Genomic DNA, 136,026 nt, shown 5'->3' on the forward strand with positions numbered 1-136,026 from the left:
AATGAGCTGTAAAACTCTGACTGCAGGCCACTCTCTTAATTGGTCCGCCTATTATGTTTTGAACAAGCCCTTGAAGATTTGTTGAAGTTAGTATTTTATAGCCAACATTCTGCAAACTCCAACCAACTCCTGAATTAATGAGTTGAGACAAGAAACCAAAGACTTGCCAACAGCAGCTACTGGCTGAAAAGCATTAAAGAGAGCTACATCAGCAAGATACTGCCAATTTAGAAATGGAGGAGGTGAGATGGAGACTCAGAGACTGTGTGTGTCTGTGTGTGCGCAGATGAGAGAGAAAAGTGTCAAGAGAAAAAGTGTTTTTTAATTCCACTTAGTTCTTTCCACTCCTTACGATGTTAGTGGGCATATGAACGTGGTCAATGAGATTGTATAGTGCTCACTGTTCCATTTAAAACAGCTAGAATGCTTTCATCGGCTTTGCAGCTTAACTCACACTTTTATCCAAAGTGACTTTAAATATACTTAGCTCTAGTAGGGCTGTCCATATATACAGTATAAGTGCCTTGCTTGAATACACAATGGTGATGAAGCGCCTCTTATTGGACCTCTTAGTCACCAACTCCGATCTTTACAACATTGCTAGTCAAAGGCCTAATAAACAAGCAAATGATCATTGAAATGCATGAAATAGACCATAAAAAACATCAAGAGAAACACTGACCATTACATTTATACGTTAGGCAAAGACTTTTTTATGAAACTTTAATATTCACAAGCATGTGTCTTTTAGTTTAGTCTTATTAAATATATATTTTTTTATTGTCTGGTTTAAATAACAGAACAACTTTATGAACATTCCCCCGTTATCTGACTATAAGTGAGGCCACTTGTAATATAATCAGATTAATTCAGTCTTAATAGTAAATGGGAGTAAAATATTAGCATTTTCTTTTTTTTAGTACCTTATGCTTTGTACACTCTCAGAAATAAAGGTACATGAGCTGTCACTGGGGTTCAAAAGGTACACATTTGTACTTAAAGGGTCCATATTGGCACCTCAAAAGTATATATTAGTGCCTAAAAATCTTAAGAAGAATGCTGTTGTACTTTTTAGATACTAATATGTATCCTTGAGGTATTAATATGGACCTTTTTGGTACAAATCTGTACCTTTTGAAAAGGTACCACCCCAGTGACCACTCACGTACCTTTATTTCTGAGTGTGTACACTGAAAAAATTATTCAAAGATGATTCCGTGGATTCACTAAATTTAGTAACTTTTTTTTAAAAAGTGGTTGTAAACAATTTATTTGTGCTGAATTTAAACCAACAAATTGATCTAAACATTACTAAATTTAATTTGTTTGTTTAAATTTTTCAGTGTATTTGTTTGATCAGAGATATCATAAAGTAGTTAAAACATTCTAAAATGAAATATTAATAAATTTACTTGCTTTCCATCTTAATACATTTCAAAAGGCTGTTCATTCCTGTGATGGTAAAAATATACATTTTCAGAAGCCAAACAAATGCATTGACTAGCAGTCAAAAGTTTGGGATATTAAGACTTTGTTTTAAAGGGTGTCTATTCTGCTTGGCTGCATTTATTTGATCAAAATATAATATAAATAGTAATATTGTGAAAAATATTGTGAAAAGTTAAAATAACATTTTTTTTTTCATTTTAATTTATTTTTAGATTATTGAGCCTTATTTACTGTTGGGGATGTTTTCATCCACTCTGGGGTGATGTTGAGCCTTTATTTGGCCATAACTTTTTTTGTGTTTCAGCTTGCAGAATGATTTTTGGTGAAAAATCTTATTATATTTCTTATATATTATGTTTCTTATATTTTAAGCTATATTATGCTTTGAATTAAAAAAAAAAAACAACAACAATACACTCTTGGCAAATTTACTACCCTTTTGTTATGTTCGATATGAAAACATCCACTAAATTAAACTGCTGTAAAAACGCATCAGATTAATACTTTTTTGTTTGACATAAATCTGTTAATCAACCTCAGTCCTGATCAAAACTACATAATTGCTTGGAAAAGTACAAGATTTTAACTCTTTAATTGCCAAATTCATAAATGATGACACTGATTTGGTGAAAAAAAGCACAAAATGACGTATTTTTAAAATAAAAAGTCATCAAAGACTGTATTTTTTTAACCTTTTATCAAAGTCTTGGACATGTGAAACAACATTGCCTTTGATGTATTGCTTTTGATTAATTTTCATTTTTCTCCCTAATTTACTGTTTGTGGGTGTTTTTGCCCCATTGACTTCCATAATAACCACATTTTGACCATGTAATCATGCATTTTGATTGTTGGTGGTTTTTCCTGTTGGGAAGAGGTAACGGTTTGTCATTTTTACTGTTGATCATCAGTTGGGACCATTAACCTATTAGACAGGCCTGTGTGTGTGAGTGTGTGAGAGTGACCTTTACGCACTTACCTTGAAGAGCCTGAGAAATTCAAAATACGCATCTCAGCCCTCAGAACTACATGGAGTAAACAAAAACAAAGACTGTGTATTTATGCACCATAAATTATGGAAGTCAACGGGGCAAAAACAGCAACCAACAGTAAATTAAGGAGAAAAAATTTAAATCTAACAATACATCAAAGCCAGTGTTGTTACTAATCTAATCTTACTACTTTCCAAGACTGTGATAAAAGGTTAAGGTTAAACAAATCCAGTTCACAGTTATTTTATATTGAAAATAGACCCTTTTGTGGGTTTTTTTTTAACCAAATCAATGACATTCTTTGTTAACTTGACAAATAAAAGTTAAAATCCTGTTATTTTCTAAGCAATTTAGTGGTTTTGATCAGGACTGAGGTTGATTAACAGATTTATACAAAACAATTTGAAAGAAAATTATCTGATGCATTTTTCAGCAGTTTAAATGAGTGGATGTTTTCCTCCCTATAACATAAAAAGGGTAGTACATTTGAACAGTGCACAAGGGTTAATTATTATTATTTAAAGCTGAATGTTTAGCAACAATTACTCTAGTCTGTCACAACTGATTATTAATGAAACAACTACTGAACTTGAAACTACATAAAAACTTGTGTAGGAACTATGCAATTCCTTCAAATTACATCCAAACAAATAATTTAATGTTGCTTTTAAGTGTTTGTGAATTGCATAGAAGCATTAATTAATATTGCAGATACAGTTACATACTTTCTTTTTTGATGTTTGTAATATTTTTAATTATTTGTCAGGTTCTTTGCTATTTTTATACTATTTTTTTTTTTTTGCTTTTTTTTGCTGTGATGTTAAGAACACATTGTTTTGCATTCATGTCACCGTTTAAAGGGCACCTATTTCCCCCCTTCTTCAAGATTGAGGTACTTTTTGTGTGTCTCCAGAATGTGTCTGTAAAGTTTCCACTCAAAATACCCATCAGATTATTTATTATACCTTTCTAAATCTGGGAAATTTGAGCTTTTAGGACATTGTAGCTGTTTTGCCTGTGCCTTTAATGCAAATGAGCTCGTTCTCCCCAGCCACCATTCCCACATGTGTGTCAGAGCCATAGAGATTGCTCTGATGGGTGTAGCTTTCACCTACTGCGTCTCATGTAGATAAACAGTACAGTTACAGACAAGAATGAAGCAGATCTACCTAACTACATTAAAGACTTTTCCAATGGTTATTTGATGTATTTGTTGTGCAGTTAATATAAGCATTTAAGCAACGAGTTGCACTCAATGACGCTATAAAGTGAATGAGCACGCACACGTTTAGCTTTGCAGCTTTGCAGTTTTTGCATGGCAAATGTGATGGGACACACGTTAATATACACTGCTGTGTGGATATCTGTTATGTTCATTTACAAAATAAACCTGATTTAACGTCCACAAGCCAGGATTGAAGCGTCTTCTTTTATAATTGTACTGACAATATGCGGCTGTCGTGATAAATTACATAGTGATTCTACTGGCTTTTCTTTATTACAAACATGCACCGTTTTAAAATGCTTTAATCTTATTTAACTCATTTTTGAGGTGCAGATGATCATAGAGAGCTGAACAGATCTTTTATCCCAGTTGCAAGTCCTGTCTTGTGGATATGATTATATGTGTTACCACAGAGACATGTAATACACGGCCGTCAATCAAATCGGTGGGCGGAGAAACCGCACTCCTTCGTCACGTTGCGGTGGGCCTCAAAATGGGAGGGATTTGGATCCTATTTTAACATCAAAAAAACTAAAAACAAGAGACTTATTATATTTCTATTACCCCGATATGACTAAGGACACACTATACAGTTCTGTCCAAACAGCTTGCAAAAGCTGATTTTCATCATAGGTGCCCTTTAAGTTTGAGGTCTACAGCATGTTCAACCATCTGAACAATATCCTCAAAATTTCTGCTATAGAGAATGATAGATAACATAGATGTTTTTACGGAGAGGGGCATAATGCAAACAAAATTAAGTGACCTGTGATATCTTAAATAAATAAAAAGATGTACTTGTATTATCTATTTTGCAAAAAAAAATGTAATTGCGTTAATAAGTATTTCTTCAATAGCTAATTCAACAACTTAAACATCTTACTGCAATTCCTTACTATTTAACTATATTTTCTCATCAATGTATCTTTACAGCGCAGCCTTGGTGAGTAAATAATTCATCAGAAATATGAAATATATCAATTGCAGAGCAAAACAGATCTCATCAGCTTTCCCAAAGTGCACTGATCTCTCCATAAAGGGAAACTCAGAGCACAGCAATCATCTGAGCCGTCATTCTGAAGGTGTCGTGCGTTTCCCTCTGAGACAATCCAAGCGCTCACACTTCACCTTGATTAGTCCACATTGCTGTAATTCAACTTAATATATTTTAATGGTTGATGGCATTTGCTTGGAGAGCAGCATCAACAAGTGTGTAATTATCTCCCTAATTAAGCTGCCAAAACACACGCACTGCCAGAGCACCTCTGAAACAGTGAGTGCTCTGTTCATTAGCATCTCTGTAAGCTTATTAATCATCTAACAGGCAATTAGCAAGCCGTTACCATTCATGCCTGCTATGTAAATATATTCCTGGGTTAATTTTTCCCTCTGATAATATAGAAAACATTATGAAAATTAGCTCTGTGACCATATAAATTATCTGCGCCGTTAAAAGCACAACAATGGTTCTGCACAGATAAGCACAAACGCATTTGTTATATGAAAAAAAGATCAACAGCAAGGGGAACGATTAACCTGACAGTGGCTGGCTCACCTCTGAGGCCCTTTATGGGCTTTAGTTATGGCTTCTGTTGGACAGATCACGTAGCGTGATCCTTGCGGGAGACCACAGATGATAGGCAGTCTGCACCTAAAAATGAAGAAATAAAAACTCTCCTCCCAAACAACGAGGCATAATGAATCACAACACAGAGCAGCAAAGCTAACACTCCATTAGTAAATTAAAGCGCTGCCCCGAGCTGCCCTTCGAATCACATCTAAATCCTTGTGGAGGACAGGAAATGGAGTGTAAATTGGATTTTCCAGTAGATTCAAACCAAATTTCAGCGAGACCCACAAATAACGCATACATCATAAATTTCATGCAGGCTCAGCCAGAAGCCCCGGTCCCCTCGGCCTGTGTTGTTAATGTGATGTAGTCTCTGAGAGGATATTATGTCAAGCGTTTCAGCGGTCTGTGGTTCAGGGCTCTGAGACAAACCGAGCTGGTGAAGTTGTGGGGAGATGATGTTCCATGAAGACTAGTAAATTGCTTGTATTTTTATGCCATCATGGTGTTATCGTATTTGTAGAAGTACAACATTCAGGAGGGAAGTTTATCATCAACATGACACCGAAAGGCACATGAACCTTTTTGATGAAATAAAAACTAAAATATTTAACGCACTGTGGACTGCTGACAGACACAGAGGACTATTTATCAGAGCTTCACAGAACATTTTGAAAAGGGACGACAGACATGCACATGAAAGCCCGTCCATTTGGATGACAACGTAGAGTCACTCTGGCAGATGGTTTAGCCATTTCTCCTTCCCACTCGAGCGGCCACCATGTGCGTCCTAATCAACAGCAATACAAGAGGCTTGTATATCTAAATATGCGTGACTGCACCAAGCTTTATGCAGCCCAGATGTGCCCTCTCCCCTTAACTGAGGTGATGTATGGAGACTTGGCTTTAGAGAGACACTATGAGGAGCTGATCTGAAAAGCAGCACACATCTGAAATTTCGTCGCCGCTCGCCAGACCTACTTAACAGGGTGCGCCAAAGTCCTCAGCGTGGGGAGTTGAACAAAACCGGCCTGCCAAGGACGAACATTACCGCATGCCTCCCAACTCAAAACACACATACATCTTAATTTCTTCACCATCTGATGTGAATTTTCTGTGGAAGAGAAATCTATGTGGCACGGAGCGTTCGATTACGCTCTCCTTCAGGCTGCTGTTAAGAACAGTCGATGACTGAGGCGCATTCAATTACAGCTAGTTTCTCTCCTCGCTAATTACTGCCACTTGTGTTGATTTCTTCTCAAAAGGGCCATAATTTCTCTCCTCCTCAACCCCTCACTGCCACCCAATCAATTAACATGAGTAATACTAGGGCTATTAGAGGCCTGCACACTGCCTCAGGAGGAAGTTTTGCCATCAGCAGGACGAATGATTGCTTAATATAGCAGACAGACTCGGAGGAAAGCTTACCACAGTACAATCCTCTAAAATCAATAGCGGTAGTCAGCCTATATTGTTTCAAACGAGGAGAGCCAAGCTACGATAAAAGCGCTCAATAGGAGCGTCTGGGCCTCTGAGACGCTGAGCAGGCATTAAACTCCGGTGGAAACAGGGAGACATTACTCTCTATGGGTGGACACTCAGCACCCGTCCAATAGCTCAATCTCTGGTGCTGAACACACATACATACAGCAAGAGGAAGCAGATCTTTGCGAGGCTCTGGGGATGTCTTCTGTGGTGAGGACAAACATGCCGAGCTGTTGAGTCAGTGTGTTTTGTTTATTGGGATAGAAGTAGGCAGTGACTTGTTGAGACTGGTGTTTTCCATTTGCCGCATGGCAGGTTATCAACACTATCAATGGCAGTATTGTTCTTTTATTACAATTCAAAACAAACACACTTACGAGATTTCCCCTATTTGTTAAGCTATTTTATTAAACTGCTTGCTGTGTTGCTTTTTCTGATAGTTCAATTGCAGTAATAATGCAGTTTAAATAAGACTGGTATGGGTATGTAACATTTATGCATATATTCTCATTTCTTCAAAACTATAAAGCTGTGTAGAGAGCATTAATAAAGTTACATAAGCTCAGATTTATAAACGTAAAACACTTTTATGACTCTTTTAAATTATATGCTGCTGGTCAAGAAAACCAAAAACTAAATTAAGTAATGATTAGAACTTTATTGAGGTGATTATTATGTTTTTGGCTTAGGCAGTGTGTAGCTTTACATTTCTTAACCTTGTCGGAAGTTGTATTTCAGGCCCAGTGTTGGGGAAAGTTACTTTTGAAAGTAATGCTTTACAATATTGAGTTACTCCCCACAAAAAGAAACTAATTGCATTACTTGGTTACTTTCTATAAAAAGTAATACGTTATTTTACTTTTGCGTTACTTTTCCTTACCTGGCTGAGGTTTGATCTCTTTCAGAACTTGCAGGTGTTTCTTCACCTTTTTTATAGAGAAGCTCTGCATTTAACCACCACCTATATAACCTACAGTTTCATTTTCCTTTTTTAAAAAATGTAGGATAAGATAACATTTTGGGAACTTTTTGAGGCCAGAGCTATACATGCTGTATATACAGATTAATGAAAGAATTTGAAGTAATGCGTTTGCTACGTTTGTATGTTTTGTGTTATTAGATAAGTTAATTTGCTGTCCATTGAGATAAAGATTGCACTAAAGCCTAAGAGTATGACATGAAATAATTTATATTAAGGTAAAAACAGGTTTTAAAGCTTTAAAGTGTTTAATAACAAAATGAACAGTGAGATGATAAATAACCTCCCCAAATCAACATAAATCTTGAGCTTTTTACATTGAATAAATTGCTTCACGTGGCCAAATGTGACAATCGTTCCCCAAAAAAAGAAAAATTTTTACTTTATCTTACTAAATCTTACAAAACATAGTCGCTTCTACAGTAACGTTAGACAGTGGCTGCATCTCCTCAACAATAAAAGCAATAACCTTTTTTTTTCTTTTTTTTCTCTTTTGAATTTAGTCAAACTAATAGTTTTACCTGGACAATGTGAACTGATGTCAATCATTTGTTGTTTAGCTGGAGGTTGGAGTGCGGGTGTAGTGCTTTGCATCCAGTTTTGTTTGTTTTTTGATGTCAAGATTCCTGCAGTTGACAAGAGTTTTACTTACACATAATCTACACTTAACAACAATCCACTTCTTTTCTTCGATAAGTTCAAAATAACGAGAATCCATTGCAAAAATGTAAGTCTCCGGCCTGCCATTGTTTCTGTATCTGACTCTCTGTAGTGATGACGAGCAATTCGCAAATGAATCGTTTGTTCTTAACCAGATCTTCTAAGTTCATTCAATTGAACGGAGTTGTCATGAAACTGTTTGCGTCTTCAGTAAGTACAAACATACTCAAAATAAACCAATATGCTGAGCTGTTCAGTTACTAGAACAGTACACCGACTCATCTGCTGTGAAAAAAGAGACCTGATGATGATGAGTGCGAGCCGACTGTCTGTTCTCTTGCAGCACGCTCTCTCATTGGGATTTATCCTAGGGTAAATTTTATCCTGCAATATATTTTTTAAAGCCATTTAAGGTAAAAAGTAACCCATGTTACATTTTTTTAAAAAGTAACTCAAATAATATGACTTATTTTTAAAAGTAATGCGTTACTTTACTGGTTGCTTTGGAAAAGTAATATTATTACGTAACGTGCGCTGCTTATAATGTATTACCCCCAACACTGCTCAGACCTATATTTCAGGATCACTAGATTCATCAGGCTCAACCTGTAACAAAAAGCTTCATTTTCACACATAAATGAAGCAACATTTGACCATTTGAACCCATTGAATGTTTTTGAGATGTGCTTTAGTAAACAGAATGATTTGATTCAAGGGTCCGACAATGGTGCTGCTCCCATTATAAATACAAGGACTCTTCATGGAAATAAACTTTGTGGCATTGCTTAAGGTTGTCTAAATAATGCAATAATTGATGTTCACTTTAAGTAAAGCTAAAGATGGTCCTAAGGATGGTCACAATTTGACCCTTAGTAGAATAATCTTCAGCACACTTCAAGATGTTCAAAGATGTGTTGAACATCTTGAGGTCAATTGGTGGTCAATTCATGCATGAAAAGCTTTTTCACAATTTAGGCTCGATAAATCTTTGCATTGTCATCAAGGTATATCAGCCTAAGATAAGGCTTGCCAAACAAATCACTGCAATAAAGATACAATCATAGACTCATAACATGAGTATCTGCTTTCTTAATTCAAAGGCAGTTGGTTTATCCCCTATACATTTTTCATTTATATTATATAGTATTTTATAGACTTTTTATAGTCTAACAACAACCTAAACCTAGCCACTTCTCGATTAAGATAATTATTCAAAGGCATGGTTACTATAGTAATACATATATATTGTATGTATATATTTGATAAGTTAAACTCATTCATTGAATAGCACGAATTTTACATTCTATGATTCCATGAAATGTTTTCATGCTTGTGTTTTTCATATACTAAAGAAAGTATGTATGACTAAATTAAACAAACACTTACCATCAACCTCTCAAGGCTTCATTTTGCAGTAATGATCAGGCCCGGCTTACAATATCGCTTACACAGAACTATGTGCTTGTTTACCTTCAAATCTGCTGTGATTTGGCTGAGTACATGGAAGAGCTGGATCCAAACCCTGTGACCTCTCTGATCCCTCATATCAAGTTGCTCTTATCTACAGTTCGGCACTGAGAGGATGAAAGGAGAGAGGGATCATTTAAATCAACAGCAGCTGATCACTGAGCAAATTCACATTTTTCTCATTTTCTGCGGTATTCAGAGCTTACAGACAACAAGTTTTCCACGCAGACAGTTCAGCAGGAACAGAAAACAAACCCGTCTATATAGGTTAAAAGTCAAAGTGGATGCTAACGTAAAACAGTTGCTCTATCCATGCCAATAATGCAGCTTGTATTGAGAGTAGCGGTTTTATCAATGTTCAGCTGATGTCAAAATTATTAGCCCTCCTGTTCAATTTTAATTATTTAAAAATATATATTTTCAACACATTTCTAAAGTTTAATGACTAGTTTCTAATAACTTATTTATTTTGTCTTTGCCATGACGACATAACGTGCAATATACAGGCTTAAAAGGTGCAGTCCTCGTAGGTGATTGTCTTCAGAAACATTTCTTGTTGTGCAGGTTAAAAGTCTCTTCACATTCCAATAGTAATGATTAAAGTAAATTATTTAAATGTATTTATATGTGTTTTTATATTCTGGGTAAGGCATTAGACTAAAAAATGTTCGAAATTAAAATCAAATAAAAATGTGTCAGGTCAATAATTCCCATAATTCTGATAAGTAGCCCAAACTGTCTGTCAACAAATGTAAATTTGTACATCTGCACATTCGTTCACACAGATCGCCGTTTATGCATACACGAACGCCACGTTCACATGCAGACCAGAGAGAGAGTGTCAGTGGTAAAAATAAATGCTCAACCAAAACTTCCTGAATCATTATTGGAGTTACTTTTGAAGGTAACACCATGGAAGGATGACACCATGGCTGAAGTATTTCTGTTAGACAGGTAATGCTCTATTTTAAAACTATCGTAGTCACCCAAACCTTACGCAGATTTTGTTGCATTATGAATGGGTTATATGCATGGAAGTGTTGTTCAGCCACTGAAATCCTCCAGCGAAAACTTGATGTGACTATTTTCAATTTCATCAGGTTTCTTTTACAGCATGGATAATGTAGATTTTTATTTAGTTTAACAACAAAACATCAGTAAATAGCGCTATTCCGTCTAGCCTGCTTTACTGAGGTGAACTTGGTTTTATATTCACATTGGTTCCTTTTTGAACAATGACGACCTATGACGCGCTCCCTATATTGTTTACCATGCTACTCTGAATATTCACCCTGAAATATCATGCAAGTGTGGCTTAGTAATAAGTGTAATTCCTGCACCCTGCCAACCAACACTAAGCAAACAATAGTCACATCAGGGCAAAGCGTGTGAGAGAGTGAGACCATCTATCCTTGAATGCATGAAATATTGCACATTATGACAAGTTTTACTTGCTATGCAACTAAAAACGTGCTAGATATAATACAGTTTTTCATTCGGAGTTGTGGTATTATAAAGTACTATAACGTTTTCAGACTGGCAAATTACATGATCTAGTAAGTTGTCTACTGGCAGGGGAGGGACTGCGTTTCAAAGATACTATGCTAACGGATAGCATTTTGGCAGACCACCTACTGCACATTTAAGTTAATTAAGTTAAATAGGTAAGGTATTGGATAACGATTGGATAATATATTATAAAAAGGGGGCTAATAAAACTTGTTTTTAATAAAAACGTTTGAAAAAAAAGTTAACTGCTTTTATTCCAGCCAAACTAAAAGAAATAAGACTATCCAGAAGAAAAATATATTATAAGAAATACTGTAAATAAAATAAATAAAAGTCACAAGAGGGCTAATAAGTTCTCTCAAATGCATGTATGAAAACTAAAGCCATGGTCACACTGCACTTTTCGCCCCATAGACTTTCATTCATACGCAAGTGAATGCGACAGACCTGAAATGCAAGCTTGTGCAACGAGTTTTGCTGCGTTGCAAAGTTCAAGCTTGATGAAATCAAAACATGACCTCTCTGTACAGAAATTTCAAACATGGACCAACCCTTTTTTTTATATCTAATCATCTTGTTTAATCCAGCCCCATTTTCAGTGTCATGAAACAGAATTTTGCATGCTCAAACTCCCGTGTGGCCACGGCATAAGAGGTTATCATACTGTATGTACAATATTAAGGTGTTTTGTTTACTATAAGATCAACAAATTAGATTTTAATATAGCTTTTCTTAAACTAAATACTGTGCAAGCTTGAACATATCAACATTAATTTAAAGAACAGCTTAATGTCTAGATGCTTAGTTTGATCTAAAACCCTATGGATACTGCTGAATCAGATGGTGGGTTTTGAAGCAATGTTCAACATCCTTGTATAACTATAATATACATATTAGACAAACCTGCTAAAGCCTCACAAACAAAAAAAGCATATCATGCATTATTATAGCGATTCCCACATACAGTTAACCTAATTAACCTAGTAAAGTCTTTAAATGTCACTTTAAGCTGTATAGAAGTGTCTTGAGAAATATCTAGTCAAATATTATTTACTGTCATCATGGCAAAGATTTTAAAAAATCTGTTATTAGAAATGAGTTATTAAAACTATTATGTTTAGAAATGTGTTGAGAAAATCTTCTCTCCAATAAACAGAAATTGGGGAGAAAATATGCAGGAGGGCTAATAATTCAGGAGGGCTAATAATTCTGACTTTAACTTTTTTATGCACATCCATGTGTTATATTGCAAAGCAAAATAATAATGAATTCCATTATGCAATTTTGCTTTGTAATTTACTGTCAAAGTGAACTGGATGTAGCAGCCACTGAACACTCATCAGCTTTTAAAATCACTGCATAGGCTAGAAGCTCTTCAAAGAAACAAAGCAGCTGACACATAACAAAATATTGCTATGTGTTATGAGAGTCTCTTTTGATCTCCCACATCTCTCTTTGCAGTGAAGTCTTCCACAGAGATTTGCATCGAGCATTAAGATTCCAGTAGCGTCTCCCAATCTCTTCACTCCTTGTAGGGTCAGAGAAATCAAAGCGGCATACATCAGAAGAATATCAGAGCAGGACTCATGGATTAGTGCCCATGGGGCCCTGGCACTAATTAAAAAAGAAGTGGGAAAATGGTTCCCATCAGTTCCCGGTGGACAAGCTACGAAATGATTAGCTGCAGGTGATCGATGCAACCCATCAACCCATCACAGGTGCACTTCTCTGGGGAGTCAGATGGTGTAGACAAGGCTCATCTGGATGCTAAATAAAAACAAGTGTGCTTGACAGGGAGGAAGGATAAATTATTGAACTTCTGCAGGGGAATGGAAAGGATGAAATCTGAAGCAAACGCTGAAGCCTTGAGATGGGCCGTACAGGCAGATCAGGTAGAGTGCTGCTGTAAATAGGTCTTTACGCTGCTGATGTTTCCGTCTGTAGATACACGAGCATTAATGGGAAGCTCAAGTAGAATCCATTAGAGCAGCTTCCTGTGCAAACATTACAGACATCTCTCCAGTGATGCAGTTAGGCAGCTTAGTTTAGCTCTCATGGGAATAAATCAAGAATTTATTCCAGTCATGTAATACAATGCCAGACAATCATACATGCATTATAAATAATCTAAAACAGCATGGATTGAATTCTGCAATGATAGAAACAATGAACAATTTATATGTGGCTATACACTACCTGACAAAATTCTTGTCGTCGATCCCAGTTGTGGGAGCAACAAATAATAGCTCGACTTCTAGTTGATCATTTGGAAGTTTGATTTTTCAGATGAATCATCTGTTGAACTGCATCCCAATCATCACAAATACTGAAGACCTATTGGAACCCGCATGGACCGCAAGTTTGGTGAAGGAAAAAACATGGATTGGGGTTACACTCAGTATGGGGGCATGCAAAAGATCTGCAGAGTGGATGGTAACATCAACAGCCTGAGGTATCAAGACATTTGTGCTGCCCATAACATTACAAACCACAGAAGAGGGCAAATTCTTCAGCAGGATAGCGCTCCTTCTCAGACTTCAACCGCCACGTCAAAGTTCCTGAAAGAAAAGAAGGTCAAGGTGCTCCAGGATTGGCCAGCCTAGTCACCAGACATGAACATTATTGAGCATGTCTGGGGTAAGATGAAAGAGGAGGCATTGAAGATGAATTCAAAGAATCTTGATGAACTCTGGGAGTCCTGCAAGAACGCTTTCTTTGCCATTCCAGATAACTTTATTAATAAGTTATTTGAGTCATTGCAGAGATGTATGGATGCTGTCCTCCAAGCGCATTGGAGTCATACACAATATTCATTCTTTTTTTACTGCACTATGACTTTATATTCTATACTTTACAATATTTCTGTTAAGTGACAAGACTTTTGTCTAAGCAAAGTCAGACCTTACTGTCCTAATTAAATAATTAAAAATCAAGGCATGATCTAGAGGCCTTTGCCTTTCATATAAGCCACTTCTGATACCAAAATGATCAACTAGAAGTCAAGTTATTATTTGCTGTTCCTAAAACTTGGATAGACTTTTGTCAGGTAGTGTATATCAGCATGGGTGTGATTCAGCCATTGGCACGGCTTTGCATGGTTACATGTTTGATACTGCATTTATACAACAGTTTGAGTGCTGTATCTGAATATAAGGTGTTAACTGAAACTACAAAATGCAGTTTAGCATAAAATATTTTATCTTACTATGAAAATACAAAAAAACAGAGAAGTTTACAGCAGTGATTCTGTAATCTATTCCTTGATCACTCATTATTATTTCATTGGCTCTCCTGTGTAACAATCATTTCCCTGTCCATTCCTCAATAAGTTTCCTAGCATTATAACAAATTAAACTACTGAAAATTGTACCATATAACACGTGTGTGTGTGTGTGCGTGCGTGCGTATATATATATATATAGCAATCTGAGTTTTGACACTACTGATTTGTACCTCACTTGTAAGAACTAAAATCATCCCACTATGTACATGTGAAATCTTCTTCATAGCACAGCACAGGGCTGTAGGTTGCTGTGGTAACACGCAAGGGTTTAGATGCTCCCCCCTGCTGTTAACAGCGTGGATCTTCTGAGCAGACAACAATGAGGCAGGTAATTTCCTCCTGCCCCCTGGAGTGCCTATCATCTCTCCTTACTGCCTCCTACACGTCTCAATACAAACCTGCGCTTCGGTACAAACCAAAGAACACCTGCAATCTCATGCACAGCGCTGTGCTCATTAGCTAACAGCCATTTTACAGGGAACGATACAAGAGGAGTCAACATGTCATAAAGCGACAGCGGTGTGTTTCAGTCTGCGCTAAAAGTCTTTCCAGAGACATCAGGCTTAATTTGCCTGTAAATAATTGATTTGCTATCGCTCCGGTCCCACCAGAGACCCTCACTTTGTCAGTAGACTGCAAAGCTGCATCCACTGAAAATTAGCCTTTCAAATGTGCCTAACCTCTTGGTTTGTGGACATCACACACACACGCACAGACACACAAATACACATTCACAGTGGCACACAGCATGCACAGCAAACATAGCCGCTTTCTCTTTTCATAGCTTCCCTTCAGAAATAACCTTCAACTAACCTTTAAACCATACTGAATAATTTAGATCTCATTTTAATATCAATGCCGGAGTCAAGCCAGGCAATTATCTTTTATCTGTATATTTCTGTCAGACCAAAGCATAATAAAGTTTTCCCAAGTGGTCCTGGAGAGAGAGGGGGAAAACTGAGAGGAAGAAAGCACAGTGCGCTCCGCTGTTAACTTAGGACATTAATGATTGATGAATGATGCTATAATACCTCTAAAACCTTTTGTGAAACACATACACACACCTGCAGTTGAAAGAGGCTGAGCTGAACAGAAAGAGAGAGCATCCTGAGGACAAAGATAAACATGAACATTTGTCAGATCACATAGTCATTTAGGCCAGATCAGCAGGTCTGTATGCATCAAACGAGACTTTCACCTTTAATAGACGTTGACACGCTTTAAGTAGCATCTAAGAGCATAATGACAAGCATCTAATTCAACTGAAGGCATCTAGACTAAGAAAAAATATTTTTTACATGAATAAATTCCAGGAGAACTAGATATGACTGCAATGTCCAGTCGCAAATACAGATGCGCTGTACATCTGACTTCGGCTCAGATCAATGATGATGGCATCATTTATTTAGTGGTGTCTGGGTTGTGGTCTAGTGATCAGCACACATGATCTGACATGTTGAATTACAGTGCTTATAAGGTCAAATCTGGCATGCATCGTTTTACAGTTTCCCCAACATCTCCTGATGTTTATACTGCCTTATCAATAAAACGGGGCAATATTTAAATCATGCTGTATCATTAAAAACTGTATTTGCACACAAGTTCATCATCAGTCATCATCCAACAAATCCAAACTATTCAATTTAATTTAATTTAATTAAATTCATTTCAATTCATTTCAATTCAATTCATTTCAATTCATTTCAATTCAATTAAATTAAATTAAATTCAATTCAATTCAATTCATTTCAATTCAATTCATTTCAATTCATTTCAATTCAATTCAATTCAATTCAATTCAATTCAATTCAATTCAATTCATTTCAATTCAATTCAATTCAATTCAATTCAATTCAATTCAATGCAATTCAATGCTTCAAAAACAGGGAATTCAGCAATCATTGCATCACCAACAGCTACAAAATTGTCCATTGACTTAAGTGCTAGTTTTATTATAAGCATTTTGACAAATGTCACACGAATGAACAGAAAAATTTTTTTACAGCAGCAGAATTTGTTTTGTTCAATATCATGCAGGAGATTTTCACTAGTAGGCTGATTCACTAGTAGGTATTACAGTTGATTTGAAACTTACTTTCCAACTGTTAAACAAGTGTGTTTTACATATGTATAAATGTGGGTATAGTGTAAATGAAATTCTAACATATCAACATGATCTCACGGCATTCATAACTTTTTGATTTAGTGGCCTATTCATATGAATTCGTACAATTTAGTACGTTTTGCTTATCCCCCAATGACAGTCGGGTTAGGGCAGGGTTGGGTGCTAAGCCTCCTTTTTAAAACCATACATTTTCATACGACTGAACTTGTACGGATTCTTCCAGCCAATAAACTGACAAAATGTAAAATACTTACGTTTCCTCATGAAAATACTACTCCTGAACTGATTTCCATAGAAGAAGGCATACTCAGGCAGAGAGTGTACATTATGATAATCGTATTAGATGAGCTGACAGACTTAAATGTTATAGAAGGAAGGGCAACAGCACACTCATTTAAAGGAAAAAATGTGGCTGTGTTTTGGTAATTATTGGAACCAAGACAAAAAAAAAAACACTAAAATTCAATTAATGCTCGAGTCATTAAATCACAAGTACATTTAAATGGTTCGATAAAGAACCCTTCACGATCATGGAAACTTTCAATTCTGTGTGGTTTTATTTAGTGGAAAGAGGTTTTTAGATTTTTAGAATTATCTTTAGACTATGACAAAAATGTTCCTTGAAGAACCATTCAGTCCCCCTACTACTGGGTACTTTTATAAAAAAAGAAGTACAAATGTACTTACTGTGTTCATATTGTACTGCACATCAATTATGGTGCTCTTGAGGTGGGATATGAGTGAGGTTTGGACATTGTTAGAGGTATGGGTAGGTTCAAGGGTGGGTTAAGGTGTACAGTGCATCCAGAAAGTATAGCGCTTCACTTTTACCACATTTTTTATGTCACAGCCTTATTCCAAAATTGATTGAATTCATTTATTTCCTTTAAATTCTACACACATGACTCCATAATGACAAGTGAAAAAAAGAGGTTTTTTTTTAATTGTTGCAAATTTATTAAAAATTAAAAAGCTGAAAAATCACATGTACAGAAGTATTCACAGCCTTTGACGTGAAGCTCTAAATTGAGCTCAGGTACATTCTGTACATTTCCACTGATCATTCTTGAGATGTTTCAGCAGCTTAATTGGAGTTCACCTGTGGTTGATTGGACATGATTTGAAAAGGCATACACCTGTTTATATAAGGTCTCAGGGTTGACAGTGCATGTCAAAGCACAAACCAAGCATGAAGACAAAGGAATTGTCTGTAGACCTCCGAGACAGGATTGTCCCGAGGCACAAGGCTGAGGAAGGTTACAGAAAAATTTCAGTAGCTCTGAAAGTTTAAATGAGCACAGTGGCCTCCATCATCCGTAAGTGGAAGATGTTTGGAACCACCAGGACTCTTCCTAGAGAGAGAAAACCAGGCACCGCTCATCACCAAAACCATCCCTACAGTGAAGCATGGTGGTGGCAGCATCATGCTCTGGGGATGTTTTTCAGCAGCAGGAACTGGAAGACTAGTCAGGATATAGGGAAAGATGAATGCAGGAATGTACAGAGACATCCTGAATAAAAGGACCTCAGACTGGGGTGACTGTTCATCTTCCAGCAGGACAATGACCCAAAGCACACCGCCAAAATATCAATGGAGTGGCTTCACAACAACTCAGTAAATGTCCTTGAGTGCCCCAGCCAGAGCCCAGACCTAAATCCTATTGAACATTTCTGGAGAGATCTGATAATGGCTGTACACTGTCGCTTCCCATCCAACCTGATTGAGCTTGAGAGGTACTGCAAAGAGGAATGGGCAAAAATTCTCAATGACAGGTGTGCCAAGCTTGTGGCATCATATTCAAAAAGACTTGAAGCTGTAATTGCTGCAAAAGGTGCATCAACAAAGTATTGAGCAAAGGTTGTGAATACTTATGTACTCGTGATTTTTCAGGTTTTTAATAAATTTGCGACAATTTCAAAAAATCTTTTATCACATTGTCAATATGGGGTGTTGTGTGTAGACTTTTGAGGAAATCAAAAGTATTATTAAGTAAAATTAATCCATTTTAGAATAAGGCTGTAATTTAAAAAAAGTGGAAAAAGTGAAGCGATAAGAATACTTTCCGGATGCACTGTATGTCCATTTGTTGTTGTTACTATATGAGTTTTTTTTTATTATTTGTGTGGCACTGTAACCTAACCTAATTCCTTACAGATGTAATTGCATCCTGATGATTTTTAAAATACGAGTACAATGTAAAAACATGTATGTACATAATAATAACTGCGTTGTACCAATTATTTATATTTCAAATGTAAGTAGTTAAGGCCACTTGATATAAAGTGGGACCAACTCTTCCATAAAAGATTCTCTCTACAACCCAAAATAGTTTTTCACTGGGAAAAATACCTTCTAGTAACTTTTTATTAAAAGGTGAAGGGGCCCACAGGTGATTAGGAGGCCCTACAGTAAGTCATTGTCATATTAAGCATATATGGAGGACTGGCACTCAACCCTTGGCAATTTAACGCGACTCTGGATAGAAAACCTGCACATTTCTAATATTGCCATTTTCAACAATTGTTATTTCCAAACAGTTTTTTCATGCAGCTCATCATTAACTTACTATAAACAATTTTTCTCTCCCATTTGGCAGGACTGGGATTGTTCTCTGCTAAGGTTTTCCCTTCTCCACTGAGCAGTGCTCTCTGAATAAGGAAGCGGGTAATTATATAGCAGTTCTTTACCCATGAGTGTGTTGAGCATTCACGGCACTGTTAATTACAGAGGTGCATATGCATGCACGGGGGAACAAAGCCAATAACATGCCCACAGTCAAACACACATACACAAGCTCTTAAAAACATATATACTCTAGCAGCGAAGTATAAATATCATCATGTGGTATTGAGGGTAATTAATTCTCATGAATAAGGGAATATGGCTGCATATAAAAGAGGAATCAGAAAGACGTGCTGTAGTGTTTGACTGCAGCTCCCTGCTGAGAGAGTTATAATAACCTCAGCCCAGCATTTTCTTGCGATAATAACACAATATCTCTCTCTAATTATGGAAATTGGGAGCAGCATTAGCATACCGTGCGGAGAGTTGCTAAAGAGAATCTGGCAGCTGAATATAGTAGAAACTGGCAAAAAAAATAAAACAAGTGTATTTGTTTGGCTTTCTACAAAGAACAAATAAAGATGCAAAAAATATCTTTATCTCATTTTCTAATCCATCAGAGTGGAATTATTGAGTGCTTGCTTGTAAACAGCATATTACTGGCAATATTAGCAGATATTTTAATATGGTAATGGCAGCAGCAATTCAGATTCGACCTCCTTCGAACAATCCCATTATCATCACAGGTTTTAATGGAGTAACTTCAGCCATCTGCTTATAAACGCAGAGCTAATTCAGGAGTTTCAAGCTGTGCTGTTTCAGCGACTAAGGATCGCCCTTGTAAAGTATGGTGGAGGCCTTATGTAAAGTTTAAAGATAAAGGACTGCAGTGTTTAGCAGGCCTGCAGACCACACACATTCACATGTGTCGACACAAACTATAAAAGATGGAAAACTTGAAACACACATAAACCAAACATTTCCTGCAAGAAAGTGATATGGTGAATGGAATAAAACGGCTCAAGAGTTAATAAGAAAAGGGTGAGAGCAGAGCAAAAATAAAAAAAAACAAAACAGACCACAAAAGTCCATCAATTCCACAAGTCCAACATTTCTGATAAGTTTTAATTGATTAATGAAGTATTTCAATCTAATAATAATTATATAATAACATTATTGGTAACCCTTTATTTTGATGGTCCATTTAAGGATTAGTAGACTGTCTGCTTAATATCTGTTGATACTGCTCCTTCAACAGACATTTAACTTACTATAAGAAACGTTGCAAGTACGTCAACTTACACTAACCCTAACCCCAACCTAGCAGTCTACTTATAATCCATTGAGAATTAGTTGGCATGTAGATGCAATGACCAAATAATTAAATCAAAATATTTTGAAATTGAAAAAAATACAAGGTCAGAAAATGTATCCTTATCTTAAAAAACAACAACAAATAAAACGTATAATGTCAAACTTATTGAAAAAATTAACTTTTATTGATTCAAAATACTGTAAAGATATAATAAATATGTGGCCCTGGACTACAACACCATCACTCTTAGCACGACCTGTTTTTGCAAGTCCTGAGACCAACATTTTCTATGATGACCCAGGGACAACAACTACATCAGCCAACCAAACCTTATCCCATCATTCTTATGTGCCCCCTGCATAGTCTGCAAAAAAAAAAAACACACACATGCCATTTTTTTTACCAGTGAAGAGGACAAGTAAAAAGGCAAGATCACAAGTTTTCTCCTATCAATTAGTAATAATCGTAAAATTAATATTTGTTTAAGGATTTGCTCTTTTTCCAGCTTAGCGAACATTTAGCATTAGTTTGCATTGACAAGTCAGCCTAATTAGCCGTCCATACAAGTCTTATGTTAAATTGATGTGCTCTAATGTACTTTCAGGACCAGATTAAAACAAGCTAACAAATAGAATTTTTTTAATAGTGTGCCTAGCTATCAAATGCGATTAAACTTGGTCTTTTGCTAACTTATAGCGATCGCAAACTTGTCTAATAATTTTGTTTTAGTATATATTGTGCCACTGCAGTTTCTGTTGTGTCGCATTCAGTTCTTTCAAAGACAAACACCTGAAATGTAGCATCACTCTTATGTTACAGAGGTATATTTTTGGCTATTGCCTCCATACTGTCAGGCTGCATCTGAAACCGCATACTTTCATACTATATAGTACGCTAAAATCAGTATTCGAGCATAGTATGTCCAAATTCTTAGAATTCAAAAATTAGTACGCAAGAAGTACCTGGATGACCTACTACTTCCGTTGACATTCTGAAGTGCGCATCCCATGCACGCTGTGCTATCCCATGATGGCCCGCGAGATAAAATGGCCAATGTAGTACATCCGAATTCCATTCATACTACTGACATTCATACTACTGACATTCATACGGTATAGAACGTACTTTTCTAACGGCCGAGTAGTACGTTTAAATTCAAATGCAGTACCTACTGAGTAGTATGTGGTTTTGGATGCAGCCTCACAGTCATGCCAGGTTCTCCCCTTCCTCAATCTCCTCATCCATCACAATCACCGTCACCTGCCTACTAATCAGCATTGCACCTGCACATCATTCATGCCCATCACCTCCTCACTATAAAGTCACCCCTCTGTGTCTGACCTAGTCTATACAAAGGACTACTCTCTCCAAACAGTCAGTGAATTCAAATTAGCTAATAGTCACTTACCGTTCTCCATATGATTCCCAGTGTATTTGTCCGTTTCCTAATGTGGTTACTCCTGGTCTCCTGTCTGGTTGTTGTTGTTGTTGGTCTTAAGAGTCTGGTCCCCGAGTCTCCCCGTACCTCCGCCATCCCCATCTGATCATCACTCCTTCCATTAGTCATCCACATACCCTTCCTTACTGTTTTGACTGCCATCCTGTTGAATAAACTGTTTATACTTTCTATATACCATCTGTGTCCTGGTTCAACTGTGACATACATTGTATGGTTCAAAATTATGATTTTTTTAATGCCAAAATTATGAATATTATTGAAAGATTATGATCCATGAATATTTTTGTAGATTTCCTTTTATAAATATATCAAAACATACTTTATTAGCACTGTGCATTGGTAAACACTTTATATAGACAACTTTATAGGGAATTTTCTTGGTATTTCAAGGTGAATGCATAACTTGGCTCTAGGGGTGAAACAAGAGTCAAACAACAAAAAATAAGCTCAAGAATCTTGGTGTTATTCTGGAGTCAGATTTGAGTTTTAGTAGTCATGATAAAGCAGTAAATCAGCATACTATCTCAAAAACATTGCAAAAATTAAAAGCTTTGTTTCCAGTGAAGACTTGTTCATGCTTTTATCAGCGGCAGAGTGTATTACTGTAATAGACTCCTCACTGGCCTTCCCAAAAAGACAGTTGCAGCTCATCCAGAAAGGGCAGGATTCTGATCAGAACCAGAAAATCAGAGCACGTCACAGTTGTTCTTAGGTCTTTACACTGCCTCCAAGTTACAGTACATTCAGAATAGACTTTAAAGTATTACTTGTCTATAAATCACTAAATGGCCTAGGACCTCAATAAAGTACAGATGTGCTCACTGAATACAAATTAACCGATCGCTAAGATCTTTAGGATCAAGTAAATGAGAAATTCCTAGAGTTCAGTCAAAGCAGGGTGAAACTGCCTTCAGCTACTGCACCCCTCGCTGCTGGAATCAGCTTCCAGAAATGATCAGATGTGCTCCAACATTAGGCACATTCAAATAAAGACTTAAAACTCATCTGTTTAGCTGTGCCTTTACTGAATGAGCACGGTGTTACGTACGACAGATTGCACTACTATGTTTTCTTTTCTTTTTCAATCTTTTATATCCTGTTTTAGCACATTTTAATCTGTTTTTATTTGTTTTAATACTTTCTAAGTCTTTTAATCCATTTTTGTTTTCTTCTTTCTTTTATTCCGGTTTATGTAAATCACTTTCAATATTCAAACTTTGAAAGCACTTTACACAATTACCATTGTGTATGAAATGTGTTAAATAAACTTGCCTTTCCAATTTAGATTTTTTTTTAAACAACAGATTCCAGATTTCCAAATAGTTGTTTCTCAGCCAAATTCTGTCCTTTCCAATATTGCCCAAGCCAATATAGTCCAAAATATACAGCAATAGAATCTATTTATAAATACACAAATATATACATTTATAAAATATATGAAATGTATGTAAACCAGCCTAATAATTATTGCATGAAAAAATACTATAGTGTTAAATGTAGGATCTATGTGTATATATACAACATCCAGACACCTCAGCATATTCAATGACACACATTAAAGCCTTTGACACGCTCTTTCCACCTGCCCTCCCTCTATTATCACAGGTAAAGTAATGAGCAGTGGGAAATTCATTTATTTCTCTCTCTATCTCTCCGTTGCCACAGGCAGTCAGGGAGGGTTAGCATTTCACTAATGTGTTCATAATTTAAATGGCAATGCTGTCTGTCGGTGGAGCGTGCCATGAATTATGCAACAAGACGTCTCAGTCTTCAAGCAGACAAATAGAACAGGCTCATACCTCTGCAAAACAAACAATACTCCAATCAAAATGCCACTATTAATTAGCTAATTAGAGACCTCAAACAAGTGCGAGCTTGTGACAGATAAAGAAACAGCGCCAACCAATTTTCTTAAGTGATCATTATGAGGAAGATACCGTTAGAGGGTGTTAATTACAAAAGAGCATTCAAACAAATCTGAATATTAGTTCTGAGTTAAAACAAATTATTCCCTCTTCTGGCTGACTTCTGGCCTTCATCTCGGTCCGTGCGGAGCCTGTGATGATACGCTCACAGAAAGAGGGGGAAAGGCGGAAGGCATCTGTTATGAAGAGACGCCGATTTCGAAAACCCTTGTGTCGTCGTGAAAAAGGAATCATTACTAATGAATGAAGGGAAGATAAAAAAGAAAAGATTTCCCTCAAATCTCTCAGTGTTACGTGAATCTTTAATGCAAATGGAATTTCAAATGAGCTGAAGCTATCTTCAGAGACCTCTACTGTTTTCCAGCAGCCCTCGATTAAAATTTATATCACCGATGATTTATAAATTTCATTAATAGCCCAGCATTGAGGCAACCGAAGAGACGGCTCTTTCTCTCTCTATCCCTCGGCACGTGGTCTGATGTCTCCCGTTCCCATTCTCCTTCCCATGTATTACTCTCCCTCAGTCTCCAATTTAATATTCCATTTTCCTCACACATTATAGAAAAATCTAGTCTTGCTCTGTCTCCCCCCTTCCCCGATGTCAAAATCAGAGTGATTTTATAATTGGGCCCTTGCTCATTGTTATTCAAAACCCGGTAGAGCCAATTAGTTTTACCCTTTCTGACCTGTTCATGCTTTGCAGGAGCGCTAACTAAAGACTCTAAGTGAGGGAGCTGCAACGGAGGTCTTATCTTCCCCTCCGTTCTGATTAATAATCCTGTCACAGCCATCTCACTCTTTAAAAAGAAAAGCCTGGTTAAGGCCCAGCCTTTCTCCATCACTCCCTTCCTTTTTATGCCATTCTATTAATCTTTAATGGTGGCTGGGTCACTCACTCCCTTTTGTCTTGTCAGATAAATGTAGTGTTAACAAGATAATGAGCTTTCTGGAGGACGGGGAGAGAAGAGCTAAGCTAGCAGGGTGACCCCTCATTCCGGCTGAAATGGGGAACGGAACTGGAAGTGTGGGTTGGGTACTGTAATATCATGATCTCTGCGTGGCTTCATCATCTTGATCATTTCACAAGACAAGCGAGAAGAGAAGTGTCAAATCTAACAGCAACAAGCAGTCCTGTGAATGCACAATCAATTCCAAAAGAGCAAAGAAAGGCAGTATCTCAGTCACTGATGTAAAGATGTGTGCAAAAAGCTTCCCCGGTGTATTCTGATGCAATTATTTTGTGCATCGCTTCATATTCAAGAGATTCAATGCATTAGATTGGTATCTAAAGCTCTATTTACACATGGTTTTGACGTGTTCATATGCATATCGTGACTACACTTGTGTTCTGAATCCCTTACAATTTGTCATGGCCTATATAACCTTTTGAGGAAGCTCGTAGTGTGTCCCACAAAAATCTTTGAAGCTATTAAATGAAGACTCATTGCAAATATGAGTTACATTTTTGCACAAAACGTTGCTCGGGTACATTTTGTTTCTTGTTTCAGATGACAAATCCACTAGAGGGGCTGTCTACATTTTTGCAAATCTGAAATACATTACTTAGGACAATTTGATACACCCTTCACAAGATGGCGGGACTTGTCGTACAAATAACATTGCAAACGACTAGGGATGCACTGATCCCTATAGTTGGATTGGATATCAGTTCGATGCCGCATATTTACGCTGTATCAGCTATCGGCCAGCTGGTACCGATCCAAATCCGATCTTGTGCGTGCTCTATATTCTGTGTAATTTAAAAGCCATCAAAAGCCATGAAGGTATCCTTTTATAAGGCACTAGAAAGTTGTCATGTAGGCCTACTATATCCCAAATGTTCTAAAGCCATTCTATAGCTTAATGTGAAAAACAGATGAATATTCAAGTGGTTAAATTCATGTTCAATTCAGTGCTTCCTGCCACTGCGTCTGTCAATCATTCTCTATTCATTCACAATTTAAACTGCATGTCGTGTTCGTTTATGACAACACAAAAAACGTTCTCCAAGACTATTTGTTCCATCACTTTAAATAATCAGTGGAGAAATGCATTTAGTTTTGCATTAAATGGGTTCATTTTGACCTGCAACAAGGAGTATCGGGATCGGATTTGCATCGGTTGATACTTAGAATTTTGGTATCCGGATTGGATTGGTTCCAAAAAATGGTATCGGTGCATCCTAAACTGACATAAACCCAACTAAGTGTTTTTAAAAGCTAATGTAGGAGAAAAGTCCATCACAACCACATAGTTTTACCTTGATTTTACATTTCTTTAGTGGAACCGTGCTTTACTAGACTTGAACCGGAGTGTTCTGCATCCCAAGTACAACACTGTACAAAAAGAGCCACTCAACAAACTGACCATGCAGGAAACGCTGTCCATGTTTAGACAGAAAGGTGAGGCAAACATATTTGATTACAAATCAAAGAAATTATTAAGTTATTTAGTGGTATTTATTTTGAGGTTGTGCAAAAAACTTTGCAAAACAAATCCTTTATTCATTGATAATATGTCACTGTAAACATCATTTAGTGCAAAAAGGAACAATATCTATTTGCGTCATACTGCTCTCTGTGGCGTTAACTTGACCTAGAAACTGAAGTCAAACATATGTTGAAGTATGTTTTTTACAGTTTTACAAAAATGTACACTGTAAAAAATGCTGGGTTCCACACAATTCCTTTATGTTGCCCCAACACAAATTAAGTAAACTTAAGTGTTTTTACAAATCTAAATGGATTGAACATAAAACATTTGTCACAAAAAAATCCAAGACTTGTGTTGAATCAGCTCATTTTAAGTAAATATTTAGAACAAGCAGCAAAAATAATGTTACATCAATGAGCTGGACAGCAATCAAGTGAAAGGGATGTGGAAGGTGAAGTTTATTTATAAACTAATTTTGAGAGGATTATGTGCTTATGATTGACTATGGTTGGTCCCGTATTAGCTTTTACATGATTTACCAATCAGATAAATCAAAACTCATTATAAACAACCAGATTTTCTTACCTTAGTTATCTTCGTCTTGAAAAAATTACCCCATACACCCCTACTCCTCCACCTCTTTCCTAGATTATTTGAAGACAGGGTGGCACGGCGGCTCAGTGGTTAGCACTGTCGCCTCACAGCAAGAACGTCACCAGTTCGAGTTCCGGCTGGGCCAGTTGGCATTTCTGTGTGGAGTCTACATGTTCTCCTCATGCTCACATGGGTTTCCCCCAGGTTCTCCGGTTTCCTGCAACAGTCCAAAGGCATGTGGTATAAATGAATTGAATAAACCAAACTGGCACTGTATATGAGCATTTGCTTCTAAGCAATGCACAAACTCTAATAATCAAAGAACAGGCCGAAAGAGTGAATTCAGCGGAGTTCTCGAGACCTACCTGAGCTCAGACTCCACTATCGCTCTACGAAATAGGAGGGAGCTCAGGGCTCTCTCCCAGGACAGCATACCAAAAACGTCTTTATATCAATCATCAGTGTGAACTCTTGAAATGACTTTAAATCGCAATCTGTGTGTTCTCAAAGTAGCAAAATGTAAATAACTTGTTTTGTGCTTTCTTATGAAATATCCCAAAATGAAGACCAGGTAAATGCAAGAAAATGCACATTATTAATGTCAGGTGTACAGAGGCTTTATAATTCTTTGGACATAGTAAAATAAAAGTGATGTGAAAGAGATGTTACAATTATCCTGAGAAATGAAAATTGCGAACTAAACATGCTTTCAGTCAAACATTGTTTTGGCTGAAACTAAATATTGTTAACATTTCAACCAAATATTTTGGTGATTAAAGCTGTAAAAAACTGATCATCAACAGAACTCCACTCGAATGTATTCACACTCAAAAATCTCAATGTCACCAAAACAGGATGGTACACAAATTTCATCATGTCAGTTTATCAAAAAAAACTAAACGTGACGTTTGTTCTTCACATGAGTAGAAGCAGATACAGGTGTCTTTCATTGTGCCTTTCCATTAAAATACAATGAAAAACCAAAGAATCTTCCATCTGGCCTGATCAATGCAAGAAAAACAACTCTGACAGAAACAGACAGAACAGAAACAAATATGTTCAGCGACGATGACCGACAACCCCAAAAGATGTCTGCCTTGCTTAAATTATCCAGATCTTACACATCTATAAACATGAGACATCAACCCTCTGAAATCTTTTTTTATAAATCTAAAACCTCAATATGCGACATAACATCTCCATTCATTCACTGTATTGAACTCAACTCATATTTAAACTCTGACATCAAACGCACTGCCACCAGTACTGACTTTATTACATGTCTGTATCGCATTTAAACCAGGCCTTCCTGTGCCCTTGCTCGTCTTAGGGTTACATGTTTGTCTATCTGTACGTTTTAAGCTGCAGCCCTTTGTTCCATCTCTTCTCAAAGCCATGGGAACAGAAGAGGGGAATGTAAAAGCAATATGTTGCAAGAAATGGGAAATGAGGGACTTGATCCTTCCTGTTTTTCTTTTCACTTTCGCTCTATTCCCCCTTTTACAGGATATTGCGAAGAGGGGATTGTGGCTAGAGGGGAAGAGATGGATGTTAAATGAATCTCCCCCCTGAACACTTGAGGTCTGGCTATCAGTGACAACACATTCCACTCATTTGGTCATTATTCCACCTCTTCTACTTTGATATACATCTAATATGCTAATGTATATGAACTATTTATGCACACAAACACTCACACAGTGCACTTGCCCTCAGGAAAAACACATCTGAAATGGGGGGCCAGTCTAATTGTCTCCCCTGCCTGGGCTGCTTGCCCAGAGGCCTCCTACACAAACCATTACATTAAATCTGTTATCCAACCAGCCGCAGTGCGCCGTGGGGGCATCTTTAAACACATCCTCCATTTCCGCATGCACACACAGACCTACTGCTGCTTCTTGCAAACCACATAACACAGTCAGGCTGACTGACCCAAAGCAATCAGTACAACCAGACCAAACGCTGTTCTGAAAATTAATACAACAACATTGATTTTCAGGGACATTAATGGCCAAAAGGGTATGAGGTTCTGTCCGCAAAACATCTCTGGCTTGGACGGCATGTGTTATGTTAACTGCCGTGTCACAAGACTAGTAGAGAGGTTGGTGTGGTTTCATAAAGAGGAAATGGCGCTTTTGCTTTGAGAGCGGTTACTGTGGCCAGCACTCTCGGGTCTGACCACGGGCCAGTGAAAAGAGAACTTGGGGCTTTCAGAGCAGTGAACAAGTCAAGGGCGGTGGAGGGAAGGAGAGTAATGGGATGAGGGACAGAAGATGACAGAGGAAGAGAACGGCATGTTACCAGCAGCCAAAGAGAAGCAGGAAAGGCCATTGAAAACAAATGTCTGTGGTCTGCCTAAAGTTCAGGGTGGGGCAGTTTGTGGCAGTGGCCATTGTGAACAACACAATCAGACATAGTTCTTATACAGTTGCAGAATATGCCGACTGAGTCACATGAAAATGAGGGGATTGCAAACTATGTGCGAACACTGTGAGGCTTACTCGCTAATAATTTCACACAATTTGCATATTTATGTGTGTAGAAAGAGTTCTCACGCTAAATTTTCCTCAGCATTGACACCACATGCGCATACATGCTTGTTCTTACCTTTGTTTAATGTTGACGGATTCTGAATGAGGGAGAACTTGCCCGCAGAAAATCATTTGCATACAACGCGCCTAAACGATGTCCATATAAAGACTTTCCGTGAACCTCACCTTTCTCTTCAGCACACTCTCTCACGCAAACCATTGAGTAGTTTACAAAATCAAAATGGAAATTTTCCGAGATGATTGTATACTGATATGCAACAGTAGAACGTTAAAATCTACCCCAAAAATCTACCAAATTATCTTTGTGTAGAAAAATCTGGTGATTCATCAATTGCAAGTCTGTCAGCAATTGGGATAGAAAAACATTCAGGCATTGAAGCAAATCAAAAATCATACCTCTGGCTCCTGGTGACGATATGAAGCAAAACGGTAGGAAACATTTACATTACATTTTACCCCTTAAATGGCAGTGTTTTCAGTTGGCATTAGAAAGCCATTGGAAAGAAATATCACACCATTTCATTGTTCTTCTTAATAAATGTACATTTATGCTAACCGAAAAAGTTATATATACTTATAAACCTTATCACTCACAAAGAAGGATTTATAAACCATAAACGCAGGGTGCTTACACATTTTCAAAGGTCTTGAAACACTTTTTAAGCACTTTCCAGGTAAATTTTCTAAACATTTCATGACTTTACAAGTGCGACAAATGACATGCACATACATATTTCATTTCATTATATCAGATGCTTTATATAGCATTGTGCAGTATAGTGTGGTTGTTGCTAGATCGGATACAGATGTGGCTGGAATTTCCCATTTATTGTATTTTATTAAAGTCTACCCCAATCCAACCCTAAACCCAACCGTCACAGTAATGTAAAAGCAGTAGTTGTACGGAGTATTATTTATGCTATCTTTTAAATTATACCCAATAAATTGTCTTTTTTAATACCTACCCCCAACCCCACCCTAAACCCAAGTGTCACAGTACTGTAAAAATATTAATTATTGTTATACAGTATCATTAAAAAAATGCTGCTATATTGATGTGCACTTCCGGCTGGGCGAGTATCCTATCTAGACTTTACCGTATAGTATTCCAAGATAAATTTGTGCTGTTAGCCCCAAGTTCAGTTTTGAACTACTGTCAATTAATTTTTAAAATGTCATTTACTCTTAAATGTGTCATTTATTTATATTTTAATATAAAATATTTATTTTTCATGCATTGTTCATACATGAAATTATAATTTACTTATTCAAACCTTGAAACCTCCAGACTAAAATGCATGCATTTTCAAGGATTTCCAGCACCCGTACGAATCCTGTAAATGGTTTAAATTTATGCACAGCACCCACACACAGTACACAGCCCTTTAATGATTATTATGATCACAGACATTGAGATACTAACAGAACATAATTTACACATTAAATATGCTCGTAAATAGAGTAATCATTATTCAAAAACTGAAACAGCAAATACTGCTTTTGGAATATGAACATACTTTTTTGTAATGTAGAAGAAGGAGGAACTTAGCAAAAAAAATCAGTTTTGAGATCTTTAAAACCTGTGAGTCTATCCCTCACAGCATAGTTGTTTATGGCATGCTACATTTGAATGCTTTATGACAGAAAGGACTCCTTGGTTGTGAAAATTCTGCTTTTAAATTGCAATGTACGTATATTGCAGAAATCAAAAGTTTGTATGTGTGGGAAGCTCCATTATTTAAGGAACCTTCATAAAGTAAATGGAATAAAAATGAAGTTTAAATAAAGATGCGAATGCTCACAGTTTATTCAAAGGGTGAATAATACATGTGAGCAACATATGGTTCAGATATAACACTTTCTATGCTCTCAACAAATGTAGAGAATGGGCAAGGAGTCAGAAAGTTTTACTGGTGAACTATTTGTAGTGAATACTATCTGACTCATAATTTACTGGAAGTTACAAATAATCAGCTAAAGTGACCTTTTGTCCAGTTAACAGACAATCGTTCGTTGTCCCTCTGACCAACAAGGCAGAGAAGCAACCGTCTTTTATCAGCCCTCATTTTCAGAGATGTTAGCAATCCTAAAGAGCAACACATTTTGTAAAACATGCTCATCATGAAACAGACTGTTGAAAGAAAAGCTTTTCAGCATTCATTGTACTTGTGCCAAGCTTGACATATAAGCCAAACACTCACCCTTGACCGGAACAATCCGATACTGGATCTTGCTTTGTTATTGAACACATCCTTTTAAAGCCAAATGTCTGTGCTAAATTGTTTCCAAACATCCATTAAAACTAGATGAAACATTCCTCTGGACTTATGAGAAGCTGTCCCCAAAGATTTCATCTAAAGTTTGTACGTTGTGTATGCTTTCTTTTTTACACTAGATTGGTGGTCTGAAAGTCCCTAATATTTGTGATGTCCTCAAGCTGACAACTTTATTAAAGCCATGCTTGCATTGCCCAGTAAATTAAAATAACATTTGTAATAAATGCCATTTCCTTTTCAGCGTTTCAGCATAGTTTTCTTTTCTTTGTAATTTGGGGGAGTCATTTTAACAGACTATTATGCTGTGTTCATTTATATCATTAAACTGGAAGAATGAAAAGCCTTAAAATAAAACTATGATTTTATATTATGATTGTATTTCAGTGTTTTACATAATATCAAATACATCTTGCAGCTTTAGATATGGTCCTTTATTACTGAATAGAACTATATCCAAATCATATTTGAATATAGACTAGCGGTCAAAATTTTTGAGTCAGTTTTTTTTTCATGCTTTTTTTTTTATTAAATGTAAAAAAAAAAAGGTTAAATATTTATTCAAATTTTAAATAACTTTACTTTTATAACAATTACAATTACCATTAACAATAATAATAATTAATATTAGAGTGATTTCTGAAGGATCATGTGACTGAAGACTGGAGTAATGAAGCTGAAAATTCATCTTTAAAATCACTGAACAAATGATTAAATGAAATGATAAACTACTTTTGAACAGTTATTTTATAGAGCAATAACATTTCACAGTTTTATAATTTGTACTGTGTGTACTGTATTTTTGATTAAATAAATGCAGCTTTGGTGAGCAGGAGAAGCTTGTTTTAAAACATTTCAAAATCCTACTGACCCCAAACTTTTGACCGGTAGTGTAATTTTTATGCAAAATATAAATTAAAGGACTCGAATACCATCTACTGCAACTCAGAAATAATTTAATTGATCTGAGAAGTAAAATATGCTTTAAGATGATAGATTTTTATTAGCATGTTTTGAAAACAGGATTCCATCTGGCCATCTAAGCATTTAAAATGACTGTATCAAGTGCAAGGGTGCAAAAAAAAGTGTTTGAGTAGTGGTTTTGCAACCATTTCCTCATTCTCTGCACAATCCACATGCACATGGGCTTCTTTCACTTCCAGCTAGATGTTAAACTTGACCCTCACTTGCCTTTAACTGAAAATCTCTTACTCATGGTCATACATATTAGATATAAAACTACATAAAACTTTTCTTTCATACATTTTCCTTTGGCTTAGTGCCTTTATTCATCAGGGGTCGCCACAGTGGAATGAACCAGCAATTTATCCAGCATATGCTTTACACAGCGGATGCCCTTTTAGCTGCAAACCCTGTACTGGGAAACATCCAGACACACTCATCCACACAGATACACTACAGCCAATTTAGTTTATTCAATTCACCTATGGTGCATGTCTTTGTACTGTGGGGGAAACCGGAGCACGCGGAGGAAACCCACACAAGCACAGGGAGAACATGCAATGCCACTCAGAAATGCCAACTGACCCAGCTGGGACTCAAACCAGTGACCTTCTTGCTGTAAGGTGACAGTGCTAACCACTAAGCCACCATGACACCCCACATGAAACTTTTAAAGGTTTCAAATCCTAGAATGCTGCAGTTCTGCATCCATGGTGTGCTGTGCAGCTGCCTGTCTTCATACACCTGTCCGGTGGGTTGATCTGAGGACAGAGAACACATTGAAATATAGGCAGTTCAGGGTAGCCGCTGTCTATAAGACTGATGCAAAGAGAGCCAGGAATGACATAAGATGGAAGTACCCTAGATGAAAATAACGTGTTCACAGAATTTCCCTTCTGTTAGGAAAAAGACTGGCGACAGGATCATACATGTCTGCCAGTGCTCACCAAACAAACTCTCATTTGAATAATCGTTGTCTTCCCCGGAGGCTGACAAGATGTTGGAGAGTTGCATAAGCATCCTAATTCACTACAGGATACAGCTTCAGTCAACAACAAATGTTCTCACATGAACTTAAGATATATAATACAGCAAATCTGTACTGATGCGGCACTTCATTGACATCAAATTATATCAGGAGGCTGTGACAGACAACGTTATGAGTCAAATTGTCAAAAGATTTACATTCGGAATAGATTCATTTCCATTATCCTATTGATTGAACAAATTGCTAATTTGAAAAAACTAAATTGAAACATCAATTTGCCCAAAAAATAAAACATTTTGCATAAAATGCTCACATAAGGTGGTTTTTCAGGAAATTGGAAAAAAAAAAAACATGCATTTACAAGCATGTAAGTCACATGATCAAAAAGGGCATCTATAATAAAAATCATCTTTTGTAAGCTGTTTCGACAGACCTGTGTGTAGGTATAATGTGTATACAGTCATATTGGAGTAATATAAACACGATAAGTCACTTTTTTTATGTTTAAATAGGATCCAAATCCCTCTCATTTTGAGGCCCACCACAACATGACATGAGAGCGGTTTTAAACTGGGATTAAAAGATCTGTTCAGCTCTCTGTGATCATCAATCATCATCAAATGTGATCAAGAATGAGTTTTACATGTTTAAAACAGTGCATGTTTGTAATGAATTACAGCAATTTTGCCGTCTTTATCCCCACAGCCACGTGTCAGTACAATTATAAAAGATGATGCTTCCGTCCCGGTGTGTGGACGTTAAATCAGGTTTATTTTGTACATTAACATAATGGATATCCATACAGCAGTGGATATTAACATGTATCCTGTCACAGTTGCCTTGCAAATCAGTGCAAAGTTATGTGCTGTGTGTGTCTATGTGTGCGTGAACTTTGTAACAACAATGTGTATGAGAAGTGTGAGTGCTCCAAATCGGGCTCAGGCATGGTTCAGTTGGCCGGCCCTGGCCCGGTTGGAAGAGGTGTGCCAGAGCGCGGTTTACTTAGGCTCAGTGGTACAAGTGGTCACACGGTACAAAGTGTACCAGAGCCCGAAACTGAAGACGAAACGTGACTTTTAAGGGGACTGTTTCATATGGATTGATTAATCAACTGTTTAATGAACGCAAACTGTCGTAGATTATTAAAGACGCAAACCCCTCACTGCACGGCAGCTGCACCTTTAGCAAACCTCCTAATTCCTGCAGCACGAGGACTTTATGATTGTTTATGAGCATCAAAAGTGGCTGATCTGTTCAGCAAAATATTTGACTGTATGTCACTGCATATCAAACGATTAAAACGATATAAAGAAATCTCCACTGAGGGAGCGCTTCTTAAACTGCTTAAAACTTATTTTTAGGAACTGTCTCTATTGGGAATGTTGTATATATTGACTCCACTTTCATTCATTCATTTTCCTTCGGCTCAGTCCCATATTTGTCTGAGTGAACCGCCAACTATTCCAGCATATGTTTTTCGCAGAGTATGCCCTTCTAGCCACTGACTCCACTTTCCAAACAACTAAAAAAAAATTACTATAAGAAGCATGCCTTTCCCAGTACTGGCTTCCATTGTGTAAAACATATGCTGGAATAGTTGGCAGTTCACTCTGCTGTGGTGACCCCTGATAAATAGGAAACTTAGCCTAAGGAAAATGAATGAATGAATGAATTAATTAATTAATGAATGAAGAAGCATGCCTTTGTGGATCTACATACTGCAGGTAGTCTAAATGCCTCTTATTTCAAATATGTATTAAAAAAATGCACAAAAGTCATCCTCCCTGCCTCACAAGCGAAGCAAAGCACATTATACATTTCAATCTATGCAGGAGAAAATGTTGATGAACATTCAATAAGCTTAGCAGCTATTACACAAGAACGGTCAATAGGATTGGTTTTAATTGATTGCCTCAATTAAGTTAATTCTACAGAGTTAATCAAGTTAATTCCCTGAACTCCCCCAATGGTGGCATTTTAACCATGTATACGCCGAGACCGCAAGAGAAACAAATTTGCAACTGCGCATTCCCAGGAGAGGATAACATTGAATCCAGCTATTGAACTACTCCATCACGTTGAAGAATGTGGACCATGACATTTTTCCAAAAATAGGAAATTGGTCCATACTTGAACAAAGCAGAACTGCAAGCTTGGGTATGTAGCAGCATCAAAGAGAGACTAAATGAACAATGAAATTCCAAACACTTGAGGCAGGCTGACCCAGGTCCTTCCCCGCTGAAAAGGAAAACATCAGGTGGGGTTGCGATCTAACAACCACCTGGGATCCATTAGGGTCTCCATTATATCTGGGCTTCCATTTCTTTCCCAGCTCGCAAAAGTCTCTGAAGTGCGAGTGAGCGCCGAGATCGCACGCCTGCCAAGGTTGTTAACCTGCAGGCATTTGTAATGTCGAGCGGGAGTTGCTTTATTAGCGGAGTGAAATAATCTCTACCAAAGTGGTTGAGATGATGACAGACCCAGATTTATGACCCCTGTAAAAGCCCCAGCATCGCGGCTGCTCCAGCATGCATCATGAAAACTAATAAGAAGTGGGACTCGCTGCCAATGGCGTAAATTCATGCAGATTTTGATCTCGGAACATCTGCAAGGCTCGAATAATTTATGCTGCACTCTCCACGAAGGGGCTTACAAGCCCTCTGATAACTTGTTTTGGTCTGTTATGCGAGGAAGCCTCAGGTAATCCTTCGCCTCAGGGACAATACCTGTCAGAACCGCATCCAAAACCACAGAAAGTGCACATCAAAAGCCACAAATTCAGAAGCAGAGTCTGTCTGGTCTCTCCACAGCATCTGAAACGCCCGCATTTATCTACTGCTTGTGATGTGACTGGTGTAGCGGAATGATGAATTCTTTTAATGTGATTTGGATGAAAACGAGAACGAGTCTGATAAGCAGGGAGTATTTATATCCATAAGCATTCTTATATCGCATTGCTGTCTTTCTACAGTACACACACATACTAGGTTTTGACATGTAACTGCTTATGAAACAGCTCAATTACTCCATTGTACACAAACACACTTCTCTGCGTGTGGCATCTCTAGTTTCAGTGCAATCTGGTTGATTGAAAACCTCTGCAGGCAAAGTGAATAGTTTGGGATTGGTCCTCAAATGCTGGTAATTGAAGCATTGTTGATGTCATTTGATGTACAATTTAAGCCCACTGCATTTACAAGCCTATTTCTTTTGGTCAGGTAAAAAAAAGGCCCACTCAAAGCTTTGTACACTGTATGCCTCCACCCTCACATCTTTACAGACCCTTTGCAATCATTTCAGCAGATGTGGCAGCAGGTGAGCCCGGGCAAATATTCGCAGAGGCATTATAATGGGAGCTGGCATGCTACTGCCCTTCTAGAACAGGAATGAGCGGCTCTGACAAACCAGCAGATTCAGTAGATCATCTGCCAACACCTCGGCCAATGAACTTCAAGCATTAAATCACACAAATATTTGATGATAGACCATTTCACCTGTGTAAATAGAGATACGGCGCCAAAATATTCACTGCAGAGGAAGCATGAGCTCAGCTTTTGCATCTGCAAGACACAATATTATTTCCATGCATTTCCGAGGTATTCATTAAATAAAAGTCATTGGATGAGGTTGTTTTGTGCTTTTGGACAGGGTTAACCAAAACCCTTGGTGAATCCAAATATAAAAAAATAAACACTTAAAAATAAATAGCCTGTTAGCAGATCATTACTAGGATTACTCCAAGAAGCACAGTTAGGAAAAACAGACTGAAATGTGATACTATAATATATATGAGAAATGCAATTTACTGCCAAGCTAGTCAGATTCTGGCTTTCACCAGCCTCACTCCTGCTCTATTATAAATCCAAGACTTCCAGTGCTTAAAACATAATGTAGGCCTGCCCTCTGGAGGATGGGAGTGGAACTACACCACACTCCTGCCTCACTCAATCATAAAACGCAGAGATGAAAACTGGGTGAGTGTTCTGAGCCCTGATTCATGGTTACGACTTCAAGGCAGTGATTCAGGGAAGACGGCGCTTACAACCAATAAAACGTGCGTCTCTTGACCATTTAGCCTGCAGAAGCTAATGAGGCTTTAGCTGAAGAATATTTAATGGACTCTGCTGGCGTGGTAATTAAAGGCAAATGACAGAATTGGGGAATGGGCACAATGGGGCCTGCACAGTTAAAACCACTTAACATGATGGAGATTGTTAGGCTCAAGATCTTAATTCTAAGAACAGGGACTTTTTTCATCCCTTAAGCAAATTACTGGATTAAAACTAGGCTACTAAGCAGTTTCTCTATATAAATAAATGACTTTTCATTGTTGTAGTTCAAAAAACATCATACCAAGGTCATCACTGAAACAATTTTAGTATTCCTACAAGGTTTAGTAATGCCTCAAGAGTACTGATATGCACCTGGTAACATTAATTCATTCATTCATTCATTTTCCTTCGGCTTAGTCCCTTTATTCATCAGGGGTTGCCACAGCGGAATGAACCGCCAATTAGCCAGCAAATGTTTTATGCAGTGGATTCCCTTCCAGCCGCAAATCAGTACTGGGAAACACCCATATACTCTTGCATTCTCACACATACACTTGTGGAGGAAACCCATGCGAACACAGGGAGAACATGTAAACTCCATTCGCCAACTGGCCCAGCCGGGACTCGAACCAGCGACCTTTTTGCTGTGAGGTGACAGTGCTAACCACTGAGCCACCGTTTTGCCCATGCACCTGGGAACCTAAAATCTAAAATGTAGTCCAAATATGTTGCTTAGCTGACTGAACACTGCACAAACGCTGACCAATGTAGAGATTCACCAAACTACAGCACAGGTACGTCACTTCTCAAATGAACATGTTTAATGCATGGCAAAAACAAGTGCCACCCAAAGCCAACAGAGAAACAAACTGATTTCCTTAAACTTGACAAACGTACCTGCAACTATTGATCAGCATCTCAAATGTAAAGGATTAGTTGCTGTTTAATTTGGTTACTAAAAAACTGTAAATACATTTGCTGCTAATATCGCCTTCAGACAATTCATGACGTAGCTGACGTAGTTGTTTAGTAAAGAGCTTTTCCTTTTCTTTAGCTGAAACTATGGTCCTTGGTGATTTATGAAATGCAACTCAATGACTACTGGCAAACAGGTGTGGATTAAATAAAGGACGAGATTAAATTAGGATTTTGCTTCATTTCACTAAAGCATAGGCCTCAAACTGGATTCCAGGATACCTACTTAATAGTCTCTAGTAGTCTTGAACATTTTTGTTTCACAGTTATATGTTTGTTCTAAGATACAAAATTATTGGAATGGAATATTTGAAATGCATTCAGAGGTGTTTAAGTCAATTACAACCAGATCCAATGCTTTTAATTCTGGGATTTTCTGAACAAACACATTTGTTGTCAAATACACAACATAAATTGCTCTCATACTGTTTAACTAAGCTACTGCTACTGTTTAGGGAAAAAAGGAATCACCCACTTGTAAATTGTGGTTTGGAGAAATTAACTCTATGCTACATTTAAAGCGAATTAGATACTATTTGAAAAGAAAACACATAATTTGACAAAATTTAGAATCCTTTTACCTGTTGCCTTGAATTTATGGAATAATGCAGCATGTCTGTAATGTTTTAAAATGTTCTGTCACCATACTCAGTTGTTCAAACAGGTCTTTGTAAATAAGTTGGCTTGTTAAGTGGGTGTTTTTTAATTTATTTGTTATGATTTTCGTATTGTTTTTCCTTTTTTTAAATTTGCTTTGCCTATGTTATATGTGGACAAAAGATGTAAACAGAGAATCATTTTCTTTCTAAATCTGTCTATTTAATAAAACTTAGTTGGATCAGCTGTGTTTGATTAAGGTTGGAGCAAAACTGTGCGCTGCAGCCCTCCAGGAATCCAGTTTAAGGTCAATGCCTTAAGGTATCATGTGAAGCCACTTTAGGTTTTCCTGTATATGTTTTTTTTTAAGTACCAGTCATTTTTAACTTGGACAGAGGTGTCCAACTCAGTTTCTAGAAGGCCTTAGACATGCAGAGTTTAGTTCCAACACTGCTTCAACACACTTTCCTGTAGGTTTCAAACAAGCCTGAAGGACTTTGGCCCTCCAGGGCTAGAGATTGACACACCTGGGACCATAGCTTCATCTAAAACTTTTCTTAAATGTTTTACTAAAGAAAAAAACAAAGTCACCTACATCTTGTATGGCCAGAGGGTGAATAAATCAACAGCAAATTTCCATTTATCTTTTTAAGTACAGTACCTCTGTGATAAGCTGTTTTGTCATCTTCCATTGTTTTAGGATACTCTGAAGTCATGATCGTATTTATTTTTTTTTCCATTATCATCATCATCATGTCTGGATAATTCCCTGTGCAGTGCAGCCACGTTTGCTCAGACCGTTGACTCTCTCTGTGGGCACTTACACCCAGGACTCAGCCGTTTGTTGTGTAGATGACTCATAAATATTTCCCTCTGTTTTAAGCTTGCGTGGAAGGTAGAAACGCTCTCTCTGAAAGTCTCAAGCATGAAAGGCTGGATGGACAGCCATGGTTCCTCACAGGATCCTACACCACCCAACACCTGCAAGCATCCAGAAACAATTTTTTCAGGGCATTTGCATTACGATCCAGGGCGAGCTGCAATCATTAAGGTGCAATCAAAGTCAGACGATGCTAAATCACAGCAACACAAACCTGCAAAAGCTACAGATGAAAGGGGGAAGATTAGAGAGATTTAAAGGACATTTAAAGCCATTAATCTAATACCTTGCCTTAGAAAAAAAGAGAGGGAAAGCAATTTAATTAACATCCAGGACAGCAAGCTGAAGGGATGTTACACACTTACACACTCGTGTCAACATCAAAAGAGCCTGGCCTTGTTTAAACTCATTTTAAGTAATGAAATTCCATTCTGGTATATGAAAGCAAAGCTATTTTATGAATAGTTCTTTAAATCTGGCATTTTAAGGTGAATTAGATAAAAATAGCATAATTGAAAATGATTAGAATGTTGTTGCTTGTTAAAAATCCAGCAAACTCTCACTTTGGAAAGACTTGGGCGAGAGTGTCCCTTTAACTCAACACTACAATAAACCCCAGTGTAGCTCTCGAAACACATGGTATTAATTTAGCTTTGCTTTTTTTTCTTCTTCCAAAGTGTTCTACGAGGGTTTGTTAAAGTTTACCAAATGTGGCCGAATTTCAAGTAAAGGAACAAATGCAGATGTAATTTTCCACTTTACAGCCTGTTTATGTATTGTGAATTCCTTCCTAGGAGACGGGTGCTTTCATGTCTTAATTGGATTGTGTGACTGCGGCTTTGTCTAACAAATGCACATTTTCAATGCTAATGATCGACAGTCACAACCCTGAATTTGCCTAAAGCACTTTGACTGCGAGCCTAATGTGTAATGAATAAACTAATACCTTATGTTTTAGCAGGAACATGAAACATTTGAAACACCTCTAGAGCCGCACCTTCACCCTGCTGCTGGCCTCCTGCCGGAGGTATTAAATGAAGGAAGTAAACACTGAGCGGGTGCACAGATCTGCAGAACAGCTCAAGCTAATCAGGAAATGATGATCAGTGAGAAAGACACTTGGTTCGTTAGTTCAATGACATGATCGTGCAATAAAAGTCACTAAAAAGTTCAATGATAAACAGTGATTGGCAGTCTGGTTAACAGAAGCACTTTATGTCTTCAAAGCTAATACAGTGCTCAGCATATATGAGTACACCCCATTTTGAAAATGTATATTTTTATCTATTTCTCAATTCATATTGGCAATGTATTGTGTATTTAAGCAAAACATATATTTATTAAAATAATATTTTAGTCACAAAACATATTTAGAAATTCAAACAATACAAATAAATTAATGCTAAATATTGCAAAAAAAAAATAAATAAATAAATAAAAAATTATAACCTGAAAAAAAATATCAACAAAATTTGTAAATTTTTTTGCTTCTCTTGTTTTTTCATCTTTTTTAAAATAGTTTTTAATATTTTTCTCTAACATATAAATTTGGGTTTACTAATTTTTTTTATCGTTATCGTAGGCTATTTTGTTAGATAAGCTCCAGATTTGGCTTCAGTACTGACTAATCTAATGTATATGCATAAATATAATATTAAATATATCAATTTAAAAGATAGCTTTGTGAAAGGTGTACTTATATATGCATCACATATTCAGTGCTGTTGTTCATGGAGCATAGTGCAGTCCCAAAAGAGCCCTTTCTAATTTTAAATCATTATATTTTGCCACGATCCATTAAACTACTAGGTTTTAGCCATTTGTCAGCAAGAAGTGTCGAATAATTTAATCAAAATGCAGCATTATCAATTATTTTATCAATTTAACAAATAACAATTGAACATTTTCACCTACACTGGCATTTAATCAAGCTATTTGCATTTAATATGCTTTTTTCCATGGATACACCAAATTAAGTCTGACCGATATGTATAATTTATATAGACCATCAAATAATAGCAATGTGTAATTTAAAAAAAAAAATGTATCAATAGATAATGTGCTTGTACATTACTGCTCAATAAGCCGTCACTTTAAAGCAGTAGTTCCCAAAGTGGGGGGTCACGAGACGATGAGGGGAGTCGCTTGGTGATTTACAAAAATCTCATGTTATTAAACTATTAGAATTACCATATTTTATGCATAAACTACAGAAGATAAAAACTGTTTTTAATATATACTTAATAATTAATTAAGTACATATAATTTTTTTTATTACATAACCCCCCCCTTTTTTTGTTGTTGTTGTCTATATGCTCGTGTTTATATAGTTCCTATTGGTGTGTGTGCACGGTTGTGTGTGTTCACAACAACCTCCAAGCATATTGGGGGTTGTGAGTCACTGGAATTGTTATCTTGGGGGTTGCGGGCTAACGTTTGAGAACCCCTTTATAGTGCTAATTAGTGTGAACTAAACTATATAAATGGCAATAAGAAATTTCTTACATTTTATATTTAATTGCATATTCCTATTTACGCTTTTATGAGAAAATGAAGATACCCACAAATTAGGTACAAGTACTTTCGTATAAAATGGCCCTTTAAAGGGAAGGTGCACAGGCAGATTTCAGAGGTCACTCTCCTGTGTCAGCAGTTATACCACATCATAATAAAGGTTCAGATTACTTTTGCCAATAATTCTTGTAATTTAATATCAGTTAAAGGTAATTGCCAATATCTCAAAGTGAAATTGAATCAGTTATCAAACACACATTAAAGGGTAGGTCACGGACTAATGAAAATTACCTCATCATTTACTGTTGCTCATGTGGCTGTAAAGCTTTATAAGTCTCTTTCTTCTGTTAACCAGAAAGGATATTTTGAAGAATGGTTTACTGTAAAAAAAATACTGGGTTCCACACAATCCCTTCATCTCATCTCAACGCAAATCGATTAAGTTAAGTCAGTGATTTTCACAAGTTTAAGTTGATTGAACATAAAACAATTAAGTTGTCCCTAAAAAAAACTATAGAATTGTGTTCATTCAACTCATTTTAAATAAGTAGTTTGAGCAAGCAAGTTTGAGTGCTGGGACCCATCAACTTCCAAAGTAGAAAATATATTACTATGAACGTCAATGGGTGCCAGCGACCAAACATTTTTCAAAATATCTTTTTTGTGTTTTCATCAGAAGAAATACTCATATAGGTTTTGAACAAGCGAGGAGGAGGAAATAATGGCAGATTATTCATTTTTAGGTGATCTATGCCTTCAAATATTCACTTACTAGTATCCACAACAATAGTAATATCGGTACATCTAATGTATAAATGATTGCGAAGTACACATGAACTAAACAAATCAATGTTTTTCTCCAGCAATTCCAGCCTCTTGACCAGTTGAGGTCCTTAACAAAATAAAGGCCTAGAAAATACAACAAAAAAAAGGGAAAACTGTATAATGCTCTCCTCACCTTTCCCCTCAATTTACCTCTTAACAAGTCTGTGAAGGACCACAAGCTCTCGCCGCAGAGCAAGTAAAGCAGACAAAACCAAATCAAGAAAATACATTAGTCGCAGCCTTATTTCCAAGCAGCCAACCATCAATTCTGCAGGCTTATATATTCTGCTAAACCACGGACACAGCCCCATATGTCAGCCCTTAGCAGACATGTGAAATGCAGTGGATTTTCCATCGAGGCCTGGGGATTATTAAGAAGTTGAGCTTGGAAGAGAGGACGACCACATGTTTCTTGTTGAGCCCTGACCGGAAAAAAAGGGGAAGAAAGTAAAAATGAGTTGATACACAAGGCATTAGTGGTTAACCAAGAGCTAATGAGGGAAAAAAGAACAACAATGAGCTCAGATGTGACCGTTTAAATGTGCAGTTTAAGATTTCAACCCCTCCTGGCTGTGCATTTACCTCGTGGTTTAAAAGTCCATTTAAAACGAGCTCAACAAGATCAACTTTTTGTACCTGTGTGATCTAAATCGAACCCCCCATCAAACTAAAATGTCAAATTTCTTCAGAAGGAAATCACAACACAAGACTCATGCATAAAAACTCCATCCACAGCCTAACATTAGTCGGACTCACCTGCGGCCAGTCAATAAATCCTACAAAATAAAAGAGTCTCTTTCATTTTTCCAACCCCTCCCCCTCCTCATCCCAGGTGTTAGATGATGGATGATGAGGTCAGGGAGGCACGGATCACATGGCAAGGATCAGAGAGGAGCTGGGCAGGAGACATGTTGAATCCATCTAGCTGAAATCAGGCCCATGTGTCCTCCAGAGCCCAGTTATCCTATAAATGAACTTTATTGAGGCAACAAAGTGCAGGACCCTCTGCAAAAACATTAAAGGGGTGACCAGAGGTGACCGGTCCAGGGTGGCTAATGAGAAAAGATGGGGTTTTCCATGGCGTTCCTTAAGGTAAAAGCAGAAGAAAGCACAGGCAATACAGTCACTAATAAACTGAAAATATCTCAGCGGTGTCCCTGCAGTGAGTTTAACAGATTTAAAACTTTACGCTTTATTTCATGTCGTTTCCATGGCGACACATCAAGCTTTAAAGGAGCAGTTCACCCAAAAATGAAAATGAACCTATAAATATTCTCACCCTTAGCCAATGTTTCTCAACCATGTTCATGGAGGGCCACCATTTTCACGTGGGAATGGTGGGTGGGGAGAACTAGCATTAAAGGCACAGGCAACAAAAACAGCTACATTGTGTTCAGAGCAGAAAATCCAACATTCTGGAAGTTATAATGAATAATCCGATGGGTGTTTCGAGCTGAAACTTTTCAGACAAATTCTGGACACAAGAGGCTTATGTTAAATTTTAAAAAAGGGGAAAAACAGGTGCCCTTTAACACCCTTGGAGTGTATAGGTTAGTTTATGTGACTATTCAGCACCATTATAAAGCATAGACAATAATATAATAAAATAAGATAATATAAAATCTTTACTCCAATAGTCTTACAGAAAAAAGCCATACACGGGAATGGCTTGAGAGCGAGGAAATTATGGGATAATTTTCATTTTTGGGTGAACTATTCCTTTAAGAGGAGGAGTATCCAATTACAAGTTTTGGTTTGAAATTACATTCTGAATTCTAAACATTCTAAATCCTATATGTGGGATGGTTCTTCCTGTGGGGCACAGAAATAACTTTGCTCATTGGGATAAGATGTTGAAAGAGATGAGAACTACTCAAAAGGTAAAGAAAAAAAAATCTGATTAAAATAATACAAAATAAAACGTGGAAAACAGATGAAAAGGGCATTGGCATGACATAAAGAGCTCTGTGGTCAAAGTGAGCGTGAATCACAATCTCAAGAGTGAGCTACTAACCACATTAAAGCAACATGAATGGGCTTGATCGCCCCAATCCCAGTCTGCCCACCTACCAGGGGGCCAGCTAAACAACAGGGTTGCGCTGTGATCCTTATGGACGTGATTAATGGTAGAGAGAAGAGAACGAGAGGGGAGTGATGGGAGGATGTCTGGTTCTGCTTATAGTCCTGGAAATGAGATTAAAGGGAAAACTCCAAACAGATTGAATTGTATTTGCCATAATTGCTGAGAACAGCTTATGCAGGGCAGGCCACAAATAACAGACTCATAAAAACAAGAGAGTGCGAGGGAAGGAAGGGGGAGAGAGGGAGCTATCCAAGAGCTATCGTTTAGGCAATCAAAGACAACAACATCAAATTAATTAGGTGTGTGATGATTTTACAATGTTGGAAAATGACCTTCAGCATCTTTAATAACACAGTGTTGTTGTTGTTATTATTATTATTATTATAGCATTTGAATAAAACCAAATCTCTAATATCTTATTGAATCCTGAAAAATAAAGTCTGACAATTTCTCTCGTTCTGAAGCTGCTTACTCTTTGCTCTCAATTAATCTCTCCTATACCCTGGTGAAATAGTATCATGTAACATCTAATGTCTTGGAGATTGTGGTCCCTTTATGAGCTTAGACTAGTAGACATCTTGATTGGCTCTGTAAGACTCGTCTTTTAATGCATGCAACTCACTATTTAAACTTCATATCAGAATATAAAATTAATTTAGCACTGTACTTGTCTATGAATAGATCAAAGAGAATCCCAGGACCCTATTCTCAGAGATCAACAAGCTTGTTAAACCACCAACACCTTTTTTTTTTTAATGGCTTATGACGTTTCTGTAGACTTTCATTTTTATACACAAAATTGATAACATCCATTTTTTATATTATTCCTCCAGAAACTACTTTAGATATTATAACTTTTTACTCACTAATAATACATCAGTGGCTGAGCATTTAATTATTAATTTAAACACCTCTACCAGTCAACTTAATCATAGTTGCTTCTTTTTAGTTCTCTTACACTACCTGACAAAAGTCGCCCATCCAAGTTTTAGAAACAGCAAATAATAACTTGACTTCTAGATGATCATTTGGTATCAGAAGTGGCTCATTTGAAAGGCAAATGCCTCATAAGAATCATGTGAATGCCAATGCCCTTTTCATCCTAGATTGCACTTATTTTACCAAAATAAAATATGATCATGCCTTGATTTTTAATTATTTAATTAGAACAGTAAGGACTGCACCCATATATCTCTGCAAGGACTCAAATAACTTATTAATAAAGTCATCTGGAATGGAAAAGAAAGTGTTCTTGCAGGACTTCCAGAGTTCATCAAGATTCTTTGGATTCATCCTCAATGCCTCCGCCACTTTACCCCAGACATGCTCAATAATATTGTCTGGTGACTGGGCTGGAAAATCCTGGAGCACCTTGACCTTTTTGCTTTCAGGAACTTTGATGTGGAGGCTAAACTATGAGGAGCATACCTGCCAACACTCCCATTTTTCCCGGGAGTCTCCCGTATTTCAGACCCATCTCCCGTACTGTTCTGTCTCCCGGAAAACTCCCGGAATTCCAAACATTTTCTTAATTTATAGACTTAAAATAATTACATTTGTTGATTGGTCAAACTACTTCAAAATGAGCTGAACACAATTCTTGAGTTTTTTTGGGACAACTTAATTGTTTTATATTCAATCCACTTAAACAAAAAATAATAATAATTAGTTAACTTAATCCCTTCATGTTGTCCCAACTCAAATCTATTGTTTGAAATCCAGCATTTTTACAGTGCTTCTCTGGGTCCAATCATCCAGGGTGTAATGTTTCACCCTGATCTCTGTTTTGAATCCCATATCAACCAGATCATGTTTCTTTCACCATAATATTGTCCGTCTACAACCTTCTTTAAATACTGAAGATCTTGAAATGTTGTTCATGAGTTTATTATGTCACATTCAGTTTATTTTAACTCCTCGTTCTATGGCCTGCCCAATAAAGACCTGAATCACTTGCAGCTAATCGATAAATAAAAAAAATTAATAAAATCAACCCACTAAAAAAAAAAACAACCAACAACTACATCGGCCCCAGTCACCTATTGTATTCAGTTTGCATTTCTTGTTTTAACTTCCTACGTCTCAGAATTAATTGTACCCTATATGCCCCTGCTCTTACTTTGAGATGTAGCTCTGAAAATCTGCTTGCTGTACCCAAATTCTGACTAACTAGTGTGGGTGGTAGGGCTTTCTGTGTTTCTGCTGCCAAGTTACCACAAGGTATTTTCATTATTTCCTCACTCCAGACCTTTAAAACTGCACTCAAAACTAACTTATTTATTTACAACATGTTTTCTTAATTGATTGATTGATTGACTTTATGCTTTGTAACTCATCTGTATAGTGCATGCAGTATTATTGCATCTCTGTCCACTGATTAGCTGTCCATGTTGCATGCTATTTGTGTACACTTCTGTTGTCCATGTTGTATACCATTTGTGTACACTTGCATTTTCCCTTTTTCTGTTTGTTTGTTTTCTATTTACCTTATGAAAAGTGTCATTGGGTGTTTGAAGGGTGCTATACAAATAAAACATTATCATAGTGGTTGATATGCAGGAAAAGTGCAACATAGGCTCATTCTGAAAACATACCCCTAAATAAGTTTCGGGAGATCACAAATTATGTAGCCAGAAGTATGTACGCTTTGGGGCAGTATGAAGCAGTTCCTTTACACACTAAGCAGCTGACCGCTTGCCTCCGTAAAACTGCTATCCTGCTGTTACCAGTTTGTCCAGTTAGCTCGCTATGTACGATGGCAGAGAGGAGTTGACCACGATGACGGGATTCGAATCCAGTAAAGAACGGTTCCAGAGAGCGGGTAAGACAAAAACAGAAGCCAAAAAAATAAAATAAAATGAGTAAATAACAGGGTGAGAATGTGGTAAAATCTGAAAATGTGGTAAAAATCTAGACGAGGGCTTTTCTTTTTCTGGATTGCTGTTGTTTGGGTATAGGGAAGTGGGTGGGCAGGTCAATCAGTGCTTTTGAAAACACTATTGGTTGGGTTTAGGGAAGGAGGAGGGTGGGTCAGTCGATTAGTCAGTGGCCTCTGGTGGATTTACGTGAGAACAAAAAGGCGCAAATGGCACTCGCGAAAGAAATCTAAAAAAGCGGTCTCTGGAGGGTTCACGAAAACAAAAACTGCAAAAATGTAGCTCCTGGGACGTATTTGGTGCTCTCCAGAAATGTATATAGAGGTACGGTTTCAATGAGCCTGAGTTGGAAAAGTGGCAGATTACATAAAATGACACCAGACTCATTAAATCATGTTGTAAAACTAATTGATATGGATTCTGTTCGATTAGCACAAACTCTATTTGATTTTAATGCAGTAGCAGAATCTTAAATATTCATGGGAAGTACTGTCTTTTCTGTATTCTTAAAATCATTCAGTTTTAAAAGGAAAGTTAAACACCAAGGTGCAAATCAATGCAAACCCCATGAGGAAAAATGAGCTCTCAATCTTGTTATGATTGGATTTAAATAACATGTGCATTCACTTCAAGGAGCTGGAAAGTCCTTCCAATGGCAAGGTTCACTTCATAACAATCCAAGACAATTAATCTTTATCATTTGCACAAAGTCAGTTTAGTCTAAAAGAGGCACTTTTATTGATGTTAGACTCAAACATTCGCAAAACAAAAAGAAAAAAATGAGCGAAATATGGTCAAAAAGGGGGAAAAAAAACTGACTGATGATTGTAAGTGAACCGTTAGAATGTAATACTAATAAATAACAAAACTGTTATAATTAGTCATCCCGACAAATAGTACCAGTTAATACCAAATCAAATCAAGTGGCACAAGGATGGTATTTGTTTTTAAATAAGTTAAATCAATACTGAAAAGCCACGTTAACTCATTAAATCAATTGAGCAAATCTGTTAGGAAATTCAACAAATAATATCACTTCATATAGAGTTTACATGTAGAAAAAACCCCACAAAATAAGAATTGAACAGTCTGAAACCATAACAGTTGTGCCTTTCCATTCCAGTCCTGCTGAATTCTGCAAATGTTACCACAAACATGGCGTTCATTCATCAAAATTAGTACAAAGCCTTGTAAAAGGTGATATATCTCAGATTCGGGAAGCATCAAAAGGGAGAATTCCAAAACGCATCACATTCTCCTACACAAAACCACACATCAAACTTGGCCAGCCAAGTCACACCACTAGATGGCGATATCAGCCAGGATACAGGACCATGTAGAATAGTGTTAAATGCTGTGATCATTCATGAGACGTGGTCTGCTGCCGAAGCAAAGCAATTTTGCATAAACACTTCAGTACTACTTTTTCCTATATCAGCCAGTCCAGTAGACACCCACTGACTCAAATGCATCACACGCGTTTGAAACAAATGATCCAGTGTATTAACATGGGCCCAGGGCCAAACTGGACAAGATGCATAGAAAATTAGTCTGTAGTGACTTTTCATAATGACTTTGGACCACAACAATTATGAGATCCTCAAAAAGAAGTGTGTGCAAATGACATTTACTGCAGTAACAGTGCAGATTATGCTCTTACTATTTACTGGATGTGCACGAACTTGCATGTAATAACTATTACTGTGTATTGCTGTTCAATCACTATAGCACTTCATAAAATCTAGCTGGCCCAGGGACTGCTGCTATGCCCACCACTCCACTAAAGCCTCTTCTCTAACCAGATCATTACTATAACCATTGCAATGAATACAGTAACACTGGACTGAGAACAGCATGTTAAAATCCCTCTAAAGTTCTAAAAAAAAACAGACACATAGCTCAGAAGAAGGCTATAAAAGTGGAGGGAGGGAATGTTCTTTAAACTGTAGTTAAGTTATTTCAACATGAAATAAAGAGGTACATGAGACTCAATCACTGTTAGTGTGCAGTTAACATCTTTTCAGCATCCCATACTTCTCATTGACTCTAAAGCATGTAGCAATGGCATACATATTTAAGCCACTGTGCTTATTCAAGATTAAATCATTATCCAATGTCTTGCATGTTTATAGTATATGTGCTTTTGGATAGGTTTAGCTATAATCTACATTACAGATTCAAATTGTTAATGCAAACACTACCGAACCCAACCAGAAGAATATGACTGAAGATATCCAGAGCAGTATCAAACTGCACTGAGCTGAATGGGAGGTTACTGTGTGAATGATGAATTGGAGTCAGTGTAGTCTCAGTGTGTTGACTTCAACACACAAAACCTTGTCTCATTCGAATGATCTGCAATAAGGCAGCTTGGACGTCTTCATCCATGTGACCCTTAAAGAAAACAAGAGAGCAGCATTCAATCAGTATAATCAGTATCTTACACAATCTTCTATACAATTACATGCTATGAACTGAACACTGTCACAATGTAATACTATAACCCTATTATCTTGCATTTTACGATTTCATCTACACTTAAAAAGATCATGCACTATTATAACCCTTTTAATAAATGGCCTTGAAGAGAGAGCAACATAAAAAGGAAAAGCTGTTGGAAAAGAAAAGAATTCTTCACACTCGACACACTCAAACACAATTACCTGTGCTGCACTGAGAAGATGAGTTCGATAAATTGAAACCACTTCTCTATGTTGCCTCTCAGCGTCCTGTTTAGATGAAAAAACAAGACACATCAGGTAGTGTATTATAAGGTCTTGCAAGGTTAGATGGTTAATCTGTTTCACACAATACACCTTACAGTAACAACATTTCAAGCTGTTTACTTGAATACACACACAACTTAAAATATGGAGGTAGAAGGTTTTCTTCTTAACCCACAAATTCTTTTCTATTACTTTTTACATTCACACTTATACTTCATTTATAATGTTGTACATAATTTATAGTACACTTGTTGTTCAGGGGTTGTTTTGGTGTTTTGTTTTACGGAGACAAGTAACAGGTAACAATGCACAGGATTGAATCAAGACTACACACTTTTTTTTCGTGCTACTGTACCATTCAAAAACTAGATTGAATTGAAAACTTGATGAAAATGGCCTCGGTAAATTCAGCTGCCATCAAAAACAAGTTAATTACGTTTTAAAATGTATAAAAACTTAAGTTATTTTAAAACTGTTTCACAAATTTACCATCACAAAAAATGTTTAAATTTGAATTATGCATTGTTTAAATGTAAAGTATATAGTCATTATACAAAGATCACCAAATTTTTAGATAATTATATATAACTGTATTATCCTGCAGCTGCTCTGATGACAACCTGAGAGAAAAATCAGTCCCTGTTGCCATTTTATCAGCCCCAGTTCCTTGCCTCTACTTTTTGGTTATTTATAGTACTGTCCTCAGCATATACGAGTACACCCCTCACAAATCTCTCTTGTAAATTCCTATTTTTAATATAAACCTATACAAAATTATATTTGAGCATATACATTAGATTAGTCAGCACTGTAGTAGTCAGTAGTTAGTCAGTACTGTAGAAGTAATTACAAAGAAATGTATAGGCTCCACAACTCGACATATACAAAAGCAATCCCACCTATAGTGAGTTACAAGTCAGCATTACTGATACAAAACATAATTGGATTCTAGACTTTAAAAAATGTTTGTTTGTTTGCCATCCCATGTCGCATTTCTTCCATGGGCAACACATACCTTAAGCTCCTAATCCAGGTTTCAAAGACATGCACGTAATCTGATTTCTAATTTTGTAAAATTGGTTTCTTTGCTAAGATCATACACAAAGATACTGCCTGTGATGTATATTTATCTCACATTTCTGAGGTGTCTCCAAAAATGCCCAATTTTGGCTCTGGTGACAGATCAATCTTGTATGCTTTAGATATAAAATTAAAAACGTTCTGCCAAAATGAACTGATTTTATGGCATTACCAGAAAGAGTGAGTCAATGTACCTTTAAAGTTAACATTTATTGCACAATAAGGATACATTTGGGTTATCTAACAAAATCTATGATAACGGCCCAAAAATAGTACACCCAAATTTATATTACAGAAAAATATTAAATACAAATTTAAAAAAAAAGAGAAAAAAAAACAAGAGAAGCAAAAAAATTTTTGAAAAATTGTAGGTTGTAATTTTTTTTGCAATATTTTGCTTGAATTTAATTGTATTATCTTTCAATTTCTAAATATGTTTGGTGACTAAAATATTACTTTAATAAATATATCTGTTTTGTTTAAACACACAATAATAATAATACATTGCCTATATTTACTGAAAAATGGATAAAAATATTCATTTTCAAAATGGGGTGTACTCCATTATGCTGAGCACTGTACATAAGGCTCTAAAATCCATTATGAATGCAAGTCAGTCAGTAAAGGAGTATATTTTTTTAAGTCCAAGGTGATGGCATGTCATATTTGTGGGCAATTACGAGCAAATCCACTGGCATGTGTATGTGCACAGAGCTACTCACAGCCAGCTGCTGCTGGAGGCTCTTGACCTGGGCTTGGAGAGTGTCAATGTGTTGAGTCTGTCTCTTGTTGGGCGTATTGCCAGAATAAGCCAGCTGGGATAAGCCATTCAGAGCCTGTTTCAGCCTTTCAACATCTGCCAACAGCTCTGTGATCTGAAACAGAGAACACCTTGTGTACTTATAATCGGACAAAATATCAGCCACTTATGGAAAAGGCTCTTCCACATAACGAATCAGTGTAGATTTTTAAAAATATAATAAAAATCTCACCCTTTTGTCTTTAACTTCAGTCTGCTCAGAGGATGCCTGAATCCTTTTCTGCAGTTCTCCAATGGTGCTGAGGGATTCCTCGTATCTCTCTTTCAGATCTCGGATTTCCTTCTCAATAGAGGCGCTCTTGACTTGCAGGGCCTCGGTTTCTGCTATTGCCCTCTTTTCACCCTCTCTAGCCTGGGTTGTTTCCCTGTACAGATCCTCATACTGCTCATCCAGACCTGACAGCCGATCCCCAAGTTCGCGCACCTTCTCCTCCAACCTTTGCTTTTCAGCTTTCAGCTCTGTCACCTGCTCTTCGTGGCTACGGAGGTCATCCAGAGCGTGTGTGGCTCTGAGGAGCTCAGTCTGCAGAGTGGAAACGTCTTCAGCCCTCTGCGCACTGGTTTCCTCCTCCTCCCGAAGGGCCAAGCGGAGCTCATTGACCTCACGCTCTAGAGCGTCTTTAACCTGGCTAAACTGGGCCTCTTCACAGCTCTGACTCTGAAGTTGTTTCTCGATTTCATGAACACGCTGGACCTCCAGTCTGTGAGCTTCACTTAAGCTCTTGCACTCCTTTTGCGCCTCCTGCAGGCTTCCATTCAGAGAACTCTGCATGGCCTGAAACTGCTCAAGGTGGATAAACTCACTATTGAGTTTCTGCTGAAGACTCTGTATCTCAGAAGTGCACAATGCATTTTGCTCTTCAAGTTCGGCCCTCTGAATTGTAACCTCTTTATATTGCTGTTCCAACTCCACCAATTTCAGACTCAGCTCCTCAACCTGACCCTTGAAGTGATCCTCCACTTCTTTGTGCTTCTCGCCAGACACAAGCCTGTATGTATTTTCTGCTGCAACGACTCGATTTCATCTTTCATTTTTTCATTCTCTTGCCTTTGGCTTTTCCCTACAGTCTTTTCGTTATTGTACATCTCCTGAACATTGGTAAGTTTATCTTCCAAATCCTTTAAAGTGGTGTTGAACTCCATTTCTTTTTCTTCCAGAGTGGTCACTGGCACAAACTTAACTGCAGTGCCTCTTGAATAGTGTCCAGCTCTTTCTTCTGTGCTTCGATTTCCTTGTGGAGCTTTGATTCACTTTCTTGAGCAGACTGGTACTTTGAGAAGGCATCTTGAGCTCTTTCCTCTGCTTCTGATAAAGCTTTGCTCATGGTGCTTTTCAACACCTCATGTTCCACAAGACTGACATATTCATTGTCCAACTTGGCCTGCACCTTCTCAAACTCTTCTTTCAACATAACATTTCCTTCTTTTGCCTGCTGTAACTCCTCATCTCGAACTCTACAATCGTCTTCCAACTTTGCAATTTCAATCTTAGCTTTCTCCAAAGCCTCCTCCAGCTCTGTCTGCATTCTCTCGTACTCCTCCTTTGTGACAAACTTGGTGTCAAAGCTCTGCTTTAGTGTTGCCTTTTCAGCTGCCAAAATCTCAAGTTCACCGACTTTCTCCTGGTATTGATCTTGTAGGCTATTAAAAAACTCCTTCTAGTTCTGTGTTGCGTTCTGTGAGTACAGCCATCTCACTCTCATAGCGTTCACAAGGTATGTACATGCTCCTCAAGTTAGTAATGTTCTCACAAAGAGAGGTTTTCTCCTCCTGCAGCTTCCTTAGCTGCTCCTCAGTCTGTTTGTTCTTCTCTGTCTCCTCTGTTAATCTAACCCTCAACTCCTCTACAGCGAGTCCCATAGACCTTTTCACATCCTCGTGGTTTTCCAAGGTCACAAACTTGGTCTTCAGATTGTTGCTGAGTACTTGCAGCTCCTCTCTGAGCAGCTCTCTCGTCTTCACCTTCCTCCACTTCACAAATTAACGACTGACACTTTGAAGTCACGTCAGCAAGTTTTTTCTTTAGGGTTGAGTTTTGCTCTTCTAGAGCAACCCGCACTCGCCCGTGCTCTTGAAGGGGAACGGATTGCCGGTCGTCCATCGCACGATGGAGCTCTGCCACTTCTTCCAGGACACGGTCATAATCTTCCCTTAATTCAGCCAGCTGCAGCTCCTTCTCGTCAACAGCATTGGTAAGAAGGTTCTTCATGTTGTCAAACTTCTCTCCCGCAACCATTGTGGTCAACCTGACCTCTGCAGACTTCACTTGACTCTCCATGTTTAAGAGCATCTCCTCCATTTCTTTATGGTCTGCTTGCATCGCACTCAGCTCTGCAGTGAGCCTCTCAACCTCCACAGCCAGAAGCCCTTCACTTTTCTTATACTCCTCCAACGCTTTCTCACTCTGCTTCAAATGGTTCCTGACCCGTCCAACCTCAGCAGAAGCTCCTTCATACTTCGCCTTCACCTCATTCAGCTGTGCTTTAAGGTCATCGACAACTTGGTTATTGAGATGCTCCTTTACCGCCACCACATGAGCCTGAAGCTGTTTCACCTTTGACTCTGACTCTATCATTCGCTTCTGCACATCTCCCATGGCTTCTTCCAACTCTTGTATCTGCTGATCCGACTCACACTTTATCGTCTCACACTTCCTGGTCACCTCCTCACAGTCTTGAGACTTGTTTGCAAGAGCCTTTTGGAGGTGAACCACCTCCTCTTGTGCAGCCTCTTGCTGCCTGCGGACACATTCAAGCTCTTGGCGAAGAGTTTCAGAATCACTAGGCACGGGCCGAGAAAGCTCCAAAGGACGCGTCAAAGATCGAGATGCTCCTACAGGCTGCAAGATCTGAATAATTAAAAAAAAAAAAACACTGGGCATTATTATAAATATCAAACTATGTGTATATATATATATATATATATATATATATATATATATATATATATATATATATATATATATATATATAAATACAATTATATATCTTATATCTGTGCTTGATTGAAGCAAATATTACAAAGTGCAAAAGATGTTCTCCTTTGTATAATAACATTTTTGAAAGTAGGTATTAAAAAAAAAAAAAAAAAAAAAAAAAAAAAAAAAAAAAATCGAATTTGTTTCTTTTTTTAATGAACACATATTCTGTTTCTAAAGAGAAATATATACCTAGAGCCAGTATTTATTTTGTTTTTAAAGTGCAGCATGTTTATGTCTTAGTTCGATCTAGTATTGTGTGTAAATGACTTGGTCAAAGTGATTATAAAAAGGAATACATAAATTGTCATAAGATTGGGATAGTAACTTGTTTGAACACCAAATTGGAAACTGACTGCCATTTGTTTTTTACCACATGCATTTACTATTGGTTTCAAATCAGTGGAAGGTAAACAGCACTTTTCCAGTTCTGCAGAAAAATGCTTATTTGGCTCATTAACAAGAGATTTCAGAGAGGCCAGGTGATTTAAAAATATACTCCTCACATTTCGATTTTAAAAAGTTTAATATTATTAAAAAAAAAATCATTTTTTTTAAATTAAGTAATTTAAATTAACATTACTGCCAATAATAGACCATTTTCATCACAATTGAATACCTTACAAAGAGAAATGGATAATGATATTGTTCTCAATCTTTTTCTCAAATAAGTTCACAAAAATAAATAAATTAATTAATTAATTAAATAAAATCACTCACTATCTAGGCTAGATCCTAGGTCAGACATTTGATCCCAATTTAATAGGTGCATTTTTCCCATCTTTTTAAGGGTGCAGTGGCCTCGAAAATAGGTGAGAGTAAAAAAGTTTCTTGTATTAATGTGACAACAAAATTGCATCCACCACATCTGCCCAAAAGCTGATCCTGGGTATAGCATGTCCCTTCAGAGAACAGAGCTAATAAATCATAAACCTGTCTGACACTGCAGGCTATGGAGGTTGTGAAATGAAATGAAAGAGAGAGAGCAACTTATCTGACTGCCACCGCCTCACTCCTAAGCTTAACACAGCTGACACAGCCGGTCTGCATTACTGAACATATTCAGAGGAAAAAATATACCTAAAATACCAAAACTTGGAAGAAAGTGTGTAAAGCTTGCGCACGCTCAGCAAACCTTTATAATCAGTGCATGACTTTTTATTTTTAGTCTTGAGGACAGCAATATCTCCGTATAAAAAAAGTTCTCAGACATACAGAAAGCATACCATACTTTAAAGGCATGCTTTAACCTTAATTCCGAATTTAACAGTCTTTTAAAATATATTAAAAATATATATTTAGCAGCAGCACAACAGTAATTTCCTGAATATTAATTAAGTCCATATCTTTTCCATTAAATACTTTAAATTTAAAGTTGTTTCCTTGAATGCTTTGGAGGTAGTTAACATGATGAATAAAATGATATATAAAATACAATTCTTTTTGCCATTGTCTGTTAAAATATTTGTTTAAAATAAATAAAGAAGGAAAGAAAGAAGGAAAGACGGAAAGAAAGAAGGAAAGAAAGAAAGAAAGAAAGCTCACCTGTGCAGAGTCAAAGCTGTGTGACTGTCGAACTAGCACATTGTCTTTTCCTGCAAAAAACAAAAACAGAATAAACACACACATGCATGAATGTACTTACAGTGCAATTTACAATGAGGTCTCTATTACCAAGGGTTGTAATTATCACAGTCTAAAAATCCAGATTTCAAAGATTAAATCACCTTTGATCACAGACTGGCCAGGGTAATCTTCCTGTAAAACAAAAAACATGCAAATTTATTCAACTATTCATCCAATTTGGATCATGATCTGCTGGATCTGGATTTAACGAGCAGCAGCCCTTGATGAGCATCTTGCAAAAAGAAGAAAAAAAATCTTTAACTGACCAAATGGCTCCGTTGCTGGACTCTCACAGTCTCAATGGCCCTGGCTCCCTCCTCTTTCTCTTTGGCAGAAAGTAAACGCTTCAGCTGTTCTTCTGATGTACAAAAATAAACATGCATATTTAACAGCAACAAACATTGAACCTTTAAAAAAAAAAAACCTGCACTCAACCTACAATGGATGACAATAGGCAAGGTTCACTATAGTAGAAAAAAAAAAAAAAAAAAACACATGAATTACCTCCTTGTGTATGTCCTCCACTGTTGACTTCTCCTTATATACACAGGAGAGAAATATAGGACAGGAGAGAAAGAATGATATAGAATACATGCATTACACAAGATATCTGTAGAACTACCGCAATATGCAAAAATAACTGCCTGCTCAGTTAAATACAGTACAGATGAGGCTAGATTTACTGCAGTGCTGAAACATCTGCTTAAGGCACAAACTTCTACATAAATTGGGCAATTATTAAAAGACTGGAGAAAAAAGCCACCTGGCTGAGTTGCTGCTGAAGCATGTTAACTTTATCAAGCAGAGTTCTCTGTTCCTGGTGGAACTTCTTTAGAGTCTCCTGCTGGCTCTCGTTCTTTTTCTCCAGGTCCTAGAAAAGGCAAAAACACACAGTCAATTGCAGACAAAGTCACTCAATGACCACTGACTTCTATTAATACAGAAAATGTCTATGGTCACGCCTAATAATAAAAAGATAAGTTACAGAATGCATCAATGAATGTGCAGGATCTGTTCTATTTAAGAAATAATATCATGGGGCCCGCCTCAATCTGCTCCCAAGGGTGTGAATCAGTAGGTCGTGTATACAAATTCAGGCACTGTTAAGGGCAGTAATGAGCTTGGTTCACTAGATATTGGGACACTGGTTGTTACATGAGACAATATATGTACAGGAGTTTTTGAATAACAACATGACTGATTGATATTTATTGTCTGATATAAGTTAAGTACATTATAGATAAATAATTTGACAGTTTCATATACCAGCAACAGCTCAACCATTAATCATTTATAAATGTTTCCTAGATTGTTGTCTGACTATGCTGATGCACCTGTCCCAACTATGCTAATGTATTGTTAAATAAGTAGTTAATTTCTATAAAAAAAAATAAATAAATAATTATAAAATAAATAAATAATAAAAAAATTATATATTTATTTATTTATATATATTTTTTTTCCCGTACTTCAAAATTCTTTTAAGGGAACATAGTGGTAACATTGATTGCTTCCTGATTTTCACTGTGCTTTATGGGACTTTTCAGAGAGCGAATGTTTCAGTGCACTGGAAGAGTTTTGAAACTGAGATGGCCCTTAAAAACAGTTGACCCCCCTGACCAGTGTTCTGCCTACTGAACGAGGAAACTGACAGAGATGCACCCGTGGAGATAATGGCCTTACCTGTATGATCTTCTCACGGTTAGGGGTTTCAGACACCATCTCAACAGACTGCCAACTGACAGACAGAAAACTATAAATGTTAAGGATGGGCTTTTTTAACTAACTATGCATCTCATAGTATGAATAAATGGTAAAAGATTAACCAACAAATCTTTATGAAATAAATCTTTGAAAGACTGAAAAATCCTACTGACAGAAAACCATGTGGTTGTGTTATATAATTTTAGAGAATACTACTATTCAGATGCTGCTCTGCATACACTTCTGATTAATTGTAACGTTAAAAAATGAGTAGGTGAAGTTTATTTCTGTTTTGAAAAAGTTTTGCTGCACATTTAATGCCTTCAGGTATTTTTTTTTTTTACAAAATTGCACTTTGGGCATACACAACTAACCTTTTCAAACTTTAGGATGAGAAGTGTTCTAATTATTTAAAAAAAAGATCTAGATATGGATAATTTTAGGCCTGCACAATATTGTTTCAGCATCGATATTGCAATGTGATAATTCCCAATAGTCACATGGCATAATACGCAATGCTAAGTCTGGATTATCCTGTAATTTATCATTTGCATGCGTTTTGAAGCCTGTGACTATAATGATGATGATTTATACAATGGAGACTATACAGTATTACTTTACATTTGATTATTCAATTTCTGCACCTGAATACCATTAGACTTCTCAGAAAACCTTTTTATTGTATTTATCTATGCTTGTAGTTTGTTTATTATATTTTATGCAGATACACTTATATCATAATCAAACAAAGTCATAATCTATTTAAAATTATAAATTCTTTTCAAATACAGCTATTCAAGTCATCTGGTGAAATTGCATTTATATTGCAACATATAAATCGCAGAAAAGCAAAATATTGCAATGCCACATTTTTTCAATATCGTGCAGCCCTAGTTGCTAAAATGAATTTTGTCTTACTTCCATTGAACCACTGGGTGGCAGTAATGTGTAAAAGTTTCCACAGTACTGCAGTCAGATTAGCGCATTAGGACAGTGAAACTGGCTATGTGATAAGAAATTATATTAGCCAGAACTAATTTATTTTCCATTTAATATGATAGATGCACAAGTGCTGAAATGAGAAACAAAGAACTAAATTGCCCTCTATGCTCATCAATCATAAATCCCATTTGTATGATTCTAGTCTTGCCGCTCTAGACGGCTTCATTGAAATTGCAATGAGGGCAGCCTTTTTCTCTGTGCAGAATGTGTGAAGAAAATATATCAGTCTGTTTGAGAGTCAGTAATGAAACTCAGACACCAATAGAAGTTAACTAGCAAAAGAGAGAAAGAGAAAACCTTGAGGGAATATTGTGTGCTTTTCTAAAGGGATAGTTAACCAAAAAACAAATTCTCACATTTTATTCACCCTTAAGATGTTTCAAACGCTCGATTCTTTCTTCTGTTGAACACAAAAGACGACATTGAGGAAAGCTGAAAAATGGCAACCATTGACGTCAATGTAATGTAATGTAATCTAATGTAATGTATTGTATTTTTTATTTAATGCCATGTCAGCAATCAAGGCTATTTTCATGGCAGGAACCTTTCAATAATATACAATTAAAAATCAACAAACAATTAATACATACATTAAATAAGATTTTTTGTGTTAATCATGATAAAAATTCTAAAAAAATTCTAAAAAAATTTATAGTAAGGGGAATTGTGCTGTACAAACACTGAGTAGGGTTTTTCACCTTGGAGCAAAAAACCATGGGTTATTCTAGTATGCCCAATATGACATCTGGTAAAAACCACTTGATCAAATCTATTCTTGAAATGCCTTAAAATTCTGTGTGAGATTTCAGGTTGGATTTCATGTTATTTATTATTTTTCCAATGCATCCCACTCCTCTTGCCCCATTGACACCAATAGTAAGTAAAACAAATACTATGGAAGTCAATGTTTACAAGTTTCCAGCAACTTCAAAATGTCTTCCCTTGTGTTTAACAGAAAAAAAGACAAATAGATTTGTAATTGAGTAAATGATGACAGAACTTTTGGTTATGGGGGAACTATTAAATCCATTTTAAACTCATGAATACTCCGGAAAAAATTAATAAAGTGAAAATGCTGTGTATACCTGTCTCTTTTTCTGTTCCATCTTGGCAGCCTCTTTTGCTGTGAATACAAATAAGTAACGTTCAATTAGTAATTCCCTGAACATAGGAGGATGCTGATTTACCCTCAGGAACTATGGTATATAGCTTGTACTTTTCATTTTGAAGCATAATGCTGAAACAGAACTGCTCTACGCTCTTGTCAGCGAGCATTTGTCACAAGCTCTTGGGGCTTTGATCTCAATAACCTTACCACCTGATAAAGGCCTTTTCAGACAAAAGTGACTGCAACAAAGTAATGTGAACTGCAGGGGGAAAAAAAGGATTAAAACTGCCGAAAAAATTGCTTCAGCTGATATACACCAAGAAAAGCTGAATTTTTTCATCAGCTTCACAGAAAAGTTTCACAATTTTAAAAAAAGCACACTTAAATGGAGAATAAAAAACACACTAACACAAAAGATAATGAATGGATAATGGAAAAAAGAGGTAACAGAGGCAGCTGGTCACAATGATAATGGCATCTGCCGTGCAGTTATTATCAGCAATTTCTTGGTATATTACTTCTTTCTGCTCTGGTCATTTGTTGCAGATTTGTCTATTTGGTGTGCTTATTCTGGACAAAAGCTTTTCAGTCTGTGAAGCTGCAATGAGCAACTACACATATAACCTGCTTGATTTTGCCCTATTTCATACTCATTCACTGTCAGTTTTAAACGTATAACTTTCTCTCTAATTTACACCTCGAATGTCCAGTGTATCAGAGTTCTGTCTGATGTGACAACAGCTCATGACACCAAGAATAAAATGCAACAGCCCATAAAATTGCACCTCCAACCTCATTTTCCAGTCACTGGCTGATGTTAATATACAATATTGATCAAGTATTTCGCTGGTAAACCAGAATGCTTTTGTTATTTCTGCATTTGGCAGTTCAGTTAATGTTAATAATCTTCTAAAGTACTGTCCATTTTAATTCCTTTCACTTAATGAATTTACGCATTGCTCTAAATTTACTTGCCCTCAATTCCCTCCAAACTTTTCTGAAATTCTTTTTTCTACTAAACCTAAATAAGATATTTTGAAGAAAGCTGGAAACCAGTAACTACTGCTTCCATAGTTGAAAAAAAAAAAAAAACAATGTGGAAGAGAATGGCTAGCTTTCTTCAGAATGTCTGCTTTTGTATTCAACAAAAGAAAGAACCAATTGAGGGTGAGTAAACAGAAATAATTTTAATTGAGACAAGTGAAAGGTTATAAATTAATGACAGAATTTGCAGTTTTGTGTGAACTAGCCCTTTAACATTGCAGACCTACAAAAGTGACAATATAAAAACAGAAAGAACTAAAACCTTGGCGGCACTGTCCAGGTAACTCTTGACAAGAGAGACCAGTTCCTGGTTTTGCTGAAGTCGTGCGTAGTGATAACTGTCATGGCTGAATCCATCCACAGCAGTGACATCAGCTCCATGTTTTAACAAAACATCCACGGCATCCTTACAGGCGTACTCACAGCCAAGAATCAATGCGGTTCTGAGGGAACAAAGAAGTGAACAACAAATCTTAAAGATAATTGCCAACGACACCAAAACCCATTTATTAAGGTCTCTAACATTTCTAGACAAGAACAACACAAATACAGTTTATATTCCTCATCCACAGAAGTAAGCTGTGAACGTCTGAGACTTGGCCCTATTTACACTAATATGTTTTGGTTTTAAAAGAGTGTTTTGGAATGAAATGATCCACATCCACACTGGCGTTTCACCTAGCATTTCTGAAAAGATCTTCGCCCACACTACACCACTAAAAACGCACATTACATGACCACACATACACTCTGGCAAGCGTTGCAGCTTATGTGGATGTCTAAGCTCCAGGCAGTCAGCAGGTGCTTTGAGCACACTTCCTCAGATGAGAGCAGCGCACCTCAAACAGTTCATCAATGATCTTCCGCTGAATCTCCTCTCACTATAGTTGTTAACTGTGATAGTTGTTAAATCTAGTCTCTATTTAATGAATCTTTGGTCTTTTGAATCTATTACCTGTTCTCAGGTAACGCGTTTTGGCTGAGTAAAAAGATAAGGTAATATATTATGTAATCACATACACAGATTCTGAACATTTGACTGATTGCTTACCTATATTTCCTATAATGTATAAACTTATTGTATGTTATATTTTTATAATGGCCATCACAGATTATTAAAATTGTTTATTCAATGAAAATGAACGAAGGCAGTTATGTTATAGGCTTAGTTTTGTTATAAATATGCATACAGCGAAGATGACGGTCATATAAACGAGTAACTACACGACACCTCAACATTGTTAGTGTCTGTTAAGTTAATATCAAAATGAAAATAGGCAGTTCCTTTTATCATGTTTTCGATTCTTTATCTACTATAGATAACTAGAGACTTTTAAAATGCCAGTAAAAAAGTAGAACTATTATTACAGTAATAAATTTAAATGATAAAACAAAAAGCAGCGTGAAATGTTTTTGTACAACTACACTCAATGTGAGACTGGTGTCGTAGCTTCATTCAAGTAAAAATGTCTGGGATGCGACAAAAACAAAAGATAGATGAAGTAACGAGATGCAGGAAATTCAGCAACTAAATCTAGCACGTATGTCAAGAAAAACACAAAAAAAAGTCAATAAAGACCAATTACAGAGAAATATGATGGTGATATTAACTTATTCTGTTTGTCTCTGACTGTGATGTCACTTCCCCGCTCTAACAGCAGCTGACAGATGTGTGGATGACACATTTGTGTGGCGAGCACCAATGGGGTCCGACCGTCCTACAAACAAACACGTATAAATGCACGTTTGCATCAGCTCAAACAGAAAAGACATAAAAGGCATCATCTGTGAGAACGTTTGAGGAGAAAGTGCATTTGAGGGAAAGTAAAATACAACACAGAACATTTCAGTATGTTTGTTCAGGTGAAAAGATTGAGACAATATAAAGGACATGAAATATTCCACAAGCTACATATAACTCACAAAGTCGCTGGCATTAACTGATGCGCCACTGTCACAGAGCAGCTTCACACTAGAGGAGCAGCCGGCCATAACTGCAAGACAAACAACAATAATAATAATAATATTCCTAAACATTCCCCCAATTATCCAAATTAGATTCAGTAGACCAAGCTAACATCACACTCAAAAGAAAATAGGGATATATAAACTCATGTACTAAATACTGACTATAACAAAAGAATCCCATTCAATCATTCATTCACTACCCACTTCTCTGTTTAGGAGGTAAGAAACAGAAGAAATGGTAGAAACAGAAGGATGAGGACAAATGGAGAAAGAGGTGAAACCCCCAGGTGGAAGAAAGGTCTCTCCCAAGTTCAGTTCCAATAAAATCTCTCAAAACACAAAACCTTTTGCTTACCAGCATCATGTAGAGCTGTTCTTCCCTGCAGGTCCACGTTTCCCACTGGGCAATTGTGCTGAAAGGACAAAACAGTGGTCACACTCAGGCCATTCACAAACACTGTATGCTTGTTAAGCTTAAAAGGTCAAAGGATGAGTCTAAACTTTCACAAACATCTGATGAACAGAAGTATGGACATGCCTGAACGGGAGTGTGAGATTCTGCTTTGCAATGATTCTGAAACCAGGTCAAGAAAGGGAGAGTGTTGCTAAGATACTGGCTTTGGTGGTCTTCCATTCCCACCACCCTCTGTGTCCTCTTTTTCCTAAATCTCTTTACTCTCTCCATATTTCACACTCTGTGCCCTAGTTTCCCAAACCCAGCACTTTCTCAGTTTTCTCCATCCAAAAAAAAAAACAGCTCCTCTGACTTCAGCCACTATAAAAACGCCTTACGCTCTAGCAACAGCCGCCAAAACCAGTAGCAAGGTCACATGGTCCTGCTGGCTAACTGTGTCCTGGGTAACTCTAGGAGCAGGGATCACATTGCACATGATGACGGCATAGAATATAGACTGCAGGGTTACAGTATGGGCAGCCTGTCAACACTGCAGACACCCGGAAATGCTCCATCCAGTGACTCAATGTTGTCCGCACAAGCACTCTATAGCAGTCAGGTCACTGGCTGGATGAATAATTCCACACAAGGCGCAGACAAACATGTACGCTCACTTTTTCATAATTAGTCAGATTCCTGCTCCCTGTAAAACAAGCAATTAACACAAACAAGGCATGGAGACAAAGATGCTGTTGTCAGAATCATTAACAGGGAAGTGATAGGAATCATCTTAATTATCTCGAGCAACATCATTCACATAGACAGGTTTTTTACCCTCTTGTGAAATTGTGCGCAGCGAGATAATTCGTTCAAATTAAAAAGCGTATCTGTAAACAAGCTCTGCTCGATTTGCCTTCAATGGCATAATTTCCTCATAATCAGGATGTCAGGTTCAAGCATTATGCAGCTGAGTTCAGGTCATTGGTTCTGCTTAGTGAAATAAGCGCCGAATTTGCTAAGGAGCCTGTGGGTTGGAGTACGCTTGCCAATAGCAATGAAAGTTGAAAGCAACTGGGGGGAAAAAACAAGTTGCAGCATTTTCTTTTACAGATAACAATGCAGATTCAAAGAGGAATATGTCAAATATTAATATGGAGCCCAAGATCACTAAACCAGTCTTAGGTATATTTGGGGTAGTGGTGTAACAGATCACAAATCTCACCATTGGATCACATTATAGTGAGGGGGGGATTGGGGGTAGTTGTAATTTGCCTTCCATTTATTACAAAACAGCACTGCAGGGCATTTTTTGTTTAACAAACAGAAGTTAAAAAAAATTAATTTTAGTAAAAATACAATTAAGAAAAAATCAGCTGAATAAATAGAAAAACTTACTGTTGCTGATGAAGCTAAATGTAGAAATTTAACTTATAATTTGTACAGCCCATATTTATTTCTAGTCTCATTTTAATAAATGACTCAGTTATTCACTCATAACACTTCATGTTTCATTGCTAGAAGTGTACTTTTTAAAGAATTATTCAGTGGCATATTTTTGATGGCTGGTTGTCGCCATCTATTGGTTAAATAATGTAATTGCTGCCTACAACTTTTTTTTCTTTTTATGGTGGTGATTTTGGCCATAAACATCAGTGGTTTTATCTAAAACCAAAGAGGTCCAAACTAGGGCCTGTGGGTCAAAGTCTACGGTAAGCTTTTATTTGGCCCACTATCTCATCAGAAAAGAGAATGATGGGAGCATTGGGAAGAATCCCTTTAACAGAGATCATCATTTTGAATTTAATGTAACCTTTTTGACTGTTAGTCAAAGAATAGAAAACTGAAATTAAGCATTTCAACTAAATGTTGTAAATGAATCAAATTTTTAATAATGTAAATAGGCTACTGTCTCTCGACAGATATAATAATGCACATAACATCACGAGTTAAATCAATGCAAAAGATTGACTCGTGTTGCTATTTGGCATTGAACTCCATTGTGTAATTAATGTGATTGCTTTTGTTTTTACTGTAATAAGTTCATATATATATATATAATATATATATATATATATATATATATATATATATATATATATATATATATATATATATATATATATATATATATATATATACCCACACACGTGTGTGTGTGTGTGTGTGTGTGTGTGTGTGTGTGTGTGTGTGTGTGTGTGTGTGTGTGTGTGTGTGTGTGTGTGCGTGCATGTGTGCGTGTGTGTGCGCGAGTGTAAACTTTTAAATTATACTGCATTAGTTCATATAAAGCAATAGTTTTTTTTTACATTAGGAAAATATATTAGGAAATTACCCATGGCAACTTTAATATAACAGTTTGCTATATTTTACCTCTGGCCCACAGCACTCAATCAAGTTGTTTTTGGCCCTTCATAAGAAAAAGTTTGGGCACCCCTGATCTAAACTATAACTGTTATCCCAGTTGACGGTTTGAAACTTCATAACTAACTCAAAGACTAAAGACTCAATCTCTTTCTTGATTTTTGCGTTTTTCAAACACAGATTTGAATGAAGCGATTCGAAAAATTAATCAACATATGCAAATATTGATTATATTGTGCTGTGATGTGGAAACATACGTTTTCTTTTATGTGCCTTTCCAGAGACTTTGTGACTAACTGGTCACTAATATTAGGATTACTATAATTTCTACAACCCATTGAACATTTTTTGTAAAACTTGCCTTGATTATGTCTGTAAAAGCACATTGTACATTAATTTCGATAACATTAAACATGTTACAAAATTAAAAAGAAAATAATAATAATAAATATTGATTGTTTTTATTCCAAAAATTATTAGATTAAGTAAAGATCATGTTAAATTATGTTTTTTTTTTGTTTATTTCCTACTGTAAATATTATAAAACACAATATTTGATTAGTAATGTGCATTGCTAAGCATTTACTTATTTAGACAATATTCAAGCTGATTTTCTCAGTATTTTAAATTGCACAAAATGCTCTTTTGAAATAAATGACACAAATACACTCGCAAGAAAAACTGATGTGAAATATTAATGCACAATAGTGAGAAAAACAAACTGCACACACACTGATATGTGACTGTTTTTGTAGAGGCTGCAAATAACCCTTTGTGAAGTTGGTCTCGTCATCAAAGTCCTCAGAAAACCTCACATCTACACTTCAAAAATATGATTCAATACTTTTTCTCCACTTCAAAAAGAGGAAACACAATGGAGCAGAAATGGTCAGGCGTAAACAGAAAAGAGCGTCCAAGTACACCGAGTTTCTATCCATTTCTCAGAGCTGCTGATTGTGAAAAGCATATTTACCTGCAGTAGTTTTTGAACGCACAATGACTGCCCATTTCTGGCTGCCAGGTGCAAGGCATTTTTTCCTACAGGAACAGAAGAGTAAATCAATAGGAGTCATCAGACAACAAAAAAGTGTTTCAGATCAAGCAATCCACAGTGAGAATCGGACAAAATTGCACTTACGTAGAGAGTAAAGTTTATTTCATTACTTTAGTGTCAAGTGTGATACCTTCATAGTGTTTAGTAGTTGTGTGAATGACACTGGACATCTTCTAAATATTATTAATTAAGCATTTGTTCTTGTGGAAATTTGACACATCATGCGACTCATCACCTGCTTTTGGTATTGTTTTTGTCCGTGTATTACAAAGTAAAACGGCATAAATCAATGAAATATAGTTGTTTATTGTACATTTTGAAATGTCTCTTGCATTATGAACCAAAAAAAAACAAAACAAAAAAAACTTGCTGTTGTTTTATCCATTGTAAATTTAACAGATTTTTTACAGGGTGGTGCAAAGTGTAAAAATCAAATTACATCCAATGCAGGATTTGTAGAAATTTCATATGCTCAGATTCTACTATAATTTAATATTAATTCAATTTTAGCCTATGTTTTATCGGGATCTATAGAGCTGCGCATCATTGGATTTGCTCTTCAGTATTTGGACTCTTAAACACTTAAACACTACAAACTGAACTACACTGTTCCAATTTACTATGACCTTTTATGTGAAGCTGCTTTGACACAATCTACATTGTATAAGCGCTATACATAAAGGTGAATTGAATTGAATTTATCACTTTGCGTGTTCCCTAATCAACCTCTCAATCTAGGGAAGCAACAATGGCTACGTTTACATAGCCGTCAGTAATCGAATTATTTGCCTTAATCTGAATAAGACAATAATATGATTAAAGTGTGCACATGAGTTTCTTTTTAAATGTTCGTTTTATGATCCTCTTTTAGATGTTATAGCACATCATTCAATTAACATCATTGCGTCCCTACACTGTCCACATTTCCTCTGAAGTTTCAGGCACTTTCTGATGTTTCGTTTTTATTTTGTCCACTTTAACTGCAGTTTGGCACTTTCACTTTCATTCCGGAACATTTTAATGCATGCCTCCATGACAAACGAGATATTGGATGAGAGTATAAACTGCTGAAAGAGTGTTGTTTTAAATGGAATTTGATACCGCACGGCATAGGGGAGAAAAACCTCCAGATTTCATGATGTGTGTGTCTGTGGTCCTTCAGACTCGGTAGGTGCAGAGAATAGTGGCAAACAGCAGTGTTTATATGAACTATCCTCTTCAAAACGCAGCGAACACTCCTACATGACAGTAATAGTTTGATTAAGGTGTTTACATGTCTGTACTGCACTTTAATAGTGCTTCTAAAATCTGTTCTGTCTTTTTCCTATTAGCAGCAATAATGACGACTGGAATACTTTGTTTTAAACGACAATGAACTGTTTACTGAAGTTGTTATCGATATACTGAACCAGGAGTGAAACTCCGAACACACACACTCACACTGAGTCAGTTGCTAATAGTTACAGGCGCGCTTTAGTAGCGCTAAGCATCATTGGAAACTGTTCTTAAAGCAACATAACATATATAAATGCCAAGGTAAATAAATTCTCTTTTTAACAATGAAATGACAAATGGAGCATTAATCACTCACTCTAGCTGTTATATCAATTTAAGTCACAACAAAATCAGCATACTCCACATGTCTTAAGTCAATTTGTTTAGCTTGATTATGACCTTAGTCCAACTAAATTATTCAAAATCGCTGTTTACATGGTAGACTCATGATCAGATTGTCTTAATCATATTAAAATCGTATTATTGGCGTCCATGTAAATGTACTCACTGAAGTGTAGTCCAGACATGCAAGTACCTTAATCAAACTATTACTATAGTGTAGAATTTTCACTACATTTTGTGACAGGATCATCTAGAAATGGACCATAGAAACCTGCATCACCAAATGTGGAGGGTTTTTTCCCCATACAGTGTGCGTAAACTGAACTCAGTGTGAACTCTTCCAGCAGTTCATACTGTCATCCAATATCTCCTTTGTCACAGGGGCATGCATGAAATCTTCCTGAATAAAAATGCCAAACGGCAGTTAAAGCCAACAAATAAAAAAATGAAACACCAGAAATTACATGCAACTCCAGAGGAAATGCAGATATCATGGTGACGCAATGACGTTAAGCAAATGTGTTATAACATGTTTAACAGGATCATGAAGGAACACTCAAAAAGTAACTCATGTAAACACCTTAATCATGTTATTGTCTTATTCAGATTACGGCAAATAATTCAGTGCTTCCTCTAAAGCTACCTCTGATGATACGATAAGGATTTTTTTTTTTAATGAATAAATAATGCTGTTCATAATACAGATAAAAAGCCATTTGCTTGTACTCTTCTAAATGAGAAATAACTGAAGTGCTCAAGTCACATGCTTTAGGAGAATCTATAGAGCATAATCTGGTCTTTCTGTATATTTCTATGGCTCATCTTATCTGCTAAAGAGTAATTAGCTGCTGAAGTGGGTTTTATTGTAGAGTTAAGATGTGCATTACAATCTTTTAAGAGGATCCTATAAGTGGCGCCTCATTCGTAAAACTGTACATTTGTCTATTTATGCTGCGGAAACACAAACTAGAAGACAAAAAGTCCTGAGCTGAAAAGGGGCAGGGCTACACACAAACCGGTAATGAGGCTAAAAGCTTTCTTAGAAGGAGAGAAATGTTTGGTTGCACACCAAAAAGCTCAATACTAGAGGCAACACAAGTGTCAATACATGTTAAAAAGATGAACAGAATATCACATTTTCTGCGAGTGACTTGGTAAAAATGGTGTAAATGCTGGGTACAGTAAAGTGACAAACTTCTGTTTATTTTCATGTATATTATATAAAGTAGTTGTAATTCTTCACATTATTTTATTATGAGTACATAAGCGTAATGAAGAACTGATCTCTTAAGGAGATTGTTTATGGCTGGGTGACTTTATAACATCTAAAAGCCCCAGATAAAGTGTGGATAAGGGGAAACATTGAATTCTGATGATTCGATGTGCATTTAATGGATTTAATGGTATGTTAGTCAGATAGTGAGATTATAAAACAAAATCGCTGCAAATGTGCAAAATATTTTAACTAGGTTTTTAAACAGATTTTCAATTGATTTCATGTTTATTTATTTGGTGCTTTTCACAATGTAGATTGTGTCAAAGCAGCTTAACACATAGTTCTAGTAAAGTCCAGATTTCAGAGTTGAAGTTCAGTTTACTTTAGTTCAGTGTGGTTTAAATTTCACTACTGAAAATTTTGAAAACTGAAAACTTTCTTGATGTGTACACCCTAAAGTAAACATACAGCAAAATAAAGAGCAACCCAGAATGATTTTGCTCAGGTGGCCAAAATGTTCACCCAGTAAGAACAAGGCTTTATCAGCTAAGAACAAAAAAATTAGGGAACATTTGGGAGGACACTCATATTATAGAGAAGCATCTTTACCTGTGGCATCAGTGGCAGTGACATCCACACCATGATTGAGAATGAGATTCAGACAGTCAAGATGTCCTCTGGAAGCAGCAAGATGAAACCTGCAGAAAAAGACAGAAAAACCAAATGGTAGGTTTAATTTAGTGGGAAAGTGCATGCTGAAAATTGATGCCTGCTCTTCAGTCATAAGCATTCTAGAGAAGTAAATGACTGCAGTCAAAATTTCATTTTTCTCTCTCCCAATAACTGTCTCCATACATAAAACCATACATGTTACATGTGAAAATAATTATCTATAAAAATACTTTCATTATCATAATGCAGGCCATGTAGTTTAAAGCATGCATAACTATAGATGTATGATAATGTTCACAGGGTTTTTACACATTTTCAAAGTCAAATTTATGCACTTTTAAAGAGCATTTACAAGTGCATTTTCAAAATGTTCCAGCTCTTTGCAAGTGTGGCAAATGCGATAGATTTACATTAATATACATACAGTTGAAGTCAGAAGTATTAGCCCCTGAATCATTTGCCCTCTGTTTTCTTTTTTTCCGCATTTCTGTTTAACGGAGAGAAGATTTTTTTTCAACACATTTCTAAACATAATAGTTTTAATAACTCATTTCTAATAACTGATTTATTTTATATTTGCCATGATGACAGTAAATAATATTTTACTAGATAGTTTTCAAGATATTTCTATACAGCTTACAGTGACATTTAAAGGCTTAACTAGATTAATTAGGTTAACTAGGCAGGTTAGGGTAATTAGGCAACTTATTGTATAATGATGGTTTGTTCTGTAGACTATCGGAAAATATATAGCTTAAAGGGGCTAATAATTTTGAAAAATTAAAAACTGCTTTTATTGTGGCCGAAATAACAAATAAGACTTTCTCCAGAAGAAAAAATATTATCAGACATACTGTAAAAATTTCCTTGCTCTGTTAAACATCATTTGGGAAACATTTTAAAAAACAAAGAAGAAAAAAAATTCAAAGGGGGGCTAATAATACTGATTTCAACTGTACTTCACAATATCAGATGCTATTTGTTATAAAGGTAAATTTGTGATGTTTGCCCCAAGCTCAGTATTGAGTTACTGTCATTTACTCCTTTAAAATGTCATTTACTCACAATTTAAGTGTCATCTTTCATCTTAGATTTATATTTATTTTAAATTTCATTGCTTTGATCATTTTTGAAACGGTTGTCTCCATGCACATGGTTTTCTCCCACTGCTTAAAGGCATAAAAACATTGAAGAACTGCTCAGTGTTCATAATGAGCCCTTTAACTTCTCACTTTGTAAAATTAGCATTTTGAGCTCAGTTTAAAGAGGCCATTATGACATCCACATTCTCAACCTGTGTTTGGAAAGTGTTATTGAAGGCAGTGAAAATAGAAAGACAAACATGTAGACAGGCCCTTTACCTGAAGCTTGACATTTGAAAAAGTTCATACAATGTCCCAAACAACCACCCATGGAGTGATGCATGGGTGGCAATTGGAGAAGGGGGAAAAAGGCAGAGAATTCTGGTCTTACAATGTGACATCTGTACCGTTTCAGCAATGTGGCGACTAACGGTAAATCACTTTCTTTATACATAGGTCATACATTAGTTACATTATAGACATTTTAAGGGGCAGCACTCTATGTAAGGGTGGCGCAGTGGGTAGCACAATCGCCTCACAGCAAGAAGGCCGCTGGTTCGAGCCCCGACTGGGTCAATTGGTATTTCTCTGTGGAGTTTGCATGTTCTCCTCGTGTTTAAAGGGTTTCCTCCGGGTGCTCCAGTTTCCTCCAAAAGTCCAAAAACATGTGATATACAGGTGAATTTGGTAGGCTAAGTTGTCCGTAGTGTATGTGTGTGAATGGGTGTACATAGATGTTTCCAAGTGATGGGTTGCAGCTGGAAGGGCTGTCACTGCATGAAACATTTGCTGGATAAGTTGGCGGTTCATTCCACTGTGGCGACACCTGATAAATAAAGGGATTAAACTGAAGGAAAATGAATGATATTAAAAGGGATTGTTCAACCAAAAATGTACTCACTATATCCTAACCCTTAAGTAGCTCTTTTTCTGTTCAACATAAAAGAAGTTTTAAACCTGTAAATGTTATTGTTATGTTACAGGTTTCCAACATTTTTTTTCCGCTGTGGCGACCCCGGATTAAGGGACTAGGCCGAAAAGAAAATGAATGAATGAATTCTCTACGTATTCGATTTCAAGTGGTTCCAAATAGTAGGATAAACAAATATTGACTTTTCAGCAAAAATGTTCAGCGTTTTTTTCTTTCTTTCTGTCTTTCTGTCTTCTTTCTTTCTTTCTTTCATATTCAAAAGAAAAAAATAATTTGTCAAGTTTTAAAACAAGGGAGCGTAAATGATGATAGAATTTCCATTTTTGGGTGAACTATCTTTAAACCCTATGTAGTTTATGTAGTAACCCTATGTAGTAAAGCAATGCATTTTCCAATTTAACGCAAGTTTAAAACACAAGTTCCAGGCAAGCTAACATTAATTCATTCATTCATTCATTTTCCTTCGGCTTAGTTCCTTTATTCATCAGGGGTTGCCACAAGCGGAATGAACCGCCAATTAGCCAGCAAATGTTTTGCAGTGGATTCCCTCCAGCCGCAAATCAGTACTGGAAACACCCATATACTCTTGCATTCTCACACATACACTTGGGAGGAAACCCATGCGAACACAGGGAGAACATGTAAACTCCATTCGCCAACTGGCCAGCCGGGACTCGAACCAGCGACCTTTGCTGCTGGTGACAGTGTGCTAACCACTGAGCCACCGTTTTGCCCATGCACCTGGGAACCTAAAATCTAAAATGTAGTCCAAATATGTTGCTTAGCTGACTGAACACTGCACAAACGCTGACCAATGTAGAGATTCACCAAATACAGCACAGGTACGTCACTTCTCAAATGAACATGTTTAATGCATGGCAAAAACAAGTGCCACCCAAAGCCAACAGAGAAACAAACTGATTTCCTTAAACTTGACAAACGTACCTGCAACTTTGATCAGCATCTCAAATGTAAAGGATTAGTTGCTGTTTAATTTGTTACTAAAAACTGTAAATACATTTGCTGCTAATATCGCCTTCAGACAATTCATGACGTAGCTGACGTAGTTGTTTAGTAAAGAGCTTTTCCTTTTCTTTAGCTGAAACTATGGTCCTTGGTGATTTATGAAATGCAACTCAATGACTACTGGCAAACAGGTGTGGATTAAATAAAGGACGAGATTAAATTAGGATTTTGCTTCATTTCACTAAAGCATAGGCCTCAAACTGGATTCCAGGATACCTACTTAATAGTCTCTAGTAGTCTTGAACATTTTTGTTTCACAGTTATATGTTTGTTCTAAGATACAAAATTATTGGAATGGAATATTTGAAATGCATTCAGAGGTGTTTAAGTCAATTACAACAGATCCAATGCTTTTAATTCTGGGATTTTCTGAACAAACACATTTGTTGTCAAATACACAACATAAATTGCTCTCATACTGTTTAACTAAGCTACTGCTACTGTTTAGGGAAAAAAGGAATCACCCACTTGTAAATTGTGGTTTGGAGAAATTAACTCTATGCTACATTTAAAGCGAATTAGATACTATTTGAAAAGAAAACACATTTTGACAAAATTTAGAATCCTTTTACCTGTTGCCTTGAATTTGTGGAATAATGCAGCATGTCTGTAATGTTTTAAAATGTTCTGTCACCATACTCAGTTGTTCAAACAGGTCTTTGTAAATAAGTTGGCTTGTTAAGTGGGTGTTTTTTAATTTATTTGTTATGATTTTCGTATTGTTTTTCCTTTTTTAAATTTGCTTTGCCTATGTTATATGTGGACAAAAGATGTAAACAGAGAATCATTTTCTTTCTAAATCTGTCTATTTAATAAAACTTAGTTGGATCAGCTGTGTTTGATTAAGGTTGGAGCAAAACTGTGCGCTGCAGCCCTCCAGGAATCCAGTTTAAGGTCAATGCCTTAAGTATCATGTGAAGCCACTTTAGGTTTTCCTGTATATGTTTTTTTTTAAGTACCAGTCATTTTTACTTGGACAGAGGTGTCCAACTCAGTTTCTAGAAGGCCTTAGACATGCAGAGTTTAGTTCCAACACTGCTTCAACACACTTTCCTGTAGGTTTCAAACAAGCCTGAAGGACTTTGGCCCTCCAGGGCTAGAGATTGACACACCTGGGACCATAGCTTCATCTAAAACTTTTCTTAAATGTTTTACTAAAGAAAAAAACAAAGTCACCTACATCTTGTATGGCCAGAGGGTGAATAAATCAACAGCAAATTTCCATTTATCTTTTTAAGTACAGTACCTCTGTGATAAGCTGTTTTGTCATCTTCCATTGTTTTAGGATACTCTGAAGTCATGATCGTATTTATTTTTTTTTCCATTATCATCATCATCATGTCTGGATAATTCCCTGTGCAGTGCAGCCACGTTTGCTCAGACCGTTGACTCTCTCTGTGGGCACTTACACCCAGGACTCAGCCGTTTGTTGTGTAGATGACTCATAAATATTTCCCTCTGTTTTAAGCTTGCGTGGAAGGTAGAAACGCTCTCTCTGAAAGTCTCAAGCATGAAAGGCTGGATGGACAGCCATGGTTCCTCACAGGATCCTACACCACCCAACACCTGCAAGCATCCAGAAACAATTTTTTCAGGGCATTGCATTACGATCCAGGGCGAGCTGCAATCATTAAGGTGCAATCAAAGTCAGACGATGCTAAATCACAGCAACACAAACCTGCAAAAGCTACAGATGAAAGGGGGAAGATTAGAGAGATTTAAAGGACATTTAAAGCCATTAATCTAATACCTTGCCTTAGAAAAAAAGAGGGAAAGCAATTTAATTAACATCCAGGACAGCAAGCTGAAGGGATGTTACACACTTACACACTCGTGTCAACATCAAAAGAGCCTGGCCTTGTTTAAACTCATTTTAAGTAATGAAATTCCATTCTGGTATATGAAAGCAAAGCTATTTTATGAATAGTTCTTTAAATCTGGCATTTTAAGGTGAATTAGATAAAATAGCATAATTGAAAATGATTAGAATGTTGTTGCTTGTTAAAAATCCAGCAAACTCTCACTTTGGAAAGACTTGGGCGAGAGTGTCCCTTTAACTCAACACTACAATAAACCCCAGTGTAGCTCTCGAAACACATGGTATTAATTTAGCTTTGCTTTTTTTTCTTCTTCCAAAGTGTTCTACGAGGGTTTGTTAAAGTTTACCAAATGTGGCCGAATTTCAAGTAAAGGAACAAATGCAGATGTAATTTTCCACTTTACAGCCTGTTTATGTATTGTGAATTCCTTCCTAGGAGACGGGTGCTTTCATGTCTTAATTGGATTGTGTGACTGCGGCTTTGTCTAACAAATGCACATTTTCAATGCTAATGATCGACAGTCACAACCCTGAATTTGCCTAAAGCACTTTGACTGCGAGCCTAATGTGTAATGAATAAACTAATACCTTATGTTTTAGCAGGAACATGAAACATTTGAAACACCTCTAGAGCCGCACCTTCACCCTGCTGCTGGCCTCCTGCCGGAGGTATTAAATGAAGGAAGTAAACACTGAGCGGGTGCACAGATCTGCAGAACAGCTCAAGCTAATCAGGAAATGATGATCAGTGAGAAAGACACTTGGTTCGTTAGTTCAATGACATGATCGTGCAATAAAAGTCACTAAAAAGTTCAATGATAAACAGTGATTGGCAGTCTGGTTAACAGAAGCACTTTATGTCTTCAAAGCTAATACAGTGCTCAGCATATATGAGTACACCCCATTTTGAAAATGTATATTTTTATCTATTTCTCAATTCATATTGGCAATGTATTGTGTATTTAAGCAAAACATATATTTTAAAATAATATTTTAGTCACAAAACATATTTAGAAATTCAAACAATACAAATAAATTAATGCTAAATATTGCAAAAAAAAATAAATAAATAAATAAAAAATTATAACCTGAAAAAAAATCAACAAAATTTGTAAATTTTTTTGCTTCTCTTGTTTTTTCATCTTTTTTAAAATAGTTTTTAATATTTTTCTCTAACATATAAATTTGGGTTTACTAATTTTTTTTATCGTTATCGTAGGCTATTTTGTTAGATAAGCTCCAGATTTGGCTTCAGTACTGACTAATCTAATGTATATGCATAAATATAATATTAAATATATCAATTTAAAAGATAGCTTTGTGAAAGGTGTACTTATATATGCATCACATATTCAGTGCTGTTGTTCATGGAGCATAGTGCAGTCCCAAAAGAGCCCTTTCTAATTTTAAATCATTATATTTTGCCACGATCCATTAAACTACTAGGTTTTAGCCATTTGTCAGCAAGAAGTGTCGAATAATTTAATCAAAATGCAGCATTATCAATTATTTTATCAATTTAACAAATAACAATTGAACATTTTCACCTACACTGGCATTTAATCAAGCTATTTGCATTTAATATGCTTTTTTCCATGGATACACCAAATTAAGTCTGACCGATATGTATAATTTATATAGACCATCAAATAATAGCAATGTGTAATTTAAAAAAAAAATGTATCAATAGATAATGTGCTTGTACATTACTGCTCAATAAGCCGTCACTTTAAAGCAGTAGTTCCCAAAGTGGGGGGTCACGAGACGATGAGGGGAGTCGCTTGGTGATTTACAAAAATCTCATGTTATTAAACTATTAGAATTACCATATTTTATGCATAAACTACAGAAGATAAAAACTGTTTTAATATATACTTAATAATTAATTAAGTACATATAATTTTTTTTATTACATAACCCCCCCCTTTTTTGTTGTTGTTGTCTATATGCTCGTGTTTATATAGTTCCTATTGGTGTGCACGGTTGTGTGTGTTCACAACAACCTCCAAGCATATTGGGGGTTGTGAGTCACTGGAATTGTTATCTTGGGGGTTGCGGGCTAACGTTTGAGAACCCCTTTATAGTGCTAATTAGTGTGAACTAAACTATATAAATGGCAATAAGAAATTTCTTACATTTTATATTTAATTGCATATTCCTATTTACGCTTTTATGAGAAAATGAAGATACCCACAAATTAGGTACAAGTACTTTCGTATAAAATGGCCCTTTAAAGGGAAGGTGCACAGGCAGATTTCAGAGGTCACTCTCCTGTGTCAGCAGTTATACCACATCATAATAAAGGTTCAGATTACTTTTGCCAATAATTCTTGTAATTTAATATCAGTTAAAGGTAATTGCCAATATCTCAAAGTGAAATTGAATCAGTTATCAAACACACATTAAAGGGTAGGTCACGGACTAATGAAAATTACCTCATCATTTACTGTTGCTCATGTGGCTGTAAAGCTTTATAAGTCTCTTTCTTCTGTTAACCAGAAAGGATATTTTGAAGAATGGTTTACTGTAAAAAAAATACTGGGTTCCACACAATCCCTTCATCTCATCTCAACGCAAATCGATTAAGTTAAGTCAGTGATTTTCACAAGTTTAAGTTGATTGAACATAAAACAATTAAGTTGTCCCTAAAAAAACTATAGAATTGTGTTCATTCAACTCATTTTAAATAAGTAGTTTGAGCAAGCAAGTTTGAGTGCTGGGACCCATCAACTTCCAAAGTAGAAAATATATTACTATGAACGTCAATGGGTGCCAGCGACCAAACATTTTTCAAAATATCTTTTTTGTGTTTTCATCAGAAGAAATACTCATATAGGTTTTGAACAAGCGAGGAGGAGGAAATAATGGCAGATTATTCATTTTTAGGTGATCTATGCCTTCAAATATTCACTTACTAGTATCCACAACAATAGTAATATCGGTACATCTAATGTATAAATGATTGCGAAGTACACATGAACTAAACAAATCAATGTTTTTCTCCAGCAATTCCAGCCTCTTGACCAGTTGAGGTCCTTAACAAAATAAAGGCCTAGAAAATACAACAAAAAAAAGGGAAAACTGTATAATGCTCTCCTCACCTTTCCCCTCAATTTACCTCTTAACAAGTCTGTGAAGGACCACAAGCTCTCGCCGCAGAGCAAGTAAAGCAGACAAAACCAAATCAAGAAAATACATTAGTCGCAGCCTTATTTCCAAGCAGCCAACCAAATTCTGCAGGCTTATATATTCTGCTAAACCACGGACACAGCCCCATATGTCAGCCCTTAGCAGACATGTGAAATGCAGTGGATTTTCCATCGAGGCCTGGGGATTATTAAGAAGTTGAGCTTGGAAGAGAGGACGACCACATGTTTCTTGTTGAGCCCTGACCGGAAAAAAAGGGGAAGAAAGTAAAAATGAGTTGATACACAAGGCATTAGTGGTTAACCAAGAGCTAATGAGGGAAAAAAGAACAACAATGAGCTCAGATGTGACCGTTTAAATGTGCAGTTTAAGATTTCAACCCCTCCTGGCTGTGCATTTACCTCGTGGTTTAAAAGTCCATTTAAAACGAGCTCAACAAGATCAACTTTTTGTACCTGTGTGATCTAAATCGAACCCCCCATCAAACTAAAATGTCAAATTTCTTCAGAAGGAAATCACAACACAAGACTCATGCATAAAAACTCCATCCACAGCCTAACATTAGTCGGACTCACCTGCGGCCAGTCAATAAATCCTACAAAATAAAAGAGTCTCTTTCATTTTTCCAACCCCTCCCCCTCCTCATCCCAGGTGTTAGATGATGGATGATGAGGTCAGGGAGGCACGGATCACATGGCAAGGATCAGAGAGGAGCTGGGCAGGAGACATGTTGAATCCATCTAGCTGAAATCAGGCCCATGTGTCCTCCAGAGCCCAGTTATCCTATAAATGAACTTTATTGAGGCAACAAAGTGCAGGACCCTCTGCAAAAACATTAAAGGGGTGACCAGAGGTGACCGGTCCAGGGTGGCTAATGAGAAAAGATGGGGTTTTCCATGGCGTTCCTTAAGGTAAAAGCAGAAGAAAGCACAGGCAATACAGTCACTAATAAACTGAAAATATCTCAGCGGTGTCCCTGCAGTGAGTTTAACAGATTTAAAACTTTACGCTTTATTTCATGTCGTTTCCATGGCGACACATCAAGCTTTAAAGGAGCAGTTCACCCAAAAATGAAAATGAACCTATAAATATTCTCACCCTTAGCCAATGTTTCTCAACCATGTTCATGGAGGGCCACCATTTTCACGTGGGAATGGTGGGTGGGGAGAACTAGCATTAAAGGCACAGGCAACAAAAACAGCTACATTGTGTTCAGAGCAGAAAATCCAACATTCTGGAAGTTATAATGAATAATCCGATGGGTGTTTCGAGCTGAAACTTTTCAGACAAATTCTGGACACAAGAGGCTTATGTTAAATTTTAAAAAAGGGGAAAAACAGGTGCCCTTTAACACCCTTGGAGTGTATAGGTTAGTTTATGTGACTATTCAGCACCATTATAAAGCATAGACAATAATATAATAAAATAAGATAATATAAAATCTTTACTCCAATAGTCTTACAGAAAAAAGCCATACACGGGAATGGCTTGAGAGCGAGGAAATTATGGGATAATTTTCATTTTTGGGTGAACTATTCCTTTAAGAGGAGGAGTATCCAATTACAAGTTTTGGTTTGAAATTACATTCTGAATTCTAAACATTCTAAATCCTATATGTGGGATGGTTCTTCCTGTGGGGCACAGAAATAACTTTGCTCATTGGGATAAGATGTTGAAAGAGATGAGAACTACTCAAAAGGTAAAGAAAAAAAAATCTGATTAAAATAATACAAAATAAAACGTGGAAAAAGATGAAAAGGGCATTGGCATGACATAAAGAGCTCTGTGGTCAAAGTGAGCGTGAATCACAATCTCAAGAGTGAGCTACTAACCACATTAAAGCAACATGAATGGGCTTGATCGCCCCAATCCCAGTCTGCCCACCTACCAGGGGGCCAGCTAAACAACAGGGTTGCGCTGTGATCCTTATGGACGTGATTAATGGTAGAGAGAAGAGAACGAGAGGGGAGTGATGGGAGGATGTCTGGTTCTGCTTATAGTCCTGGAAATGAGATTAAAGGGAAAACTCCAAACAGATTGAATTGTATTTGCCATAATTGCTGAGAACAGCTTATGCAGGGCAGGCCACAAATAACAGACTCATAAAAACAAGAGAGTGCGAGGGAAGGAAGGGGGAGAGAGGGAGCTATCCAAGAGCTATCGTTTAGGCAATCAAAGACAACAACATCAATTAATAGGTGTGTGATGATTTATACAATGTTGGAAAATTGACCTTCAGCATCTTTAATAACACAGTAGTTGTTGTTGTATTGTTATTATTATTATTATAGCATTTGAATAAAACCCAAATCGTCTAATCTTTATGAATCCTGAAAATAAAGTCTGACAATTCTCCTCGTTCTGAAGCTGCTTACTCTTTGCTCTCAATTAATCTCTCCTATACCCTGTGAAATAGTATCATGTAACATCTAATGTCTTGGAGATTGTGGTCCCTTTATGAGCTTAGACTAGTAGACTCTTGATTGGCTCTGTAAGACTCGTCTTTAATGCATGCAACTCACTATTTAAACTTCATATCAGAATATAAAAGTAATTTAGCACTGTACTTGTCTATGAATAGATCAAAGAGAATCCCAGGACCCCTATTCTCAGAGATCAACAAGCTTGTTAAGACCACCAACAACCTTTTTTTTTTAATGGCTTATGACGTTTCTGTAGACTTTCATTTTTAGACACAAAATTGATAACATCCATTTTTTATATATTCCTCCAGAAACTACTTTAGATATTATAACTTTTACTCACTAATAATACATCAGTGGCTGAGCATTTAATTATTATTTAAACACCTCTACCAGTCAACTTAAAATCATAGTTGCTTCTATTTTAGTTCTCTTACACTACCTGACAAAAGTCGCCCACCAAGTTTTAGAAACAGCAAATATAACTTGACTTCTAGATGATCATTTGGTATCAGAAGTGGCTCATTTGAAAGGCAAATGCCCTCATAAGAATCATGTGAATGCCAATGCCCTTTTCATCCTAGATTGGCACTTATTTTACCAAAATAAAATATGATCATAGCCTTGATTTTTAATATTTAATTAGAACAGTAGGACTGCACCCAATATATCCTCTGCAAGGACTCAATAACTTATTAATGAACGTCATCTGGAATGGAAAAGAAAGTGTTCTTTGCAGGACTTCCAGAGTTCATCAAGATTCTTTGGATTCATCCTCAATGCCTCACGCCACTTTACCCCAGACATGACCTCAATAATATTGTCTGGTGACTGGGCTGGAAAATCCTGGAGCACCTTGACCTTTTTGCTTTCAGGAACTTTGATGTGGAGGCTAAACTATGAGGAGCATACCTGCCAACACTCCCATTTTTTCCCGGGAGTGCTCCCGTATTTCAGACCCATCTCCCGTACTGTTCTGTCTCCCGGAAAACTCCCGGAATTCCAAACATTTTCTTAATTTATAGACTTAAAAATACTTACATTTTGTTAGATTGGTCAAACTACTTCAAAATGAGCTGAACACAATTCTTGAGTTTTTTTTGGGACAACTTAATTGTTTTATATTCAATCCACTTAACCAAAAAATAATAATAATTAGTTAACTAATCCCTTCATGTTGTCCCAACTCAAATCTATGTTTGAAATCCAGCATTTTTACAGTGCTTCTCTGGGTCCAATCATCCAGGGTGTAATGTTTCACCCTGATCTCTGTTTTGAATCCCATATCAACCAGATCATGTTTTCTTTCACCATAATATTGTCCGTCTACAACCTTCTTTAAATACTGAAGATCTTGAAATGTTGTTCATGAGTTTATTATGTCAATTCAGTTTATTTAACTCCTCGTTCTATGGCCTGCCCAATAAAGACCTGAATCACTTGCAGCTAATCGATAAATAAAAAAAAATTAATAAAATCAACCCACTAAAAAAAAAAAACAACCAACAACTACAATCGGCCCCAGTCACCTATTGTATTCAGTTTGCATTTCTTGTTTTAACTTCCTACGTCTCAGAATTAATTGTACCCTATATGCCCCCTGCTCTTACTTTGAGATGTAGCTCTGAAAAATCTGCTTGCTGTACCCAATTCGTGACTAACTAGTGTGGGTGGTAGGGCTTTCTGTGTTTCTGCTGCCAAGTTACCACAAGGTATTTTCATTATTTCCTACTCCAGACCTTTAAAACTGCACTCAAAACTAACTTATTTATTTACAACATGTTTTCTTAATTGATTGATTGATTGACTTTATGCTTTGTAACTCATCTGTATAGTGCATGCGTATTATTGCATCTCTGTCCACTGATTAGCTGTCCATGTTGCATGCTATTTGTGTACACTTCTGTTGTCCATGTTGTATACCATTTGTGTACCTTGCATTTTCCCTTTTTCTGTTTGTTTGTGTTTCTATTTACCTTATGAAAAGTGTCATTGGGTGTTTGAAGGGGGGCTATACAAATGAAAACATTATCATAGTGGTTGATAGGCAGGAAAGTGCAACATAGGCTCATTCTGAAAACATACCCCTAAATAAGTTTCGGGAGATCACAAATTATGTAGCCAGAAGTATGTACGCTTTGGGGCAGTATGAAGCAGTTCCTTTTACACACTAAGCAGCTGACCGCTTGCCTCCGATAAACTGCTATCCTGCTGTTACCAGTTTGTCCAGTTAGCTCGCTATGTACGATGGCAGAGAGGAGTTGACCACGATGACGGGATTCGAATCCAGTAAAGAACGGTTCCAGAGAGCGGGTAAGACAAAAACAGAAGCCAAAAAAATAAAATAAATGAGTAAATAACAGGGTGAGAATGTGGTAAAATCTGAAAATGTGGTAAAAATCTAGACGAGGCTTTTCTTTTCTGGATTGCTGTTGTTTGGGTATATAGGAAGTGGGGTGGGCAGGTCAATCAGTGCTTTTGAAAACACTATTGGTTGGGTTTAGGGAAGGAGGAGGGTGGGTCAGTCGATTATTCAGTGGCCATCTGGTGGATTTACGTGAGAACAAAAGGCGCAAATGGCACTCGCAGAAAGAAATCTAAAAAAGCGGTCTCTGAGGGTTCACGAAAACAAAACTGCAAAAATGTAGCTCCTGGGACGTATTTGGTGCTCTCCAGAAATGTATATAGAGGTACGGTTTCAATGAGCCTGAGTTGGAAAAGTGTGCATGATTACATAAATGACACCAGACTCATTAAATCATGTTGTAAAACTAATGATATGGATTCGTTCGTTAGCACAACTCTATTTGATTTTAAATGCAGTAGCAGAATCTTAAATATTCATGGGAAGTACTGTCTTTTCTGTATTCCTTAAAATCATTCAGTTTTAAAAGGAAAGTTAAACACCAAGGTGCAAATCAATGCAAACCCCATGAGGAAAATGAGCTCTCAATCTTGTTATGATTGGATTTAAATACACATGTGCATTCACTTCAAGGAGCTGGAAAGTCCTTCCAATGGCAAGGTTCACTTCATAACAATCCAAGACAATTAATCTTTATCATTTGCACAAAGTCAGTTTAGTCTAAAAGAGGCACTTTTATTGATGTTAGACTCAAACATTCGCAAAACAAAAAGAAAAAAATGAGCGAAAATATGTCAAAAAGGGGGAAAAAAAACTGACTGATGATTGTAAGTGAACCGTTAGAATGTAATACTAATAAATAACAAAACTGTTATAATTAGTCATCCCGACAAATAGTACCAGTTAATACCAAATCAAATCAAGTGGGCACAAGGATGGTATTTGTTTTTAAAATAAGTTAAATCAATACTGAAAAGCCACGTTAACTCATTAAATCAATTGAGCAAATCTGTTAGGAAATTCAACAAATAATATCACTTCATATAGAGTTTTACATGTAGAAAAAACCCCACAAATAAGAATTGAACAGTCTGAAACCATAACAGTTGTGCCTTTCCATTCCAGTCCTGCTGAATTCTGCAAATGTTACCACAAACATGGCGTTCATTCATCAAATTAGTACAAAGCCTTGTAAAAGGTGATATATCTCAGATTCGGGAAGCATCAAAAGGGAGAATTCCAAAACGCATCACATTCTCCTACACAAAACCACACATCAAACTTGGCCAGCCAAGTCACACACTAGATGCGATATCAGCCAGGATACAGGACCATGTAGAATAGTGTTAAATGCTGTGATCATTCATGAGGACGTGGTCTGCTGCCGAAGCAAAGCAATTTTGCATAAACACTTCAGTACTACCTTTTTCCTATATCAGCCAGTCCAGTAGACACCCACTGACTCAAATGCATCACACGCGTTTGAAACAAATGATCCAGTGTATTAACATGGGCCCAGGGCCAAACTGGACAAGATGCATAGAAAATTAGTCTGTAGTGACTTTTCATAATGACTTTGGACCACAACAATTATGAGATCTCAAAAAGAAGTGTGTGCAAATGACATTTACTGCAGTAACAGTGCAGATTATGCTCTTACTATTTACTGGATGTGCACGAACTTGCATGTAATAACTATTACTGTGTATTGCTGTTCAATCACTATAGCACTTCATAAAATCTAGCTGGCCCAGGGACTGCTGCTATGCCCACCACTCACTAAAGCCTCTTCTCTAACCAGATCATTACTATAACCATTGCAATGAATACAGTAACACTGGACTGAGAACAGCATGTTAAAATCCCTCTAAGTTCTAAAAAAAAACAGACACATAGCTCAGAAGAAGGCTATAAAAGTGGAGGGAGGGAATGTTCTTTAAACTGTAGTTAAGTTATTTCAACATGAATAAAGAGGTACATGAGACTCAATCACTGTTAGTGTGCAGTTAACATCTTTTCAGCATCCCATACTTCTCATTGACTCTAAAGCATGTAGCAATGGCATACATATTTAAGCCACTGTGCTTATTCAAGATTAAATCATTATCAATGTCTTGCATGTTTATAGTATATGTGCTTTTGGATAGGTTTAGCTATAATCTACATTACAGATTCAAATTGTTAATGCAAACACTACCGAACCCAACCAGAAGAATATGACTGAAGATATCCAGAGCAGTATCAAACTGCACTGAGCTGAATGGGAGGTTACTGTGTGAATGATGAATTGGAGTCAGTGTAGTCTCAGTGTGTTGACTTCAACACACAAAACCTTGTCTCATTCGAATGATCTGCAATAAGGCAGCTTGGACGTCTTCATCCATGTGACCCTTAAAGAAAAACAAGAGAGCAGCATTCAATCAGTATAATCAGTATCTTACACAATCTCTATACAATTACATGCTATGAACTGAACACTGTCACAATGTAATACTATAACCCTATTATCTTGCATTTTACGATTTCATCTACACTTAAAAGATCATGCACTATTATAACCCTTTTAATAAATGGCCTTGAAGAGAGAGCAACATAAAAAGGAAAAGCTGTTGGAAAAGAAAAGAATTCTTCACACTCGACACACTCAAACACAATTACCTGTGCTGCACTGAGAAGATGAGTTCGATAATTGAAACCACTTCTCTATGTTGCCTCTCAGCGTCCTGTTTAGATGAAAAAACAAGACACATCAGGTAGTGTATTATAAGGTCTTGCAAGGTTAGATGGTTAATCTGTTTCACACAATACACCTTACAGTAACAACATTTCAAGCTGTTTACTTGAATTACACACACAACTTAAAATATGGAGGTAGAAGGTTTTCTTCTTAACCCACAAATTCTTTTCTATTACTTTTTACATTCACACTTATACTTCATTTATAATGTTGTACATAATTTATAGTACACTTGTTGTTCAGGGGTTGTTTTGGTGTTTTGTTTTACGGAGACAAGTAACAGGTAACAATGCACAGGATTGAATCAAGACTACACACTTTTTTTTTCGTGCTACTTACCATTCAAAAACTAGATTGAATTGAAAACTTGATGAAAATGGCCTCGGTAAATTCAGCTGCCATCAAAAACAAGTTAATTTACGTTTTAAAATGTATAAAAACTTAAGTTATTTTAAAACTGTTTCACAAATTTACCATCACAAAAAATGTTTAAATTTGAATTATGCATTGTTTAAATGTAAAGTATATAGTCATTATACAAAGATCACCAAATTTTTAGATAATTATATATAACTGTATTATCCTGCAGCTGCTCTGATGACAACCTGAGAGAAAAATCAGTCCCTGTTGCCATTTTATCAGCCCCAGTTCCTTGCCTCTACTTTTTGGTTATTTATAGTACTGTCCTCAGCATATACGAGTACACCCCTCACAAATCTCTCTTGTAAATTCCTATTTTTAATATAAACCTATACAAAATTATATTTGAGCATATACATTAGATTAGTCAGCACTGTAGTAGTCAGTAGTTAGTCAGTACTGTAGAAGTAATTTACAAAGAAATGTATAGGCTCCACAACTCGACATATACAAAAGCAATCCCACCTATAGTGAGTTACAAGTCAGCATTACTGATACAAAACATAATTGGATTCTAGACTTTAAAAAATGTTTGTTTGTTTGCCATCCCATGTCGCATTTCTTCCATGGGCAACACATACCTTAAGCTCCTAATCCAGGTTTCAAAGACATGCACGTAATCTGATTTCTAATTTTGTAAAATTGGTTTCTTTGCTAAGATCATACACAAAGATACTGCCTGTGATGTATATTTATCTCACATTTCTGAGGTGTCTCCAAAAATGCCCAATTTTGGCTCTGGTGACAGATCAATCTTGTATGCTTTAGATATAAAATTAAAAACGTTCTGCCAAAATGAACTGATTTTATGGCATTACCAGAAAGAGTGAGTCAATGTACCTTTAAAGTTAACATTTATTGCACAATAAGGATACATTTGGGTTATCTAACAAAATCTATGATAACGGCCCAAAAATAGTACACCCAAATTTATATTACAGAAAAATATTAAATACAAATTTAAAAAAAAAGAGAAAAAAAACAAGAGAAGCAAAAAAATTTTTGAAAAATTGTAGGTTGTAATTTTTTTTGCAATATTTTGCTTGAATTTAATTGTATTATCTTTCAATTTCTAAATATGTTTGGTGACTAAAATATTACTTTAATAAATATATCTGTTTTGTTTAAACACACAATAATAATAATACATTGCCTATATTTACTGAAAAATGGATAAAAATATTCATTTTCAAAATGGGGTGTACTCCATATGCTGAGCACTGTACATAAGGCTCTAAAATCCATTATGAATGCAAGTCAGTCAGTAAAGGAGTATATTTTTTTAAGTCCAAGGTGATGGCATGTCATATTTGTGGGCAATTACGAGCAAATCCACTGGCATGTGTATGTGCACAGAGCTACTCACAGCCAGCTGCTGCTGGAGGCTCTTGACCTGGGCTTGGAGAGTGTCAATGTGTTGAGTCTGTCTCTTGTTGGGCGTATTGCCAGAATAAGCCAGCTGGGATAAGCCATTCAGAGCCTGTTTCAGCCTTTCAACATCTGCCAACAGCTCTGTGATCTGAAACAGAGAACACCTTGTGTACTTATAATCGGACAAAATATCAGCCACTTATGGAAAAGGCTCTTCCACATAACGAATCAGTGTAGATTTTTAAAAATATAATAAAAATCTCACCCTTTTGTCTTTAACTTCAGTCTGCTCAGAGGATGCCTGAATCCTTTTCTGCAGTTCTCCAATGGTGCTGAGGGATTCCTCGTATCTCTCTTTCAGATCTCGGATTTCCTTCTCAATAGAGGCGCTCTTGACTTGCAGGGCCTCGGTTTCTGCTATTGCCCTCTTTTCACCCTCTCTAGCCTGGGTTGTTTCCCTGTACAGATCCTCATACTGCTCATCCAGACCTGACAGCCGATCCCCAAGTTCGCGCACCTTCTCCTCCAACCTTTGCTTTTCAGCTTTCAGCTCTGTCACCTGCTCTTCGTGGCTACGGAGGTCATCCAGAGCGTGTGTGGCTCTGAGGAGCTCAGTCTGCAGAGTGGAAACGTCTTCAGCCCTCTGCGCACTGGTTTCCTCCTCCTCCCGAAGGGCCAAGCGGAGCTCATTGACCTCACGCTCTAGAGCGTCTTTAACCTGGCTAAACTGGGCCTCTTCACAGCTCTGACTCTGAAGTTGTTTCTCGATTTCATGAACACGCTGGACCTCCAGTCTGTGAGCTTCACTTAAGCTCTTGCACTCCTTTTGCGCCTCCTGCAGGCTTCCATTCAGAGAACTCTGCATGGCCTGAAAACTGCTCAAGGTGGATAAACTCACTATTGAGTTTCTGCTGAAGACTCTGTATCTCAGAAGTGCACAATGCATTTTGCTCTTCAAGTTCGGCCCTCTGAATTGTAACCTCTTTATATTGCTGTTCCAACTCCACCAATTTCAGACTCAGCTCCTCAACCTGACCCTTGAAGTGATCCTCCACTTCTTTGTGCTTCTCGCCAGACACAAGCCCTGTATGTATTTTCTGCTGCAACGACTCGATTTCATCTTTCATTTTTTCATTCTCTTGCCTTTGGCTTTTCCCTACAGTCTTTTCGTTATTGTACATCTCCTGAACATTGGTAAGTTTATCTTCCAAATCCTTTAAAGTGGTGTTGAACTCCATTTCTTTTTCTTCCAGAGTGGTCACTGGCACAAACTTTAACTGCAGTGCCTCTTGAATAGTGTCCAGCTCTTTCTTCTGTGCTTCGATTTCCTTGTGGAGCTTTGATTCACTTTCTTGAGCAGACTGGTACTTTGAGAAGGCATCTTGAGCTCTTTCCTCTGCTTCTGATAAAGCTTTGCTCATGGTGCTTTTCAACACCTCATGTTCCACAAGACTGACATATTCATTGTCCAACTTGGCCTGCACCTTCTCAAACTCTTCTTTCAACATAACATTTCCTTCTTTTGCCTGCTGTAACTCCTCATCTCGAACTCTACAATCGTCTTCCAACTTTGCAATTTCAATCTTAGCTTTCTCCAAAGCCTCCTCCAGCTCTGTCTGCATTCTCTCGTACTCCTCCTTTGTGACAAACTTGGTGTCAAAGCTCTGCTTTAGTGTTGCCTTTTCAGCTGCCAAAATCTCAAGTTCACCGACTTTCTCCTGGTATTGATCTTGTAGGCTATTAAAAACTCCTTCTAGTTCTGTGTTGCGTTCTGTGAGTACAGCCATCTCACTCTCATAGCGTTCACAAGGTATGTACATGCTCCTCAAGTTAGTAATGTTCTCACAAAGAGAGGTTTTCTCCTCCTGCAGCTTCCTTAGCTGCTCCTCAGTCTGTTTGTTCTTCTCTGTCTCCTCTGTTAATCTAACCCTCAACTCCTCTACAGCGAGTCCCATAGACCTTTTCACATCCTCGTGGTTTTCCAAGGTCACAAACTTGGTCTTCAGATTGTTGCTGAGTACTTGCAGCTCCTCTCTGAGCAGCTCTCTCTCGTCTTCACCTTCCTCCACTTCACAAATTAACGACTGACACTTTGAAGTCACGTCAGCAAGTTTTTTCTTTAGGGTTGAGTTTTGCTCTTCTAGAGCAACCCGCACTCGCCCGTGCTCTTGAAGGGGAACGGATTGCCGGTCGTCCATCGCACGATGGAGCTCTGCCACTTCTTCCAGGACACGGTCATAATCTTCCCTTAATTCAGCCAGCTGCAGCTCCTTCTCGTCAACAGCATTGGTAAGAAGGTTCTTCATGTTGTCAAACTTCTCTCCCGCAACCATTGTGGTCAACCTGACCTCTGCAGACTTCACTTGACTCTCCATGTTTAAGAGCATCTCCTCCATTTCTTTATGGTCTGCTTGCAATCGCACTCAGCTCTGCAGTGAGCCTCTCAACCTCCACAGCCAGAAGCCCTTCACTTTTCTTATACTCCTCCAACGCTTTCTCACTCTGCTTCAAATGGTTCCTGACCCGTCCAACCTCAGCAGAAGCTCCTTCATACTTCGCCTTCACCTCATTCAGCTGTGCTTTAAGGTCATCGACAACTTGGTTATTGAGATGCTCCTTTACCGCCACCACATGAGCCTGAAGCTGTTTCACCTTTGACTCTGACTCTATCATTCGCTTCTGCACATCTCCCATGGCTTCTTCCAACTCTTGTATCTGCTGATCCGACTCACACTTTATCGTCTCACACTTCCTGGTCACCTCCTCACAGTCTTGAGACTTGTTTGCAAGAGCCTTTTGGAGGTGAACCACCTCCTCTTGTGCAGCCTCTTGCTGCCTGCGGACACATTCAAGCTCTTGGCGAAGAGTTTCAGAATCACTAGGCACGGGCCGAGAAAGCTCCAAAGGACGCGTCAAAGATCGAGATGCTCCTACAGGCTGCAAGATCTGAATAATTAAAAAAAAAAAAAACACTGGGCATTATTATAAATATCAAACTATGTGTATATATATATATATATATATATATATATATATATATATATATATATATATATATATATATATATATAAATACAATTATATATCTTATATCTGTGCTTGATTGAAGCAAATATTACAAAGTGCAAAAGATGTTCTCCTTTGTATAATAACATTTTTGAAAGTAGGTATTAAAAAAAAAAAAAAAAAAAAAAAAAAAAAAAAAAAAAAAAATCGAATTTGTTTTTTTTTTTAAATGAACACATATTCTGTTTCTAAAGAGAAATATATACCTAGAGCCAGTATTTATTTTGTTTTTAAAGTGCAGCATGTTTATGTCTTAGTTCGATCTAGTATTGTGTGTAAATGACTTGGTCAAAGTGATTATTAAAAAGGAATACATAAATTGTCATAAGATTGGGATAGTAACTTGTTTGAACACCAAATTGGAACTGACTGCCATTTGTTTTTACCACATGCATTTACTATTGGTTTCAAATCAGTGGAAGGTAAACAGCACTTTTCCAGTTCTGCAGAAAATGCTTATTTGGCTCATTAACAAGAGATTTCAGAGAGGCCAGGTGATTTAAAAAATATACTCCTCACATTTCGATTTTAAAAAGTTTAATATTATTAAAAAAAAAATCATTTTTTTAAATTAAGTAATTTAAATTAACATTACTGCCAATAATAGACCATTTTCATCACAATTGAATACCTTACAAAGAGAAATGGATAATGATATTGTTCTCAATCTTTTTCTCAAATAAGTTCACAAAAATAAATAAATTAATTAATTAATTAAATAAATCACTCACTATCTAGGCTAGATCCTAGGTCAGACATTTGATCCCAATTTAATAGGTGCATTTTCCCATCTTTTTAAGGGTGCAGTGGCCTCGAAAATAGGTGAGAGTAAAAAAGTTTCTTGTATTAATGTGACAACAAAATTGCATCCACCACATCTGCCCAAAAGCTGATCCTGGGTATAGCATGTCCCTTCAGAGAACAGAGCTAATAAATCATAAACCTGTCTGACACTGCAGGCTATGGAGGTTGTGAAATGAAATGAAAGAGAGAGAGCAACTTATCTGACTGCCACCGCCTCACTCCTAAGCTTAACACAGCTGACACAGCCGGTCTGCATTACTGAACATATTCAGAGGAAAAAATATACCTAAAATACCAAAACTTGGAAGAAAGTGTGTAAAGCTTGCGCACGCTCAGCAAACCTTTATAATCAGTGCATGACTTTTTATTTTTAGTCTTGAGGACAGCAATATCTCCGTATAAAAAAAAGTTCTCAGACATACAGAAAGCATACCATACTTTAAAGGCATGCTTTAACCTTAATTCCGAATTTAACAGTCTTTTAAAATATATTAAAAATATATATTTAGCAGCAGCACAACAGTAATTTCCTGAATATTAATTAAGTCCATATCTTTTCCATTAAATACTTTAAATTTAAAGTTGTTTCCTTGAATGCTTTGGAGGTAGTTAACATGATGAATAAAATGATATATAAAATACAATTCTTTTTGCCATTGTCTGTTAAAATATTTGTTTAAAATAAATAAAGAAGGAAAGAAAGAAGGAAAGACGGAAAGAAAGAAGGAAAGAAAGAAAGAAAGAAAGCTCACCTGTGCAGAGTCAAAGCTGTGTGACTGTCGAACTAGCACATTGTCTTTTCCTGCAAAAAAACAAAAACAGAATAAACACACACATGCATGAATGTACTTACAGTGCAATTTACAATGAGGTCTCTATTACCAAGGGTTGTAATTTATCACAGTCTAAAAATCCAGATTTCAAAGATTAAATCACCTTTGATCACAGACTGGCCAGGGTAATCTTCCTGTAAAACAAAAAACATGCAAATTTATTCAACTATTCATCCAATTTGGATCATGATCTGCTGGATCTGGATTTAACGAGCAGCAGCCCTTGATGAGCATCTTGCAAAAAGAAGAAAAAAAATCTTTAACTGACCAAATGGCTCCGTTGCTGGACTCTCACAGTCTCAATGGCCCTGGCTCCCTCCTCTTTCTCTTTGGCAGAAAGTAAACGCTTCAGCTGTTCTTTCTGATGTACAAAAAATAAACATGCATATTTAACAGCAACAAACATTGAACCTTTAAAAAAAAAAAACCTGCACTCAACCTACAATGGATGACAATAGGCAAGGTTCACTATAGTAGAAAAAAAAAAAAAAAAAACACATGAATTACCTCCTTGTGTATGTCCTCCACTGTTGACTTCTCCTTATATACACAGGAGAGAAATATAGGACAGGAGAGAAAGAATGATATAGAATACATGCATTACACAAGATATCTGTAGAACTACCGCAATATGCAAAAATAACTGCCTGCTCAGTTAAATACAGTACAGATGAGGCTAGATTTACTGCAGTGCTGAAACATCTGCTTAAGGCACAAACTTCTACATAAATTGGGCAATTATTAAAAGACTGGAGAAAAAAGCCACCTGGCTGAGTTGCTGCTGAAGCATGTTAACTTTATCAAGCAGAGTTCTCTGTTCCTGGTGGAACTTCTTTAGAGTCTCCTGCTGGCTCTCGTTCTTTTCTCCAGGTCCTAGAAAAGGCAAAAACACACAGTCAATTGCAGACAAAGTCACTCAATGACCACTGACTTCTATTAATACAGAAAATGTCTATGGTCACGCCTAATAATAAAAAGATAAGTTACAGAATGCATCAATGAATGTGCAGGATCTGTTCTATTTAAGAAATAATATCATGGGGCCCGCCTCAATCTGCTCCCAAGGGTGTGAATCAGTAGGTCGTGTATACAAATTCAGGCACTGTTAAGGGCAGTAATGAGCTTGGTTCACTAGATATTGGGACACTGGTTGTTACATGAGACAATATATGTACAGGAGTTTTTGAATAACAACATGACTGATTGATATTTATTGTCTGATATAAGTTAAGTACATTATAGATAAATAATTTGACAGTTTCATATACCAGCAACAGCTCAACCATTAATCATTTATAAATGTTTCCTAGATTGTTGTCTGACTATGCTGATGCACCTGTCCAACTATGCTAATGTATTGTTAAATAAGTAGTTAATTTCTATAAAAAAAAATAAATAAATAATTATAAAATAAATAAATAAATAAAAAAAATTATATATTTATTTATTTATATATATTTTTTTTCCCGTACTTCAAAATTCTTTTAAGGGAACATAGTGGTAACATTGATGCTTCCTGATTTTCACTGTGCTTTATGGGACTTTTCAGAGAGCGAATGTTTCAGTGCACTGGAAGAGTTTTGAAACTGAGATGGCCCTTAAAACAGTTGACCCCCCTGACCAGTGTTCTGCCTACTGAACGAGGAAACTGACAGAGATGCACCCGTGGAGATAATTGGCCCTTACCTGTATGATCTTCTCACGGTTAGGGGTTTCAGACACCATCTCAACAGACTGCAACTGACAGACAGAAAACTATAAATGTTAAGGATGGCTTTTTAACTAACTATGCATCTCATAGTATGAATAAATGGTAAAAGATTAACCAACAAATCTTTATGAAATAAATCTTTGAAAGACTGAAAAATCCTACTGACAGAAAAACCATGTGGTTGTGTTATATAATTTTAGAGAATACTACTATTCAGATGCTGCTCTGCATACACTTCTGATTAATTGTAACGTTAAAAAATGAGTAGGTGAAGTTTATTTCTGTTTTGAAAAAGTTTTGCTGCACATTTAATGCCTTCAGGTATTTTTTTTTTTACAAAATTGCACTTTGGGCATACACAACTAACCTTTTCAAACTTTAGGATGAGAAGTGTTCTAATTATTTAAAAAAAAGATCTAGATATGGATAATTTTAGGCCTGCACAATATTGTTTCAGCATCGATATTGCAATGTGATAATTCCCAATAGTCACATGGCATAATACGCAATGCTAAGTCTGGATTATCCTGTAATTTATCATTTGCATGCGTTTTGAAGCCTGTGACTATAATGATGATGATTTTATACAATGGAGACTATACAGTATTACTTTACATTTGATTATTCAATTTCTGCACCTGAATACCATTAGACTTCTCAGAAAACCTTTTTATTGTATTTATCTATGCTTGTAGTTTGTTTATTATATTTTATGCAGATACACTTATATCATAATCAAACAAAGTCATAATCTATTTAAAATTATAAATTCTTTTCAAATACAGCTATTCAAGTCATCTGGTGAAATTGCATTTATATTGCAACATATAAATCGCAGAAAAGCAAAATATTGCAATGCCACATTTTTTCAATATCGTGCAGCCCTAGTTGCTAAAATGAATTTTGTCTTACTTCCATTGAACACTGGGTGGCAGTAATGTGTAAAAGTTTCCACAGTACTGCAGTCAGATTAGCGCATTAGGACAGTGAAACTGGCTATGTGATAAGAAATTATATTAGCCAGAACTAATTTATTTTCCATTTAATATGATAGATGCACAAGTGCTGAAATGAGAAACAAAGAACTAAATTGCCCTCTATGCTCATCAATCATAAATCCCATTTGTATGATTCTAGTCTTGCCGCTCTAGACGGCTTCATTGAAATTGCAATGAGGGCAGCCTTTTTCTCTGTGCAGAATGTGTGAAGAAAATATATCAGTCTGTTTGAGAGTCAGTAATGAAACTCAGACACCAATAGAAGTTAACTAGCAAAAGAGAGAAAGAGAAAACCTTGAGGGAATATTGTGTGCTTTTCTAAAGGGATAGTTAACCAAAAAACAAATTCTCACATTTTATTCACCCTTAAGATGTTTCAAACGCTCGATTCTTTCTTCTGTTGAACACAAAAGACGACATTGAGGAAAGCTGAAAAATGGCAACCATTGACGTCAATGTAATGTAATGTAATCTAATGTAATGTATTGTATTTTTTATTTAATGCCATGTCAGCAATCAAGGCTATTTTCATGGCAGGAACCTTTCAATAATATACAATTAAAAATCAACAAACAAATTAATACATACATTAAATAAGATTTTTTGTGTTAATACATGATAAAAATTCTAAAAAAATTCTAAAAAAATTTATAGTAAGGGGAATTGTGCTGTACAAACACTGAGTAGGGTTTTCACCTTGGAGCAAAAAACCATGGTTATTCTAGTATGCCCAATATGACATCTGGTAAAAACCACTTGATCAAATCTATTCTTGAAATGCCTTAAAATTCTGTGTGAGATTTCAGGTTGGATTTCATGTTATTTATTATTTTCCAATGCATCCCACTCCTCTTGCCCCATTGACACCAATAGTAAGTAAAACAAATACTATGGAAGTCAATGTTTACAAGTTTCCAGCCAACTTCAAAATGTCTTCCCTTGTGTTTAACAGAAAAAAAGACAAATAGATTTGTAATTGAGTAAATGATGACAGAACTTTTGGTTATGGGTGAACTATTAAATCCATTTAAACTCATGAATACTCCGGAAAAAATTAATAAAGTGAAAATGCTGTGTATACCTGTCTCTTTTTCTGTTCCATCTTGGCAGCCTCTTTTGCTGTGAATACAAATAAGTAACGTTCAATTAGTAATTCCCTGAACATAGGAGGATGCTGATTTACCCTCAGGAACTATGGTATATAGCTTGTACTTTTCATTTTGAAGCATAATGCTGAAACAGAACTGCTCTACGCTCTTGTCAGCGAGCATTTGTCACAAGCTCTTGGGGCTTTGATCTCAATAACCTTACCACCTGATAAAGGCCTTTTCAGACAAAAGTGATGCAACAAAGTAATGTGAACTGCAGGGGGAAAAAAAGGATTAAAAACTGCCGAAAAAATTGCATTCAGCTGATATACACCAAGAAAAGCTGAATTTTTCATCAGCTTCACAGAAAAGTTTCACAATTTTAAAAAAGCACACTTAAATGGAGAATAAAAAACACACTTAAACACAAAAGATAATGAAATGGAATAATGGAAAAAAGAAGGTAACAGAGGCAGCTGGTCACAATGATAATGGCAATCTGCCGTGCAGTTATTATCAGCAATTTCTTGGTATATTACTTCTTTCTGCTCTGGTCATTTGTTGCAGATTTGTCTATTTGGTGTGCTTATTCTGGACAAAAGCTTTTCAGTCTGTGAAGCTGCAATGAGCAACTACACATTATAACCTGCTTGATTTTGCCCTATTTCATACTCATTCACTGTCAGTTTTAAACGTATAACTTTCTCTCTAATTTACACCTCGAATGTCCAGTGTATCAGAGTTCTGTCTGATGTGACAAACAGCTCATGACACCAAGAATAAAATGCAACAGCCCATAAAATTGCACCTCCAACCTCATTTTCCAGTCACTGGCTGATGTTAATATACAATAATTGATCAAGTATTTCGCTGGTAAACCAGAATGCTTTTGTTATTTCTGCATTTGGCAGTTCAGTTAATGTTAATAATCTTCTAAAGTACTGTCCATTTTAATTCCTTTCACTTAATGAATTTACGCATTGCTCTAAAATTTACTTGCCCTCAATTCCCTCCAAACTTTTCTGAAATTCTTTTTTCTACTAAACCTAAAATAAGATATTTTGAAGAAAGCTGGAAACCAGTAACTACTGGCTTCCATAGTTGAAAAAAAAAAAAAAACAATGTGGAAGAGAATGGCTAGCTTTCTTCAGAATGTCTGCTTTTGTATTCAACAAAAGAAAGAAACCAATTGAGGGTGAGTAAACAGAATAAATTTTAATTTGAGACAAGTGAAAGGTTATAAATTAATGACAGAATTTGCAGTTTTGTGTGAACTAGCCCTTTAACATTGCAGACCTACAAAAGTGACAATATAAAAACAGAAAGAACTAAAAACCTTTGGCGGCACTGTCCAGGTAACTCTTGACAAGAGAGACCAGTTCCTGGTTTTTGCTGAGTCGTGCGTAGTGATAACTGTCATGGCTGAATCCATCCACAGCAGTGACATCAGCTCCATGTTTTAACAAAACATCCACGGCATCCTTACAGGCGTACTCACAGCCAAGAATCAATGCGGTTCTGAGGGAACAAAGAAGTGAACAAACAAATCTTTAAAGATAATTGCCAACGACACCAAAACCCATTTATTAAGGTCTCTAAAATTTCTAGACAAGAACAACACAAATACAGTTTATATTCCTCCATCCACAGAAGTAAGCTGTGAACGTCTGAGACTTTGGCCCTATTTACACTAATATGTTTTGGTTTTAAAAGAGTGTTTTGGAATGAAAATGATCCACATCCACACTGGCGTTTCACCTAGCATTTCTGAAAAGATCTTCGCCCACACTACACCACTAAAAACGCACATTACATGACCACACATACACTCTGGCAAGCGTTGCAGCTTATGTGGATGTCTAAGCTCCAGGCAGTCAGCAGGTGCTTTGAGCACACTTCCTCAGATGAGAGCAGCGCACCTCAAACAGTTCATCAATGATCTTCCGCTGAATCTCCTCTCACTATAGTTGTTAACTGTGATAGTTGTTAAATCTAGTCTCTATTTAATGAATCTTTGGTCTTTTGAATCTATTACCTGTTCTCAGGTAACGCGTTTTGGCTGAGTAAAAAGATAAGGTAATATATTATGTAATCACATACACAGATTCTGAACATTTGACTGATTGCTTACCTATATTTCCTATAATGTATAAACTTATTGTATGTTATATTTTTATAATGGCCATCACAGATTATTAAAATTGTTATTCAATGAAAATGAACGAAGGCAGTTATGTTATAGGCTTAGTTTTGTTATAAATATGCATACAGCGAAGATGACGGTCATATAAACGAGTAACTACACGACACCTCAACATTGTTAGTGTCTGTTAAGTTAATATCAAAATGAAAATAGGCAGTTCCTTTTATCATGTTTTCGATTCTTTATCTACTATAGATAACTAGAGACTTTTAAAATGCCAGTAAAAAAGTAGAACTATTATTACAGTAATAAATTTAAATGATAAAACAAAAAGCAGCGTGAAATGTTTTTGTACAACTACACTCAATGTGAGACTGGTGTCTGTAGCTTTCATTCAAGTAAAAAATGTCTGGGATGCGACAAAAACAAAAGATAGATGAAGTAACGAGATGCAGGAAATTCAGCAACTAAATCTAGCACGTATGTCAAGAAAAACACAAAAAAAGTCAATAAAGACCAATTACAGAGAAATATGATGGTGATATTAACTTATTCTGTTTGTCTCTGACTGTGATGTCACTTCCCCGCTCTAACAGCAGCTGACAGATGTGTGGATGACACATTTGTGTGGCGAGCACCAATGGGGTCCGACCGTCCTACAAACAAACACGTATAAAATGCACGTTTGCATCAGCTCAAACAGAAAAGACATAAAAGGCATCATCTGTGAGAACGTTTGAGGAGAAAGTGCATTTGAGGGAAAGTAAAATACAACACAGAACATTTCAGTATGTTTGTTCAGGTGAAAAGATTGAGACAATATAAAGGACATGAAATATTCCACAAGCTACATATTAACTCACAAAGTCGCTGGCATTAACTGATGCGCCACTGTCACAGAGCAGCTTCACACTAGAGGAGCAGCCGGCCATAACTGCAAAGACAAACAACAATAATAATAATAATATTCCTAAACATTCCCCCAATTATCCAAATTAGATTCAGTAGACCAAGCTAACATCACACTCAAAATAAAATAGGGATATATAAACTCATGTACTAAATACTGACTATAACAAAAGAATCCCATTCAATCATTCATTCACTACCCACTTCCTCTGTTTTAGGAGGTAAGAAACAGAAGAAATGGTAGAAACAGAAGGATGAGGACAAATGGAGAAAGAGGTGAAACCCCCAGGTGGAAGAAAGGTCTCTCCCAAGTTCAGTTCCAATAAAATCTCTCAAAACACACAAAACCTTTTGCTTACCAGCATCATGTAGAGCTGTTCTTCCCTGCAGGTCCACGTTTCCCACTGGGCAATTGTGCTGAAAGGACAAAACAGTGGTCACACTCAGGCCATTCACAAACACTGTATGCTTGTTAAGCTTTAAAAGGTCAAAGGATGAGTCTAAACTTTCACAAACATCTGATGAACAAGAAGTATGGACATGCCTGACACGGGAGTGTGAGATTCTGCTTTGCAATGATTCTGAAACCAGGTCAAGAAAGGGAGAGTGTTGCTAAGATACTGGCTTTGGTGGTCTTCCATTCCCACCACCCTCTGTGTCCTCTTTTTCCTAAATCTCTTTTACTCTCTCCATATTTCACACTCTGTGCCCTAGTTTCCCAAACCCAGCACTTTCTCAGTTTTCTCCATCCAAAAAAAAAACAGCTCCTCTGACTTCAGCCACTATAAAAACGCCTTACGCTCTAGCAACAGCCGCCAAAACCAGTAGCAAGGTCACATGGTCCTGCTGGCTAACTGTGTCCTGGGTAACTCTAGGAGCAGGGATCACATTGCACATGATGACGGCATAGAAATATAGACTGCAGGTTACAGTATGGGCAGCCTGTCAACACTGCAGACACCCGGAAAATGCTCCCATCCAGTGACTCAATGTTGTCCGCACAAGCACTCTATATAGCAGTCAGGTCACTGGCTGGATGAATAATTCCACACAAAGGCGCCAGACAAACATGTACGCTCACTTTTTCATAATTAGTCAGATTCCTGCTCCCTGTAAAACAAGCAATTAACACAAACAAGGCATGGAGACAAAGATGCTGTTGTCAGAATCATTAACAGGGAAGTGATAGGAATCATCTTAATTATCTCGAGCAACATCATTCACATAGACAGGTTTTTTACCCTCTTGTGAAATTGTGCGCGCGAGATAATTCGTTCAAATTAAAAAGCGTATCTGTAAACAAGCTCTGCTCGATTTGCCTTCAAATGGCATAATTTCCTCATAATCAGGATGTCAGGTTCAAGCATTATGCAGCTGAGTTCAGGTCATTGGTTTCTGCTTAGTGAAATAAGCGCCGAATTTGCTAATGAGCCTGTGGGTTGGAGTACGCTTGCCAATAGCAATGAAAGTTGAAAGCAACTGGGGGGAAAAACAAGTTGCAGCATTTTCTTTTACAGATAACAATGCAGATTCAAAGAGAATATGTCCAAATATTAATATGGAGCCCAAGATCACTAAACCAGTCTTAGGTATATTTGGGTAGTGGTGTAACAGATCACAAATCTCACCATTTGGATCACATTATAGTGAGGGGGGGATTGGGGGTAGTTGTAATTTGCCTTCCATTTATTACAAAAACAGCACTGCAGGGCATTTTTTGTTTTAACAAACAGAAGTTAAAAAAAATTAATTTTAGTAAAAATACAATTAAGAAAAAATCAGCTGAATAAATAGAAAAACTTACTGTTGCTGATGAAGCTAAATGTAGAAATTTAACTTTATAATTTGTACAGCCCATATTTATTTCTAGTCTCATTTTTAATAAATGACTCAGTTATTCACTCATAACACTTCATGTTTCATTGCTAGAAGTGTACTTTTTAAAGAATTATTCAGTGGCATATTTTTGATGGCTGGTTGTCGCCATCTATTGGTTAAATAATGTAATTGCTGCCTACAACTTTTTTTTTCTTTTTATGGTGGTGATTTTGGCCATAAACATCAGTGGTTTTATCTAAACCAAAGATGTCCAAACTAGGGCCTGTGGGTCAAAGTCTACGGTAAGCTTTTATTTGGCCCACTATCTCATCAGAAAAGAGAATGATGGGAGCATTGGGAAGAATCCCTTTAACAGAGATCATCATTTTGAATTTAATGTAACCTTTTTGACTGTTAGTCAAAGAATAGAAAACTGAAATTAAGCATTTCAACTAAATGTTGTAAATGAATCAAATTTTTAATAATGTAAATAGGCTACTGTCTCTCGACAGATAATAATAATGCACATAACATCACGAGTAAATCAATGCAAAAGATTGACTCGTGTTGCTATTTGGCATTGAACTCCATTGTGTAATTAATGTGATTGCTTTTGTTTTTACTGTAATAAGTTCATTATATATATATATATATATATATATATATATATATATATATATATATATATATATATATATATATATATATATATATATATATATATATATATACCCACACACGTGTGTGTGTGTGTGTGTGTGTGTGTGTGTGTGTGTGTGTGTGTGTGTGTGTGTGTGTGTGTGTGTGTGTGTGTGTGCGTGCATGTGTGCGTGTGTGTGCGCGAGTGTAAACTTTTAAATTATACTGCATTAGTTCATATAAAGCAATAGTTTTTTTTTACATTAGGAAAATATATTAGGAAATTACCCATGGCAACTTTAATATAACAGTTTGCTATATTTACCTCTGGCCCACAGCACTCAATCAAGTTTGTTTTTGGCCCTTCATAAGAAAAAGTTTGGGCACCCCTGATCTAAACTATAAACTGTTATCCCAGTTGACGGTTTGAAACTTCATAACTAACTCAAAAGACTAAAGACTCAATCTCTTTCTTGATTTTTTGCGTTTTTCAAACACAGATTTGAATGAAGCGATTCGAAAAATTAATCAACATATGCAAATATTGATTATATTGTGCTGTGATGTGGAAAACATACGTTTTCTTTATGTGCCTTTCCAGAGACTTGTGACTAACTGGTCACTAATATTAGGATTACTATAATTTCTACAACCCATTGAACATTTTTTGTAAAACTTGCCTTTGATTATGTCTGTAAAAGCCACATTGTACATTAATTTCGATAACCATTAAACATGTTACAAAATTAAAAAGAAATAATATATAATATTGATGTTTTTATTCCAAAACATTATTAGATTAAGTAAAGATCATGTTAAATTATGTTTTTTTTTTGTTTATTTCCTACTGTAAATATTATAAAACACACATATTTGATTAGTAATTGTGCATTGCTAAGCATTTACTTATTTAGACAATATTCAAGCTGATTTCTCAGTATTTAAATTGTCACAAATGCTCTTTTGAATAAATGACACAAATACACTCGCAAGAAAAACTGATGTGAAATATTAATGCACACTAGTGAGAAAAACAAACTGCACCACACTGATAGTGACTGTTTTTGTAGAGGCTGCAAATAACCCTTTGTGAAGTTGGTCTCGTCATCAAAGTCCTCAGAAAAACCTCACATCTACACTTCAAAAATATGATTCAATACTTTTTCTCCACTTCAAAAAGAGGAAACACAATGGAGCAGAATGGTCAGCGGTAAACAGAAAAGAGCGTCCAAGTACACCGAGTTTCTATCCATTTCTCAGAGCTGCTGATTGTGAAAAGCATATTTACCTGCAGTAGTTTTTGAACGCCAATGACTGCCCATTCTGGCTGCCAGGTGCAAGGCCTTTTTTCCTACAGGAACAGAAGAGTAAATCAATAGGAGTCATCAGACAACAAAAAATTGTTTCAGATCAAGCAATCCACAGTGAGAATCGGACAAATTGCACTTACGTAGAGAGTAAAGTTATTTCATTACTTTAGTGTCAAGTGTGATACCTTCATAGTGTTTAGTAGTTGTGTGAATGACACTGGACATCTTCTAAATATATTAATTAAGCATTTGTTCTTGTGGAAATTTGACACATCATGCGACTCATCACCTGCTTTGGTATTGTTTTTTGTCCGTGTATTACAAAGTAAACGGCATAATCAATGAATATAGTTGTTTATTGTACATTTTGAAATGTCTCTTGCTTATGAACCAAAAAAAAACAAACAAAAAAAACTTGCTGTTGTTTATCCATTGTAATTTAACAGATTTTTTACAGGGTGGTGCAAAGTGTAAAAATCAAATTACATCCAATGCAGGATTTGTAGAAATTTCAGTATGCTCAAGATTCTACTATAATTTAATATTAATTCAATTTTAGCCTATGTTTTATCGGGATCTATAGAGCTGCGCATCATTGGATTTGCTCTTCAGTATTTGGACTCTTAAACACTTAAACACTACAAACTGAACTACACTGTTCCAATTTACTATGACCTTTTATGTGAAGCTGCTTTGACACAATCTACATTGTATAAGCGCTATACATAAAGGTGAATTGAATTGAATTTAATCACTTTGCGGGTCCCTAATCAACCTCTCAATCTAGGGAAGCAACAATGGCTACGTTTACATAGCCGTCAGTAATCGAATTATTTGCCTTAATCTGAATAAGACAATAATTGATTAAAGTGTGCACATGAGTTCTTTTTAAAATTTTCGTTTTATGATCCTCTTTTAGATGTTATAGCAACATCATTCAATTAACATCATTGCGTCCCTACACTGTCCACATTTCCTCTGAAGTTTCAGGCACTTTCTGATGTTCGTTTTTATTTTGTCCACTTTAACTGCAGTTTGGCACTTTCACTTTCATCCGGAACATTTTAATGCATGCCTCCATGACAAACGAGATATTGGATGAGAGTATAAACTGCTGAAAGAGTGTTGTTTTAAATGGAATTTGATACCGCACGGCATAGGGGAGAAAAACCTCCAGATTTCATGATGTGTGTGTCTGTGGTCCTTCAGACTCGGTAGGATGCAGAGAATAGTGGCAAACAGCAGTGTTTATATGAACTATCCTCTTCAAAACGCAGCCGAACACTCCTACATGACAGTAATAGTTGATTAAGGTGTTTACATGTCTGTACTGCACTTTAATAGTGCTTCTAAAATCTGTTCTGTCTTTTTCCTATTAGCAGCATAATGACGACTGGAATACTTTGTTTTAAACGACAATGAACTGTTTACCTGAAGTTGTTATCGATATACTGAACCAGGAGTGAAACTCCGGAACACACACACACTCACACTGAGTCAGTTGCTAATAGTTACAGGCGCGCTTTAGTAGCGCTAAGCATCATTGGAAACTGTTCTTAAAGCAACATAACATATATAAATGCCAAGGTAAATAAATTCTCTTTTTAACAATGAAATGACAAATGGAGCATTAATCACTCACTCTAGCTGTTATATCAATTTAAGGTCACAACAAAATCAGCATACTCCACATGTCTTAAGTCAATTTGTTTAGCTTGATTATGACCTTAGTCCAACTAAATTATTCAAAATCGCTGTGTACATGGTAGACTCATGATCAGATTGTCTTATCATATTAAAATCGTATATTGGCGTCCATGTAAATGTACTCACTGAAGTGTAGTCCGACATGCAAGTACCTTAATCAAACTATTACTATAGTGTAGAATTTTCACTACATTTTGTGACAGGATCATCTAGAAATGGACCATAGAAACCTGGCATCAACACCAATGTGGAGGGTTTTTTTCCCCATACAGTGTGCGTAAACTGAACTCAGTGTGAACTCTTCCAGCAGTTCATACTGTCATCCAATATCTCCTTTGTCACAGGGGGCATCGCATGAAATCTTCCTGAATAAAAATGCCAAACGGCAGTTAAAGCCAACAAATAAAAAAATGAAACAACCAGAAATTACATGCAACTCCAGAGGAAATGCAGATATCATGGTGACGCAATGACGTTAAGCAAATGTGTTATACATGTTTAACAGGATCATGAAGGAACACTCAAAAAGTAACTCATGTAAACACCTTAATCATGTTATTGTCTTGATTCAGATTACGGCAAATAATTGCAGTGCTTCCTCTAAAGCTACCTCTGATGATACGATAAGGATTTTTTTTTTTAATGAATAAATAATGCTGTTCATAATACAGATAAAAAAGCCATTTGCTTGTACTCTTCTAAATGAGAAATAACTGAAGTGCTCAAGTCACATGCTTTAGGAGAATCTATAGAGCATAATTCTGGTCTTTCTGTATATTTCTATGGCTCATCTTATCTGCTAAAGAGTAATTAGCTGCTGAAGTGGGTTTTATTGTAGAGTTAAGATGTGCATTACAATCTTTTAAGAGGATCCTATAAGTGGCGCCTCATTCGTAAAACTGTACATTTGTCTATTTATGCTGCGGAAACACAAACTAGAAGACAAAAAGTCCTGAGCTGAAAAGGGGCAGGGCTACACACAAACCGGTAATGAGGCTAAAAGCTTTCTTAGAAGGAGAGAAATGTTTGGTTGCACACCAAAAAGCTCAATACTAGAGGCAACACAGTGTCAATACATGTTAAAAAGATGAACAGAATATCACATTTTCTGCGAGTGACTTGGTAAAAATGGTGTAAATGCTGGGTACAGTAAAGTGACAACTTCTGTTTATTTTCATGTATATTATATAAAGTAGTTGTAATTCTTCACATTATTTTATTATGAGTACATAAGCGTAATGAAGAACTGATCTCTTAAGGAGATTGTTTATGGCTGGGTGACTTTATAACATCTAAAAGCCCCAGATAAAGTGTGGATAAGGGGAAACATTGAATTCTGATGATTCGATGTGCATTTAATGGATTTAATGGTATGTTAGTCAGATAGTGAGATTATAAAACAAAATCGCTGCAAATGTGCAAAATATTTTAAACTAGGTTTTTAAACAGATTTCATTGATTTCATGTTTATTTATTTGGTGCTTTTCACAATGTAGATTGTGTCAAAGCGACTTAACACATAGTTCTAGTAAAGTCCAGATTTCAGAGTTGAAGTTCAGTTTACTTTAGTTCAGTGTGGTTTAAATTTCACTACTGAAAATTTTGAAAACTGAAAACTTCTTGATGTGTACACCCTAAAGTAAACATACAGCAAAAATAAAGAGCAACCCAGAATGATTTTGCTCAGGTGGCCAAAATGTTCACCCAGAAGAACAAGGCTTTATCAGCTAAGAACAAAAAATTAGGGAACATTGGGAGGACACTCATATTATAGAGAAAGCATTCTTTACTGTGGCATCAGTGGCAGTGACATCCACACCATGATTGAGAATGAGATTCAGACAGTCAAGATGTCCTCTGGAAGCAGCAGATGAAACCTGCAGAAAAAGACAGAAAAAACCAATGGTAGGTTAATTTAGTGGGAAAGTGCATGCTGAAAATTGATGCCTGCTCTTCAGTCATAGCATTCTAGAGAAGTAAATGACTGCAGTCAAAATTTCATTTTCTCTCTCTCTCCCAATAACTGTCTCCATACATAAAACCATACATGTTACATGTGAAAATATTATCTATAAAATACTTCATTATCATAATGCAGGCCATGTAGTTTAAAGCATGCATAACTATAGATGTATGATAATGTTCACAGGGTTTTACACATTTTCAAAGTCAAATTATGCACTTTTAAAGAGCATTTACAAGTGCATTTTCAAAATGTTCCAGCTCTTTGCAAGTGTGGCAAATGCGATAGATTTACATTAATATACATACAGTTGAAGTCAGAAGTATTAGCCCCTGAATCATTTGCCCTCTGTTTTTCTTTTTTTCCCCGCATTTCTGTTTAACGGAGAGAAGATTTTTTTTCAACACATTTCTAAACATAATAGTTTTAATAACTCATTTCTAATAACTGATTTATTTTATATTTGCCATGATGACAGTAAATAATATTTTACTAGATAGTTTTCAAGATATTTCTATACAGCTTACAGTGACATTTAAAGGCTTAACTAGATTAATTAGGTTAACTAGGCAGGTTAGGGTAATTAGGCAACTTATTGTATAATGATGGTTTGTTCTGTAGACTATCGGAAAATATATAGCTTAAAGGGGCTAATATTTTGGAAAAATTAAAAACTGCTTTTATTGTGGCCGAAATAACAAATAAGACTTTCTCCAGAAGAAAAAAATATTATCAGACATACTGTAAAAATTTCCTTGCTCTGTTAAACATCATTTGGGAAAACATTTTAAAAAACAAAGAAGAAAAAAAATTCAAAGGGGGGCTAATAATACTGATTTCAACTGTACTTCACAATATCAGATGCTATTTGTTATAAAGGTAAATTTGTGATGTTTGCCCCAAGCTCAGTATTGAGTTACTGTCATTTACTCCTTTAAAATGTCATTTACTCACAATTTAAGTGTCATCTTTCATCTTAGATTTATATTTATTTTAAATTTCATTGCTTTGATCATTTTTGAAACGGTTGTCTCCATGCACATGGTTTTCTCCCACTGCTTAAAGGCATAAAAACATTGAAGAACTGCTCAGTGTTCATAATGAGCCCTTTAACTTCTCACTTTGTAAAATTAGCATTTGAGCTCAGTTTAAAGAGGCCATTATGACATCCACATTCTCAACCTGTGTTTGGAAAGTGTTATTGAAGGCAGTGAAAATAGAAAGACAAACATGTAGACAGGCCCTTTACCTGAAGCTTGACATTTGAAAAAGTTCATACAATGTCCCAAACAACCACCCATGGAGTGATGCATGGGTGGCAATTGGAGAAGGGGGAAAAAGGCAGAGAATTCTGGTCTTACAATGTGACATCTGTACCGTTTCAGCAATGTGGCGACTAACGGTAAATCACTTTCTTTATACATAGGTCATACATTAGTTACATTATAGACATTTTAAGGGGCAGCACTCTATGTAAGGGTGGCGCAGTGGGTAGCACAATCGCCTCACAGCAGAAGGCCGCTGGTTCGAGCCCCGACTGGGTCAATTGGTATTTCTCTGTGGAGTTTGCATGTTCTCCTCGTGTTTAAAGGGTTTCCTCCGGGTGCTCCAGTTTCCTCCAAAAGTCCAAAAACATGTGATATACAGGTGAATTTGGTAGGCTAAGTTGTCCGTAGTGTATGTGTGTGAATGGGTGTACATAGATGTTTCCAAGTGATGGGTTGCAGCTGGAAGGGCTGTCACTGCATGAAACATTTGCTGGATAAGTTGGCGGTTCATTCCACTGTGGCGACACCTGATAAATAAAGGGATTAAACTGAAGGAAAATGAATGATATTAAAAGGGATTGTTCAACCAAAAATGTACTCACTATATCCTAACCCTTAAGTAGCTCTTTTTCTGTTCAACATAAAGAAGTTTTAAACCTGTAAATGTTATTGTTATGTTACAGGTTTCCAACATTTTTTTTCCGCTGTGGCGGACCCCGGATTAAGGGACTAGGCCGAAAAGAAAATGAATGAATGAATTCTCTACGTATTCGATTTCAAGTGGTTCCAAATAGTAGGATAAACAAATATTGACTTTTCAGCAAAAATGTTCAGCGTTTTTTTCTTTCTTTCTGTCTTTCTGTCTTTCTTTCTTTCTTTCATATTCAAAAGAAAAAAATAATTTGTCAAGTTTTAAAACAAGGGAGCGTAAATGATGATAGAATTTCCATTTTTGGGTGAACTATCTTTAAACCCTATGTAGTTTATGTAGTAACCCTATGTAGTAAAGCAATGCATTTTCCAATTTAACGCAAGTTTAAAACACAAGTTCCAGGCAAGCCAAATAGGAGTCAGAGCTCCAGCAAATATGATTGCATAAATAAAAATGACTCCAAGCAATAACATTTTATTAGGCAAGGTGGCTGGAATAATGGTAAATGACCCTGGGCGATTAGAGGAGACTGAAGGGCTCAGATGGTCATGAAGACCCAGACATGTCATTCTAGCTTGGCTCCAACTCCTTGGCTGACTCGCATATCTGTGGCTTCAAGATACATTATGTATTTTTAGAGGTGCTGGAGAGGTCGGGTGGGGGGCAGTTTTACTTCAAAACAACACTTTTGAATGCTGCACCAGTCTGTCAATTGTAGTTCAGCAAAAAGATATTTCAATACATTTGAATATCTGATAAACGTGGAATGTATTAGGAATTTAAATACTTTATTGAAGGCAATGCTTTAACGCCTCTGGCAGGAGCACAAGCAGGAACTCAAGAGAATCTGTTGACCTTCTCGAGAAAATTCTATCTGTGTCTACATGAAATGTAGCATTTGCCAAAGGCAATCATGATGAGAAAATGTACTTTGAGACTATTCTTCTGTTCAATCATTTTATATATTTGTACAGTATTAAAGCAGTAATATTTTAAAACTATACAAAGCCTCCGCTTTATGAAAGGTGGTGGTGTTACACTTTAAAATCCGGATATATAAATAATTGTTGTGCTTCTACAGACCTGAATACCTTTTAGCACAATCACTAGCAACATTATAGTACTTAAAATTTGCTTCTGTGACCTTTTTATATTTAAATATCCTAAACTGATTATTCGTTATTATCTATTATTACTTACTGAAATGACTTCAAATGAGTATTTTCCTCTATTTTGGTTTTATTTAAACTCAAAAGTAAATTTCATTTACCTAAAATTATTTTTGATAATTCAACAACAAATAAATTTCCAAACAGTAATCCTGTTAAATGATCATAAAAACATCAGAACGGCTTTACTGTAAATTACATAAATGTGCTGTTCACACAAGCAACAAGCAAGTGTTACTTTTTTTTTTTTGGTGTCATTCACACCAGTACCAAATATCATGACACTGTGGCTGATTCCTTCATCAACCTGCATGAGAAGCATTTTACTTTCACTATATGGCCAAATTTGATTATTTTATTAAACATCTGAGTGATGTATGATAGTTCATACTGCAGTCACACAACAAAAACTGCAGAGCTGCCATACCGCTGAATGGAAAATAATGTAGGGTCGAGACTGAGCACAACACTCAGATATCCATCTAGCATGATTGCATGCATCTTGTATTGTGATTGGCTAAAAGCACACTTCTTCCCATAGCATTATTCCATAGAGATTTCTCATGTCCTTGATTCACTTATTACAATTATGTCGCAACTTCTACCACAAAAGCGACAGAACTAATTTACTTTTTCAAAAGGTTTTAACGTGTCATCTTAACAGCCAGTACCGACTGTTTGAGCCAAATGCACCATTTCAAGTACTGTAAGCGTCACAAATAAACCATTTCTCCATTCTCTCTGTAAATTCTAGAAACTGTATTTATTCTCAACTTTACGAAAGGAATTAATCTTAACTTATAAATCTTGTGAAGGACAGGTCATAGCATCAATCTGGCAAATCATCAGTTGAGGAAAAATTTATTAGACGTGAACTGACACTTCACTGACATCAGCGACCATTCTTGCTATCTGAATAGAATATATTATATTTCAGGTACTAGCACATTTACTAGCTGACTTTTTCCACACACATTTTGACACCACTTTAATTGCAGACATTGAATAAATGTATTTTTATAAGTGGGTGTGTTAAAGAAACAAAAGCTAACATCTACAGCAGGAAGGCTTGGTCTTTTTTTCCTGTGAGCAAACCATGCATTAGCAAGCTCCACCAAGCAGGTGTACTTTACGCCTCACTCTTATTTCAACATACACACACACACACCGAATTCACTCAGTTCCATCTGCCCACAGGGCAAAAATACTATACTAATGCAGTTGACCAATTTACCCACCAGAACTACTGGATTACACCCTACAGGCCCTGCGGTCTGGCCTCCCTGTGAGCTATTCTGACCGGTGAAGAAAATAACAGGCTGCATGTGGGGTCCTGCTATATACGAGTAGAGGATTTCCACAAATCCCGAGTCAACATGTGATCTGTGTATTCCACTCGACTATGCACAAAAAGGCTGCATACGCTCATCTTCCTGTCATTTGGCAGCCATTAGGGTGCGCAGACGTCCACAAGCTTGTTTCATATAACAGGCTGGTGTTTATTAATTGAGCTCTGTTACACTATAACGCCGACCCGGCGACTGTGGCGGCGGCAAATGCACCTGATTTAGTCCTGAGAAATTCTAGCACCTTATTACAAGTCAAGCTTCTCTCCACCCAACAGAGCAGGAAGAATCTCACACTATGACAGAAATACCCAAAGTGGGAATGAAACAAAGCTGTGGTTAAATCGAGCTGAAAATGTGTCCATCTCTGCCCTACATAGACCCTGTCAAGGCTGTAAAAACTATAGGGATGGATGGGAGGCCAACTTGGCCAACTTTCTAAAACAGGAAAGACGCTGTTGATCCATTAGTGTTGATGTCTACTGTGTGGCTGTGTTATAATGCAGAACGCCAATCAGAGATATTGAATAACAGGGTTCAACTAATCGACCTCTAACCTCTAAAATACTTTTCTTGCATTCATCCAAAAATAAAAATAAAAAGACAAAGCTCTCTGGACTGGGAGATTTTAGAAGATTAAATAAGCAGTTTACATCACAGTTTAGGACTGGGGAAAAAAACTCCCTGCTTCTAAATTTAGTCAGTGTACACAAGCAAAGATTTACTCACTGAATTTCTGAAGATACAGGCTGCTCAGCTCTGAGCCTGCTCGAACATCACTGACCACAACATGCTTTCCATTCTTAACTAAAACCCTTGGGCAGGCACAACAGGTCTCATTCCAGAATTTAAAAAAATATATATATAAATAAATAAATAAATAAATAAATAAATAAATAAATAAAAACACTGTCAAACTATCAGTTATACTTGAATATCAGCAATATTGTATAATGCAACAAATCTTTAAACTTGTAACATTTATAAAAATTACTTTTTTAGCCAGAATCAATACAAATGATGAAGTGTCATCAATAATAAAGTATCAGACTTTTTCTTCTTCTGCACACCAAATAAAATTCAAATTGCTATGAATGTACACTACTCACAGTGCTCAGCAGGGCTGTGTTATTAATCAAAATCGAATCACAATTTGAAACGTTGCAATTAGTTAAACTGCATGAGGCTTGCAAGCCTACTCTTACTAGCCAATTGAGTGAGCACACTTTCATTCCGCCTAATCAGAATTGCACAACTGAACTATGACCACAATAAAAAAAAAAAAAGAAAACAAACAGAAAAGCATTGGGATTATGGTGTCTGCTGCTTCAGAAGCATTAATAGACAAATGTCAAAGTCACAGACACCAAACAAAAACAGGTAATTTGTAAGAGCTATCACAGAATTGTTGCCACAGCTTACATATTATTGAGCTGAAGCTTGACTACAAAATAAATTGTAAATCAAATCAGTCAAAAAAAAATTCAATTAGATATTTTTCCCCAAATCGCACAGCCCTAGTGCTCAGCTACAACTCAGGAATCATTCAAAATCATGCGGTGCCATCTTATTAACATTATATATTATATGTCTGCATTATTATTATTAATGTACTACATGACTTCACCCATGGTGGGAAGATTACCTACTGTGCAATTGTCAGCAATAGACCTGTCTTTCTGCATTCTGAATATACTTATGATTCAAATTAAGAGCTTTAAGTTATCATCATCATCATCATGATCAAGATCACGGTTTCTCTTTACCATGTTTGAAAAACTCATCAACGCAACATTCAGTGTGCGCAGTGCTGTCTGGGAGTTGTTCTAACGGTGATTTGATGCTGCATTTCTTGTCTGACGTGCAACCTAAATTTCAAAATATTGCTGTCTCATTATTATTAGACAGTTTACGGGATGAAGGGCAGGGACTTGAAGAGCTGCGCATCGAGGGATCTGCTCTTCAGTGTTTGGATTTTCAGCAGTGAAATTTAAACCACACTGAAGTGAACTAAACTGAACTTCAACTCTGAAAACTGGACTGACACTATTTCACTAGAACTTCTATGTTAAGCTGCTTTGACACAATCTACATTGTAAAAGGGCTATAAAAAAATAAAATAAAAAGACAAGCAAATCTAAAGCATGTCAATCAATTACTTGAATAATTTTGCAGTTTGCGTGTGTGAAAGACAGAGACGTGCAGAACTAATTGGTACACTGCTTAGTCGATTTAAAAGGTTTTAAGGATGCCCTGTGTATTTAGGCTGGTTTCGGGTTAATCCCACTAGAAGCTGCCACGTTTCTTAGGGACAGCTTCTTATGTTAAACAGCACACAAAGAAATTCCCCTGAATTCAAAGTTTCACAGTACATGACTGTTAAACTGGTGTGATATCTCAAAATAAGCAACAACAAAATGTAGATAAACTAGTTGATCATATAAATGGCCTCATTACTTGTTGGATGACTAGTCAATGGACATGACCCATCCCTGGAAACAAAGGAACTTACGCTGAGCGGCCCTCAACATCAAGTTTAGTGGGGATGATGCCCTTCTTGCCAAGCACCGCTGCAACTTTGTCCACCTCCCTCCTCTCCACTGCCTTCATCAGCCGGTCATCGTACTTATTCCAGTCGGTGTTCTGAAGGAGAAAGCGACAGAGAGAGAGAGAGAAGGAGAGAAAGAGATCAGCACACTCATAACATCAGCATATACACAAAGACAGCAGTGTCATGTTCAATAACACTGCTGAGGTGACAGCTATTGTTCAAGACTCTCCTAATGATCAGGGTGGTGATCACAAGTGTAATTAGCTGAACGAAGGAATGTTAACAACTCTAGCACACCACATATTCAAAAGGAAATAAAAGGCTTAGACTTTCAATATACTTTTGCCAACCAAAAAAAAAAAAAAAAAAAAAAAAAAAAAAGCTTGAACATTTGAGTTGCACCAAGAAAAATAGATGCATCTACTCTATTTTGCACCCCATAAGCATTTTTGTTGGCAGGGATCAGTACTTGTACATATTATTTTCAAATAGATTTCTTTGTTATCTACATACTTTTGATATGCATTATGTTACATAAGGTAAATATGAATATATATGATATGCAATAGTCAACATTTGAAGCAGATCAAAAAAGTTTTTCAGAATTTTAGGACAAGAATGGGTGCTGCTCAGTTTTAGGACAACTTTGTGAATATTTTTGACCCGCTTCATATACTGACTACAATATACAAGCTGTGAAAAATACTTATTTGATGTTAAATGTCAGTCAAAAGTAAACTGAATTTACATCTAATACATTATAAAAATGTTAAAAAGACATGCTGTCACCTACGACAGTAAAGATCTGATTAATCAAAATATGACCTAAAGAAACAGCCAAACACATCAATAAACCAAAGAAAAAAAATCTTCAACAGAAGATGCTTTAAGCCTGCCATGTTCACACACGTTCACGCATGCGGTTCAAAACACCCCGAAGCTCCAAAAATCTTAAGCAACAGTTCACTCTCCACAAGAATCCTGGAGAATTCTTGGATTCCTTTATGGAGAAAACTGTAAGTCACTCTCTAGATGGTTCAAAACACACACACTCTCTCTCTGCCTTAAGCTTTTGCATACATACACGAAAAAGAACAGAAAAAAAAAACAGTTAAGTCTAAAGTACAACTCTAAAATCGGGATACCTACAAAGTACATGGAGGTGCATTTGAGCCATCGACTCATCTTGGTGGTCCTTTTGCAGTGGTCTGGCAAAGTACAAAAATAATAGAGTTCTTCCTTCACCCGTCCGATAAATCGAACACTCAACCAGCGAGTGTTTGTGTGGGTTTGTGGTCTTCAGATGAATCCCCCTCTCCAGCAGGCAGCCTGCGCCCCGCGGGGGTACCAGAAACCTCTGCAAAGTCTTCGAAGTTCTCTCCAGCCCACAGCCTCTCCTTGAGACATCATCACGGCACGGCAACCAACACAAACACACAGAGAGAGAGCCGCTGTAGCACAGGGACCAGCCCCGGGACAGCAGCTCCACCTCCAGAAGAGTCTGTGTCTTCCCTCTCTCTTTCAGAGCGTCCTCCTATCGGTGTAGCCTGTGTCTAAAGCTACACTGCTTCTCTGTCCTCCTGTCTGCTTTGCTCCTCTATGCCAAATGGCAAGGTTGTTCAACCTCTGGCAGTAAATATGTGAGCTCTCCCGGTTCTAAAATATCCCTGTAAACAGCACGCAGACAAGCCGTTCAGGGTGGTTACCTCTTTATTTTGACCCTCAGACCTTCCTCCAATGACTGATTGGGGTAGAAGTGCTAATAATAAACCGTCCTAGCATATCTAGTCCATGAGTAACTGCTACGGTGACACCCGTGAGCAACAAGGCCAGCCAAATGAGAGGAACTTCAGCACCGCCGGCACATACAGTATACCACCCTGCGACCGCGGCCACACGTAATGCTACAACCATTAATCTCTGGGAGATTAAAGTCTCAGGTCCAGACCAGGTCATCATCTGCCGGTCTGAGGAGACGCTTCCAGCCTCACTCGCACCGGGAGGGGTCTGAGCTGACGGATGAAGCGCACAGTAGCGGGATTAGATGTCGGCTTTTTACAATCAGCTGTCTGGCATATGGAGCCTAAAAGCCCGTTTACAATCGCCGTCTCCGAATCTGCAAGATAAACACTACGCAAAAGATCTATTTCCAAAAGCAAGACGTCAGCTTTTAATTTAGTAAGTGAAAGTGGATCAAAAGGCTGCAGGGACGCATTAGATTTTCACACCAGCGCCAGTGGGGGCATTCGGTTACCCCTTAAAATGCCCCTTGACCCCCCCTGCAGATACAGAAACATACATGTGAGAATAGCCATGCATATAGCATGTCACATGAGGGGGGCCTGCAGGGTCTCGACTCCTAAAACCTGCTCCTTCCCATAGAAACAATGAAACTGAAAAGGACACATATAGGATCCAGACTCTTAAATAAGCACAGTAGTGAGTGTTGATGTGTAAGAGAGGGGACTATTTTGGATTTGTTTTGTCTTTTACAGAGGACACTGGGTGAATGGGCTATAAACACATTGAATGTTAACAGTGTTATTCAATTGCATATTAAAGAACAAAACTATATAGAAGACTATAAACACACACATTAGTAAAGTTCAAATTACAATTGATAGGGGTGTTAAAACTAATAATAATGGTTTCTTCGAAGCAACACGATGCAGACGCGAACCATTCGGTTTCGTAATAATCATAACCCGTTATGTACTGACGTCATTTATCACATATGTGTTATATGGCAGTAGCTTACTATGGCGAGGGAAAAAACCGTGAGTAATTAAAATGCTCCAACTACTTAAAAAGCAGATAACGGTGCACATTTCACTGCATTTGAGTTTGCTGACAGGGAAGTACATCAGAACCCAGCTATGGAGAAACAAAAGCTGTAAACTCTGTGGCCCCTGCTGGCATGTTCTTAAGGCAAAAAGCTCCTCTTCCGGATGTTACAACAATAACGTTACTTGTGGATCCAGACACAAGCATGTCTGCAAAGCGAGTTTTCTCCACCGCGTCGCAGTCTATGATGGATCAGCTGATCGCCGTGGCTTTTTAACATTAGTGTCTGTGTAAATGCTTGCTGAACAACACCAGAGCCGCGTTCTGACTGTTAGAACCAATCGCAGCCTTTTCTGTTGAGCACGTGACCATTCATAGGCGTTTACGAACTCGCTCAACAATGCTCAAAAATGAAGTGGGATAATATTTTAATTTGCTTATTTGCTATAAAATGTTTGTTGTTTTGTGCTTGTACTTTTGTTTGATACTTAAAATAAGTGTGCTTTCTTGGAGCAGGTAAAATTAAAGGTACAATAGGTTACATAGATTTTTTTTTTACAAATAATCTATAAATATATTCAAAAATTATAAAATTTTAATACCAGAATTGTGTTGCTAAGTAAAATATCACATTGTTTATGGAAAGCAACGTCAGTGCATCGTGATGCACCGAGGTATTGAATTAAACCGAATCGATGGCATGATAATAACCGAACTGAACCATGAGACCAATGTAGGTTCAAACCCCTAAGAAATGATTTATGATTTAAAGGGGCTCAGTATTGAATTCAGAAACTCTTATTGGTAATACTTTTGGCTGTTAAGCAATTTAATAAATAAATAAATAAATAAATAAATAAATAAATAAATATACAAGACATTGAACTTTATTCAAAGCCTTATTATATTCTATTTCTCACACCAACAGTTGTGTTTTGATATTTGCTTAGTAGTAAAACGTTTAGATGCAATCTTAGATGACTGAATCTATGCTTTCTTCTCAATAAAATAAAGACAACAAAATGACCACAGTAAACAATAGTTAAGAAAGCATCTGATCTTCACAATCTGTTTTTTGCATGTTTAGCTTAGCAAAAAACCAAGCAAACAAGGCCCAAAATACATGAAAACTTTTCAATACAATTTAAAAATCATTCCAGCATGCAGCATATGAAATATCAGTGTATAGAGCAAATGACAATCATTTAAGTTTTCAAAAGGTATGTGGATGTCCCTTTCAAATTAACAGGTTTGGCCATTCCAGTAATTATATGAAAACAAAATTGAAATGCTAAACTGTACAGGTGACATTTAACTGTTGCAACAGTTTAGAGTGAGCCTTAATGAAACTGACATTATTCAAATGTGCACACACACACACACACACACACACACACACACACGCACACCAAACCAAATATGACTATTTCATATTATTGGCATTAGGCTATATTTGCCATAGTTTTAAATCATTAAAAGAATAGTCATAAGTTAAAATTCTGTAAGCACTATTTACTCTCGCATCATCATTCTACTGTGTGAATCACGAGGAAACAACATTTTGAAATATGTCAGATATAAATGTACTAAAAAGTGCTTCTTGAATTATTACACAAACAAGAATACATTTCAGAAATATTTTCAAATGAAACGCCTCATGCAGACAAGCAAGTCAATGTTCCTACATTTTTAGAATAAAATATGCCTTTAAGGACACATTTTAACACTTACTATTAAACTATATTTGTATCAGTATAAATGTCATGCACAAAAATCAGTGCAAAAAATAAAAATGAATCATGACACAACCTATTATTTGTTTTATTTAGTCCAACTTAATACTCTGGGATCATGAATGTGTGTGTCTGTGTTTGTGTAATGCATGAGCGTAATTCATTTGCATACAAGGAACAGGTGCAAACAGGTTGGTTTGTTTATAAAGTTCAGTAACTGGGTGTGTCGGGTTTCTTGGGCTGATGTAACATACCAATGAAATCAACAAACACACACTCAGTGTTTTTCCCCCCTCCAACAAGCAGGTTAACAAGACCAATGAGGTATGAAGCGATAAGCTCTCCATTTGGACAATATATCTGGGTTGAAACTTGGCTGCCGGGCAGTCTGGGTGACTCTATGTGTTATAAGTCATGTCAACACCTTGTAAAAATGAAACTCTATCCCTCATCTCAACATACACACCCACCCAAAGTCTTGCCTGGCAACAGCAAACGTACAAGGCCATAAATCAAGACATGCACAGAAAAGCTATAGATACTTGCGTCCAGATATACAAAGATAACAAAGAGCGGAAATAAAAGACTGGGGAAATCCAAGCAGTTATCATAGGGTGTGACAAAGCTCCATCAAGAATGTGCCTCAGTGTAAAAAAAGTGAGAATCGTGTCAGCACTTTAACTGCTAACCCGCACTAGCCCAGGGCCATATGTTGACAGCTATGAATTATTAATGGCATAAAGCTGAAATCTGCACAACAACTCACTCAACAGATTCATCTGCGCTGCTTCCCACAAGGACAATCTAAATATCAGGTCATCGCATGATTTGTGTACCTGTTCTGCTCTTTTTTTTTTTTTTTACCACTCTACTTAACCAGATAAAAAGCTCTCTTTCTATCAGACCGGTGATATGCCGTCCACACATCAACAAGTCTGATTCAGTGCTTCTTTAACCACAGATGGATGGGTCGCTCTTGAATCTACACCCCCGGTCATGCTGGATTTAGAAAGTTCTGGAGGCAGACCCTCTCAAGCGACGGTACTGAGTGGGATTGCTGAAGGTGGAAGATGGAAAGAGGATTCTGCAGGATACCTATATAACTAATTCCAGCATTAAAAAACATCTTGTGGCTGGATATCGCAGACCTGAGGCAGAGAATGCTGATGTCATATTAAACAATGACAGAAAAACTATGTACAGTAAAAGTATATGCAAGAGGGAAATTATCTTGGGTCAAATTTTTAAAATGGAACCAAAATATTTAATGCTGAGCATGGCAAACTGGTTTGACCTTTCATTGGAAACAAATTCCTACATCAGTTGTGTTAGTGTTAACTAAAACATTTTGATAACTGAAAATGCTCACAATTAAATAAAAAAATAAACAAACAAATATTTAATTCATTCATTCATTTTCCTTCAGCTTAGTCTCTATTTCAGAGGTTGCCACAGCAGAATGAACTGCCAACTAGTGCTGTGCGATTAAATAAAATCGAATCACAATCAAGATTGTAACGTTGCGATTAGCTAGAATCACAAGAGGCTGCAATCTGAAATAAATATGCATCATATCATTTCCCCTACCCTGAGCAAATGCGTGACTGCAGTGTGTACATGACCGTCTTACTAGCCAATTAAGTGAGCACACTTTCTTTCTGCCCAATCAGAATTGCACATCCAAACTATGAGGAATGCCCACAATAAAACAAAACAACCAGCCAACCAAACAAACAAACAAACAAACAGGAGTGTGTGGACAAGTGGGATGATGGCGTCTGCTGCTTACGAAACATTAATAGATGAATTCATATCAAAGAAAAACAGCATATCCGTAATATTTTTTGTTCGGACACTGAACAAAAATAGGTAATTTGTAAGAGCTAGCGCAGAATTGTTGCTACAGCACAAAGAAATACAACAACCAGCAGCTTAAAAAGCACCACAGGCAGCTTTATGAGGAGTGTCTGGCTAAAAAGTATTGCCACTGGCACTCAATCTAGTAGCTAGCAACAGCAAAGTACACTTTCAGAGTTGCTTGGAGTTGTTACACCATATGAAAAAAAAAAACATTACGAAAGGCACCAGGAGATAACTAATGCCATAATGTTTGCTCTGGAGAAAAATAAGTGCTTAATTTCTGAATATTTAAACACAAATATTGGAGTATGTTACTATCTTTTCAGTTCTTTTTTTTAACTAACACTCACTGCATACTCGGCTACAATATATTGAGCTGAAGCTTGACTACAAATTTAAAATCACAAATCAAATCGGAAAAAAAAAAAAAAAAAAAAAAAAAAAAAAAAAAACAACGCAATGGAGATTCAGGGAGAACATTAGGGCTGGAGGATTTTATCGATTCTGCGATATAAATCGATTTTTTTTTTCAAAGAAAGTATCGATTTTTCAGCCGCGGGTATCGATACATACGTCCCCTTCAAATCCCCCGTGTTGTTTACCCCCGTTCGCGTTGCAGGAAGAGGGATTTGCTGAGCCAGCCACTAGTGTTGCGGTAGAGCAAGTTACCTGTACTAACTTTACACAGACGTCTACCTCTTCCTGTTTACCAAGGAAGAGCGTGGATATTCAGAGAATGGCGGCGAATATATGAATATATCACCATCACGGCCCACTTTATCAACGAGGAATGGGAGCTCGTTATGTATGTTTTGCAAACCAGGGACATGCCCGAGAGCCACACCGGAAACAACCTGGCAGAACATCTGAGAAAGGCCATCGCTGAGTGGGGAATCGCAGAAAAGGATCCGGTAATCGTCACTGACAATGCGTCAAATATGACAATCGCGGCTGAGGAGGCAGAATTCAAATGTTATGCTCATACGCTAAATCTAGCTGCACAACGTGCCCTCAAAATCACAGCAGTTACACGCCTGCTGGGAAGGGTGAGACGCATTGTGAGTTTCTTCAGACGGAGCACCACAGCCAACCACATGCTGAAAGAGAAACAGAGGCTTTTACAACTACCAGAGCACAAGTTGATGACGGATGTAGTTACCAGGTTAGTGTGTGGTTACTTTTCAATAGTTTTTGTTTTTTTATTAATTATTACATTATTATTAAATTCGTTTAGTCTTTTGTGTAAAGCATCCGTGCTGTCTATAAATAAAGTATATTTCTTTTATTTAACTACAGATGGAATAGTGCACATGACATGCTGGAAAGATTCCTGGAGCAACAACTGGCCATCTGCGCAACCCTGCTCTCGAGTGAAGTCAGTAAGACCGAGAAAGATCTGTGCACACTAACTGAGTCGGACGTGACATTTGATGTTTTGGAGAAGCCATGGTACTACTACTGTATGTTTACTTTCATGGCAGCTAGACTTGCTACCTCATGTTTTTTGTCAAGCTAAAAAGATGTCAAAGAAACTGTTCAGAACAGGCCACTTGCACTTTAACTCTCCTTTGTTAATTGCAAATTGCAATGTTGCACTTTATTTACTTTTCAAAGGCTTGTAAGCTACAGTTTGCACTGTTTCAATAAATGGAAAAATTTTTCTCATCACATCTTTAATTAATTTTGTCCAGCATTTATTTTGCAAGCTGTCTGATGTTTAAGTTTATTTCAATTAATTAAATCCAAGTAAATTAAACACTCCCAAAATGTCACCAAAATCACTTTGTCTCTTTTAAATCTATCAGAAAATGATGTAAGCGTATCAAATGATATAGAATTGTATCGAATTATATCGAATCGTATCGAATCGTATCGTTGGCTAAATATCGTGATATATATCGTATCGTGAGCTGAATATCGTGTATCGTATCGTATCGTGAGATTAGTGTATCGCTACAGCCCTAGAGAACATGCAAACTTCACACGGAAACGCCAACTGACTCAGCCAGGATTCGAACCAACGACCTTCTTGCTCTGAAGCGACAGTGCTAACCCTTGAGCCACTATGCAGCCCATAAATATAATTGAAATAAAATGTACTAAAATGACTCTGAAACTGAAAAAAGCAATGTGAAATTAATTAACTTAACAATAAAAGGAAAGAATATATATATTTTTTTTTAAATAAAAAAATTTGGTCTTAACATTGGAAATGTTGCTTGCCAAATAACTGAAAAAATTATCTGAAATACTAAATTTGTTAAAACGAATAAATAAAAATAAACTGATGTAAAAATAAGGATTAATTATCGAATGACAAACTGCAAAAAAAAAAAGAAACTCCTAAGAATGAAAATATCTAGTAAAAAATACATTATACCAGGGGTACCCAAACTCAGTCCTGGAGGGCCGGTGTCCTGCATACTTTAGTTCCACCTACAACCCTAATTAAATACACCTGAACCAGCTAATCAAGCTCTATGCAGGACACAGGCCCTCCAGGACTGAGTTTGGGCACCCCCTGCATTAGACACAACTAAAAAGAAATGTAAAAAAAAAAAAAAAGAAACAAAATTAAAGGGCACATTAAATATCACGAAGAAGGACTATATACACATCCTAAAAACACTAGGTAATATCAACACAAATTTGGGTAAAATATTGACAAATCCAATTGTTGGGTTAAAAAATATTTCACCCACATCTAGGATGAAACAACTCCTTTCTTTTAAAGTGCAAAAATAAAATAAATACTAATATTTAATGATTTAAAATAAAAGTGACAATTTTTACAAAAACTCATGAATTTTATGGTAAAAAAAAAAAAAAAAAAAAAAACATTTTCATTTATTTTACAAAAGCTCTCTCCTGTGCACTTACATCTCGCATAGATTATGTGTTATCAAGAGATATTATTTAATATTTAATGAACTCTCCAGCGAGTGTCTGGTTGTGTATTGAGACTCTGGATCCAACCTGCCATTACTGCTTCCACTGTAGTTAACTAAAGACTATCTGAAGGTCTAAGCTGCTAAATGCCCAGGTCCAGTGTTTGTTGTTGAGTGCTGGGCTAAACTGACTCTTTAATTAGGCCTGAGAGCCTTCCAAAAGGCATCTTGATGATCTCAGCGAAGTGTGTCGGTATGCTAAAGAAAGGCAGATAGAAATTACCGAAATATGCGTTTATGTCCACTATTGTTAAAGGGAGACAGCTATTGGCTGAGATTAGCCCATGCCCACTGACATGCCCGTCATTATGACTGGTAAGACATACGGTTGCTAGGACAACACTGTTAATGGACTTTGGGTGTATCCATTTCTTACACATCATCAGTTATAACTATAGGCTAGCAGCTCTAACCCCACCAGTTAACGTCAGTTATCGCATAAGGTGTTCTTACAGTTCATGACAGAAGGCTAAGTGATAACAATAACACTTTTCAATAAGCTTGCATTTATTAATGTATTTACTAACATGAATACACTAATTTAACTCTAGTTAATGAACAGAAGTCAATAAATCCATTATTTGTTCATGTCAACTCAGAGAATTAACTAATGTTAACAAGAATAACTTTGCATTTTAATAATGCATTAAATAGCCCCTATTATGCAATATAAAAGGCCATATTTTGGTTTTGGGGTCTCCAACATCAGGCTGATATGCATACAAGGTCAAAAAACACCTTTTTATTTTTACCCAATTAATTTTTACCCAATTATCCCAACAACTCCCATTTGATTTGTTCAGCGATTCATTTGTTTCAAACCCCTCCTTTGCTGGATGCTAATCTGTGCTAATTAGTCCGATGACCCAGTCTGTTGTGATTGATCGGCAGCGTTCAGCTTAAGACAAAAAGAAACACCCACCAGGTTTATAAAATAGACAGAGTACAGAGTATATGTGTGAGCCCAATACAGGAGTGTATTAAAGCAATGCAGTTAAACACCAGCATATTACTCTATTGATAACGCTAACCCCACGTAATAACAATGAGACGCATTCAGTATTAATCCACACTGTGGCAAAAGTTGGACTATTTTGAAAGTTGACAGAGCCACATGTGTGTAGAAACAGCTGACGGGGGCCATAACAATGACAAACAGGAGGAGATCGCGAGCACAAAACACATTTAAATAGTTAAAAGGAAGAAGCATGCATCACATTTTCAACATGGTTTTGGACACAATATGTGAAATAGCACATACAGATTTAACCTGAGAGATACATTACATTTATTAAGCATTTACATTTATAAAGATCTACATTGATTGAATGAACATGCACTTGTACTAATATACAAGATCAATGCATCAGACCTTGCAGTTTTATACATGATAATGAATTAATTATATATAACGAATCTCAACAGCTGCTGTTAGTTCTGTTAATAAAACAATAAGAAAAGTGTCTGAACACAAGTTTACTTAATGAATTACTTCAAAAATCATAATAGGAAAAAAATTGTAAATTTACTCTTTACAATTCTCACTTGCTACTGGGAATGTTCAAAGTCACTAACAGTTGCATTTCCACTGATTTTACAATAATCCTAATAATAACCCTACAAAAAAAACAACAACAGGGGCCAAACAAAACATCTGAACTCTTTTTGTTTTTTTTTTAGCTTCAATTATAACACTGCACTGCATTAAATTCTGATCCACATTATCGCGGTCTTCTGTCACGCTCTTTATGAAAGAGTAGAGATTTAGCAAACATAAGACGGAGCCAGACAAGAACACAAACACACATTTGGGTCTCGTCCAGCTGTTTGATCACAAGTGTCTGGCCTGCCCTTTGACCCAACGTTCGGACACTTCCCTGCTATTTTCCTCTACTTCCGACAGCCGGGGAAAGCGCTAGATCAGATTTCTGCTGTCATGCTCAGATTTCATCCCACTGCGCATCCTAAAAGCTACATGGAACCATCCAACGATATTTCAGCAGCACCATTAACCATTAAAGTGTTACCCCCTCAGTCTCTTATAAATATTCAAGTCCTTGACCATCTGTCAAAAAGCTACTCAATTAAAACTAAAAGCGAGACATGTCTAGGAGAGCAGAGTGCTCATTATTCTGCAGACACTCAGAGAATATCAACATATAAGAGAGGAAAGAAAATTAACATCACTTTGCCATGCTCATTTTTGGATAACATGCAAACACTTCACAGGAGTTTTCAGAGGTATGAGAGAAGTATGTCAGAGGGCAAGATTATTGTCCATTAATTAAAAACAAACGTGCTCTCACTGCTAGTCTCCTCTCTGTATTGCAACTTGCGACAAAATAACCCAATTACTGAATATAAAAAAAATTTATATTCTGAAAAAGAGGTCTCATAGGGTGTAAGTGATCACACTTGGCACGTTTGGTTCAAAGTGACATGATGTTACAAGATGATAATAAACAGGATATGAGGCTCCATAAACAGGATATGAGACTTTAGAATACTAGTTTTTTCTTGTTAGCCATGGTGTTTCACAATACAGCTGCTAGAAATGCATTTAATTTTAGTGGAGATTAGGGTTTGGTCAATAGACGCTGCCATCGTCCATCACTGATAGCCATCACGATGCTGAGCCAACATTGCGATCCACCGCCCAGCCCCGTCGCAGCAGCAACCCGCTAAAAACACGCATCACATGACCACACACACACACTCTGTGATGCGCTGAAGCGTCTGAGCTCCAGCAGTCAGCCCAGAGAGCAGTGCACGTCGGACAGTTAATCAAGCATGTACCGCTGGATCACGTCTCACTATAATTGTTAAACGTGATATTTAATAAATCTCGTCTCCATCTAACGACTCCTCTGTCTTTTGAATCTGTCAGGTAAAGTGTCACAGCATCAGTACACTGCTTCAATCTTTCGCTTTCATGCTTGTACTTAGTAATTTTAGTGAAAACCTCAGGTACTGTTAGTCCTGTAGGTTGTTCACCTTTTTGGTTTGTCGACGCCATTATAACGACATCGTCCCACAGAAAATGTGATTGACCGGTGGTAATTTGTGTGTAACTTATCCTCATTTATTTATGATTTGGTTATGGGTAAAACGAAGACCATGCGGGTCAGGTAGTTGATACGTAGGCTACATATAATTAATTTGTTATGAATTAATTAATTATTCATAATTAATTCACAGCCACCTACGACGGCGATACCATTGTCCATCGGAATGTTTTACATTAGACATCATTCGATGCCAAATTGGTCGACATCACCCAACCTTAGTGGAGATTCATTTTATGGATCGTTTCCACGGAACAGTTCAACATACAGTACAGTGTGGTTTGGTATGGGTCCTTGATCTGGCTTGAATTTCCACTGCCCATAGTAACAGTACTTGGTAGATGTTGCAAACACCAAAAAAAAACAAAAAAAAACAATGAATGATATTCTCTGTTAAAAAGGGAAAACCATACAGGCCATTCACAAGTCCTTTGCAGCTTCACCCTTTTGGTACTACGTACCGAATTATTGGTACACTTTGTTCCTCAGCACTGTCGCCACTGGCTTGCTTGGTTCGGGACTTGTGGAGCTGTGCATCAATGGATTTTCTATTCAGTGTTTGGACTTTTGGCCGTGAAAATTAAACCACACTTAACTAAACTAAACTGAACTTCAACTCTGAAAACTGGACTATATTGTAAAAGTGATATAGAAATAAAGATGAATTGAATTCAACTATTTTGGTTCATCGGACAATAGAAATGAGCATGAATGCGTATCGTACTGTATTGTAGCAAAAAGTGCCTGCACAACTTGAGTGGCACTAAATGCAAAACTTTCATTTCTGGTAGAAGGAACCATGAAAACAAGACCACAAGCATGAATACTGCCTTATTCTCATAAATAACACATTAATTTAATATATTTTACATTATAATCATTTTTTGAAATGGTATATAATATTTACATTTATTATTATTAATGTTATAATTTCCTACAGTATGTATTTAGATATTAAATATCTAATTTAATAACCGTTTTTATGTAATTTATTCATGTACGTGCAAAGCTGAATTTAGAGCATCATTACTCCAGTCTCCACATAATAATCCTTCAGAAATTATTCTAATATTCTATTCTCAGTCATCCTCCTAACATGCAGATTTGATGCTTAATTCATTTTATTATCAATTTTGGATCAGTGCATCGTTTATTTGATGAACTGAAACCTCAAAAGAACATTTACATGAAATAAAAATACATTCTGTATCATTTAAGATCAATTTACAAAGAGTGAGTAACTCAGAATGAGTGCATTGCACAAGATAAACATCCAACCAGACTGAATGCAGTCAGATCAGATGCCTTATTCGTCATTCCATCAGACGGGATGGACAGAGCCTGTGGGTGGTACTGCATATCTCAGTGGATTCTACATTTGGGAGCCTTGAGTTCAGAGTTCATCCTCAGCTGGTCGGCGCCAGGCCGTCCAACAACTCTATCAAGAGGCATCTCATTCCACCAAAGCAGAGTCCTATCAGTGCTCTGATGAATGAGGACCAATTCCAGACTGACAAACTCCCACAGTAACTTTCTCACACGGTCACCCCCTCTTTCGATTGTTATTTCAAACTAAATTAAATACGCTCCCTCTTCCCATGTCAAGGGGCCAAAATAAACAGTCTCTGCAACGCACATTTATTAAAAGTTTAATGAAGATTTTCCAAAATGTGCATGCTTTCAAAACCATTGTAAGAGTCACCATAAATTTGAGCTTTTGCTGATATTTCTAAAGATTTGATTTTATATTTGAGGATCATAAAAATAAAAAAAAAATTATCCTAAAAATGACAAAAACATTTTCCCAGAGATGGGTTGCGGTTGGAAGGGCATCCGCTGCATAAAACAAATGCTGGATAAGTAGGCGGTTCATTACGCTGTGGCGACCCCGGATTAACAAAGGGACTAAGCCGACAAGAAAATGAATGAATGAATGACACAAACATGGAATAGCTGGAAAAGAGACAAATGAGCACTCTTTTGTTTGATTAAACGTGTATAAAATTGGAAAAGAGGGGGGAAAAAAAATGAAAGAAGCAAAGATCTCAGAAGATATTAAAGAGAAAAGGAAATGGTTTCTTTAATAAAAACATTCATGGTGGGGAATGCTTTGGATTCTTGGCATTACATTACAGTGACCTTGCCTGCCCCCATTTCTGTGGATTCTGGTCTGTGGCAGAAAATAGCACAGCGTGACAGCAGCACTTTCTCTCACATATTTAAATTCTTTCACCTACAATAACACTGGAGCCCCCTAACGGACTGACTGCTGTTCCTGCAATCCTTTTATTCATGTACACAAACACATCAACCAACCTTCTTATAAGACTTAGAAAACTACTAATTGATAACTAATGACTTAAAAAAACAACAAAGCATGAATTGTGGCTTTGATTCCATCAAGCTATTGTCTATTAGCTTTGGAGAATCAAATGTCAACAACGTAACCCTAGCTATTGTCAATCCCTCTGTGATTTCTTCAGTGTGTCCCACCCAAACTTACATCAATACTTCAAGAAAAGAAGAAAAAAAGAGATGATTGCAAAACATGCCTGCAGCATTCCAGAAATTTAATAGTCCACATAATATTGCATTAGAATAATATTTGTTTGACCTCCGTTACCTCATATACGCCTTAGTAAAATGCCACGAGAATAGCAAGAGAAAAAAAGAAATGATCATGTGGGGTAATTTTGTACCTAAAGCAACATAAAAACCAAAATGACACAACTGAAGGATGAAGACTACTTTAATGCACATTTTAGGGAGAAAAAAAAAAAAAAAGAACCAAGAGTGCATGTCTGCATGTTTGTCTCTAAATGTCAATGTAAAAAGACCAAGAAAAGGACATCACACACAACTGTGACTATGCTGCCAGCCAAAGCCTAGCAACCGTCCCACTCAGCAACCAATGCTGAGAATGGCAGGTTAGGACTTGTTCCCTTTAGAAACTCCTTCCCACTACCCCTCCTTTTACATACCACACAAACACACACAGACACACACACACACACACACACACGTAATGCCTACTAGACACTTCCCTACTTGGAAGGGGGAAAAAGCATTCTTTGTATTAGTAGCTGGATCAGGGAGGGTTGGCCTCCTTAAGGCTCAGATAAGCATTTCTTTTTTTTTATGCACTTTTCCACTTTAATCGTAACATGTTACAATTAGCACAGTGATTTAATTTTTTATTATTATTTACTCATGCTCTCGAGTAGGAGTTTAACATTTTTAGAAAAATAGTCAAAAAAAAACAAAGCAGTTCTTTTTATAACATTTAGTATGGAACTCAGCAGAATCTCAAGCTATAAGTAGGCCCTCAAGGAATTAGAGCGCACAGAAATCTGCAGATTTTAAGCCTATCATATCTATTTATTTTTTTACTTTTGTAAATGTGGAAAATTTATAATTATTCAGTTTTTATATTTCAGAAACTAACCAATCTGAAAATGTTCATATGATTTATTTACAATACAGTTTGTAAAGTAATTTTTTCTGTCTTTTAGTAGATATATTATTTGAGAGACTTGCTTTGTTTACCAAATAAGTGGATCTAATTGGATGTTGTAAACATTAAAGTAAAAAAAAAAAAGGTATTATTTTTATTTCATATTTTATTTAATCTTTAGTTTTGATGCTCTCAAAATCATGCCGCATAAATCTGCACAGAAATAGCAAAAAATGTCCACAGATTCTATCTGGCACTAGCCATCAGGTATAGTAACAAACCACTTGGCCATGAATCCATTTTCTCAGAGTGGGAATAGTGAAAAGTCTATAAAAGATATGGTACAAAAGACAGAAAGTCAAATAAATCTCTTCCATCACTACAGAAAATGCTATGGGAGGTCAAAATGTTACTGCTAATGCAACACCTCTCCTCTAGGAGGCAGTCCTAATGCCTTCCATTAAGCTACTGATTCAGATCTGAAGTGCACAGCAAGTCTTCTGAAGTATTAGGCAAGTCTGACTTTTGCTGATTTGTTCAAACATTAAATGTGACCGACATAAAATCTGCGCCGGCGCTCCTATTAAGATTTGGGATCATTGGATCATATAACTCTGAGAAACACCTTTTGTCAGTTTTCTGACAAAAAGGTGTGCTGATGATTGCAAACCAACTGGGTTCAGCACAGTGTTTGTGTGTTGTGTGTGATGTCAGCAGAACTAAAGCCACACAAAAATCACAAGCTGTCACACGTAATGTCTGGAGACCCAGTTTAGTGAAGTCTCTCCCCAATACAGCATTTATATTCCTGTACGCAAAAATCACATCATCTGCACTCAAGGTTTCATTAAAAAGGCTAAAAAGACATTATTACATTTATGGTTTAAAATTATTTTTAAATTCCTATTAAAGCAGATAACATTATTAAATTCATATGCGGTTTGGGATGGTTTACAATATGACAAAAATCTCGTATCATGATATAAATCTGATAACGATACATATCACGATATATTACCACTTCTTTAAATTCTAGGCATGGGCCGGTATAAGATTGTGATGGTATGAAAACCTTGGATAAAAATATCACGGTTTTATGGTAATGTGATTACTGCTCTGAAATATGTTCTTTTTAAATGTCTGGGTAAAAACCAACACTTTTTTCCCAAATTGAACTCTATATATTTTATTTTTTTTAATAATTTAAAATATTTTGGACCAGTAGCTTTTGATGTTGAGGGTCCTTTCCTGCTGGAGATACTGTTGCCCTAAAATGCTTATTTAATTTAAAATTTTTTTTACCATTTTTATTATTTGTTTTTATTTCTCTTATTCTTGTTTCTTTTATTCCTGTTTATGTAAAGCACTTTGAATTGCCACTGTGTATGAAATGTGCTATATAAATAAACTTGCCTTGCCTAAAAAAGCTAAATAAAATGGTTGTATAAAAACACGTAAAAAAAAATAAACCTGTACATATGCCATAGGAACGGTATTGCAGAATATTCTTGGGGATTTAAAACCTTGATTTTTTTCCAGACCGTGGTAAATCTTGAAACCGGTTGTCATCCCATGCCTAGTAAATTCAAATGTTTTATTAAAATGAAAGAAATATAAAAATAAATATTAATAAAGCAAAACACTTTTGAAACGAATGATTACAGCATAAACAAAATATTTACATCGAAATTAAATACAAAATGTAAACATTATACTTTTAAGATTGCAACTTTCCCACAATTCTGTTATTTATATTTTTGTCTGCATTCCTGTAATGGCATGTAATATTGCATTCATATAAATTACAAAAAAAGATTACCACAATGCATTGTCACACCACAATATAAACAATAGAGCAAAATATAAAGCTATTGTTATTAGTTTGACAATATGACATATATACAGTTGAAGTCAGAATTATTAGCCCCCCTTTGATTTATTTTTTTCTATTTCAAATATTTCCCAAATTATGTTTAACAGAGCAAGGAAATTTTACACAGTATGTCTGATAATATTTTTTTCTTCTGGAGAAAGTTTTATTTGTTTTATTTCAGCTAGAATAAAAGCAGTTTTTAATTTTTAAAAAAACATTTTAAGGTCAAAATTATTAGCCCCTTTAAGCTATATTTTTTTCGATTGTCTACAGAAAAAACCCTCATTATGCAATAACTTGCCTAATTACCCTAACCTGCCTAGTTACCCTAATTAAGCCTTTAAAATGTCACTAAGCTGTATAGAAGTGTCATGAAAAATATCTAGTCAAATATTATTTACTGTCATCATGGCAAAGATAAAATAAATCAGTTATTAGAAATGAGTTATTAAAACTATTATGTTTAGGCATGTGTTGAAAAAAAAAATCTTCTCTGTTAAACAGAAATTGGGAAAACAAATAAACAGGGGACTAATAATTCAGGGGGGCTAATAATTCTGACTTCAACTGTTTATATTCATATTGCAAAGCCCTACTTCTTATATACTACTTTCTGGTCAAGCAGCCCAAAATGAATGAGTAATCTGAGAGTAATTTCGCTTAGCTATTCATCAACACAATGAATAGTGCTTCAGCATGCAGGACAGCACTCGCTTGTTTACCAAGTGCATTCCACATGATCAATATGCAGCAACACATTTCACTTATTATCTGACTCTACAGCTTGAGCTGACACTAAAGTGTTGCGGATTATAAAAACTGTTATTATCACATACTAACACCTACAACTGTTGCTTTATGTTGAAATACATTTGGTTAAAAGATCTTACACATTTACAAAATAAAGTATGATAAATAAACAACTTTTATTTTGAAAAGCTTGAAGCTCACAGATTTAAACACTTAAAACATTCTGCTAGTCATTATCCCATTAGATTGTATTTATTTATTTATTAATATCAACTCCATATTTAGAGATTCTTTCCTGAGGATTATGATAGACTGGCACAGGTCTCAAGCCATTTCTCTGTCCTAAGTCTTTCCCATCTACAATAATAATCGTCGCACTCTTTCTGCGCAAAATTCACGTTATTAAACAACAGTTGCAATTAAGCCACTTCTCATTCTAGAATCATTTAATGACGTACGCATGTCAAAAGATTGAACTGGTCTTTTATACCTTGAAGGTGGTGTGAAATAATAATATCAGTGAGACACTGTCCACTTTTAGCACAGCTATGCATGCTAAGAGCAGCCATAACCAAAATTAATGCCTCAAGCACGTATTAATCAAAGAACAAAAATGCAAATAGGTGAGCTAAAATGAGGTTTAGAAAACAACTAATATATAAGAATGATTAATAAGGCATGATTAATTAAATCAAATACTGAAATCCAACTTAAAGAGATCACTAAAAACTGAAAATTCTGTCATCATTCCAAATAGGGCTGGGCATTTTTGCAAAATAACAATTATCATGATATCATGTTTTATATCTTTCAGTATTGATTTCTATTTAATATTTTTAACAATACACTTAAGAATATTAGGATTTATTTAACCACTTTATTGTAATTTACCAAAATTACTAAGGCAAATCGTTTTATAATCAAAAACTATTGACTTATTATATCTTTATAATTACATAAACGCAAGTGTTAAAGAGACTCATAAACTTGATAAATAAAAATGTTATGAAGTGTGTGCAACGGTAAAGGTGAATCAAATACTGAGGTGTCAATAATAATGATACAGCAAACATCAAACTGTAAACAACACAAAATATGATAATCAATTCTGAGCTTTCAAGTAAAGGAACTAACCATCATTATTCAATTACATACTGAATATTACAAATTGTGACGTTGAAAGACTAAAATACCCCCTATGCTAAAAAAAATAAAATAAAATAAAATTCAGATTGGGAGCTAGTGGCTGGGATGCATAAGAAAAGAAACCAAAAAGCCACTCTGGTGACATCTTTACATCTTTTTTATTTACAAATCTCCTCACTGATGCTAACCAGCAATCATTTTCGTATGAGTTGTTATTCTGACCTGAAGAAGTGATAAGCGTGAGCGCGAGGTTTCCTTCACCATTTTCTATGCGCTCACGCTCCCCTGGCTTCTCTCGTAACAAAGTGACCATCAACTGTTCTCTCAGAGGATGACAAATGGACAAACCATTGCTGCAGCTTTGATAAAAGTTTATGGAGAAAAGTAAAAAGTGCTGCAGTGTTTGCCTGAGGTAGTCTGCCGATATTACTCAAACGTGTATATACACCATACAAAGTGTGAAGCAGATTAGTTAGTTCTACTTGCATGAATCGTGGTGCGCTCACAGAATTTGGAAAAGTTTAGATGTTTTTCAACTACATGTACCTGAAAAATGTGCATGTGTCATGTGCGCATCCCTCCCATGCACGCGTCGTGCAAAGTCGTACGCCTCCATTGGAAATGACAAACTTTCACCCCAAGCATATAGGCATTGAATCCAGGGTGCGTGCTCAGCAACCACATTTTAGTAAAATTATAGCCTTTGTATCGAAACTTTTGGAACTAGTCAAGAGTGACTAAATGGTGACAAATTGTCAATTCTGGCTGAACTACACCTTTAAATATCTTTCATACATTTCCATTCTTCCTCTCTTTTTACTGATGTTAGGAACAAATACAAAATCAGGACCATTCATAAAACATGCGGTTCTTTGTTTGAGTTGAAGTGAGTGAAACACTATATGTGAAGGACTGAATACCAGGAATGCCTTAAATAACTCAAAATGATGTCATATGATATGTATACTCAGCTATTTGGCTTTCTATAGTGTATTGAGGAAAAGGGCAGGAGTATAACAAAAGAAATCAGTAAAATGAATAAGAAAAAAACAGATATAGTTATCTGAACATACTGTAGGGAGATGAAGATAGACAAAGGAGGGTTCCATGCCTTACCAAGGGTTTAAAACCATACAT

At 36.5% G+C, this 136,026-nt stretch overlaps 3 protein-coding genes and 1 long non-coding RNA gene across 4 annotated transcripts; 1 reads left to right on the plus strand and 3 right to left on the minus strand.

Annotated features, from left to right (window-relative positions):
• Window positions 1-49,325: 49,325 nt before the first annotated feature.
• LOC130232047 (uveal autoantigen with coiled-coil domains and ankyrin repeats protein-like) lies at window positions 49,326-116,968 on the minus strand. The gene is given in 24 exon segments (XM_056461674.1): window positions 49,326-51,005; window positions 51,275-51,340; window positions 53,140-53,292; window positions 53,410-54,224; window positions 54,227-54,418; window positions 54,421-54,886; window positions 54,888-55,191; window positions 55,193-56,085; window positions 57,760-57,809; window positions 57,942-57,972; window positions 58,107-58,190; window positions 58,336-58,377; window positions 58,604-58,711; window positions 59,524-59,571; window positions 61,632-61,669; window position 61,734; window positions 62,961-63,141; window positions 64,310-64,416; window positions 64,622-64,692; window positions 65,022-65,079; window positions 68,395-68,459; window positions 71,918-72,006; window positions 115,238-115,368; window positions 116,426-116,968. Coding segments are annotated over 24 exon segments (4,101 nt in total). The 5' UTR covers window positions 116,462-116,968; the 3' UTR covers window positions 49,326-50,933.
• LOC130232046 (uveal autoantigen with coiled-coil domains and ankyrin repeats protein-like) lies at window positions 86,673-91,726 on the minus strand. The gene is given in 6 exon segments (XM_056461672.1): window positions 86,673-87,163; window positions 87,432-87,463; window positions 87,466-87,496; window positions 89,297-89,449; window positions 89,567-90,175; window positions 90,177-91,726. Coding segments are annotated over 6 exon segments (2,418 nt in total). The 5' UTR covers window positions 91,698-91,726; the 3' UTR covers window positions 86,673-87,091.
• Window positions 94,107-94,335, minus strand: LOC130232048 (uncharacterized). Its single transcript, XR_008838084.1, has 2 exons — window positions 94,273-94,335; window positions 94,107-94,138 (listed from the first exon to the last, which is right to left on the minus strand). It is a non-coding gene; the product is annotated as an uncharacterized LOC130232048 (long non-coding RNA).
• Window positions 116,969-122,169: 5,201 nt separating the features above from the next.
• Window positions 122,170-123,378, plus strand: LOC130232876 (zinc finger BED domain-containing protein 4-like). The gene is made up of 2 exons (XM_056462857.1): window positions 122,170-122,815; window positions 122,950-123,378. The coding sequence occupies exons 1-2, from the start codon at window positions 122,457-122,459 to the stop codon at window positions 123,167-123,169; spliced, it is 579 nt and encodes a 192-aa protein (XP_056318832.1). The 5' UTR covers window positions 122,170-122,456; the 3' UTR covers window positions 123,170-123,378.
• The last annotated feature ends 12,648 nt before the right edge of the window (window positions 123,379-136,026 follow it).

The sequence above is a fragment of the Danio aesculapii genome, chromosome 7, assembly GCF_903798145.1.
Source record: "Danio aesculapii chromosome 7, fDanAes4.1, whole genome shotgun sequence".
Lineage (NCBI taxonomy): Eukaryota > Metazoa > Chordata > Actinopteri > Cypriniformes > Danionidae > Danio > Danio aesculapii.

Excerpts from the sequence above, each read along its gene's own strand:
- LOC130232876 (XM_056462857.1), top strand. The coding sequence starts at position 122,457 with ATGTATGTTTTGCAAACCAGGGACATGCCCGAGAGCCACACCGGAAAC. Across the intron at positions 122,816-122,949 it reads ATGACGGATGTAGTTACCAG|ATGGAATAGTGCACATGACA; the intron begins GTTAGTGTGTGG and ends ATTTAACTACAG.